Below are 142315 nucleotides of genomic sequence, written 5' to 3'. Positions count from 1 at the left end.
GACACCACCAACACAAAAATGTAAAAATGAATTATGGATTGATAAAATAAAATAATTAGCTTAACAAAATTGACTTAATATTTTTCTAGCTAAAGTGTTGATCTGCCGATGGAGACTTCTTAAACAAATATGTATTACTTGTAACAGAAGTTACAAGTAACTGTAAATGTCATATCAAATTTACATTAACTAATAAATTCAATGTATTCTGCTTTTTTTAATTTACAGAAGGAAGATTTATTTATGCATTCACTCGATAAATCATTCATTAAATAAAGCCTGAGTCAGAGTAGCAAAGATTTTCTAACTTGTCTAGATTTTAAATTGAATCTTGAACTTATTAATGTAAACTCAAATAGTATTAATGATTATACTTAACACATTTCTAATAATGAATTTTTGCAGTTTTACGGACCCAAACTGACTGACTGCATGTTTCTTTTTGTCTTCAACTTAGACTCTTAGTAGTGTATATACTGTATATGACATGTTGTAGCTCATGACGTATGTAAATATTATGGACATATACTTCATCTTGTATCTAAAATGTTCAGATTGTTTTTAAATGTATCAGAGGTGCAATGATGTTTTTTTTTAAATTGTTCAAAGTCAAGTGTTACAGGGAGACAGCCTATGCACTTCAAGAATGTTTTGATATTAGTATGTTCACGGGGGCACATTTGATTTATGCACAGTCAAACCTAAACCCAAGTGAAGTACATGAAGCTCCGGAAGGCGTTTAGGGAATTTACTGAGCATTAGTGCTGTTTTTATTGGATACAGTAATCAATGAAAAGCTATTTTCTAAAACCAGAAACATGACATGAAACTACCATGTGCTGTTTTTCTTGCATTTACTCGAGTCTCGGTACTTTCATTTTGCACTAGTATTGCCATTGTTGAGTTTCAGTCTCATGTGTTCGTCCTCAATTCTGTTTTGTTTTTCAGTTATTTTTCATTTCTGTTTCTGTCTTTTTCATATTACATTTTTTTAAAGGAAATTGTTTTTGTGAAGCCACCAAGTGTCTAGATCCAACTCACAGAGTCTGCAGGTGTGGTGTTTTTTCCGTTCTTTTTTTTTTTGCAATAAAGACAAAACAAAGTGATGTAAAATTAGTATTCATCAGGGAAAAGAGCCTGACAGCAGAATACTATAGATTCTGCAAACTCACAGAAAGGATTTCTTTTATTTATAACTTGTATACGTCAAACATACAAGGTACGAGCACTTAACTTGTATGTTTGATGCCTGTTTTAAAAGCTGTTTAACATTTAACACTGACTTGTTGACGTTTGGAGGAAATATCCATATACTGGTTTTATCAACACATTTCCACTTCAGTTTAAAAGGGAAATTTAGCTAACCACGTGTGAGTCATCTCGTGAAGTAATTTACCACAAGGAAGCTGCCGTGTTATGTTCTGTGGAAAATTCATCCACAGATGCTTAGCAAACAAATTAAAATATTCAGAGTCGATGTCTGCACAGAAAAAAAAAAACATTCCACAGTGATTACGTCAGCATTGTTCAGACAATCTCTAATTAGCCAAACCCATCATTTACACACTGATTATGTGTATGCGTCACTGTAACTGTTACTGAAGAACATTCAGAAGACAAAGAAAGTTTGATCATTTATTTTTTAAAGCAGCAAGATATTACAAGAGAATCGACTGTACAGCGAAATAAAGTATCCAAGACAATGAAATGTGAGCACATATCACGCATCTCTCTCAACAGAGACAGATTTGCTCCAGGTTGTACATTACAAAGACACCCCAAATCCTTTTTAAGTTGGGACAAATCAACGTTGTAGAGATTATAATGCCAAAATAGGAAAGATTGGGAACTAGCAAGAGCTAAAGACAACAGGCAAATCTGAGTGAAGAAGAGGAAGAGCAATACAAAAATGATCCTTTGATATCATCTACAGTAAGTGATCTAAACTATAAAGCATTCCTTATAAATATTTCAGATGTCCTTAACCCTAAGCATAGCAACACTGACTACAGACTTTGGTTCCTTCTGTTCCTTCTACAGCACTGCTACTGATTACAGTCTAAAGCCATTTATATCCAAGGAGTAGGAAAGTGTGATACCAAAGGAAAAAACAAAAGAGGCAAACCATAGAGACATGATCATCTACAAAACAAGTCGATTTCAGATAAAAATCTATGCATGTAACAATATGAAATTAAAAAGAAAAAATCAGTTTACAGTATATATTGCTTAGGAACAATCAATTATGTACACCATTCATTAATGATACAAACCAGCAAAGAAACATCTTAACTACATGAGGTATGTTTTGCCATTTTCTGACATTTGAACAAAAATAAAATAACAACCAAGAAACAAATATTAACATTAGTGCACGGTGCAAGCAGCTTCCAAGTATCTTTACCATCAGTGCACTGGGTAACTAAAAAATATACAGACAAGTCAAAAATCAAATCAAGTCTTCTGATGTAAATGTTACAAACTGACCTACATTGACATCTTCTGCACAACATGACAAGCTACAGATATATCCAAACACATCTAGAACATCATCCACATATACAGACGCTTTGAATAAAAAAGACAGTAACGTTGTACATGAACATGAACAGAGCATTTTCAAGTTGAGACAAAAAACAAAATGACAAACCGGAACTAAAACTAATGGACGAATACTTGCTCTTAAAGTGCAGTTAAACGCCTAAGGAATTCAAGAGGTATGGTTTGAAATTGGCTTCAGTGTTGGATGGCTGTGATTTCCGCCGCAGATTTAGAACCTGTCGCAGATGACGGTCTCGACCACAAAAGTGTTCTCAAAGTGACGGATGCTGTGACACTTCTTTGTCTCACGCCTCTCGATACCTGGAAGAGAAACGAAGACGCATTTAGAAAAATCTGTTCAGCGCCGAAAGTGGAGGGTTGTTCATATTACTCCTGCTGCTGCCGTGCCTACAGCACTCACTCTGAATCAGCAGTGGTGATCCCCACAAATCACATCCATATATGTACACGGGGGAAGTTTCTTGCATCATTTCTGAAGCGTTCACGCCAATCAAAGGCAGCGACGACAGAGATATCACTCATGTGCATCACTACCTCCTCCACAGTGTGTGGATGTGTCCACTGCACTACAAGTGACTCACACAGCAGGAAGCTCCCAGGCTGTGCCCACACACAAACATGATAATCAGGCTGCCGGGCTGTTAATGGAGTATTTTACACTGCAGACACACCGTCTGCAATGCTCACAAGGAAGCCCCTATTTGGTTCTGGTTGTATTTGCCTCCTGTATACGGTCACTCTGGCTTTGCTCCTACACGCCCACTCTGAACACTGGAATCCCTGTGACACAGCGGAGGAACATTTTCCTCCACAGATTCAGAGAGATCACAGTGACCCAGTACATGTCACATGACTCAACATTTCACAGGAGTCGGTGTGAAAGATGGGCGATAAATAGCGGAAGTGACCCAGCACACGTCGCTCATTATTTAGCATCTCATGCTGCCTGGGATGATTGGAAAAGGAAAGCGGATGTGTGAACTCACGTTGGCGCTGGTTGCGGCGTCTGAGGCGGTAGGTTTCTTTGCCGTAGCAGAGCCTGTGGATGAAGGGGCCCAGCTGCCTCATGTTCCTCACCCGCCCTGTCACCACCATCTCCTCCTGGATGATGTAAGTCTGAGGAAGGTACGTCCCTCTCTGTGGCAAAAAGACACAAATTAATCACTCGGTCAATCTGTCTGTGGGAGGAATGCTGCCGACAGGAAGATGGGAACACACTGTCCTTCACTCTGTCAGAAGGCCATTTATCTCTCATGGTGCTTTTACAACCGCTACACCGGTGGCATTAACAGCAAATGTATTTAGTGTCTCACCTTGACATTGACGAGCAGCTCCCACAGGTTTCGTGGAGGCATCACCAAGGTTGTGTTCAGCTCAGTGATGTAGCATTTGTCCAAGGCAATGTCATGATAAGCTGTGAGGCCCTAGAATGCAAATGAAGGACATAATTGTAAGCCACCATTAAGCACTTTAACAAGAAAATGTAATGAGAGGAAACCATGTGAACATAAAAACTCTGCTCACCCTCTGGAAGTCGTGGATGATATCAGCGGGGTCGCTGCCTCCAAAATGTGGCACAGGTACGCTGATCTGTTCGTAGTTGTCGTCAAGGTAGATGCCGACATTCTCCTCGAGTTCTTGCCGCCCCCTTAGAGGAGCAAACACCGAGTCCTCATAGATAACCCGGCAATGGAACAAGCTGTCCTCTGGGATTTGCTGTTGAGACGCAACAGAGCTGAGTTAGCAAGTGACTTTACTTTAGGTCGGATCGTCTTTTTGTAACCACTAAGTTCTGGACGTAATAGAAGAAAAAAGAAGAGGAGTTAACTAACCTGAGGTATAAAGTAGTAGCGATAGATGTAGATAGAGGCCAGGACCAGTCCTGACATGAAAACCACCAGGCCAAAAGTGAGGCAGCACAGGCCAGTTGGAAAAGGCTTCTTGGACCTGACAGGAGGAACCAGCTGCTCCTGTAAAGAGAAAAGTAGTGACAGGTTAGAAGGCTGGTCAAAAAAAAACCCCACTTAATCTTGCATATATTATTGATCTATTTCATGGGACAGCATTGTATTTTGTGTTGTTAATATGTACAAACTACTGTCAGTTCCAGTGAAGACCCAAACTTAATAGATCTGTACCAAGTGATGCAATGGTGCACCCAAGAAAAATTGATTCAAGAGTTGTGTAGCTTAAATGAACAAAGCTGCAGGTGAATACTGTAAAATAATGACATTGTCAATGTGAAAAATCTTTTAATCTAACCCTGAAGCTGTAGAGAAGAACATTCATTAGAAATATGGATAATAGGACTTGAATATTAGCTTCCAGTTCTAAGACAGAGCATTAGTGGATGTAACATCCTCTCACATGCTTTCCTGTACTAAGTCCAAATTGTAACAGAGCTAATTCGGACAGAAGGCGGTTGCCAATTTGTTAGTCAGGCGAGAAGATCTGATAGACGTAGGACGGACTGGAATGAGGTACGCCAGATGCCCACCCACGGTCTCTCAGTCAATCTGCTGCCTCCCTTTACTACTGTTGCTATGGAGAGCGGAAGCAGGGAGAACAGACTGTGTCAAGCTCTGACGAAGATGCTGGCACGTGGCCGTCTGGGTCTATTCTTGGAGGCCTACTTCCACACTCCATATTTGCAGATATTTCGTCTTAGCTCCCTCGGTGGGAGCATAAATGAGGCCAATTGCGTGAAGCAGAAGCCCCTCAGCAGAGGCGGACGTATTAATAGATCTACACACATTGGCTCTGACGCCTAGACTCCCAGCACAGCCAATCTAAATCCATACTACCTTTGACATCCTTCTGTTGACGTAACAAACAAGTATTTGCAGAAGCGATGGACGCGTCATCAAGCAGTATTCACAGTGTACAGTGTGTTGGGAAATATAGAATCAGGCTGAGACAGCAGGCGTGCATCCATGGTGTGTCAGATATCTAATTATACTATCTCCTGGGAAGTAATCCAGAGAGGAGGCTAAGAAAAGCAGCACCTAATGTGACAGTTAACTCAGGTTTAAGTCATTCTACAAATCCTACTCAGACATAGCACGATCGCAATAATTAAAGGCCAATCTCAATATCTACTTTCAAGCACAGTTTTACCAGGAAAACACTGTATTTGAGAACTGGAGCCTAAAAGACTAATGTTGCAGAGTGCACACAATAAGATACTCAGTCCCTTTCTGAACCCTTTAATTGTTCATATGAAGTCAAATATGAGTTTTTCCTCCAGATTCCAATCACTGAACGCAGGAATTAGAACAAAGCTGGATTCTTATTTCGCTCATTACAGTTGCTGTCCTTTTCTACTGCTAATTTTGAGAGGGCATAAAAGGCTAAGCTGCCTTTAGATAACACCCACTGTTTTTATTCAACACACACTAATCCTAGATTACCACCCATTTGCTCTCAAGCGCTACCTGCAGGATCCACGTGGGCTAACACCCCTGACATTACTGAGTGGTGCAGTATGTGACTGCTGAGCCATTTTCTCATTTCATCCACAATATAAAAAAAAATAACAGAGGCTAACTGCACACTTACAGTAAGATGCAAGTTTTGGTTTTATACATGCACATTATGTGAACCCCTTAGAGTACTGGTGTCATATTGTGCTAAAGATACACAAACACACAGAACCTCCCTCTGCAGTGAGTCCACACAAGGTGACGTAATGTCAACATCCCCTGGCTGGGCTGTGATGCAGCGGTGGGTCTCTTCCTTTGTTATTGTTCTATCACTGCTCGATAAACTTTTCTACACCCACAAATAGAGCATGTAAGTAACTGGAAAGGCAAGATAATAAACTGCTGCCCAAGCAGTGATATGTTACATTAAAAACAGAACCGCATTAGAGGACTTTAAGCACATTCACATATATGGATGTTTGCATTTTAAAAAAAGAAGGTCGTGGATTAAGTGACATGATGATGCACAAAGAAACAAATCAAGAAAAAACAATAATCAGCTCGGCCTCTGCAGAAGGAGCACAGACCTGCTCGTGCTATCCGGACACACAAGACAAATACCACAGCATGAAACAAAGAAAGACAAAGTGTGCCAACTCACGTGGGCCTGAGGTATAATGATCTTGTCCGCATCGTTGTCTTTTTCGGGCTTCTGCGCCGACACTGGCTGGAAAGTGATCTTCACCATGTTTGTTTGGTCAGTGTCTGTTTGCTTTGTCTCCTATCTGATTCAGTGCGCTGCTTTCATCCACCGGACCGGGAGGATTATATAGCGGCGGATCGGTGTCGCCCCCGGGGCTCGGTGACGACACAAGAGCGTTTTCTCTGACGAACGAGCGCTGTGTGTGGGACTTCGCCTCGCCGATTTCAAAATAAGAGTCCGAGGCGGGTTAAAACTGTCACACCTCATGTAAATTTCCAAATTTGTGGGCTTACCCTCTTTTAAATAGATATACTTTAGATTTAGACCTATTTAGATCATAAACTACCAATTGTATCTCCTGTTTGTGGACATAAGACTACTTACTGCCCTTATTTTGAAGGCAAGTGCCCTATATGGTAGTGCATTCCGTATTTTATTTAAAGCTGAATCTCTTTCAACTAACACATCCATCCGGAAATGTTTCAAATTGGCTACTATATTGCAAGATACTTGCAAGAAAGTCATTAATATGTCAGTACTACTGAGCATCGGTAGTAGCTGTAATAATAATTTATAGTCCATTTATTTATGGGCTTATCAAAGCATACAGTGCACATAGTATTTCACCACAGTACATTGTGTACTATAAATTATGGTGCATTGATTGGAATATTGAATGTATATTTTAATGTAATGCAATGTAATTTAGTCTTTTGTGTAGCATAAACTGTGAATGAGCCTTAAAGCAAGCCTGTGTAAAACAGGTTCCTACATGTGGTTACTCTGGACTAGATTTTTTCTGGCTACCACATTCAATGAATTATTTTAAATTGCTCTAAATTTGGCCCATTTGCATGTTTATTGTACAGTACACAGAGAGTACAAATAAAGCAAGCTGCTCTGGAAAGCTGCTGAACTTAGTCCCAGGCAGCATTTATTTAAATAAATTCTTTACCATGTCCAACATGTGTCATAGGCCTACTAGTGTATGTACCAACAAAATCACCAGATTCTTCCCTTCTGTTCAGCTTGTCATGTTTACATTAAGCTAAGGCATACAAGCTAAGCTACACAAGCTAAGGCAAAAGCTTGTCATGTTTACATTAAAACCTTATACAATCTCTGTTCAGCCTGTCGCGTGGCCTCACACAATGTCTTCTGAGAAGGTATAATGAGGCTTACAAAACAACATTATCAAAGCTGTCTTGTATCTTCCTAGTATTTCATGATTTTTATCCTTCTGATTAGTTACTATCATTACATTTATCTTGTGTGGTTATATATTCCTATTTGCATATGAAATATATGGAAACATATATTGTAAATTACATAAATGATGGTTCTACACTTGATTTCATATTTTCAACCATTACAAAGCAGAGTTTGGAGGCTAGAGATAACTACATATTTAAAAAACATAAATTTTGAAATCACATGGTAAAATCAAATATAAAGATTCTTTTGTTGTTGTTTTTTAAAGCAACCCTACACCCACTTTAACACATCCACACCCATCAGCCAGCACATCACACGTGCATTGAAACAGTACAACTGGAACAGTGGACATCACGGCAAAGCAAACATGTACTCAGACATACTATATCTAAATATGCAAATTAGCAATGCATGCAAATTCACACACAGCTCCCCTCCACATATGTGAAAAGTCATGAGTGTACGTATGACTCAGTACAGACATAAGCCATGCAACATGTTAAATTTGGACAAATAGGAATTTTGAGGTGAATGTGATAAATCAAAATAAACCCTTTCTGTAAAGTGCCACTTGCAAATTACAGTACTGAAAAGTAAAATCCAAGTGGATTAACTACTTTAGTTTTAAGGCTTAGAGGCTCCAGGCTCTTTACATGTGAGAGTAATGTCCTTGACAATTGGCTCATATCATCCAATTCACATTAGTTCTTTTTTTAGCAGGAGTGGAGCGGTGGTCTTGTCCTCATAGGTGGGCTGATGGTTCACAATCAAGCAAGAAATAGGCCAAGATGACTAATGAACAATGTGAGAATTGGCTGACATGTTTCCCGGTGAGCACTCTTTTGAAGGGCAGTGCGTAGAGGTGTAACATTAAAGAGGAGAGGCTGAAGTGGTATTTATTTTTGCAACATAAGCAAAATAAATGTTTTACTGCAGTTACTGCAAAGTGATAGAGCTAAAGCTACAGGGATTGGTGACATCCAGTCTGTTGGATCGTGTTTTGCATGTGTATATCTACATATAGATTACTAACTGTATAGATATCTAGTGTATGATGGTTCAGACAGAAGTTTGGAGAAAAGCTAACATGACCACTGGGGTACGAGCATTGCGCGCCCCCAATGGCTCGTAGCCAGTTGACCCATTCACATGTAAATGAGTCGACGTATATACCCGTACATGCCCCCTCAGAGCAGCATTAACAGCCCATTCTCTGGCTGGGATCTCCCGGCCATCTGTCCCCCCAACGGGCTCTAACGGCTCTCTGGATTACACACCGACCTCATGTCCAGCGGACTCCTGGCATCGCCTGGGTTAAACTTCAGCAACATGGCCCCCATCCGCAACAACACAGCCGGAGTGGACAGAGGTGATAGCTGCAGTGGGATCACATCTGACAGAAAGGTACGGGCCGGAGTTAACGTTTAATGCTAGTGCTCATTCTTTAGCTTTCCTTTTAACTGACCAAGGAACTCCATTGTCCTTACTGTTTTGGTAGATGAGGAAACCTCTAGTCGAGAAGAAAAGAAGGGCTCGCATCAATGAAAGTTTACAGGAACTCAGAGTCCTCATAGCAGACGCAGACGTAAGATACTAAGTAGAACATAGCGCTGTTGTAAAACGAAATTACAGTGACTTTTAGCTAAGTTAGCTAGTGCTACCTGCGCTTGATGCTTGTTTTTTGTCTCTCACCGCAGTTACAATCAAAAATGGAGAATGCCGAAGTGCTGGAGATGTCAGTGAAACGAGTGGAAAGCATTTTGCAAAACCGGGCTCAAGGTAAATATTGTATATACAACTTTGATAATATATTTACTGGAGAATACACCGTTGAACCGAAGTTCTCTTTTTGACGCAAAAACTGACAGCAATACGTTAACTCACCCTTCCGCCGAGCAATATAGTTCTTTGTAACTAAGCTAACTACCCTTTAATTTATTACGTTTAGCGGATTAATATTTTAATCAACTGCACTGAGGCCACAGGTGCGCTTCGACCGCGGCTCAGCCAATCAGAGCAGAGAGTCGGAGCAGCAGCGTGCCGGTTGGTTGAATGTTACAAACTTGTGTCTAACGGTCGCTTCCTGTCCGCAGAGGTGGACGCGGTGAACCGGGAGGCCAGTGAGCGGTTCGCCGCCGGTTACATCCAGTGTATGCACGACGTCCACACCTTTGTGTCCGGCTGTCCGGGAATAGACCCGACAGTAGCCGCGGAGCTGCTGAACCACCTCCTGGAGAGCATGCCTCTGAACGACGAGGACCGCCTCCGGTTGATGCTCCCGGACGCCGTGGCAGACCTGTCCGGCTCTAACAGCACTTGGTCCCTGTCCGAGAGCATGTACACGTCCCTGGTGTCCCCGGCTCCCTCCGGCACCTCCACCGATGACCTCTCCTCTGACCTGGATGAGACTGAGTCAGAGCAGAGCCAGGTTTCCTCCTCAGAGGAGGCAGACAGCCAGGAGGTGGTGCCTTGTTTAGCCTACTCCAAGTCAGTGTGGAGACCTTGGTAGATGGTTTAAATGGAGCAGCATGTTTTAAACTAGTTGAATGGTTTGTGTTAGGATGCTGTGTGCGATAGGCCTCAGTACATGACAAAACACTGCTGAGATGGCAACTTTGGAACTTGTTAAAATGCATCTGAGAAGCTCTTTGTAAAAAAAAACCTAAAAACTACAATTAAACTTAAACGTATTTAATGATTAAAATATGTAATTAGGTCTCTTTTGCAGAGGAAAGGGACCTGTATGGTCTGCATTTGGAAATGTCTTGGCCTTGCATTGGCCTGCCTTCAGTGAAGGGGGTAAATACATATGTAAATATGTACTTGTTGAATATAACTGGGCTGTATAGAAAATAGGTGCCCCACCAGAAATGCATTGTTAGTCGTTTGTAAATTATTTCCTATTTAGGATGTCTTTTAATAATGTATTTATTCATGTCAAGTGACTGTTAGTAGGCTACCTCATCTGATTTGTCCTAAGTTTCAGCTTTTCAATAAATATCTTTTCAACTAATAACTAGTTTAGCATTCTATTTGTGCAGCAGACTCTTCAAAAAAAGCCCCATTTCACACACAAGGATCCCACTAACCACCCACTCACGGCTGTTTCCAAGATATTAGTTATTACTCTGCAATTGTGGGCCATTTGTGTGCACTCTCTCTCTCTCTCTCTCTCCAAGATCCCTTAGCACATCGTAGGCATTTGTGAGGTGTGAAATGAGTAATCCACTCACTCCTTATATAGGCCTGCTGTAGAACTTGACAAATGGATTTTATAACTCTACTGGAGTTCAGCTTTGTGGTGTTCTCAAATAGCATTTGCACATATCATGACTCTGGGCACTAAACCGGGGAATGCAGAGTATTAGAGAGTCATTTTATCATTATACTGTTATGGATTATGTTGTTAAATTTTGTGCAATAAACATCTGTAGTGTTTTGCCAAATAGTGTAGTGCACTTGACTGCGTGTAACTGTATAAATTAACAAAGTATGTCCCTGTATGTATCATTTTAATGCAGTAGGAGAGGCTCAGGAGTGTCATGCTAATTCACTTTCAAAGCCTGTGCCTGCATCCTCAGGAGATATGACCTCTGTGGCCCCAGTGAGATCCACAGACACCGTTCTGCCTCTGAACCACCCACCAGCTCCTACAACTGCAAATGAATAAGAAAAGACAGCAATCCTTAATCCAGCTCTAGTCAAATGTCTCCTCTTGTGTTCCTGTGATGTCCACACAAAGTGTCACTTCTTACACTGTCCACAGTCTTAACACCCACCACCACTACCCACCTACTAAGAGGGACTTCTGGTGAAATGACAGGAAAAAGATTAATAAAGTGAGCACTGGATTATAGTGGATAAATAGTTCCTATTTAGCATATACAGAGCAGGAAAATAGTTCAGTCCTCATGCTGCTTTTGGTTTGCGTGTGTTCTTTACACTTTAGGTGGAACACACTGTACTTTTTCTTACATTTATCTGACAGCTACTTCAAGAAGTGTCAACATAAAATATGGCTGATTATTATGTATTAAACTGTATTTCCATTGTGTGTATATAACAGTATTTAGACAGTATGCTACTAAAACGCAGGCTTTTGAAGGTGTAAAATGCTCCAAATGCATCAATAATAATTTTTAAAAAAAGAAAGAAGCCAAACCAGGATGGTGAACTTGATTCAGTGTCTCTGTGATCAGACCGGATTTGCAGGTCCAGAGGTGTAAATGGCCGCTGCAGGAGGCCAGCGTGTAAATTTTCGCACCTCGTCCTCTTCATGTAATGAGTATGAAGGTGTGAACCGTGGAGGGAAGCAGGGGAGAGGGGCCGCTTTGATCAGGAGGATCTGCCTGTCTGTAGAGAAGTCACAGCTTTGTCTGACAGAAACCCATTTGCATGACGAAGGTGAAAGTCATGACTTCAGGACAGAACTTTAGACTTGTTTTTAACCGTTACACATGTATTGCGTGGGCTCTTATTATATTCTGATTTATTTTACCCCCTCTAGTGGCCATGCGTAAAGTTTAAACCATGAGATCCCAATATTTCACTCGTATCCTTTTTGTCTCCAAAAGCTCCACTGTGAGACTAAAGTAGCCCAATTTTCGAGAGTTCAGCATTAATTAGGTTCATCTTGTATCCAGCCCACAATATCAAATCTGTCTTTTGTTATTATGTCAAATATCAAATAGCTGATGAGTCCAGAAGTGCGCTGCGCATCGCTGCTGCGCAAACCAGCAGCCAAGTGCCAAACCTCGCCAAAATGGACCTGCAGCAGGCAAATAAGATCCAAACGCATTACTGGAAATCAGGCAACATTTTATTCAGAGAAAATTTAACAAACACAATAGAATATTCTGCATCAAAATAAAGAGAAAAATAAAATTAAATAAAAGGTGCATGTAACCAGTTGTCTGTTCCAATACGCGAAAGACAAATGACAACTTTAGGAAATGTTCAAGTCGCCCAGAAGGAGCTCTGTTTCGTCCCAAATTACAGCATGAACTTCAAAGTGAAGGAAATCTCACTGAACAACCACTTGGCATCTGTCTCAGCTGCTTTACACCCGTGCAATAACCCTAAAATCAGTCCGAAGTGAGCACACGTTTGTTCTGAATGGTAATGAGCTTCAGTCATGACGCTCCTCTCCATATCTATCAGAGCACTTTACAACAGGGGAAACATCAACATTCTCCACCCACCATAAACAACACACAGCTCTGCCAGTCTCCAGTCAGTGGTGGGTACAGTCCTGATGCTGATTATGTAAATCACATTTCAAAATAGTATGTACAGTAAATATTAATCCTGTTGGTCCTCTGTTTGCTTATTTAGCTGGATTTTTTTTGTCATAAATTATAAACCTGTTTACACAGAAACAGTTATTGCATGTAAAAATATACAGGCTATGCTTGGAGGCAAAGACTTACAAACATTAACACAAGCACTGAAAAACAGTTTTTAAAAATAAGAGGAAGTGAATAAAAGTCAGGGCAGCTGCAACAAATGCTGCAGTTTGTTACCAGAACAGTGAAAATGTAAAGCTGCATTACGGCAACATGTCATAGAGGCAGAGAGGGAAAAATGCAAACTTTAGGCGACATAAATTCTCTGAAATTATGACATGATGGGCTGGTACACAGTATATGCTGCACCCGACTTTCTTTATCTCAGTGCTGCCTCAGATGTTTGCACCACCTCCATCGTGTGTGGGAATCAGTAATGTATGTACTTAACAATTTCCTTTTTTGCTACATTCCTGCATTTAAGAGGGTACTATGCACCTTTTCCTCTACTACAAGCTGTGGTTAATTGACACTAAATGAATAATATTAAGCTGTCACTTACATGGTAATATATCAGTAATAATCCACTACATAACCCACTATAATGTGCTGAAATGGGCCTTTCTGCATGGTGAGATAAAAGTGCTTTCAGTACCTTAACCTGAATATTTTAAATGAATTACATGATCCACTTGTAATGGAGTATTCCTTTGCTGTGTTTCACTACTTTTACTTGAGTAATATTGAGGTACTAAGTCACAGGTGGTGATGGAGGTGGTGAAAAACTTCAGCCATCATTGCTGCTCAATGCTGCATATGGGAGCATGTTTGTATTTTTTGCTTTAATGTCCTCTTGTTGACCGTACACGGGAGTCTCATTCACGTTTTTCCTCTTAATCCACTGCAGCCCACAAAGTGCACTTGTGCTCATTTGGTGCTCGATGTGTATGAATGACAGGAGTGATAGAAAGTGATCCATCTTCAACAACCTGCACCTGTTTTCACCACATGCTGACGAACCACGACGCAGCGGTAACCAAAGAAACGTCACCAAAACACGGAACTCATTCATTAACCGCGACAGTTAGAACACCACTGAACCACTTGCTGGCGTGTGAGTACAGCAGCCTCCACCACGCTGACGTTACTTTGACCTCTACTGTGCTGTCTGGTGCATAAACACATATTGTATTTCCCTTAATCAGTGCACAGCACACTTTCTGAGTGACACACATTGCTACAAACAGAGAAAAAAAACATGTCGTCACAGAGCCCCTAAGCAACGAAACAATCTTGACTGGTGTACGTTATGATTAAAATAAAATGCAGTTGAATGACCACTACATATATATATATATATATACATATTCACATTCTACAAAAGTTTTTTTTAAGCCATTTTTTCCTGGCATATAACTTATAAAACAGCAAGACAGAGACAGTAAGAACCCGTCTAGTGCAGGTTCCTCGTCGAAGGTTGCTCTTCACAGTTCTTCAGTACAACAGGCTGGGTAGGAAAGTCACTCCGAAAAGGTTTAGCAGTTTATTGCCTCGCTGGTTGTGTTTGCAGGCCGGAGCCCGGAGAAGGGCCGTGGCAGGAGATGACCACAGTGCTTGAGGGCTCCTCTGTGGGCCTCTGCTGGCAGCTGACTTCTTCTGTCTCTGTGTCACCGAGGTCCAGGTCTGGCTGATCCTCCACTGCTGCCACTGCCGCGTCCGAGCTGCTGTCACAGCAGGGACACATCTGGAAAACAAAGAGTGATTTAAATGAGGCTTTAAGGTGACAGCAGTAGAGTGTGTTGAACTGAAACAGGCATTTGATTTTACCTTGACGTCTATGGCCTTGGGTAAACCTCCCTTCTTTATCCAGGGGTGGACCTGGATCAGCTCCTTCTTCTGCTCTTCTGTAAAACGCGGCTGGTGCTTCTGCAGCAGCCTCAGCTTCTCTTTGTCCTCCCTGAGAACTTTCTGGATGTCCCTGCAGCAAACACAAAAGCACGACCACGTTCAGTAACACTTATATGTAATAAATGTTCCGATGTTATAAGAGCTGGGTTTGCAAATAAGTCGGCTCGACCATGCAGCCTAATGTTGGAAGATCACAGTAATTGATCTACTGAAGTGTTTTTAACAGCAACTTCCTACACTACTTGTAAAAACAAAAAAAAGCCCTGCAGATTTATAGTCGTGTGTAATGTCAGGCTCCTTGCATCTGCTCACTGTGTGTTATTGTGATGGTGCCATCTAGTGGACAGAAATCCAACCACAACCATCACACCAAGAGCTTTTGCGTGACACTAATTCTTGTTTCGATTTACACGTTAACCACCACAGAAAATATTGCGTGCTGTCTGTAAATGAGACATTGCAACTGAAAGGAAACAGAGTTTAGCAAAACATTCGGTTCCTGAGCTGAGGTTTTTTTTTTTTTTAGGTGTTCACACCATGTATACCAGAATATGTGGTGATCTTGAGAAGTAAAAAAGGCTTATGAGTGTATTTAATGGTTCTGCATGAAAATAGTGTGAACAAAGTAACGGTACTATCATCAGATGTCTGCAGCTCACTGTCAGGTTTCCCAGTAACATCACTTTGAAATGTGTGTGCAAACAGGAGACAGAGAGTTGAAGTAAAACAAGCTTCATCAGATACTGCAAGTAGACATACTAGGGATGCTTTGACACTTGCAATGTCTTATACCTTGCCCCAAGCATGAAATCAGAATTTGACAGGTTCTGCCACCAATTGTGAGAGGTTAATTTCATGTTGTTGAAAACAGTCGGCACATTAAACTCCTGTCCACAACAAAGAAACCAGGTGGTCACAAAGTTATACTGAACAATAGCATCATAATTAGGTAGACACTAAGAGGTGTCTGCACACTTTTGTCTTATAAAAATCCGATCAGAGATATAGATTTTAATAATTCATAAACATCACTCAAACACAGTGGAAAGTTCTAAATTCTCCAGAGATCCCGTGCCTCACACACCTCAAGAATAATCCCATTAACATGGTGCTACTGTTCAACAAAGTGACTGCTATAAAAACCTGTAAAAAGTGCAAAGTCTCAGCCTCTCAGAAACATCCACTAGAACCCTGGGGGTTTTCTGTGTTGGATATGAGGGGCAATACGACTGTAGCCTGACATGCACTTATTGTAGTATAATGGCTGTGCCTGCACCACTCTGCACAGATGGATGCAGACAGTAGGAATGGGTCCTTAGGGAGATTCAGAATGGTATTTAGAGATACATTAAATACAAATGCATAATATTAGTTAACTGGAGTCAGTAGTCTTCTAGTGTGTTGTTGGAAAAACATGCAAGATTGCTGCTTACATGTTTACTTCTTAATTTTTTCTTATATTTGTTTACCAAGTTGTAACCTTTAGATAAGACCAGATCCTGACACCTGTGAGTTTTCAGTCTCCTGGCTGCACACACATCCCCCACGATTTATGAACAGGAAATGAGTCTAACATTGAGGAGTAGCATTCAGCTTACTGTTTGCCTTCCATAACAAACAGAAAGTTGATAATTTTGCAAACCACAGTGTCTACAGGGCCACTACCCTACTCCTCATGGCTGCTTCCTGTCCTCCTACTTACCGTGAGGGCAGCTGATAGGTCATCATGACCTTGTCATCTGTGTTGGCCATGAGCAGCCACAGCGGGTCCTGCAGTACATACTTGAAGTGTTCGCTCGGCTCCATCTCCATGGACCGTCCTTCGCTGCTGTTTGAGTGGCTTTTGACCTTCTGGCTGTTCTGAGATGAGTCCACACTGCCAAAGTATTTACTACTGTTGTTGCTTCCTGAAAACAGCCAAAGAGCAGAGTATTAGAAGTCTGCTATCAAAGATGATTTTTGCTCCAAAGACTAGGAACTTTAAAGAACCAAAATCATGTGCTAGTGGTTGTATATGATAAAAGATACTAGACTACACATGAGGACAACTGCTGAGCTGTTTCACATGGCACTGCAGCTGACGTATGTACTGCTGTAAATGCAGTATCTCTGGGTATAAAAATGCATTCACACACTCCCTGATACTTATATACTGCTGTACTATATTATTGCAATGATAATAATCACTTCAATCTTAACACGAACCAAAAATGCCAATATCAAATGGATTGTTAATAAACAGACATGATCATAAACGAGTGCAATTTTGCTAAAATGTCAACAGAGAAATGACACAAACAAGCATGATTCAAACATTAAAATGTGGGGGAAACTGATTCCATTTACTTTATGTAAGGTTTTTCATTTCCCATAATTTCATCTATGTTCACTTTTCCTGCTCATTTCTACCTGAAGATGAGTGAAATTCAGCTCATAACATCTACAAGATATTGAAACGTGTGCAGACCTGTTCCACTGCCTGACGTCCCGCTCGCTGAGGCTCCGCTGGCCGACGTCCTGCTCTTAGACGTCCCGCTGGCTGACGTTCCACAGCCGTTCGACCCCGAGCCCATGGACCCCGAGGTGGCTGAGCCAGTGCCTGAACAGGAGTCTTCTTGGAGAATAATGTCCAACATGTCACTGGATGAAGAGTTGGCGTCACTGTTGTTGCCGTCGCCACGTGAACTTGTCTGGAAAAACACAAAATTAAAGCTTTACCATTAAAAGAGAAGCTTGACTACACGGCTCTGACCTCTATGTGTGGCACCTTTTTAATACAGGCGGGTGCAATATCGCTGGCTATTTTGCATCCTGCTTATGAATTTATAGACCCAACTGGGAGTACATTTTTGCTTGGTCATGAAAAATGTCCATCTCAGCAATCACTTGGTCCTCAGTAACACAACAACCCTTGTGACGGAAATGAATAAAATACATAACAGTGCTCCTAACACTTCATGCTGATCTACAATAGGGAAATGACTAAATCCATAAATAGCAACATGTACAATATATTTAGAAATATATTGTAAAATATTTGAGAAAACTCATTGCATTCATATGTGACAGAAAATAGAGCAGAGAACTACACAGTACAGACACAAAGATATCACTTCCCCATTTTTGATGCTAAAATAGGTTTCCACTAATAAATTTATTGATATGATTTAAGCATTGGAGGTCCTGCATGCATAATCAGAGTGTCTGTGCAGTGGCAAAATGAGTAAGTGAAACATTCTGAACTGACTGCATTTATGTATATTTTACATTCATGATCAGTTCTTCATCTTAGTAACAAGCATGAACAAACACAGTCAATTTTAACTATTGACACACAAATCATTGTATTTTTCTCGTTAATACTGAATGCATCATTTACAGTGTAGAGGAACCCATAGGCTAACGATGTCAACAAAACCCAACGCCGCACTGTAAATGTTTAAAAGTTGTATTCAATAAAGGCAAGAAAGATCAGAATTAGTGAGATTAACTAAATCACTTTGTATTTGTCTGTACTTGTGACTTCGATGAAGATCAGATCACATGTTGAAACCAATAAATGCAGAAACCCAGGAAATTCCAGAAACTGTACATATGCACAGACATATGCGATAATAATTCAGCAACTTAATACACCACTTGTTTTCAGTCATATTGTCACTTTAAAGTTTTTCAGTCCCATGCTTTATTTAAAATCAATATCAATCTTGGCAACACTTTCTTCTGGACAGACAAGAGCAGTGAAGGTTAAAATATAAATCATAGGTCATGAAAGGGTAAGACAAGAAGCTGTTACAGTCGACATGAATTGGGGAGGAATGGGATTTGAAAAGTGTAGTGGTTTTCTGATGATTCGCCTACCTCTTTGCTGCAAGCCCTCAGCCTAGAGCACACTTTATCCCAAGACAAACGCTCACAGACACAGGGTGTGCCCCCGAAATACAAGGGTCCAGGTGGACCAAGGAGACTGAGAGATGGCTAAAGGGTGTAAGGGATAATAACATCATGTGTTAACACCCCGGGCCACATTTCATCTGAGGAGTCTTGATTGACTTGTCTTTACACATTGCATAGCAATACAATGGCAAAAAACTGCAGCAGTTTAAGACTGTGAATATTCTGGATGAATCACTGTGACAATAGCATCACATCCCATAAGGCTGAGAGACACATGACTGCAAGTCTCGGGGGAGCATGCCACAGCTTATTTAATGTGGTTTAAACACCCCACAATGGTAGTGTTCAGTGAGGCATTGACATTTTATCCAGATAGTTTAAGAAGCTTACAGGTGAAGTATATTAGTCAGGCATTGGGAGACTTGCGGAGAAAAAGGGAAAAAAAATAAAAGGAGCAAACCAAAGAAATTTATTTCCTTGTTTACCTGTTTTAGCTCCCTCTCCTTGGCTTGGTTGCCACTCGATCCTTTCTCCCTTTCAGTTGTATTATTCACTTGCCCTCCGGAGGAGAGCACCGTGCTGTCCTGTCTGTCCACAGACAGCTCCAGCTCCAGCAGGTTGAGAGGTGAGCTGCAGCGAGACTGGAACAAAGGTGGAGACGTCTGGCCTCCACCTCCTCCAGTCTGTGGTGTTGAAGAGCGAGACTGGCCCTCCACAGGGGGCTTTGGGGTTTCCGAGGATGGAGGACAGTAGACTGACGAAGTTACAAAGCCCGTTTGAGAAGTGAAGTGGTTCTGGGCGTTCAACTGATTCTGATTACTGAAGGAAGGCAGATATGTGAAAGTGCTTTGGCCTGGAAAGGCAGCCTGGACAAACGGCTGTGTTTGGACGGGGAAGCCCCCAGTCTCTGTGTGGTACACTGGCTGTGGTGGTGGAGGTGCGGGGCTAATTAGAGGGTACAGGTAGTTAGGTAGCACTAGAGCTACAATGGGGGTGACAATAGGGGAGGTGAAGGGAGCAGCTTGGATGGATGGTGGGCAGGGAGGTGCTTGGGCACCCTGATTGTCTCCAAAGCCTTGAAGAGGGGCATCTGTGGGGGGAGCTATGTTATCAGCAGTAGGGTAAACCTGGAGCGGGTATCCTGGCACCATGGCAGGATAGGCCATGGGGAAAGTGGACTGTGAGGCTTCAGAGGTTGACCAGGAGGTCTGGTTAAGGCCATGGTTTAGCAGTGGAGGCCGCAGCTGTTGCTGTCTGTGATGGGACGCTGTGCTGTCTGAGGACGCAATCTGCTTTGCTCGCTTTGACTTGGTCTTCTTGTTCCGGGTACCTCGCCGTGGGGTCGGCTCTGCAGTCGGTGCTCCCTGTTTGCAGGGTCGAGCAGCAGGTGGAGCTGGAAGGTCAAGAAGATAAAACAAAACTTCTTGAGTGACTTGACAGCACGAAAAAAAGCGTGATTACTGTTAAAATGTTTTCATTTCTGACTTAGAGACAAGTAGAGTAGAGGATGAGAGACCATGAAGAAAATTCCAACTTGCTGACTTACTTTGGACTTTTGATATTTGTAGTTTGACAATGATATCTAGCAGTTATGAAAATACCGTAGTCATCAAAGTCATTTATAAGACCTGGGAACATTAATGCAATAAAGTCTGACTCAGTGGTTCTTAAAGAAGTTCTGGACCATCCATTAGACAATTAAGATGAGGAGAGAATAAAAAATACTGTTCTGCTACACCAATCTGTAAGGAGCATTCTACACTTTGCCACCCATCACTAGGAGACATAATATGAAAGAGAGTCTAATATCAGAAAAGTTGGAAAATGTTGATCCAACCTGCGTAGTTTGGAGATGAATCTTTTGCACAGAAAATGATGTTCTTCTTTTCCAAATAAGCCTGACTAATTAATTGTCTGCCAGTTGTCTATATTACATTGGCTGACATGATTTTAGTATTCTTGCCAAGTCTTAATCTGGTGAGTCAAAAGTCATAATTACAGTTTGAAACGATGGCCTGACAATGTAACAAAATACAATTATGCTTTCTTTATGATGTGTCAGTATGGTGTTGTTGTTACCATCGCTGGTGATCAGCTCCCTCTGGCGCTCAAGGTACTCCGAGCAGTTTGCTTTGATGGATGCGAGGCCACGAAGCTCTCTAAAGCGACACAGAAAGGCCTGCTCCTCCTTCTGTGTATGAGCTGCCAAAACCTGCTTAGTCAACCCCAGTTTCTTGTAGGACTCCCTCTCCTGACTGGGAGGTGAAATCGCAGGAGGAACCCCGGGGGTCAGGCTGGGTTCTGCTGTCTCCCCTGCACCTGGTACATCCTCTATGATCTCTGCATGGACAACAGCGAGAAAACACCTTTAACACTGTAGCAAACAGAGAGAAACGAAGCTTAAAGATACGTTGACCTTTAGCAGAGATGGTGAGAAAAGCAATAGAACAACAAATATATAATTATAGACAGTATACATCAGAAGTGAGCACACTGATACAATATCGCCTAAATGTGACAATTATTCTAAATTGTATCACTTTATAGTAAGTAGATTACTTCTAAATTGCACAGTGAAGTTCTCATTAACCCCATATCATCACACTCCCACCTGCTTACCTCACTGTGGGGACTATGCATTAACTGTGGTAGTCTTGATCAGGTTTATGTCACACATTCTAAAGCCCATCGGAGCCGAACAAAATTATCTTGGTCTCATCAGATATAATCAGGTTCTTTTCATTAGACTGTTTGGAAACTACTCAATTTAGTGTCAGTGATCACAGATGCATTCAGACGTATTTGCCACATTGAATTTCTCCTTTTTGAGCTTTGCATTTTTTAATATAGTCTTTCTGAAGTATCTGCGTTTCAATGGTTATGAGAGCAAATCCTTTACTTGACAACTTGCAAATGTTGTTATTACTGAGACATGATACAACCCTGAATCATTTGGCATTTAAGTGATATTCCACAGGGGTGTACCCACGTCTATTGTATACTGTACGTTGTATTAATTTGGTCTGGAGTCTGACTCACTCACTGGCTGAAATGATTACTACAGTGTTTTATATTTGTACTTAATTTGCATCAGTTTGTAAGAAGTTTTTGTTATTCAGTTAGTCATTGTCAGAAAGCTTAAATAATGCACTGTGGTTCAAAGCTGTGAAACAATAAAACATTCAATATTCCAAGACGGTGGGCGACTGTTTAAAATGCAATTTATACACACTGTATATCAGAGCAGCCACTGATCAAGCTTTCCTGATGCTCACTACGTCATGTTAGTCAACGAATACGCACATGCAGCCCTGTGGTAACGCGATAAAGCAACACACAATAAACATGACTCAGCTACTTGAGACTTGCATTATTATCATTCATGCAAATTCTGTCTTAACTTCACCAACAGTGCAGCACATACAATGAGACAAAAACGACACCAGATTCTCATCATTAGCTTTCGCTTTGTTATTTTAAGTTAAGAAAATTCTACAAACTGCCAGATGAAGTGAGAGTAGTGCTGCCGCTGATGTATCACACGTCGCTGAAGTTGAGCGGCTTCAGACAATTCTTGTAGTCACCATTAAGGTTATTTCAGATGGGTATCGAGAACATTTTTGCAGTTGTTCAGTAGAACTGCTAAATTAATGGGAAGAGCTGACTTATTTCTGGGCTTGAAATACAAGCTGCCAAGCACTGGATCTTTATCTCACCGAATATTTTCCGATGTTCACAATGTAACAAAGAGAACAAAGGGGAGAATAATACTAAGATACTAAGCTGATGCTTGTAAACCTGCATGTGCCTGAGCAGAAGGATTTTGCAAAGAGGAGCTACAAGGGCTAGAAATCTCTACAAAACTGTTACCAGACATTCTATAACAGTTGATGAATTTATTGCTGCTAATTTGGTACAACTAGTTAATGTGCTGATGTGGCCGATACCTTTTCAAAAAACTTTCTTTCTTAAATAAATTAAAGGATTTCTTAAGGTTCTAAAATAAAAAAAAATGTCAAACACTGACACACAAGTACTTTGGCATAATAAATATGTAAAAGAGTCTCAATGTGCAGAGAGAATCTGTTGGACATAAATCCTTTTTTTGACTCCATTGTACCTGACTCGGGTTGAGGTTTCTTGTCCCCGACATGCACTATGGTGCTACTGTAGCTACACTGGCTGGTTATGGACACCACACTTTCTGGTTTGTTTGGTACAGGGAGGGGCAGCGAAGTGCCCACTACCGCTGTGGCTGCGTCACTGGACTTTTTGTCTTGATCATCCAAAGCAGAGAGAGTGGACTGATCCTTCAACAACGTTGGTTCTGCCAAAGAGAACAGAGAACAAGAGCTACTGAGCAACAACTGGCATTTTAGAGTCTTCAGAGAGAAGCTTAAAGGGAAGAGTATGAAGGCCGTAGAAAGCCATAGCTTTGTATGACAAGGCAACAATAAGTGTCTGTTATCCTTATGTATATATAACTGCAGCGACGCCACATACCTTCAGACACCTGCATGCTGTTGGTTCCTTTCTGTTTGTCCTCATCTGAGTTGGAGGACGTGGTGTTCGAGGAAGACTGACACTTCCTCTTCATGGTGATGGGAACATTACAGCTCTCCAAGTACCTACAGGAATCATCAATTACAACACAGTGATCAGTTTCTGTGTTTTTACTGTCAGTTATTATTGTCAACTAAGTATTTGTAACACAAGGAAACACCACAAAACAATCACTAAAAAAACTTTGTATGGAACTTGCTGTCCAAGGGAGACTTTTTTTTAGGAAAATCTAAACTTTTTGTTGTTGATGAAGTTTTGTTTCAGAGCACTGTCTGGAAATCTCATATTTGCTGGAGAGACACAGCAGAGGTGCATTTTGATGTAAATATTTTTCTATGCTATTTGACAGAAACCCTGTTTTTATAGCCTTTTAACTAGTTTCTTAAGGTTTGTGTTACCGCAGTTACTACACATCACAGGGCACACCAACTACAAAATGTGACTGCTGGATCTACTTTTGTCCTACATAGATCAACCATGCTCATGGTTCGCATTCTTCAAAGTCATTCCAGCCCTTATCTCTATCTGTACCTGATAACACTGTCCAGACAGCTGATCTGCTGGTATGAGCAGACAGTCTGATCATTGAAGGCCAGCTCCTCCTGGAAAGAGGCTCTACTCTCCTCCATAGGTGACCCGGCTTCCTTCCAGCTCAGATGGGCGGCCGAGTCTTTGGGTCGCACCACCGCTAGACTCTTGTTTACAGACTCTACTGGAGAGAAGTCAGGAGTTAGGGTTTGAGTGCAGGACATTTTTTTTTCATTTTTCCAACATTTGAACGAGTTGCAAAATGACACGTGACAGTAAGAGGATAATCATCAGGTGGACTTACTGCCATTGCCCTTTTTGTTGTCTGGTTTGGCTGTCTGCTGCTCTAGGCTCTTCTGAAGATGGATTCCTTTACAGATTTCCTGAAAAGTTCTCTGTTAAAAAGGAGACACGAGTCCACACAACATTTGTTAAGAAAAAGCCTGGACTCCACCGACTGTTGCCTTTGGTTTCAAATGAAAAGATTTTTAATTCCAAATGATACAGTGGTCTGCAACAAACTTGAACAAGTGTATTTTGGTTACATGAACTTGTCCTGAGGTGGAACTCTGTGTCCAAAACCAGCCTCCTGTTCACTCTTTCAGTGTGCCTTACATAACATACACTCAAAAATGGACTCAGTAGTGACCACTAAATTCCGATTTTGGATCATCACAGCGACCTGTTGAGTCATGCGATGGTCATAAAGAGAAAGAACATGCCATGGATGCTACTTATTTGGTTCCAATACAGAAACTTTGAAGGTACAATATAATAGGCAAATTTATCAACCCGAAAGTTGCACTTGGAAACAAAATGGTACTGGACTGTATATAGTAAACTGGGTATGAGTATTGGGGTTCACTCACAGGTCTGGCTTTGCTGCTCACTTTCTCTTCCTCCTGCTGCATCTTGGTCTCGTTGCCATTGTTCAGGCTCTCACTAGAAGACGTCATGCCCAGACGGTGGTCGTTGCTGTTCAGGCTACCGTAGCCACTGGAGCCACCGTTATGAACTGGCTGATTACAGAAAAAGAGAGTGTAGGAAGAGATTACAAAAGAGAAGATACGGAGATGCTGTCACAGGGCAAAGAGGACATAGAACTCCCTAAAATAATCCAAGTGCTGCTCCACTTGTTCTTCTTAGATTTCAAGTGTCTTTGGGTGTTCAAGTATCAAAACTTGCTTTTTCTTCCACCCTGTTTTGTTCTCTAAATCAAGCTGTCTCTGTGTTGCTTTCATTTGTTTCTGGTAAGTAAGATGATGTTCTAATCTCAGAGTTGTATATATAAGCATTTGCATCTTTTCTTAGATTTTTAAATCACTTGTATGATTTATCTTGTGATTTTTCTTTTATTTTTTTCTTCCCTTTCACCTGTAACAGGAGTCGATGGATCTGCTCAGTAATCTCCTGGATGTCAGAGTCTATGGACTTCACCTCCCTGACAGTGGAAGCCGGGGCCACAAAAACGTCTTCATTCACAGGGCCCCTGGTAGACAAACACATCAGCAGATTAAGATACATTAAACAGCTTTGAAACCTGATTTAAAAACTTATTTCTACAACATTCTTCTCATTCTATGCAGGTTATTCAAACAGTAGTTCAGTGGTCTATCTGTATAGGTCCCCTTCTTTAGATATTACAAGACTAATACTCACATGCGGACTTTGTGTCGTCCAATAACAAAGGAGACTTTGCGGCTCCAGGGGTTGACAAAACTGGACCAGCTGGTGTCTAGGATGATGTATTCTCCGTTTCGTGCACAGAACCGGATGGACGAGTGGTCAAATGGTTGTCCTGCGTACTGAAGGACTGCAGAAAATGTTAAAAGTACACAGTCGGATTGTGCTGAAGACAGATGCAGGACATTGATTCTTCATCCGTTTCATTCTGTGGACTCACTCTTTCTGTGAATGGCCAGCATGATCGGACGGTCATTGGGATGCAGATGGAGGAGGACTGGGGTCCCAATAAGGTCCTGGGGGAGGTACCCGAGCAGGGGAACCGCCCTGTAACAAAAACATCAAATACAAGTTCTGTTATCCATTTAGAGTTAAGGGATCTCTGTGGAATGATTCCAGATACCGGTAGTTCTTTTTTCGTTTTGCTTGGCAGTGAAATCATTCATGTCTCACCTCTCATCCACATCCTGGAACACACAGCTCGGAGTGTGCGTGGTGGTGAAGATGCGCTTGTCTGTTGGAATTCTGGGCGCTGTTAAGAATTGAATTAAAAAATATAATTATTCAGTTGTCCCAAACAAAAGTGGGGCTGGTCTTCCCCTACAAAAGTTATTGGTCTGATCACAGATTCAGAGTGAAGATTTGTTGTAAGTGTTGTTTTTTAAGGTCTATATTCATGTAATAAATAACTTCATATGGTTATAATTTAATGTAATAAATAGTATTTCATGGGTTATAATTTCAGGAGTTAAATAAGTTCATAAATCATTTATGAAATTGTACAATAAGTTAAAAACAGTAAAAAGGTTAAGGTTCCATGTAGGAATTAAGGTTGCATGTTTTGGTTCTGCTACAGATTTGAGTTACAGACAGCATGACTGGAAGATGGGTTTGCTTCCTGAGCCGATTTGGACGTGTTTCAGAGACTTTATGGACTTCAAATGACTTTAAGGACACTATTTCATGACAGACAGTGCAACGACGTATCATTTACTTGTGTATGTTTCTTTTACGACAGTTACCATTATTGTGAACTCTATTCTTGAAATGCTCCTACTCCTACTATACTTGCCTAAAAACGTACATTGAACAAGCAGACGTGACACTTAATGTTTTCATAATTGGTCCTTCTGAACCTGCAGTCTGGTTCTTACCATCATAACCGGAGTGAACCCTCTCAGCCAGGAGGAGGCAGCAGAACTGGTCTTCAGCGTGCACCGTGTCCTGGACCTTCATCAGGTATGGCGTCATGCGGAATGGATAGTACTGCAGGTCGCCCTCACACTCCTTACCACCACTGCAAATGAGTTAAAAGAGGAGTTTGACTAAATCAGATGAAGCCAGGGTAGCCTTTTCCATTCAGGTATTTACAAATACTCTCAATTAAGTAGATTGTGATTGTGAACACATGGGGGCGCTGTGTAGCTATCTGTCCATCCATATATGTGAGCAAGTAATTGGAATGAGTAAATGTTGATGTGAACATTTTTAAATTTCTATTCATCTGTTTGGAATTTGAGACCCCATGTGTGATGGCAGATCAGGTGATTACTAAAAGACTTAATGTTTGCAATAAAAAAAAAAAGTTAACGGGGCATCCTAGCTAATGCAATGTGTGTTTTTAATGTGTAAATGAGTCATTCTGTCTATATGTATGACACCAGCCTGGAAAAAGCATCTGATTACAGCTTATACGCTTATGATGTCACAAACTAATTGAGAAGCATCTAGACTGGAATGAAAGTATGAATATAAACTACCAACAGGTACGAGCAGCAGATGGCCCGACTTCGTGTTTGAACCAACACCCACCTGATCCGGCAGAAAAAGGATTTCTCCTGCATGCAGTCAGGCGGGGATGACTCTGAAATGGGAAAAGAAATGTTTTAATTCAAAAGTAACCGGACCCGGCCAAATGGCAGTCGTAGTCTTGGCCCCTGCAGGCGGATGAGGTTTGATTAATTCCATCAAAAAAAACACCATTTAGAAATGCAGCCCTGCACTTAGATGTAATGAATTTAAACAGGCTCTTGATTTAATACGCTGATCAAAAATTTTCAAGTCAAACAGGGGACAAAGCACAACAGGAAACGTACGGCGTGGGTCTAAAGTGTAGAAAAGATTACAGCTGAAGACACGGTACTTAATTTGGCACTCTCACTTAAACTGGAGGTACAAATTGACCCATTTCTGAGTCTCTTAAAAAAAAAAAAAAGCATTTCATCGACTGAATTCAGATTGTCCTTTAGAGCCTTGTGCATTTTATTGTCACACTCAGCAACCCATTGTACTTTCCTAATTTTGCTTAGCAACTGGGACAGGTCAGTCTGTCCTCCACAGCTTAGTTGAAAACATCATTTTTATGAATGGATGAGGTCGGGTTAACTTGAACATAATGCACAGTGATGATAACTGGTTGTGTTTCACTGTCTTGTCCCAACATACAATCCAAACTTCTAAAAGAGTAATTTTACATCCTGTGTACAGTGTTGTACGCAGGCACATTAAAGTAACACTTCCAGACAAGATCTTCTTATCTCTCACTCTTTGAGGTTTTGTGGCGCTGGCAGCAACTGGAAGCTGCTTGATGTCTTCTCTGATAAACATTCCACACAATTTTGACTCAAATGTTCTCCATATTGTTACTGTTATTTCTGTCTACTTCGCATTTGCTGGATATCTGACTGTGCTGCAGGATAAACTCCTTCTGAGTGTATTTCATTTCGTTTCTTATCTGATTTAAGGATCTAATGGTACAGAGTGCCGTCTGTTGCAGAGACAAATTCCTGATTTTATGCTTTATAAATTGACTTCACTTGTTTACAGAGAGTCGTGCGGTTGCTGTACCTGCTCCGGTGCACATGCTCCAGGAGGGCAGGCGGTAAGGCGTTGTGAAGCTGTAGAACACACTAACGTCCTGCGGCGTCAGGAATTCCACAAACTTGGAGTTCTTGAACACGTCTCTTTTGCAGTTGAGGATGGAGGCTGCCTGATCAGAGATGTAGACAATCCTTCCTGTGATAAGAGACACGGCTACTGCAAAAATGTCCTGTTGAAGACAAAGACCAAATTGTGGGATGAATGACAAAACTTTTCCCCGACTGTTCAAACTTGATAAAAACATCAATGAACTGCTTGAAAGAAAAAAAAGACTCTAATAGGAGTAATATTAAGAAGCTAATTTAATATCTCACATTGTTTTTGAGGGTGTATTCAGAGGTGATGCTGTCTATTTCCTCTATCGTATAAGAAGATACATCCAGGCCTGAAGGCTGACTGTCATTGATCATCAGCAGCTGGTAATACTCCTCATTGGCTGCAAGAAAGAAGTACACAGATACTCTGATCAAAATACATGGCAGAAAAAACGGAAACCGACATATTAATGACAACAACGATGACGCTGAGTAAGGACAAATAAAACGATGACTTCACCACTCAGAGTGATGTCACAGACATTTTTTAGTGGTGAAAAATGTCTCAGTGCTCCACTAAAATGCGTCAGATTCTGTACTAACACAACTGTACGCTGCACTGTTGAACCTTTGCCCGCCCATTCACAGCTGTAAACATTTAGACGGGGCTGATTCAAGCATTTACAAACCATTGCTCACAGAATTGCCAAGAAAAATGTTCCCTTCCGCTCAAAGTTAAGTCTCTATTCCTTTTTTTGTTCATTTTTGGCTTTTACGCTTTCCGAATTCCACAGGGAAAGCATTTTTGTGAAGGAAATAATAGTTACATTCACACATTCATGAGTGAATTTGGAGAGAAATATTTAAGTTCCAAAAATATCTACTTGGGAAAAGGAATGGACCACAAAACAGAAGGCGTTTTTAGAGGCTGGTAATGAGAGACAGAGAGAGAAGACGATGCCGTTTTCATGCATTACACACCTTCCACCTGCTTCACACAGCGAAGAGCGTACTTGAGCGTGTTCAACGTGGTGGATTTGTTATTGTGTCTTTTCTCAGCAGGCAGGTGAAGCTTCAGTTCTTTCAGAGTTTTAATCACCTCCTTCTGGGTCTTGACTTTGGCAGACTCTTCACTACTGCAATTTGAACAAACGTGCACGTGCAGAGCAGCAGGTCAGATATAGCAAAGAGGAAAACAAAAAGCAATTCAGTAAAGGAAATGCTAGTTAATTTCCAATGTGATCCGCATTGTAAGGTCTGCTGATGATGAAACAAGATTGTCGTCATGCACTAACCTGCAGCCGCTGGTTGAAGGGTTGTCCTGCTCAGAGCTCAGCAGACTGAAGGCGTTTGAGCTGCTTGGAGGAGATGGACTGTGGGAGTTTGAACTGTGTGGAAAAAAAAAAAAAATCGCATTACTGACCGGGCGTCAACAAATCAGAGAAAAATTCCTTAAATTATAGCAAAAGCGGGCACAAAGGGAGAGAAAAACATTTGCCACTTACTCTAATTCAGTCAGCCTAATTTCAAGTTATCTCTCATCAAATTAAACAACAGCAGAAGACTGATTGGATGCAAAATGACATCAATTTCTGTCATTTCTGAAGCACACATTTCACATGTTTCATGCATGTATCAAAGGTGCTCAAGTTACCTAACAATAAAAGAAGTGTACTCAATCTCACCATATGGCGCGTTATTAAGCGGAGCTAAGAAAAGATCAGCGGCTCTCGTCTTTTGTGGAAGTAAATGAGGAACAGTGTTCATGCAGCTTCACATCTCGTTTGGTGGCTGGGTAACAAAGAAACCGCCGTCCAAATCTGAGGTCAGTCTCACCTGTTTGAGGGCCTATTGTACATCTGCAGCTCTGGCAGAGCGCAGCAGGAGGGCAAATCACTACTGGGAGCAGAGGCAGCTAAGATTCTGGAGCTGCTCTCCTGGTGCCCCGAGACAATAAATATATCATCTATGAACCAGTTTTTTTGCCCCCCTGTCTCCCTCCTGCAGTGCTCCTGAACAAAATTACACAGTTTACTACCTTGATCACAAAGGATTGAGAATATGTTAAAAACTGCCAACTATGCACCGTTACGTCAGTCATTTTCTTGATCTGTTCTTTTTCTCTCATGTCTGTCTACTGTCTGCTCTTTTATCAAGAAGCAAAGCAATAAAAAGTGACTCCTCTTCCTCTCTTTGGCTAAAGTTCAGTGTTCATCCTGATCTTTTTTAAGCAGACTGGGCTCAATTACAAAAAAAACCCCACAACAAAACCCTAGATTTTTCCAAATTCCTTACACAAATAGTGAATTTCAAAAAATCAATATTTAAGAAAATATTAACATCTATGGGGTGAAAATTCCTTTTACACCTAAATAAGAACTCATGGCTTAGTTACTCTGTATTTACCAAACCACGGCCTTCCTCCGCCTCAGGGTGCTTTGTTGTAATGATAATTTTATGATGTCATGACAACCACTGAAGTTCCCTGGTGCACTGAGCATCTTCTATCAGCTGAAAAGACAGAGATCCTTTACAAAGTTCTGGAAAAGGCTATGAAGTGGATTTTGAGTAAATTTTTTATCAACTTTGTCCCACATCTCTCTGTAGGTATGTTAGACTCATGTAGAAAGCTGCGTGATCCAAGACGTTAACCTACAAGATTAACGCTGTGTTAATACACTGAAATCAAGGTCCCTCAGAGACACTGACTCACTACAACACGGCTTACTATGTATAACAGGCTTACCTATCCAAGAATAGAAGACACCTTTACAAATAGCCTCTCCAAGCACAGATGGGTCTCTAATTCCATTAAATATAGCCTTCAGTACTCAAAAACACAACAGCTGGTTTTAGACTGGATAGACTGACCCTGTAATAGTGTGTGAGACTTAGAAACACTTTATCACAGCAGGCTGACTGACAAATTACATCACAAACTACATCCGTGTCCGACCCTCTGATGACACCAAAAAAGATTGCTCAAAGAGGCACAAGTTTTATTTTTAGTTTCTACTTCGTGCAAGTAGTCGAATCTAGAGCGGTGTTCAAATTCTGAGCAGGTTTTCAGCACATGCGCACAGTAAGTACACTGATCAGAGACAACATTAAAACGTCCTGACTAACATTGTGTAGGTCCCGCTCAGGCTGCCAAAACAGACACGGGATCTCTATAAGAGTACTGCTTTGTCAGGCACCAGGATGCTGGCTGCGGATCCTTTGGGTCCTGTGGGTTGCGGGCCGGTGCTCAATCAGATTCAGATGTGGTGAGCGTGGAGGTAAACAAGGAAGTAATTGGGCTCTTTGTTGTGTTCCTCACGCCTTTCCTGAATGGTTTTTTGTGGTGTGACAGGTAGGGCTGGACCTGAATATCCGAATATCCGAATATTCGGTCGTTGTGGTGGTATCCGAGTATCAATTTTGAGATCTGAATACTCGGATACCTTTCGTGTAAATATTGCACTACTTCTCTTGTTTACATTTGGTATTTAGAAATGTACGTTCTTGTAAATATATGCCGCTGTTTTGCATCACCTGTCTACTAACATTGCCAATATAATTCATTAGGTAAATGTGTCATTTTCTAAATTACTATTTAATTTGTATTTGAGTTTGTTTAAATGCCCTTTACCGTGTTAATAAATAAAAAAAAAAGAAAAATATAACTAAATGAATAACATTCTGTCATAAGGGGTGCATGGTGTGCATTGATGTTTAGGTGTGTGCTGCACGCCAAAGCAACGTCTGCACAAATGCCAGCACCCAATGTTTCCCTGAATAACACTGTACTGCAACGAGATGATCGCCATCAGTCATTTCACCTGTTTAATGTTGTCGCTGATTTGCTGGGGTTTTGAGGTAGCAGCTGTGCATTATTAGAAGAGGTACTCACACCTGCAAAAAGTTTGAATAAATTTCACATAGCGGACCAGGAAGTTCTCAGGAAAGGCTTTGAATATTTGAATTGTAAAAGCATTTAGCATACCCTTAGTGAAGTTTGACTGGGAGGGAGATTTTAAGTTTGGGTAATAAATGTCAGTGCACAGATTGCCTCATTAGTGCAAAATAATTAGGTTAATTTCATATACAAATTTAAAAAAAAGAGACAATTAATAGTGGTGAAAGAGGTATTCAGATTATTTACATTTACTGCATTCACTTATTTTATCAGAAAAAACACTTGCTTTTATTTGACATAAAATGTCAAATAAAAGCACTTCGCAAATTAAATGTAAACTGTAAAGTAACTATTAACTGTAGTTGTTGGTGAAATGAAGTAGAAAGTTTAATAATTGTTTTAGGAAACAGAAATACTCAAGTAAAGCAACGTGCCTAAAAACTGCACAGTACCTGAAATAATGTGGTCACTTTCTATACACTATTAGTATATAATATAGACACAGGAGTCTGCACTGGTACATTATTAGGGTATTACTAACACCTATTATGATATACTACATGTGCATATATGGAAATTTTAACACTTTTTTTTAATAAAGGCTAATTTTACAGAGATGTACAATGATTTAGTTTCAATAAAACACTGAAAAAAATTTGAATTTTTAATGAGAAAGCAAATAAGCAAGACTGTGAATCTGATTATTTGGGGCCACATTTGGAGGTTTTCACAGTCATCTTAATTATTTTGGGATGCTGCTAATTTCCTAATTCATCCATTTCCACTTCTTTCTGCACGGTCCGTTAGGCGAAGGAAGCCAGCGTATTGTTCGAGACAGTTTAATTCAAATCTGGGAACCGTGTATTCAGATCAGACGTATGCAGTTCACTGAACTCTGTGTCTGTAGTCCACTGCACTGCATTAGTCGACAAGCTTAACTAAAGTCTATTAACAGCTGTCTTAGAAACTGACTCACCTGAGCTACAACTGAAGCTACTATGAATAACCTGCTTACCCGACTAAGAATAGAAAACATTTATACAGACAGCCTCTTTAGCCTCGATCAGGGAGTTAATTCTACTAAATATAGCCTTCAGTTCTAAAGAATGCAACAGCTGGTTTTAGACTGGACGGTCTGAACATGTATTAGTGCTGAGTAGGCTAATTTACTATGTGGTAGTAAGTCAAGGACACAAGTGACAGAAAGAGAGTACTTAAGTGGCACACAAGCTTTGGTTTTAGTCTCTAGTCTGTGCAAAAGAGACACAAGGTGAAGATCAGGGCAAGGTGGTCCTGTTTAGTCAGAAACCTTTCACTGGCAGGTGCTATGTTTAAGGGACATGAATAATACAGGGAATCAACTGCATATAAACGAGGCAGAGAGGAGCTCCACTGGCTTTAAATCCTGTGTTTTTCCACTCAGCACGATGACTATAAATGAACTGCACAAAATAAATAACAAAAAATTGCAGAAGTTTAAAAATATTTTGGATGAAAGAAAAAAATGCTTTAAAATATTTACTAGTTGAATTTTGATTAGGAAGCACTACATTTCTCATTTGACTGGAAAAAAAAAACTTTGAGACATTGAGCACAAAAAGTAGTTGTGAATGATAGTGGAGAGCAACACATTTCTCACTTGGTCATGAACTTGTAGCCTTGTGGAATCTGATAAAGTTTGTATAATTTATCTTATGAATTCACAGTGCAACTGGTGATAGTGTGGACAGAATGTGGCCCGCTGTATTCGAGCTTATCAGAGCACTAATGCGTGAAAATCTGCAGCACCAAAGAGTCACTAACTCTGATACAAAACGCTACAATAACAGGCTTAAATGAATTAGTTTTACAAAATTAATACACTCCTGTTCAAGCATGACCTAATTTCACTAAACACATTGACTCATCAGTTTATAAGATACACCTGTATACACAATGTAATGTTCAGATGAAACTGCTCGAGCTCTTTCAGGACGTATGTCACATTCAGGTCTGGTCACACATTCCAGACTAAACTGGGGTATGTTTTAATGCCATTCCATATGTAGCTTTTACTTTTATTTCGGATCATTGTCCTGATGGATAATAACTGTCCCCTTCAATCACATTTCTGTAGCAGATTTTAATCCAGATTTGTCTGCATTTCGCTGTATTCATTTTGCCCTCTGCATTTATAGGCCTTCCTGGGCCTGGTGCACAGAAAAACAATCCTCTCAGCATGATGCTAAACCAGCACATTTCATGGTGGGGATGTTGTGATTCTGGTTTCATGCAGAGTTTGGTTGATGCCAAATATAGCGTTCAGCATGTTGGCAAAAAGTCATTTCTGGTCTTGCCAGAGTACATAATATCCTCCCACATGCTTCCTGGCAAAAGCTACCTCTTTTAAAAGTTGTTGAACATATTTTTTCTCTCTGACTTGAAAAAAACAATCAGCAACAATCCAATATGTTTTTGTGGAATTCAGTGAATACCTCATGGTCTGCTAGCTGTCCTCTGAAGAAGGACCAAGAGAGATTGAATGTGTGTTTTAGCCTCGGTTTTATGTCACTAAAATCCTTTAGATTGATGACATATTTAAACTCTGTTTGTAGTACTGACATGCCGACATGGAAAACTGAGTTTTGGCTTTTAATGTTAAAGTACGTACCACTATCTCTTTAGTAGTCTGACTCACCAGATATAGACCGAAGGTATTAAGTGCTTTGGCTTCATATTTCGTATGGCTTTCTCCTCTGCTGACACTATTTGGGTGCGACTGTTTCCAAATCCGCTTCACTACAGCAACAATCTCCAGGCAGCAGTTCTCACCTCCCTACTAGAACAATTCCACACGTCATTATTTTGAGCTGCGTTCTTTGCTTAGCTCAACACAAGAAGAATGTGACTGGTTTAAAGAAATACAAACAACCCAGAGCATTTTTCCTACAGCAGAATGATAATGACGTACAGCCAGACCATAATGCACCGTCTCCGTTGTTAACATGTTAACATGGGGCAATTGGCAGATATGGACAAAACATTGCTTACCTTGCCAACAGATTTTAAAAAACCAAAACATATTTACACATATATGTATAGTTACTTTTCCACTATACTTTAGGCATCAGAATCAGTTCACACATGGCTTTAGGGTCATATCACTACCTGTTATTTTAGCAAGCTCTTGACTTCTATTCTGATTTCCTGTTTTCATGTGGATGAGAAAACAAAGCTTTACAAAAACACACACATGTATGTGTGGACTAGGCCCAAACACCAATGGTCTTTCGCCAAAAACACAAAATCCATATTTAAGTAGCTGTAAGATTTATAACGTCATCTTTTCTTTACTTACTGATATCATCAACTTGTTCCAATTCTTCACCACATTTATATTACACTATTACACTGAGCGAAACTGAACTAGGTTTGGACATATCCTGAAGAAGAATCCTGTGAAGAAACATGGTAATGGATGCAGTCAATATTTTTCATCATTAATTTATTTGGAATACTCCTTTATCTCATAAGTTAGCGCTCTGCAGGTAACTTGACAAAGCAGCAGTTGAATGGTACAGGTGAGTTTTGTAATTTCCGTTTTACTTCTTTAATACTTCAACTACATTTTGTATATGACTGCAGGAAAAGACCATGAGTAATTAATTGCATTAATATTAACTGTGGTGCAGTAAGGCAAGCCAGTTCCACAGCTCTGTTATTGGTTCATGGAACCGATTCATTGTTCATTTTGTTAGTAATGCCTCTGCCTTTCTACTGTGACAAGGGAAAAAGGTCTTTTGGTGATAATGATGACAATTTGGCAAAAATACGTATGAAATCCTTATTTTAGGGCTTTTATTTTAGCACATTTGCATGATTTTCTATGCATTTACTTTGATGCCCTATTTCTACTGTCAGTGTTGCAAAAAACAAATTATATCCATTGTGATCCAGTGTTATAAAACATGAAACAGTTTTTACTTTTTACAGAGCACTGCATTTCCTTCCCCTCCCAACGTTTCCACTAAACATGTCACAAGCGTGAAAATAAAAAATAAATAAATAACTGCAGCACTGATCACAATCAACCACACTGTCCAAAATGTAAAACTATTTCTTTAAGATTACATTAGCCTTCTCTTAGACTAATAACACTGCATTATCTCCCTCTCCCCTCCTAGTATCAGTGCACGACTGAGAGTGTGTTATTCTTTTGTAGTTTATGAATCACAAACTGTCAATAAGTCAGCATAAATTTGCCTTTTAAACAAGCTTTTAGATGGACTGAGTGAGAGGAGGGGACAAAGTTAGATACATAGGTGGAAAAGTTAGTTTTTTTTCAGCGAAATATAGAGAAACAGTTTGCATTTGGAGGGTGTGGTTTGCAAAAAATGGGTACAAAAGGTTAAAAGTTCAGCTGAATAGAGGGAGGGGTGACCAGGCAAGAGGGACAAAGAGGGAAATAGAGAAGTTGGAATTGGAGAGGCAATTAAAGTCATTCCGTCAGCACATGAGTGTGTGAGTGGGTACGTGAGAGACTGATGTACGATACAGATAGAAAGAAGGAGTGGCATAAAAAGAAAATCTGGATTCAGAGGCTTGAACTGAGGCGAGACGGGCGCAGCTGAGAGTGAAAGAGGAAGAACGTCAAAGCATGTAGCTTTGTAGCTCCACCCTGTGATAAACAGACAGAAACATGGTGCGTTGCCATGGCAATAACAGGGAGATGAAGTGCATGACACAACCCATCCGGCATTAAGAGAAAGCCAGTCTCTTGCCTACCAGCTGACATCAATTCAGTTTTCCAACTGGGAGCGCATTTTATTTTTTTCCGCTGCTCTGGTCGTGTCTTGGGCAGAGGGTATTGCGTCTGAACATATTTTTGGTGTTGCTGTCTTCACATTTGGACAATTTGGGGGAATTTTGGCAATGTTTTGTCTTTGTGAATCATCCAAATTGCTTCTACTGTAACAGTTTAAATGCTGTACAACTGTGAGGAGCAAAGGATCTGTCTGACACACAGTTAACAATTCAGAACTGCACAGTTTAGTTGAAAATGATTAAAGCCAGCACGGATTATTCCAAGATGATAAAAGCAAAATTGGTATGCTAGAGTTATTTGACTAAATTAACATACATCAAAATTTACCTTTAGAATCTGAAACAGACTCTGGACAAATATTAACCCTCATTTAAAACACGCTCATTCCCTCACAGTGCCATAAAAAGTCATTGTACAAGTTTTTGTGATGCAGATTCCAGCCTCATGATATCCCTGTGCCCTGTACCCAAGGTTATATTAAAACTTGTGAACTAGAAATGTGCTATATTGAATTTTTGCCTATATTCAATATGCTAACATTTTCCAATTCACTGCGTATTGACATATGCACATATATTTTCTCTTTTGTAGTGGAAATCACATATTATAGGTACTCTTGTCGAGCACTAATCAAGCAAAACAAGAAAATTATTTCAATTTCTGTGTAAATCATGGCAGATTTATTGTTCTGTAACACTCTCACACAAAACTGTGAAACGATTGACCTGGAAAGTGTTACTTGTTTGTCAGCATTCATTTTGGGCTGAAATTTTATTTTAAGAAGTGGAACAAGTAGCATTTGATATTTTTGCCTTAAAATGTACTGCTTTACTCTTAACATCAACACCAGCCACTCATCTTAGTGTAAGTGTCTAGTCATGATTTGCAGTTCAGTGCGGTTTTGAACTTGCTTAAGTCACTTCCAACAAATACTATGACTGTCAGACCCAAACCGGATGTTTTCTGCCCTACATGCAAATCAGATCGTGTTTACAATGTTTCATACTTTCATCAGTATGAAGATGCAAACAGGATTTCATACGAGCAGACTACAAACTGTCAAAAACAACCGCCAACTGCTGCGACCAAAAACAACACCTGACTCACTTGTATGTAACGTGAGCTGGTAGAAGATCCGGTTCAGTGAATGATGTCAAATTAATCCTTATTTGGCAAAGGTCTAAAAGTAAACTGTTATGACCAACATGATGTATGATGGCCGGTTTTCCTTTAATGTCACTCGGAAGAAGTGCTCAGCTGGCAGGAAGAGTGTCATTGAAGATGAAATTACCATTTAAAAGCTATTATTCAAATCAGTCTTTTTGTGGGGAAAAGGCCACTCATGGTCGGAGAAAACCGACAAAGCAGGTTAATTTATGCACAATATATAAGCACTTCAGGGCCAAGCGCTCGATGGCCATCAAATGAAGCCTTGATTCGCTCATTTACAGACATTAGTCAACGCTGCCAAACACATCCGGTAGCTGCATTCATTATGAGGAGAACGTGACAGTGGAGGGAATAATTATTTACTTTTTGTCGATGAAATGCTTGTCTACCTGAACATGCCAAGGTTCAGTACAAGGACGTACATAATCCTGTATTCTTTCTCCCTCCAAAAACACAGTTGTTCTCTTAAAAGTGCAGCAAAACTCCATTTTTAGTAGAATTGTCAATTTAATGGCACCAAACTTTTTTTCTCATCAGGGACAGGACAGACATTTATCAGATATGACCCTAATTTGTAAGCCATGACTGCTGCCATTTGGATTTAATTACTGTTACAATATCGTCTGTTGACCTACTGACAAATGCCAAAAATGTATTGCTACAATGTGTGGTGAAATCAACAAATTTCATTTTATAAGTAGGCGCCAACAGTACTTAGCTTGCACAACAGCTTTCCTGTCAGCCAAGTAAAGTGTGTAAGCACTTCCTGCATGAAATGTGAACTTTTGGTTTAATATCTCTTGATGCTGGCAGCTCATTCTGCCTGTACTTCTCATCACAATTTTAAAAATGTTTGGTTCAGGTGAGTTTTATCTTGACAAAAGAACCAACACTTGGATATTTTATCATCAGAAAAGGTCAGAGTGTGCTGACCAGACTGGATAAGGATGAAGATTCCTGTGCAATACAGGTGTTATTATTGTAAACAAGCTGAGTAAATATCTCTCTCGTTCCCTTTGATTTACACTATTAATCATGGTAAGTGTGTCAGGAAAGAAGCAGGCCCTCTAATGGTTTTGTCATTCTTCCACTGACCTCTTATTGCTCTCAGAAGATTCCAGTAGAGCCGAGTCCTTGCTGTTGCCGTTGGAGCTGCCCAGCGACTCGTGGCCGTGACTCTCGTTCCCATGACTCTCATTGCCATGGCTTTCATTGCTGTGGGATTCGGTCCCACTCCCACTGGACCCGCTGCTCTTCATCTCCACATCCTCCTCGGGGAGCGATCGGGAGCGGGTGTTCTTGCGAAGGTTGTGTGGCGAAGTAGGAGGGTCCTGACCGCTGCTGTCACTACCCTCTGAAGGGAGGCCTAAGTCAGGTCCACCTTGGCTGTAGCCACCCATCCGGTGCAGCTGAGCCATGGAGCTGCACCCTGAGGCCCCCCTGGGGATGGAGCCACACGACGTGGACGCTCTGCACCCCGAGGCGCCATCCTGGTCCTGCAGCACTGGGAAGCAATAGGGCTTGGAGTCTGAGTCTTCTGACATCAGGAGGAGCTCTACCCTGGGCTTGTTCCAGGTTTGTTAACTAGATGATGAGAGAATACAATCACCCCATCTTCACAAGGGTGACACCAGAGGAAATTAACGAGGAGGCGGACTGATCTGTGAAGACAAGAAGATCATACACGTTAGGAATTCATCAATGCTTGTCTAATGCAAGTAAGTGAGCATATTTTAAAGATTTAAAAATGTGAGTTATTACATACACTGTAAAAAAAAAAAAAAAAAAGTCCTGTTTAAAAAAAAAAAAAGGAAAATGTAAAAGCTGGCAGCAAGGGTGACAAAAGAACATGCATTAAAAAAACACAGGAATACTGTAAAATTTAAAAAACTTTGAAACTAATGACAAGTATTGGTACACCAAGGGTATTTTGAGTGGATTTAAATGCAGCAAAATTGTAATTTTATTGTCACACATTGCAAAAGAACTAATTAAGTTTTTACTGATTGCAATACAATAAACAAGGCCTAATTCTATGGTTAAAGCTTATTTACAGTTTAAGCCTGTTTTTTATGGTTATAAAGTGAATTAATACTTGCTTCTGTGATTTTCCTAGTAATTAACTGCAATTTAATGAATTGTTGAAAAATTACAGCTTAAAAAACTTTTTTTTTTTAAAAACTGAAACTAATAGTTGTCTGGGTGGCAGGAAGCGAATCTAAACGTGCATTTTAAAAGGTCAGCAGTGAGTCAAAATGTATGTGGCTTGTACTTAATCAGTCAAAATATGCAAAACACCAGTGTTGTTCTTAAACACAAGGATGTACTCATACATTTACCTGCACGTACATACACATGTGAACAGACTCACAGATACTCATAAGGCAGAAAAAGTCCCTGAGAGTCATAAATCAATGCTACACCGAACTTTCTTCAAAAAGGCGTCTTTTATCTGGAGCAATATCAGAGCATTTGGAGGGTTTAACCTCTGACCTGCAAAGAGCCCTGCAGATGCCTCTGATGTACAGTGAAAAGGCTCTCTGGTACAGACTGACTGGCCTTTAAGAGCAGCGGGTCTCTCTCATCTAAGCCTTCCAACCCTTTGAAAGGATCACTCACCCCGAGACACATAAAACACTCGACTGTGTTTAGCTGAATGCCACCTTAGGTTGCCAACCAACTGTGTGGAACTTTGTCCTGTTCTCTGCAACCCTTAAGTAGGCAAAAAGGATTTCAGACGCCCCGACGAGTTTAAAACCAGCACCATCGCAGATAATTATGTTATATAAATGCCAGAATTTCCAAACAGTGTTGAGTGGAAATTCCTCTGATTACACGGCATGACAAATAGCAGAGTTTGTCTCAACAGTCGTGAGTTTGGAATAAAGACAAGGAAAACTGGTTAGTATCCACAATCAGAATTAGAAACTAAAAGTTTTTTTCTGAATGGATCACTCAGGAATGCAGCTCAAAAATACCAGACAAGTGTGTTTATAACTTTGGTTAATGACAAAGTAAGAGATTTCCAAGAGAATTTGCAATGTAAAAGCTGTTAGATAAGAACCATATTGAGATGTAGTTCAAGACTCAAAAGTTGAGATGAAAAGGTAGCGCTTGCTGCTTCAGGTTATAATGATATAGAATTACACTAATTATACTGTGGTAATGTAATATAAGCTTTTATATGACTGTCTCTGTGTAAAGCTTTCTTTGTTTTAGCGTGAGTAGTAGCAAAACTAAGTTCAGCTCATGTTCATTTGCATTTCAACCTAGTGATAAAAAAATGTGTTCAACCTCTTAATTGCAGTCAAATTTGAGATTTAGAGTACAGTCAAATAAAACAATATCACTCAGACCATCCTGTTTCTGGGCAACAAGGTGAGGTCAAAGCGAACCTCCAGCCTGACTGCTTCCTAGCAATAACCTGACCAGGCAGAAGCATGTCTTTCCCTCAGCATGGCAATGGAAAATGTCTGTTTTCTGTTCTGACTGAGGATACACAGATCCATGATCTCCTCACTTCACCTGAGCTTTATCGAACGTGTATTTAGTCTCATCAAGTTAGTTTTCAGCCTCAAATCCGTGCATGCATAAGCATTTCTACGCAGGTTTTCTGTTGTATGACGCTCGTGCTTGTCCCATCCATCCATTATCTATACACCGCTTATTCCTCACTAGGGTCGCGGGGGGTGCTGGAGTCTATCCCAGCTGACTCGGGCGAAGGCAGGGGACACCCTGGACAGGTCGCCAGTCTGTCGCAGGGCTACATATACAGACAAACAATCACTCACACATTCACACCTACGGGCAATTTAGAGTAATCAATTAACCTCAGCATATTTTTGGACTGTGGGAGGAAGCCGGAGTACCCGGAGAAAACCCACGCATGCACAGGGAGAACATGAAAGAAAGATCCCGGGAAAGCCGGGACGCGAACCAGGGACCTTCTCGCTGCAAGGCGAAAGTGCTAACCACTACGCCACTGTGCAGCCCCGCTCGTGCTTGTTGTCTGTTCAATTGCTGATGAGCCGTTGAAAGCAGAGCTACAGTGATTTGGAGGCCGCAACACCTTCAAAATCAGACAGACTCAAAGAGAAAAGTTGCGACAAACTTATGTACTTATGTTTTATTTTGTCTCTTTTTATTAAGGAAACCCTGAAGCATTTTAAAACACTGGATTTGTCAGCATTCTTTGTCATAAATAGCATCTTTTGTTTTTCTTTAAGTGATTTTTTTGGCCTTTTTTGTAGAGGACAGTGGTGAGAGATGATGAGGAAGGACGAGCAGCAAATTGCCGTGGGTTGGACTCAAACCATGGCCACTGCATCGGGGACTATAGCTCCTGTTCATGGGTCGCCCACTCAACCAGATGAGCTACCGGGGCACCTTTAAATAGCATCTTTATTAAACTTTTATACTGCATTGATCATACCTGCTGAGAAGCTCCAGCTCCCTGATTTGTGTTTTCAGTGCACATGATCAGAGAGTTCAGAGCTGCAATCGAACAGCTGGATCTCCTTCCCTACCAACCTTCCACTGTCTGTGCTTCATTTACTCTTCAAAACCACAGTCTACGTTACACAGACTGAATTCACAGGCAATGAATGAGCATAAATATATATCATACTTGACAAATGCATATGCTTCACTATTCGATTCAAATCAATAACAGTAATTAGATATTTTACTCAAATTGTTGCAAGCAGTAGTAAAGTTTTACATTAATTAATAACAAATCTGTAGGCCTTTTCAAATGCCGGAAAGCAGCAACTTCACAATTACTAGTCTGCTTATCACTGACCTGTAGCAGAGTAGGCTTATTTTTCTGTCCGTGCTGCTGTGTGAACTGGGTCAACATACAGCCAGATGACAAGTGAGCAACCAGGGTCTTTGAAAAATGCTTAGTAAGTTAAACTATAGTTTAGTTATGACCTGTCTTCTATGCAATGTGCAGCTCTGTGGTTAAGTTCAAATTCAGAGATATTATTCACCCAAAAGTTTTACAAAGTGCACATTCTGCACAAACTGCTGAGCAGGGTTTTTGCTGTTGCAGATGATTTTGAGCAGGTGGTGCTGCAGAATCAACAACTGTGACCCAAAGTCTAATCCAGAGTTAAAGAGCTGGCCAAGTCCAAGAGTTCACGCTAGTTTCCAACTACCTCCCGGGCATTCACCTCATTAGGTCGTTACCATGCCAACTCTGTTGGCTCAACACCAGCAGACAGTCAGGAAGGGAAAGAGAAAGAGGGAGGGAGTAGATCTGCACGGGAGGCAGAGGAGTGGAAGACGTAAACATGGACTCTACAGTCAGATAGGAAGACAGATAGTGACCAGATAGAGACACATTCAGCAAATTAGAGGGCAAGTGTGGACAAAGATAGAATTCCTCCACTATCAGAAAAACTCTTCACTTTTGGTGTCATCCTTAATTAAAATGGTTAAAGTACATGCACTTACTTGAGTAAAATCTGATAATGTCATGGATGCTAAAACCACATCCCCATCTGGACGAGATGCTCTGCATTAACTGTCCCCAACCTACACAGCTTCTATAATCAACTTTCGTGGTACATACTCATTAAACATAATTAAAATAGGAGTCAATTAGATAAAAAAGATAAAAGGCAGATAGACGTGAAAAGACAAAAGGAGATCTGTGCAGCTGCAAATCAAAAGTACCAGCTTGCTTTAAAGCACTTCGCACATGATGTTGGAGCACTAAGAATAGCCAATCAAACATTTACTTATTAGATGATTTATGGTACAGACTGTCTTCATTTCTCTACAGAAACAGAGAACTCAAAGTGCAGTTCCCTCTCTAATTTTCACTTACTTAAAAGACAGTTAATGAGAAATCATCAATAAACAGCACACTATAAGGGGCATTAACAGTGTTTTATGCTGAGTATTGATTCTCTGCATACAACCTGTTTGCTTTTTCTGATAAGAGTCTATAAATATCCACTCCATCCCTGCAGCGAGGGTTACCTGCGGCTAATTCAGCAACTATCATTATTCTTTCTGTCCATCCCATCATTTACAAAATCTAATCTTTTGTGCAGAGAAGGAAGCAGATGAGAAAGTGGATTTCTTGCATTCCCCGCTAAGGAACCAATCATCATTTTAAACTGAGCTCACAGGCACCGTGACGCACTCTCGTGTCCCACGTGACGTCGCTGCCGAGTCACTTGTCAGTCACCAACTTTCCCTCACTTTACATAATCTAACAACACAGGCTGTGACACAGTTAAACGTCACCTACAAGGCTTTTTCTGTCAAACTGTACAACATTGAAATTAAGTATAACAAGGGCCAGGTGGCTAACAAGGCAAGATGGGAAAAATAACACAATTACTGGTTGTATCGTACCCTTCAAGGACCATTTCTGCCATGTTAATGCAATTAAAGTCTCTAGTGGGAACACATTGCTTCCTTGACATTTCAACCTGTGGGGACTTTGAAAGATCATTTAAAAGATTTTGTTTTTTGTTGTAAAAAGGACAGAACAGCCAATTAAGACATAGTTTAAAGTCATTATGCTGAATTTGCAATCACGGTGAGAAATTAAAATTTGATTACGTTAGTTTTCCCAGACTGGCGAAAAGCAGCTCAGCCTTATTTTGGAACTTGCTGCTGTCCTCAATCAGTGGTCCCAGAAATAGTCAAATCCAAGTGGGGTAGTAATGCCAGGTGAGAACTAAGCTTTCCACAGACTTTGTCTTATACAGATCATTTATTGTTTAGAGACTGAAAATTCTTCCATACACAGGCACTTAAACCTGGCAGTGTTGCAGAATTAGTGCGTAAAAGAAATTACTAAGAGAAAAAAGAGAAAAATCCAGTGTGTTGGACAGAAATTATGTGACGAGACACGGGATTTTGCATTCAGCTTTCTTGATATCTAAAACAGTTACACACTTCTGTCGCTTGAAGTGTCCATTTTCCATTTTAAGAGCAAAAAAATCCAATATTGATATGCTGGCTGATATTCTTTAGATATGTGTGTTCATTTAAAAAAAAAAAAAAAAGATATGTGTGTTCATATATATATATATATATATATATATATATATATATATATATATATATATATATATATATATATATATATATATATATATATATATATATATATATATACATATACACACACACATTTTTGGGCAATACTGAGAAGGGGAAACGATGGGGCTACCATTTATTCACTTTCAATGCATACCACAAAGTAGTTAATAGCTGACCGTGAACACACTGCTTGACTCCGCACCACTGTTTGCTCTGCTGTACTCTGCTACATGTGCCGCAGGTAAACTGTGTGACGACAAAATTACTAAAATACTCCAAGTATCTTTTTCTGCATAATGTTTTGTACAAAAAACAAAAAAGCTTTCCCATTGACACATATCGGGCACCGATATGCCGAAACCAATACATCTGTAACAAGACAACAGCAGCCAGTAACACTGACTAAACATATCAGATGGCCTGTTTCATTCTCATTTGCATAAACTGAAGAAATCTTTTCATATCACAGCATAATATCACTTTTGAGGAAATAGAAGTATATTTTCATAATCTGCTGATGATGTACTTTTACTTTTCTGAAACATGATGTGAATAAAAGAAGTTTCCTTCACTCAGCGCAGTCAGATGTGCTTAAGAATTTTGATTTCTCAATTGCTGCTGATTACTCAACCTTTCTCCAAATCTATAAAAGGATTTTCCAATGTTTGTTTTTGCAAATCTGACCCACAACATGCAATCTGGTGTCTATTTAGTCGTTGCTGAACATTTTGATGAGCTATTCCCTTCCCTACTTTAGTTACTCTGTGGGGTTGTTGCCTCATACGCTGACCTACATTTGTCTTGAGTGACATCTTCAATAGTCCTGATAAATCAGTGTGCTTCACTCCACAAACTTTTCCACATCTACTTAGAACCCTTAAGGCTCTGTCCATTTTTGTCTACAGTTCCAAAACCACCACAGTTCAGCAGAAAACTCCACACGGAGCTACAAGCTGACAGGAAATGATATTCACACACAAACTGCTGCACAGGTGCTTTGTCACCCTTCCAGTTTCCTCGGTTAAAAATGTTAGTTTTAGAGATACCACAAGTCCAATCCTTAAATAAAGTTTGCCTGGCAATAAGAAGGAGAGTAATTTGCAAGCTCTTCTCCTCTTGAGATGTAGGTGGGGAAATTTGTATGGCTGCCAACCCATCCTGATTGCAGCAGTAAGATAAACAGGTCTAAGTGACTTCTCCTTAGCCAACTTTACATGCGTCAGACATCCTTTTTCCTCCCTTTGGACTCACAAAGGGTAGCTGAATATGACTACATCATACATGCTGCCACCCATGATGCACAGTTCACACAGGATCCCTGTAAATTAAACGTCAGGCTTCAATGCTAAATGAGAATGACAGCTACACTTGAATCTCACATTTTTGGATTTTTCAAAATTACTTCTTCAGAATCAGAATCAGAAAAAAACTTTATCTTCGAGGGGCAATTATGTGACATTGTCTTTATGGTCTTTAAGGAAAATTTAAAACCAGCTGTTACTTATCTTCACAATTTTCCTTTTAACTCCAGAACACAGACATCACACAAATGATATAAACTGAAAGTGAAGTTCCACTGTCATTGCATAATGTGAGACAGCACATTGTACTGAACGAAAGCTTTCAAGAGGCAGAGTATCCTTTAATGTAAGGCTCGTTTCCCTGACTCAACATGAGGGAAAAGCGTCGCTCACATCTTCCATATTCTCTAATCGGAGTTGCATGTGAACTTCTGCCATGTGCTGCTGCTGCTGCAGTAGACTCTTTATGTAAGGCGTTATGTCTGAGTTTTCATGTGACAGTGACACCAGAAAGCACGTCCACAATGCGCCATATGAGACTCTGACATCCCCACCTCGGCCACACTGTCAGCTCAGCTCTATTTATTCCGCGGCTGAGCGATATCCATCAGTAGGGCTGCATAATGCGTCCACTCCCCTTATGTAAAGTTCCCGTGAGCGGCAACATTTAGCTCACTGCGCTTAAAGGTTATTCTGTCACGGGAGGACTCGAGTTCCCGCCGTCATGTGGGCAGGGCCGGTCTCCTGCTGTAGTCTACTGACCGAGGCTGACCCTCACGTTAACACAGTTATGCAACTTTAACGCCTCACATTGACACACTGCGTTACTTACCCAGAGCTCAGCTAACTTCACTATCACACACATTCTTAACCACACTGCAATACCAACGCACACAAGCAAAAGTACACCAACCTCTCAACAGATCTCGGTGTCTCCGTTAAAATGGCCTCGCTGTTCGAGCTGCTTCTTGTCTGTAGAACTACCGCAGACGTCGTACGGATGTCGTCGGTCCCGTGCCTCCCCGACAGGTTGCTTTCTCCCGTTCTGGTTTCCTCACTCACCGGGACTCTACCCTGGATCTCCAAGCGCAGGCTGTGACCTCATTTCGGGCTCCTCCTTAAGCTCCTCCCCGTGCTTCAACGCCCATTGGCCCAGAGGACAGTCCCTCGCAACGTCACGCTGCTCTGAACGAATCAGCTATGCCCGCCTCCACGGGGGCGTTTACAGCAACTGCCGCTCCGCGCTGCGATTGGTCCAAAGCGCTGTCAGTCCTTTTATATAAGGATGTCACCGCTTTCACGTGGAAACCCACGGCTTCAGCCGGCGTGAGAGAGGCGAGAGCAAATCACTACGACGCTGCTGCCGGTGAATGAAGCCGCGGAGATGGTTGGCTCGCAGCGGCTCAGCACGGCCGACTGTTATCTAAACGGTTATACAAGTGTGTGTGTGGCCAATGTGGGTGAACTGTAGGGTGCGCAGTCATTCGCGTAAGCATTAAAGTTCCTTGACTCTCAAAAAATGTGATATAATTCAAGGTGTCTTTGATCGGAGGAGTTATCTAATTTGCAGCCATACTTATGTAAAGTGCAGTTATGTTGTTGCAGTGTTATATTTGCAGTTGCTGAACAATATATTGAAATAATAAAGCACAATGGCAAAGTGAGGATGTTTTCAAATATGGTGTAATGACTATTTAAATTTATCACCTTGGTTCATATACACATTAAGCAGAAATCACCTAAATTAAAGTAATATTTTAATGTGTTCACCCTTTTCTTTGGGGCAGTCACATGGTTTTTAAGCTGTTTGGTTGTTGGGTTCTTTCAGCATGAATTCCGTTCATTTTTATAAAACCACACTGGCTGTATCAAATTGAGTACATGGTTTTGTGCAGGCCATACTATCTCTTGCAGCACTCCTTGTTCTGCTTGTGGCTTAAGATAGTTTTTATGACTTTGACTTTATGTTTGGGGTCACTGTCAGATCATAACCCATCTGATGGTACTGTGATGGAAAGAAATCTTAAAAACATCATATAAAACAGACTGTACTTTCACAAAATGTTCATTATTGTCCAGATGCAACCATTTTATTAACACAGCTGTACTGGATGTTACTAAATGCCCTTCTGACTTACTTAGAAGTCAAACTGTCCCCCTTGTGGCTGGAATTAGACCAATTTCGTGCTCAAATTATTGATAAAAGATCATTTTCTTTCGGCATAAAAAGGTTTGGTGAGTGGTGCCAACATCCATTATCTCAGTTACAGTCTGAAATGGTTAGTTTCACATATTTTCATGTACCACATTTTGTAGTTAAGTGTGTACTTGCATTGTGATGATTTCTTTCTGTCCTGTGTTTTGTAATACTGTATTAAATGCTACCTGAGGAACAGTGCTCAGTGTGTAATCTGAAGGAGTAGCTGCTGTAGTAAGCATTTTCACTGTTGTTGTTCTGATTGTCACTCAACTAAAACCAGGACAACTTTTCACGTAGCGCCTTCTGACATTCTCATCTTGGGGGCTTGTTGACTCACTGTGAGGCTTTGGTTTTTACTATCTTTGTAGGTCAACACCTGAAATGCAATGAATTTCAATAGTCATGTGGTTGATACAGAGAGCCCAAAGTAGAGCAGACTGTATGTTTAAATGATTTTATCATCACTTGAGTTGTTTTAAATTTGAATGACAAGGTGATGAGTAAACAGTAAACATTTGTATACATGGAAACAGTTCTTCACGACGAGACAAATTAAAGACTGTTCCAGCCAACTTGTTAACTTACAATGGGGGATATTATTTAATACCATTACATTAAAGTGAAACTGTCAAATTTCTCTCATCCTATTCTTAGTATGTCTTTTTTCTTCCAAAACACACTTATCCTGTTCAGAGTTGTGAGAACCTGGAGCTTATCCCAGCTCATCCTGGACAGGTTGCTGGTCTGTCATACAGATTAAACACACAGACACACAACCACACCACAATCACACCTACTGGCAGTTTGGAGACTCCCAATTATCCTGCATTTCTGGATTGTGTGAGGAAACACGAACAGCTGCACAAAAACCCGGACAGACGCAGGGAGACACAAGCAATGCACCTTTCCACACAAGGAGGCCTGTCTGGCTGGCTTCAAATCCAGTAGAGACTAACCACAAACATGCAGCAAGATAAATATTTAACCTGTTTCTATAGCACTTTTCAAAATGTTACAGTGGTTCGCAGACACAAAAGCAGATTATTGTGCACATGTAGTGGTGTGAGTATAAGACATGATATAGAAAAAGGTGCATCTTACACTAAAAAATAATAAGCATGAACACATTTCTCTCTCTCACACACACCCGCACACACACACATGCACACACATGCTTATGACTGAAAAGCCAAGGATAAAGTTATTACCCTTCATTTACACAGATGAACCATATTAAATAAAATATATATACAGATTAACAATTATTTGAATTGAAACATACTTATTTTCTTCTTTATTAGTTATTGCTAATTCATAACAGTATCCATTGTAAATAAGTCAATCAAAAAGTTGTTGTGTTGGTTCCTTTATCATCGAATTCCTCATTTTCTGGGCCTGTGGAGTCAGCAGTGTGATCAATACTTGCCTAGAAAAACAAGTTTGCACATAAGGAACAGAGCAGCAGATGGCAGAGAGAACAAGCCAGTCTTGCCTGGTGCTGGTCATTCTGAGCCAGTGCAAAGCGGAAAGGTGAGAAAGCGGGTGAACACACCAAACGTGTGGCCCCCAAAACCAAGACGGATGCACATATGTTTATAGTCCTACAAGCCATGTCTACCCACACATTCATGTATGACAAATGTAAAGACAGACTGATTGAGGTGGGGAAATACTGAGGATGTATACAGAGAACGGTGTATAGATAAGCATACGGATGTACAGATATATGTACAAACTGATTTTGACTTTCCTCTTAGGATAGGCTCATTGGGAGCCTTTCTGTTCAATACATACTGTATAAACTACCGTTTCTAAAGTAAAATATTCAACACCTCATTAGGATGTTTTTTAAATTTTTTTGACACATTCAGGCAAATAAAAGTGATGATATGTCAACAGCACAGAGAGGGCATCTGTTAATAGCTACCATTTAGCAATTTCTGAAGGTTGTTGTTGCTTCGCAAAGTGAAGTACAGTGCTTTCAGCAGATGTCTTGACATCCTAGAGGAATATTACTGATGTATGAAAAAGGCTCATTTTGTGGGTCCATCACTGAGCTACTGTAATGGAATGGAAAGTGTGCATGGATAAATACTCTGAAACATTATATTTCTTATATCATTTTTTCAGCTACTAACAGACTACCAGAACCAGCCCTCAGCAGTTAAAAAATCCACCAACTTAATATAAAATGAATGAAATGTGTCCAGTGCTACAGAGAAGAAGCCTCAAAACCTTAAACCACACCTAATCCGTGCCCACGCAATCAATGACGCACAAATCCTAATATGTCACAGAACTAGGATTAATAATATCCATGTAAACCACTGCGGACTGACAAACTGGATGAGGCATCTTGATGCAACATAATCATTTCCTTTCTTTGGTGCCTGAAAGTAAAAGTGAGAGAATGACGCAAATCAGCCCGGCAGTCCGTGCCGTAATCGAGGCCTCCATGAAAACAAGGGCATCCCCGGTGTGAGGGGGCGGAGTGAGACATCTGCAATACATGATCATCACTATCATGTGTGCCACACAAGTTGGATGCACTGAATACTGTAACAATCATGTGATTAAATTAACAAGCAAAACACTGATTTAAAGTAGTAAAAGTCTGGAAAACAATGTTAGACCTTGACACTCACTCACCCTCTTTCATATGTCACAAAATATTTTTGTGGTAATCTAAACTGTACTGGCAGCTTATTAAGTACACTTCTTAAACTATTGCAATCTAACACAACAGCCCTGTAATAAATTCTCCCTTCATTAAGGCCATAATATTCAGTTTCTATTTAAACTGTCTCAGAGAGTGTTTACTGAACTGTCATAGTCATTTTGGAGTCTGTACTTTGTGGCACTGTTAAACTGTATTCCATTGTGAGACGTATTTCTGTTATTTACTTGACCATTGTTGGTATAAATGGGATGGACAAAGTGATAGAACCACAGTACAGTTCGACAGCAGAGATTGTAGCCCTAAAAATGCCCGTATAGTTCTCTTAATATTATGACCTTCATGAAGGGTAGACTGGACAGGGTGTTGTGTAAGACTGCATCAGATTTAGTTAGCTGTAACTAATAAGCTGCCAACTGAGTGCATGTGTGTAAATCATCAAATTCTGTGTGCAAATTAAAGCAGTGTAATATGGTATTTGATTGTCAAATAAAAGCAGTGATTAACTTGAAAGCCTACACAAAGGGCAAACATGCACTGAGGCTGTCAGTCTGCCTATTGTCCTCCTCAACAGGGCGCTACTATTGTGCTAAATTATCACTAAGCGCTTAATACGGGACCATATGCAGACACAGTCTGCATCAAAAATTAACCAGTTCTTTCTTTGGATTGTGGCCTCTTTGCCAGATGTAATTGAAATCTGTTGTCTTTAAGGGGTCATGCTATTGAACTGAAAAACAGAGCAAGCACATGTGTTCCTTTGACTCATTACTGTTCATTACTTCAGAGGAATGTTTGAGAACGTGAGCTAAGGCATGTCGTTTTCCAGGCAGAATACCAGGAAACTGGCGTCCCAAATCATAACAATGATTATACGTTGGGCTTTGAGATCTTAACATAAATTACACGTTACGTGGTTAAATCTGTGTGTAATTATTACCCCACAAATGACTTGATATATCGAGGTTGTGCGTGCAGTAGGATGAAGAAGAACTCACTTCCCTAGGATAAAATAGTCTGCAGCCTTCCTCCCACTCTGACATCAAGTAGTGCTATTTCCACAGTAACAGTAGTTTGAACTACGTCACTAGAGCAGATCCAGGGAGCAGAGGCAGATGATGTGGGACAATTTCACATCAGGTTACATACAGTATATTAGCAACACAATGGAATGGACTGCTGGCAGCTCCCACTCTTTCTATTTTTCTTTCCAGCGTACTTCGCGCTTGAGGAAAAATGCAGCTGACAGTTTATCAGAAGTTGCAGATGTGTCTTTTCAGAGCCTTAATGATGACTAAACTACAGAAAAGTTGGCAGATGAGGGCCTTTAGGAAAGCTTACTGCTATGTGATTTGACAACACTAAGATCAAGCTTTGTGATATTAGTGATTCATTATTGATAGCACCAGACATAGAACAAAAACACAAACATTAACTCACATTTGAGCACCACGGAGATGCTCAAATCTGGACAATTTGTTTAAAGAGAGTTCAGTATTATGTTGCCTGTGTCTTGTTTTGAATTTTACATGCATTATACGCCTCTGTTTTCCAAAGTACTGTTGGTAGATTAAAGACAGTTGGCTAATTTGACATTTAGAGCCACATACTGCTGCTCAGAGAAACATACCATAATGCCACATGACAACATGACTCAAACACACCAAGCAGTGTTTCAGCCTTGCATCCTCTGAGCAATACTGAAAAATAGTCAGATAATTATTAGAGTGCTTAAAGGGTGTTATGCAGAAGCGCTGAATTACTTTTTTGTTCACTCATTAATAAAACAGAGCATATAACAAGCCTATGGCACAATATTGGCTGTACAGTAACAGAAAGCTTTTTCAGTGTGAAAAATTCAGCAAGTTAAGCCAACAGGGAGATGAGCAGACTATCTCAAATCCAAGGCAACAGATTTTTAGAACAGAAAATGTCAAAAGATCACATCATCTCTACGCCAGCGTTTGAGCAGCTTTGAGCATGTTTTCCCACACAAATTTTCACTTTTAAACAGTTTTTGTCGTTCCTCGTCTTGCCGCCATATCTACAATCTTTTCAGTGTAATATTAACTAGGGCTGTTTTTTTAGAATATCTGTAAAGTCAGTGTATTTTATACATTTGCTTTCATCTGAATTTATTTTCAATATTTTTAAAGATGATGTTGTATGTTAGATGGATGATGACGTGGACCAGTCGACCATCCATTGCAGGAAAAAACAAAGAGACTATGCAGGCTCACGCTCACACCTGGGAATTAAGAATCACCAGGTAATCTAACATGCATGTCTTCAGATTGTGGGAGGAACCTGCAAACTCCACACAGAAAACACCAAGTTTTAACCCAGTAGTCACAGTGCTAACCACAGTACTGCTGTGCCAGTTATTTTTAGGTTTATGTGAATCCTAAAATGTGTGTCAGGTGTCTATTGTGTGTGGACTCCCACTTTCCTTGAAACAAAGGTTACCTTAAAGATGGAGGCCCCAGGTGCTACTGCTACCTTAAAGATCACTTCAGGGATCACTGTCTGGTATGGTAACAGCACACAGGCAGACAGGACAGCTCTCCAAAGAGTCAGGAAGACTGCAGAGAGGATTATTGGGACTAAGCTTCCATCCACGGACTCCATGTACACCCAGTGTTGCCGAAAAAGAGCAGAGAGCATCATCAGAGACTCTCTCCATCCAGCTCACCCTCTGCTCAGACACAAACACTGCACCTACAACCTTAGGCACAGTAGAGCAGACAGTATCATCACACACAAAACACGTTTCCACAGCAGTTTTTTTCACTGCCACAGTGAGACTTATGAAAAAAAAACCAAAAAGGTAAACAATATATTCTGTGCAATCATTCCTCACTACCATATAATGCTCAAGTGATCCCAAACCATCACTTAGTCATGCTAGTGGACTGCTGCTGGGCTTTCCTCCATGATGCACTGAGCACCTCTCCTCTCTTTCTCCCTACATACATTAATATTTTTTTCTCTCCTGTAGCTTGTGCTTTGTCCTCTCTGCAGGGTCTCTGGGTGATCATGTTTCTGATCTCTGGTTACTAGCCTCACTGACCTCCCGAGTGTTTATTGTTTTCTACCTGCTTTTCCTTTCTCTCTCTCCTTTACCCTCACCCCAGCAGGTAGAAGCAGATGGCATGGCCACACTCCCTGAGCCTGGTTCTGCCGGAGGTTTCTTCCTTTTAAAGGGGATTTTTTTCTTCTCACTGCTGCCAAAGAGCTGCTTAAAGGGAATCTTAAGATTTGTTTGTTATCCTCTCTTCATTACTGTAAGACCTGAATTTAGTTTTGAAGTGGCTCTATGTAGATAAAAGTGAACTGGAATGAATTGATATCCCATAATGTCTATTTAATATAGTCCACATGGCAGTTGCCTCTGAATGAAAATTTTCATCGAGACACTGTCCATTTCACTGACGATAAAGCACTCACATTAGTGCCCACTCTCTATCAAGAGTGCACTAATCCCACGCATCCCTTTTAACACAGTCCAACTGTAAACACTGATTTTATGCTCCTGAACACACGTGCAAAACTAAACCGCACAGAAATATAACTCTTCATCCCACAGCCATTCAGCCGGAAGTGATTCAGTTCTTTCATCTTGTGGGCACGAAGGAATCACCCTGAAACCAACATCAATGGTTGCAGAGAGAAAATGACCAGATTTTTTTTTGTCATCACAACAAAATTTTGTTTCGTGTAGGAAGTATGTAGGACTGCTGTTTGTTGTACTCAGTCCAATTCAGCTGAACAAGACTGTAAGTTACTTTTATGACTGTGAACGTGGCATCCCCTTATAGTGCTTGGAGCCCAGGCTGCCTCCGTCTGTGAACACACTCCCTCCCACAGGCAGTTTGTCACTGATGTGTAGGCGGGTGTCAATACACTTACATGGAAAATATCGAAGTCTGCAAAGCTTTATTCTGTGGTTGAAAATGATGGCTTTTCGTACCTTATGAAAACTGTTGATCCACGATATGCTATCCCCTCTCGTACATATTATATAATGTTATGCACTAAAATGCATGTTTTTATTATGGCATTGTTATTTTTGCTTGTTAGCAAAATTTAAAAAATATATATCGAAAGAGGAATAACACTTGTATTTTTTTTTCAGAGCATTAAATGTATTGAATCGAACTGAAAATCGTGTCCCTCATATCGAAAATCGTACCGAACCGTGACTTAACTGTATCGTTGCATCCCTAGTCAGCACTCTGTATAAACTCATGGAAATTTCTCTAACCAAACGTGACATATGCCACAGATGGTGCTGGCTCTCCATCAGTAGGTACAATCTTGGCATTATGCACATCACCATTCCAGTGCCTGATGTTACATTGCATTGTACAGGAAGTCGTCGCTGCATTATAACCAATATTCTCCAATAGTGCAATGGGTGAGTTGTTGGTTCATTTACCAAATGACAAACCACGTAATTGCACTTTTAAATAATTTTGTGCAATTCACGAAACACAAACACTAGAGGCAACAACACACAAACATCCACATGCAGGAAGAATTCTGAGACTAAAGTATTGTGAATTTCAGCACAACAGCCAGTCAGAAACAGGTCAACCATGTGACGATGACTGTGCTAAGTAAACAAGTTAACCGACTTGTGTCAAACATCAAGTTCATTCAGTGGCATTTGCACTTTTACTACATAGACCGAGAGGCTTGTAAAGGCAAACTTGGTACGCAATGATCATGACTATCACGATACTGGGTATATACTGCCCTCTGCAGGCTCACCAGGCATCATTCAGGTGTAGCTCAGCCTTGCTAGAAACTGGATCGATGGATTAGTGAAACACAACAGGCTGGTGATTATTTAATAACAGCAGATGTTTGAGAAAATATGATTAATTTATTTTCTGATGAGCATGCACAAAAAGTCACAACATTCAAGAGACTACCCCACTGTTTTAACAGTACTTTAACAAATTCATGAAAAGCTAAGCAAGAACACAGGCCTTATATACCTTCTCTGAGCATCACTTAAGTCTAATCTCTGAGTGATGACTAAATCACTTAAAACACTCTTTCCCAAGTGTCTCAAGAGAAACAACAAATGTTTAAATGCAAACTCTGTATTTGAGTCAAGCATAAAACAGGTTTTGCAGCATCAGTGTTGTGAGATACTGTGACTGACAGATTAAATGTTGGGTAACAGCCACAGTTCCATCATTGACCAATACCAGATTATGGTTGTTATTGGGGTTTTGTTGTAAAATTCTACAGGTCAGTAGTGACCACAGGAGTGACTCCATGGACAAGTAATGTCGGGCCAAGGTCTCGACTCAAAAGGTCCACCTGATGCAGGTAGGCACGGTAAAGGCTTGTGTCTGCTGGAGGGCATGGCAAATATAGGAAACGTACAGCTGGTTGAGGGGCACTATGTCCGAAAATCAGACTGTTGACAGCACAGATGTACTCATCTGTCAGGTGAGAAACATTATTGGGAAACGTTTGGATACCATCTTCCTCTTGTCTCTCATTATCACTGTGTGCAGACTCTATTAGACTCCCTCTTCCTCCTTGTCTCTGCCAGTGCAAAGCCACCACATGATCCCAAGGCACCATCTGCACCTGAGCAGAGATCCTAAGTTCATTAAGCATCATCCGGAGCTTCTTCTCCTCCTCTTCTTGCAGGCTGCAACCAGCCTCCACACACAGGAAGAGGCGGAGTCTCGCCTGATTCCAGGCACGGGTCTCATGAAGCACGCAGGCCAGCTGCAGCAGGAACAACGAGCAGATGTCAACATAACCACGACTGTCTGGTAGAAGCAGATTAAGAGGCCACACATCAATGAATGGCCCCGTCACCTTTCGGTGGCCTCTTTTCTTTCGTCCTGACCATAAGACTTTGTCCCGCTTGAACTGGTTAAAATAACGAGCCAGCGTCACATTCTTTCCCATTTTTATAGCATCAGCAATCACTGACACATACTCCTCTGCCTTGAGGTCTTTGGGTCTCTCAGCAGCCCGTACACCGGGAAAGAAGGGGGAGCATTGCTCTTCAGAGTCTGTGTTTGAATGGACTGCATCCAACCCATGGGCTGTCGACGGGAGAATTTCACCTTGGAGGTGGTCTTGAGGGAAGCAGTCATCATAGAAACCCAAGACAAGTGTGTTGGGTCTCATTCCACCTGGAAGCAAACCAATGTATGAAGTTTATGCTGTTGGGTTTGCAACTGTAACACATGATCATTGCTCAATGATAGGAAACTGACAAAATCCTGTAGTATTAGGGTAAACATGCCTACCCAAGCCTGAGATGAAAAGCAGATTTTGAACTCCGTGTCTAACAGAATCAGCCAGGGTGAGGTTAACAAATGCTTTAATTTTTAAATGATCCACTAAAGACAGCCAGGAGTCATAACAGCTCTGAAAAGGATCAGAGGGCAACTCATCTGCAGATCACACAAAAAACACAAGTAGTTATAAAAGTAATAACGGACATTAGACTTCCAGTAGGGTAAGAGAACAGTCTGATTCTTTCAGTGTGTTAATATTTTGAGCTACCAACGTAACTTAGATACACTCCTAGACAAAGTATATCTGGGTGTATTATGGTTAAAGTATAAATGTCTCGAGCACAATAAATATATGGTTGGACAAGAGAGATGTCTCTCTTTCACTTCTCTAAAGATACACATTAACATTTCTGCAGACCTACACAAACACTGGCATGTGGGTTAGCCATTAATAACCCATAACCAATAGAAAAGTTTGTATATTTTGACACTTTTTACCCATACTGCGAAATCTCAACATTAGAATACAGTGCAACCAATATCAACTAAACAATAACATAGCTGCTGTTCTTGCCAAAGTCTGAACTACCAAGTTTTAAACAACTCCTTTTAAAGCCCTCAGTAACTGAATATTTAACACTAAAAAACATTGTCCCCTGCTTACTTGGTTCTTACCCAGCACACCCAGCTTTACATGTCCCAGCACATAGAGGCCACTCTTCTTCAGGTCATTAATGAAAGTCATGAGACCCATACAGCTACTAGGGTTTTTAACGAGCAGTAGCACCTGGGGCCTCCAGAACTTCACATGGTCCTTGCGTACGTCTAACATCAACAAGTACTTGCGCACCTGAGCAAATAAAAGATGGGGCGAAACAGATAAAAGTAATTAAAAAGAAGTAATTTATGCAGACTTGTGTCACCAAAAACTGTTTGTGTACCTGGTGAAAGATGAGAGCCTGGCTGATGTAGCCCCATTTGCTAATGGGCCCCAGGTAGTGAATAAGCATCAAGAGCAGCAGCATAAAGGCGATGCTGACGAAAGCATAAATGGCACTGATTAAGAACATCATGACCAGGCAGCCAAGGATGCCCACAGTGCAGGTGTGCCATGTAAAACAAGGGAACGAGGGTCTACATTTTCAAAAAATGAAGAAAAGACAGAATCTAAAATAAATATGAGCTTCACAATAACAATTTTTGTAAATAAAATCCAAAACAGAAAGCTTAAATCACTGCCATATTCTGCACTGTACCTGAAGTTTGGGGCAGAAGCCCACTCCAGAGCCAAACAGGCCAGGTTTACAGCAGCATAGACCAACAAGAAGAAGATGGTTACTATACCAGCAATGGTGTTCAATTTACCAGCAAACAGTACCACCTAGTGGAAGAATAAAAACATCAATTTGGTTCCATGACATTCAAAACGCCGTTTAAAAAAAAAAAAAAAAAAAAAAAAAAAATCGAACTTTGTGTAGAAAAATAACAATTTTTATATTACACTGGCCACTAATGTTACATGTAAAAAAACACAGCACTAATTAATTTGCATGTAATAATTCTAGTAAGTGGGCAGGCATTAGCACACATTAATTTAGTGTGAGAAAAATGTGTACAAAAAAAATAATTCATCTTCGGACCTCTGGATGTCTCTTCAACCCACCATGTTAAACAACCTAACTGATCTGAATTAGAGACACACTGTGGCCATGACTTTGCTTAGAAAAAATAAGACCTATAAAATGTAACAAACCTTGCTATCTTGCCAATATACTGATGCTAAGATGCATGGTGGTGAAATGACAAATTTACTCACTGGCATACCAGGACAATATTCTGCTCCATCTCCCTTCAAGATTTTAGTCCTCTTCTTTTGACAAATGTTAAGACAAAATGAACTGAACACAATGATGTTCAAAATATTTTGGACCACTGAATGATGATAGATCTAAAAGCAGTCATCTACTTAAGGGATAGGCTGCTAATTTATTTGCTTCTATTTCAGCTCTACCTTTACTTTTATCTACATCTTAAGGCGGCATTGAAGTGTTTGCCACCACCAATACATTTACACAAACAAAGTAGTTGCAATATACAATATAACGTCAGTGGTGATGTATAATCAGACATTATGTCGACTTCATCATCCTCGCTAACGGGACTCGTCTCGGTAATTTAACATATCAAAAGCAGAATGCCAAACGGATAGGTGGTATTGCTGCTTGTTTTTTGTTCTTAAGACACACACATACCATTTTTTGGCTATTTTTAATCACACAAAGGTGAGAAGTACGTGTTTGGAGGGTGACTACTTCCAAACAGGCAGACCTGTCTGCACAGCATCATGTCTGCACTGGAGAATAGTGTAGCTGCACCTCATTATCATTCTGTTATAGGGGAAAAAGTGTTCTTGTTTATATGTCTTTAAACCAACTACAGACGCCTTGGGTGGTGCAAGGGCCATGATGTAGTGACAGTCTCCCTGCAAAATAATGACAGGGGAGAGCTCTTTGGGTCGAATGATTGCACACAGGGAGGCAAGCACTGTCATTAAAATGGTTAAATCACTGAAAGACCCAAACAGGGCTGCCCTCCTGCATGATGCAAACTTTCTCAAAATCTGCCATTTTCAGTGTGGAGGTTGTGAATGTTGTTTCCCATAGTGAAGGGGATTTTAAACCGGTAACACACACAGTGTATAGTTAGATAGATAGTGGAAGGGGAGAAAAAAGCCACATGAAATGCGCAGCAGAACTGACAGGCTCATACCTGAAATCTACATCCACTGAGTCTGACTAGACAGTCCTCTACTCATTCTAAATTTTGAACTGGATCACTAATATTACATGTGAAAGTACAATTAGAAAAAGAAAGGGCAGAAGGCCTTGACTGAGAGTAAAAAAGAAGAGTCAGGCCAAATTCATGCACAGAAAAATAAAAATTTGACCACTCCTCATTTTTAAGTAATATCCTACCTGTACAAGCAACCAGGAGACAAGTACCGAGACCCAGGGGTTCCCACTCTGAGATGTTTTCTTTGCCAGAGCCAGACAACCACCTGCAGGTTTTTTATAGAATTAACAAAAGCAAAGTCTCTCTGTCAGTAATTGCTCATCATCTCAAATCAGATAACAATTGAGTCATCTTGCACTTGTTAAGCCAAACACACAATGAGAGGATTTTTTGTCTTCAGAGAAAGTCAACACCGCAAGCCATCTGTTGTCAAACGATGCTTTCCAAATTAACATGTCTCCAGTAGCAAAATGAGACATGATGAAATTAACAAGTGTCAATTTCTCACATATGAGATGGAAGCCCATTTCAGCGGATGGCTGATTAATAAAATGTTGACTCAGCTTAAAAGAAGACCAGCTGACTTGGTTATGCTCATATATACTCTGAATCAAATGTTTAGCCCTGATCTTAATCTAAACAATCATGACTTGTGAATGAATCCTTTTCACTACAAGACAGGTCAAAGGCCGTAACAATTAATGTTCTACTCTAATTTAAAAGCAGTAATTTGCTGCTCTTTGATATGCAATCCCTCAGTATGCAGCAGGGTATTTGCTTATGAATCTCACCAAACAGGTTGTCTTTGGACAGGGCATACAGTATCCTGGAGGCTCCTATAAGGTTACTCATTGCAGCAGACATGGCAGAGGAGTAGATACCAATTGTCACCATGGGGGGCCATATATTGATGTCGCCCAGGAAACTGTAGTCTCTTTGTAGTAGGTAACTGGTGGTGAACGATAAAAATTTCAAGATCAAATATTTGAAACATAATTGCTTAATTTGTCCTAAGTACAGTGAAAAATGTTTAAAACTAGTGACTGTGATATAATCGTGAACTTTGACACCTACAGAAACATTTTCTGCTTTACAGACTGACTTGTGCGGGGTGTATTTCAGTGCGTTAGTGTATTTCAGTGCGTTAGTGTCTGTGTGTTGTGTCTAACCGGTCACAGGACCACGCAGCTAGCAGACTAAGCAGATTGTAAGTGATGAAAGTTATAAGAACAGCTGAAAGCGTTCCTCTCGGGATGGAATAGCTGGGATTTTTCAGGTCACCTGGAAAACACAAGTCAAAAAGGTCTCTTAAACAAACTGAAATACATTGTCAAATGACTGAAGTTATGCCAAAGTTCAGGCTTGCCAAAGTGAGTACACCATATACTGTATCCTAAAACAGGGGCCAGATTAAGCAAAGGTCTACATTTCTCGACGACACATTTTCTTAAAACCTTTTCATTTTTTAAAAACACTGCTGATGGTTAGTACTTTGAAAGAATATAATTGATGTGTCCTAAAAGCAATTGTCTGCTTGTCAGTTGCTTCACTGTGCAACTGGACGATCCTCAATGACTCGTGATTCTCTTTTGCTCTGAAAATATCATGTTGCCATGTTGTATAATTACCAGTTTTCACTTTCAAATGGTCACTTGTCACTGATCTATACTTCACATGAAGCAGAAAAAGGCTATGCAAGTCTAAAAAAAATAACAGATTTTGGACGTCATACTTTTACTGTTAGCAGCAAAAAACAAAACCTCTGTTATACAAGACAATGAGAACCACAAGTTTTGGACTATGAGGCTGATGAGGCATTTGTTCAGGGGGAAGTTTTGAGTGTTATATGAATCAGCCCCTTAATTAGGACACAGTTATTGGTTTCCACTTTCTTGAAGTGATGCAAAAAGTTATACCTGACATGTTGGAGCCAGCCATGATTCCAGTGCAACCATTGAACATGACGGCAAACACTGTAGCAAAACTCATCATGGCATCAGTGGTGTAGTCTACTGTGTAATTGGCTAAAGAGAGTAAAAAGGAGATTTGAGTATTTATACAGGTCAATGATGACTTGAATGTCGGGACAGTAATTTATTTTCTATCTTTTTAAATTCATCAAAGTCTTGAATTAACAAATCAGATCTGGTGTTGCAAAGATTTATTTTACAAGTTAAAAATAGGTTTAAGATGATTAGCACCTATAAAATGTCCAACCATCCCATCTGACCGCATGTGCAACACTCACAGAATAGGTTACTCTCCAACGTGTGGAGTCTGAAGCCAGTATAATTGGCGGTGCTCATGCTGGTACTGTTTAGAGCAGAAGTATCGGGCAGAATCACACCAACGGGCCCCACACTAAAAAAACTAATGAAGATAGAAGCCAGGGCTGTCACGACTATGATGAAGATAATGAAGGTGGCTTTGGCGTAGATGTGGGCTCCCACCTATAACGACAAGCCTGTTAAATTTAGCAGATACTGATAAACACTGCATATCTATGCATACACACACAAAATATATCCAAACATTCACAAACTTCCCGCCTTTGTTTAAGATTAGCTGATAAAAAGTTTCTTATCTTAAAAAAATGGAGTGAAAAAAATAAAACAACAAAGTCTCACCAAACAGACAATGAAACAGAGGAATAGCAGGACCGTGCCATAAAGCAGAGACCACCAGTATCCTGAAGGCAACACATGATGGACACCTGCAACAGCTGCAGTACCCTCTGAGGGACAGTAACACAGGTTAATGCATCAATAAATTCACACACCTAGATGTCTCATCATGTAGTAAAAAAAAACAAAAACTACCTTTTGGGACTCCAAAGGTAGGCATTATAGCCTCAACCAAACCCAAAATGTAGAGTGCACTACCACACACATTGGCCAGGAAAAACATGATCCCAATGCTGCCACCAAACTCTGGTCCCAGGGCTCGGCTGATCATGTCTGGAGATACAAATTAAGGAATCGTTGGCTTCACATTCATACTAGCTAAGCATAAAAACGGCTAGCAGTCGCCCACTGATCCCAACTGCACCAAGGGGAACCGGGGCCATTAGTGGATAAAGCAAATCATGGGGAAACATTAAGAGTAGGGACATTTTTTTCTCAATCCATTATTCAGGCTTAATCGCACATGGAAACCCAAGTGAGGCATTAAAACTACCGCATTAGTCTCTCTCAGCTATAAAAGGATACAGTAGGCACCTCCAGCATCTAGCGCCCCATTGGTGGAGATGGCACAGACAGAAAGCACCGTCACTGTGATGATGAAGTAGGCCACCAGAAACATGGCAATAGACTGGTACAGCCCTGCTTGACCCACAACAAACCCTGCAGGAAGTAGGAGGAAATCTTTAATTTATCTTTTATTTGTGTTTAATTCCAACTTACGCCTTCAGCATTACATTTTACAAACAGCTCTACTACAGTATTTACAATATGGACACAACAGATGGATGAAAGTTGTTCTAAAATGATTTGTTTCATTAACCAATAATTGATGGAAATGACTTTAAAAAAAGTGAAATAAGTCGTCATTTCTCAAGAACATTTGCTGGTTCCCTAAATTTGATAATTTGCTGCTTTGTTTCAGTTTTATTACTGTAAAGTGAGTAAGGATAGTTTACTACATCTACTTCAAGCAAGCAAAGTGAGATTTTATTTTTTTTTTTTTAAACAATTTATTGACTAAGAAAGTATTTTTTATCTGCATTAATCTGTTAACACACTCTAAAGCAAATCTAAAAATAAAAATTCAACTGGTGAGTGTCCAAATAGCTGGCAACATTTTTCTCCCCTCAAAATCAAGAGCATGTACCCAGGTCCCTTAGAAAGACACCTGTAAGACGCCAGCATAGCTTGAGACAAAGCATGTTATTATGAAGGCCTGCAGCAGACAATGAAGGAATTGATTGGTGAAACAAAAGTAGGTCGATACCCTCAGTTATTTTTGCAGGCCACAATTGCACTATGCCAAATCAATGCATATTTAAAAAAAAACAAAAAAAAAACAGTGTACAGTCAATGATTTTTTTCTGGGTTGAAATCAGAGACTCTTTTCGGACCTCTTGGTGAACTAATTTATGTTTCCTGTCAAAATCTGTTACCTCATAAGTCCTATCAGATTCAGATTTAAAAAGACATGTAGAGCAGGAAGTGGAACAATGACAAAAACAATCGAGTTAAAAACAAGAAATTGGAGATACGTAACATAAAACAAATAGGGATAAATATATATACACAAATGTAGAACAAGTAATATAAATAACTTTTTTTTACAGTTTCTCATTACAAAATAAGCATTTTTAAAATTCAAACTAATAAAATAGCCTTCCACATGATCTTGATGTAAATAGCAAATGTATATGTACGTTCATATTTTTTAAAAAGAATAATGAGGCATACTGTCAAAACATTACATCAGTGTACCTCAAAACCACATCTTTAGATTTCCTCAGACTGCTGAAATGTTTCAATTAGCATAACATATTTCTTGTTTATTTATTTTAAAATGGACACACTACAAGTTTGGACTTATTTAATATTTTGGGGGGTATCTAGAGTTTGTATTATATGAAAAAATTTCATGAACTGTATCCGGTGTTGACTAGCTAACCTCGTGCTAATAACAGCGGCTAATCTTAGCTGGACGGTGCAGCTAATGTTGACTTTAGGCAGGTAGCAACGACTCTTCCGCTCACCTGGGACAAGGACTCTTTTTTAGCCCCCACAAAATTCATGCGTATTATTCTGTGTTGAAGTGTTTGTTTTAGTACTTTTACACTAGGTCTCAGATACTCACCAATTCGCAAGAACACAACGACGCTAAACATGGACAGTAATGTTGGTATGACCACCCCAAACACCACTCCGAGCTTCCGGCTCGTTTGGTCTTCGGTTCTTCGGTCGTCTTGGTCCATCTTGACGCCGGTGTGTTTGGACACATCGGTGTGTACCGGACCGGTGCTGCAGGTGAGTCGGTAGTGTAGTAACGGAGTTTTTTCTGACATCTCGGATGGTTGATTGATTGATTAATTAATGGTAGCTGCAGCTGCTGTGTGGACAGAAGACGTTTGAGGCTCAGGAGCTCTGCTAAACCAACAGCTAAACCTGCTCTGTCGCTATGGTGAAGTCCAGCAGCCGCCATTAACCTCCTCAGCACGAGCCTGTTGACCTGCTGCAGCTCACCCCCTGCTGCTAATTGGGAAAATACGTGAGTTCCTGTAATTGCCTTAAGTAATCAGGTTCTGTTCACCGGCTTGTTTGTTTCGTCAAGTGTCCTTGTTTGTATAATACATTTAAAACAACAGAAGTTCAGCCATAGTGCAGAACGTACAACAAATATAGCTTTACCTGCTTAATATTAATGTAAGAAATAAGATCCAACACTATTATATATATGATTATCTGGCTGATTTAAATATTAAGGTTAAGCTCCTACACTATTATTTGCTATATGATATTTTCTAACAAAATTTAGTATTAAAGTTAAGATCCTACAATGTTATATACAAAATTCTAATTTACCTAATTTTAAATATAAATTTAAAGCCCTACTCCATTATTTACTATTTAAATGTACTTTATTCATTTACAATATTTAAGTCGGACAATATTATAAATAACATCCAAAGACTAAGGTTAAGACCCCACAGTATGATTTGCTGTTGTTTACCTAACTGATTAAAATATGGAGGTTCAGACCCTAGAACATACTACGTTAAATACAAATGTGTCTGACTAACTAAAATATGAAGTTTAAGATGCCACAATATATTACATTAATTACAAATCTGTCTGACTAATTTAAATATGAAATTTAAGACCCATACTATTATTTGCAATATAGATGTACCTAAATAAATTTAAATATATATATATATATTAAGACCTTACAATATCATATATAAAATACAAATGTATCTGGCCTGTTTAAATATTAAGGTTAAGACCATACGCTTATATGTACATATACACATACAAGCAAAATGTGTCTGACTTATTTAAACATTAAGATTAGGGCCTTACACTGTTATTTATTATAAAAGTTTACCTTGCAAATTCAAATATTAAGGTTAAGACCCTACTATCTGACTAATTTAAATATTTAGACCCCACATTATTATATATAAAATACAAATATATCTAATTATTTTAGATATTAAGATTAACCCTACACTGTTACGTATAAAACCAACATTTGTCTGAGTGATTTAAATATTAAGGTTCATGCTGTACACTATTATTTACTATGTAAACTCACGAAACTAATTAAAATAGTGAGGTTAAAACCCCTCAAAATTATGTGTTCAGAAAAAAACCTGCTTAATTTAGATGTTAGGGTTACAACCATACAGTTTTATCTATTTTACAGATTTACTAGTCATTTTATTATTGACATAAGGACCCTGCAATGTTGTCATTCATATAAACTTTCACAAACTTATTGTGATAAATCGGTTTATTACATATGAGCTGTACTGCAAAGGTTCTGTATCATCACCAGCTTTGATGGTGTTGCATAGACTATTATCTTCAGTGCAAAACCTGGCCATTTAGACATCGAGCAACTGACAAAGTAGCCAAGGGTAAATTCCCTGTGCTGAGAAATCAATACATGGGAACATACACAACTCTACAGCAACACATTTAAGATAAAACTGTGAATAGGAGTAAGATCTAAAAGTAGGATTGGATTCATATCACAAAGGTATTGCAGTATGTTACAATACTGAGTGCCTTTATATGCATGATTTTATTTTTAATTCAGTTAACATGCAAGGACTTTCGAGGAGTATTAGCATAATGCCTACTTTGCAAAACCATTGAATCACTGATGAAGGAGCAAAACAAATCTTGCATAAAAATGTGAATCCAAACAACCAAGCTGAGGTTTTGCTTCTGGCCACATGATCAAGCTGAGCAACAACCTCTGAGGGAAGATGATCAAGTTGGACATAAACTGGAGACTTGATCAAGTTGCTCGTGGCTACATAAGAAATCATACTGGCTTTTATTGATGTTACAGGCCGACAATCAATTTTAAAGCATCACTTCTTTCATGTCAATTGACACAAAAGTCACTTCACTATGATACGTTAATTTATCTCTGATGCCTATCACAGATGGTATATTGCTTCCTTTCTCTGTGCTTATTCAGCTTTACTAGCAGAGAATGATGTATTTACACTTTTGGGTAAGCCTACACATCACGCAGCACTAAAGCTGACTGTCCACAAATGAGAATTTTGAAAAAAGGGAGGAGATATAGTTCCATCCTGCTGTTTTTGCTTTGATGCACTTCTTATATTTCTGGCTTGGGGCTCCAGAAGTGATGACTTCAACACCCATTTGTAAAGAAGTGTCCTTTTGTCACTGGGTGGTGCATGTGTCTTCCAGGTTAACCATGAACCGCTCCAGTTTGCCTGAGATCAGTTGGCTGTAGCTCAGCAGGACTGCTCTCAGACTTTGGGTGCTTCGAGGAACACAAGACAATGTAGGAGACATCACTGACCCCTGCTGGTCCAAACGGAAAACACAATAATTATGACGGGGATAGAAATGGATAGAAGAAAGAATTAAGCTGGAATTTTAATCATTTTTTAAAAATGCCATGGCAGGAAATTAACCCACCGATATATTTGTAAATATATGTGTGTATGTCTCAAATCTTGCACTTTTGACTTTTAAGTGCAACTGTCTAACTTGGAAAGTATGCACTGCTATCTTCCTTTTGTTCTTAGGAAGGAAGGCTGGAGGTCAAACAGCATAACGTCATCACTCCCAGGGCACAGATATTCCAGAAAGCCACAGATTTATGAGAAACCAGGATATTTCCACACCAGAGGAAACTGATAATGCCTCTGAATCAGATGCAAACCAGTGACAGAGAAGCCCATGAACATGTGTTCACTCACAATGTGTGAATTTTGATCAACACACGACATGTTGGGATGTGTTTGTGTATGAATAACAACGACAGACTGAGTCCAGTCAGCTCTGTTTTGGTGCTTTGCGTGTTGGAATTTGAAATCACAAGTGAAAGTTTCTAAGAAGCACATGTTTCAAAAGCCTTTCATTGTCTATATTAGTGCATAATCAACAACTCTGCAACAGTGAAAGACAGCTTTTTGAGACAGAAAATTTTCAGTCAAATTTATCATTATTTTAATGCTGGTGTGTACTTTGACCAGCCAACTGGTGCTCACAGAGGGCATGCAATTTGTCACTGTGGCTGCTTCTTACACTCAGCTGAAGGCGTGTGAGTATGAGCAGGTAGTTGTTGATGTTGTTCTCCAGTCTCTGCAGTAATGTGGCTTCACATCTTGCCTGTATTGGGGCTCTTACAACCTTTACACCCTCAACAAGAAGCCTCAAGGATGCAACTATGTCTCCTCTCTTCTCCTGATCCTGCAGTTATGCACACATTGAGGAAAAGAATGTGTAAATATGTTAACTTGAGATAAACTGCTCAAAGAAGAATTAATCAAATACACTGTGACAGAGGATGGATTCATACATGTGCTAACATACTGATTTGTTTTCCCAGGTTGCTATGTGAAGCTCGGTGCAGGGTAGCTGAACGGGTGTGCAGAGGGTCATCATTCCGTTACAGTCACTCTGCAAAGAAAGAGATGTGGAAAAGACAGGTGACAGAAGCCAGACAGACAAGTGGACAACAGACAGACAGACTGATGGATGACTATAGGTAAGAACAGACAGGCAGAAGTATTAGATACAGTGTCCCAGGAGGAGGTTGAGAGACAAAACTGTGTCAGGAAAGTTTATCTCAAAGCTACAGACAGAGACAGTCATATCCTCACCAGCGCGCTGTTCATCTCTGGCACAATATTCAAAGCCCGCCTGGCAACTCTATTACACACAAACTCTCTGGATTTGGTCTCTGCGTCCCACACCTCAGAGGCTACCACACAGAGCAGCAGGAGTCCTGATGAAGCCAGTAACAGAGAGTGAAGCTGAAGCTCCACAGTCCAGCTTATAACAAGTCCATTAGAATACTCATGAGTTAAACAGTTCAGACTCAGTACTCACTGCTTAAAGCCATGCCCTGCTCGGCTGCTCCTGATGAGTCCACATTTGTTCCATTAAGAGATGTGCCAGGTGAAAAATGCCCTCTAGCGTCTCACGAAAAAAGGAGCTGTGTGTCCTTTTTGTCTTCTCACCACTCGATTTCCCACCTTCTCATTCAGTAGTGGGAAGTGCGAGTGTTATCTAGTCTGAGAGCAGGATGCGCTCCAGCTTCTCTGCTGCACTGCTTAGCAAAATGTTAGAGTCTGAAAATGACATTTCATTGATAGGAGCGGGACTATTTTGCTTCTTGCTTGGCCTGATTTGGCTTTCAAGGGAACAGCATAGTTGCTGACCAAAAGGTTAATGATTTATTATTGTGATAGAAGCCATTTACACAGCTGGCATCAAATCCACTACTGCTGGAGGATATTTACTTTTTTTTGTCCAGTTTTGCTCTGGCCAATAGAAGCAGCAGCTAGGGTTCATATACTTCACAAAATTGTCAGAGGGAGCTGCACAACCTTGCATGTGGGTGTGTGTAAGCACCGTGGGTGTGATGCCTTATCTGTCTGACATAATGCAAGTACGTGACTCAGAGTGTTTATAGCATTTTAGACACCCACAAGTCATAAATTGTCAGTGTAGCAGCAGATTGTTTTTAGATTTTAGTTCACAAAAGCACACAAAAGGTCCAAAGTTGTTTGATTGTTTGTTTTTTTTTTAGTTTAGAACTTCTGTTTTAAGGATTTCACTTTTTCCATCTATTGTAATAAGCATGTGGGCTTTGCAGGCAGGAAAAATTGACATCACTGCTAACGTGATTACCCATCCCAGGATCGTTTAAAGCCCTTATGGACTGTATACACCACCCCGAAGGAGAGGGAAACACTATTTTCCAGGATAGATGCAGTGATCCATCGGGTTGCAATGCCTGGGGGTCGCAGCTGGAGGACGCGGTGAACCTCTAATTCAATTGCCATGTAGGGGGTTAAAGAGCTATAATAGCTGTCAAGGACACAGATAAGAGAAAACAACAGGGAATGCACCATCTATTCTCATTTGCAGACACACGTGCTGATCCCCATCACCTCAGTCTGGACAGTGACTGAGCCCCTGCCCTCCGCTTTCTGCGCCCAGGCTGTTTTTTTTGCGTGCCATAATTAAGACGCATGGTGCCTAATATTAGACCTTAAAGTGTTGGTGCATGTGTGTTGTCACATACAAGGGGCGAAGGAGAGAGAGAGAGAGAGGGAGAGAGGGGAAGACGCAGACAAAGAGCACTAAACATATGTCCCGATTTATTTTTTTCTCTCCCTCCAAGCTTCTTCCAGTTTCTGCAGACAATCCCATCCGCCGTTAATTAAGACGAATGCGCGCCGCGGCTCCGCAGATAATGACCGGGGCGCCTGGATTTGTGCACACGGGGAGAAAACTGCGGGCCGTAGTGCTGACGGTACCCGCATTGCATCACGGACACGACACCCGGTACCCCGCTGTCTCCCTCCCACCTCAACGGGAGCCGATGAGGAGACCGTAACGTCTTATCATAGACTTTCTGTGACTCGCAGCCTCATGCAGCCGCGCTCTTGGACCGCTGGCTGTTGTCGCTCAGGGTCTCCAAAGCCACTCGGCAGCTGCCTGCTCCGCTGTGCGCCGCTCCGGAGGCGCAAAGCCGGTAATTACGCGCCGTGTTGACAACTTTGGCGCGGTGCTGTAGCCTATGGATTGCGCATCAGCAACAGGCCAGTTTCTGGGACCTGCTGAGATTCCCCTCGGGTGGGCTGAAGTGTGATCCCCGAGAGTGATCCGCTGCCAGATCGCATTATCGATTTAGTGTGCGCTGCAACCTGTAGCTTTGTGCGCCCCTTTATTTCAGTCATTATTCCGCTAAGGCGCAATGGAAGGACGCAGCTGACGGTTTTGAATCCGTAACCCGAGGAGGAGAGAAGAAGAGAAAAAGAGAGGAACGAAGCAGCCCCAGAGGAAACCGTGAGTATGCTGCGTCCTGACAGGTTGGATAGCTGTCTCTGTTCTCTCTCTCTGAAGTATCAAATCCCATGCGTCTGTCTCCACAACTTTGTCCATATCCAGCTCAAGGGCAAATGGTAATTGGAGGTCTAATTAGGTTGTGTTGTGTTTGCTGGTAGTCTGGTTTCGTTTTTTGGCATTTTTTCCGCAGTTTATGTTTTTTGTGCCACCTGCAGCCACCAAAATCGAGAAACTTGCCACACAAACCAGAAAGGGGCACAGGTGGTTGTACATCCTAATGCTGCGCATGAAGGACTCAAGGTCCTTGTAGTATTGTATAGCTGCAGTATAGCAAAATATCTGTGTGGGGAAAACGGACAAGTATATCTGGTTCAATTATTTTCACTATTATTTATGATTAAAAGAACTTTCCCAACAAAGGCACACAGTCAATTTAGAAATATACTAAACAAAAACTCAACTAAATTCTGATCACAACCACATATTGCTTTTACCATTTCATACTAAGGTGACCGTTCCTCCTCCTTGTTCATCGTGTGAGCTCTCTGAGACAAGAAACCCACTGATCTTCACTGTCACACACGTTGTTTGTCCTTTGTATGCTGTCACACTGGCCTTCGTGAACAGGTGGTACTTTTTTTTTTAAATCCTGTGGAGATGGAGAGATATGGGTCAGTGTGCTGGTGCTTGGGGCTGCAGAGCACCCAGTTCCTCTGCTGTCGGGGCCACTGTAACCTACCTCTGCCTGTCTGTAGCTGCCAACTCCCTGATAACACAAAGCCAGTGACACTCATTACCCTCAGCTACCTGGGAGAGATATGGTGTAGGGCCAAGCTGTGCGCCCAAGGTGCTTGTGAACAAGCAGTGTATGAACAATGGGATTTGTGGGTGAAAGTGTGTGTTTGCACGGATGTGGGGTTTTTTTTTTTGGGTGAAGTCACTTAGTGGTCTCTGAGGCCCTGCTTCATTCTGGTGCCTGTGGTCCAGTGCTTTGAACTGGTTGCCTTGCCGACAGCCAATCAGCAGCAGTCTTACACAGGACTGTTTTATCTGTCAGCCAGTCAGAGGCCTTGACTCCCAGAGGAATTAAGTCTTTCAACCTGCAAAGGATCAGAGAGTTTGATATTGAAATGCACACTGGCCTGTGACCAGTTAAATTGGTTTATACCATGCCATCAGTTGAAAGCATGAATTCATTAGAGACCTGCTGCTATGGTGGTACAGTGCCACAGCAATGCAACGAATCAGATAGGTGAGACCATTTGCTTTGTCATGTGAAAGTTCAAAACACCTCAAAATATAAACTTCCTGAATTTCCCATCCAAGTGAAGGCATATTGGCAAACACGGTGAGTTTTTTTGGCTCCTGTCAAAGCAGCCGTGAATTCTTGGAACAGTGGTTATCTTTCAGGTGCGAGGCCCACTTGGCACCACTTCTTTCAGCGCAATGGATTTCACTGCCAGTATGTAGCACCTCCAAAAAGCCTTTAGTGAAAGCCCTGAGAGATGAGCTCTCACAGTATGATAATACATGTGTCAACTGAGAAAAGGAAATGATCTGAGCGTGTAGCAAGCCTTCATGTGTGAGCTTTTAGTGCTGGATACAAGCTCGCCTGAGAAGAGCTTCGGCAAGTGCATACTGACATACACACACTGAGCAGTTTTATGACACAGGAGAGGAGCAACGTGCAGTAACGCACAGTCGATGGGGGATTGTTGTGGTGCCCATGAGCTAAGCAAGTTACTGCAAAATTGCCCCCTGTAGAGGTGTTTGGCGACAAGTATTTGAAAACTGTGGTTCTCCTGTGTGAAATGAACTCCAATATGAGATGCATAAATTCAGACTAAATATATAGTGGTCAGATTTTTTATTGGAAATTATGCATTTTACTGTCTCATTGTACTCTGAAATGAAAGCATAGAACAAAAAAAAGATTGAAATAAAAACAAAAATCTATTCAAAATCAAAAAATGTACTCTAAACGTTTGACTCATCAAAGTAGCTACCTTTGGCAAATATAACAGCTGAACACACTCGTGGCATTCTTTCCACAATGGAAATGAAATATTCTTCAGAAAGTTCTTCCCAACTCTATTGCAGAAGTTCCCATAAATGTGTGGCACTTGTGGGTTGCTTTGTTTTCACTCTTCTGTCCAGTTCATCCCAAACCAGCTCCATGGGGTTTTAGTCTGGAGACTGTGCTGCCGCTCCATGTTTTCAAGCTTATCATCTTGTTCTTTTTTCTTAAGGTAGTTCTGGCATAGCTTGGACTTATGCTTTGGGTCTTTATCTTGATCAACTAGGAACATCCCAGAGGGTACTGCATGGCGCTGCAGAATGCTGTGGCAGCTGTTTTGGTTCAGGTTATCTCTCACTCTGTACAAGTCACCGACCCTGGATCCAACAAATAGCCAGAGACATCATGCTTCCTCCTCCATGTTTGACAGTTAATGTCACACACTGAGGAAACATCCTTCTGCCTACTCAACGGCGTACAAAACTCCTGCATGATGAACAAAAGATTGCAAATTTTGATTCATCAGTCCATAATACCTTCTTCCAGTCTTCAGTAGCCCATTGGCAAGCCTGTTTTTCTAATTCTGACGTCTTAGCAATGACTTTCTTGCTGCAACTCCAAGTCTTCTCTTCACAGTTGAAACTGAGACTTGCTAACTGCGACCACTATTAAGCTGTGCTTGAAGCTGTTGTCCTGTGAGCCGCTTATCACCAAGCTGTTGACTCTCAGAAACTTGTCTTCTGATTCTGTTGTGGCTTTGGGTCTTCCAGACCTCTTCCTGTCAGAGTTTCCCCCAGTTTCTGAATGCCTTTTGATGATGAAGAAAACTGTACTCACTTAGACCTTGACTTTCTTTGCAATTTCTGTAGGAAAGACCTACATTTTTAAGTGTTATGATGGTCTGTCTCTCTTCTATTGTTAATTGCCTTTATTGCACCTTTTTTTTTTTTTAACAACAAACTACGTTCTGCAGTACAATACTGTTCAAATAATGCTCCCAAGGGTGTCATGGTGTGTTCCAACACTCCTTTCATGCAGACAGAGGAGGTTGGAAGTAATCAAGAAAAGTTGGGACACCTGTAGGATTTGGTGACACCAGCTTTCAAAGCTTGATCAACCTCCACTGCTGCAGAATAGATTTAAGTTGTTAACCCATTTCTTGTTCCCTGAAAAGGCCTTTTTGTATAATTCTGAAATGTACATTATTTTTCAGTTTTGGGTAACCTTACCTTTTTTTTTTTAACCTCTGGCAGTTCAATGCTTACCTTTGTACCATTTCATGCTATTCATTGGACTTGGACTGTTTGAATTTCAATAAAAAAAATGGAAAAATTTGGTCGTTCTAAAACTTTTGACCAGTCATGTATATACAAGAGACTGAAATATTAAAGGAAATATATAGTGTCTTAATAAGCTGAAGAACCAGTTTGAGCCTCTGGATTAACGTTAGTGCATCTTTGTATAGATTATACAAATCTGTGAACTACTATGAACACCGGATAAGATGACAGCCTAGTCTGAAATTTGGTGCATTGACATAAGGAGGCACAGTTGTCCGTTATTGTGTATCTGGGTTCAAATCTTGCAATTTTGACTCCTCTTGTATAAATTTACATCATTTATTCACTCATCAGTAGAGCTGCAACAATTAATCAATTAGTTATCAACTATTAGATTAATATTGTTGGTTTTACATTAATCAGTTTGAGTAATTTTTGAAGAAAGAAAATCTAAATTCTCTGATTCCAGCTGCTTTAATGTGGATATTTTCAGTTTTTCCTCCTCAGTGAGAGTAAACTGAACATCTCTGGCTTGGAAATCAAGACATTTGAGGACATTTGGGATTTTGGAAAACCTTTGTGACATTTTTTTTTAAACTTTACTGGAGTGTTACAGACCAAACTACTTGTTAATTGAGAAAATAATAAAAAGATTAATCAGTGTGACTCATGAAAGTAATTGTTAATTACAGACTTTCTCATCAGAACAATTGGATGCTCTCGTGCATGAAGGTGGCTGTGCTGATTTGGTCCGGACATTAGCTTTTTACTTTAATTTATAACCTGTTTGTACATGCTTGCTTATTTTTTTTAACATTTATTTTTCTTCTTGATAAATTGTTTGAAAATGCGGAGACTGAGAGAGAACAAATTGTAAGTAATGGCTTCAGCCTTTACATTCTCCTCATTATAGCAAGAATCCATCATCCAGTAATCACTTACATTCTCCCCTCAAGATCCTGAGTGTGTATTGGTTTCATGCTTCAAAGAGACAGAGAATTACTGTCATTCTGGCAAAGATTGCATCAACATGAAAATGTTTTAAATTTTAAAGGGACATTCGACTGATTTTGTGAGTTCACTTTAATTGTTATGGAGAGTGCCGCACAGCCTGTGAGAACAGGGGCTTGTTTTCTGTGACTCTCAGAGGAGCTCTCTAAAGTCTGAAAAAAATACCTTAGATGATGTTATCAGGGTGATCATAACTAATGCTTTGAGGCTTCACATTTATAACAGAAACTCTGCATCACCAACTGAGGCTGCCCCTCAGAGAATGTTGGGCCTAATTAAGTGCACTAATGAGTTGCTTTATAGGAAGTATAATTTCAATATTGCCATGCTTCAAGTTTGGCCACTTTTCTATCAACATATTTGTAAATGGGTGTAATGTTTTATTAAATTCTATCCATTTTTTTTTTTTTTTTAAACATTTTTTTACAGATGGGAACAATTTTATGTTGTTCCAAAACACGTCATCTCTGCAACAGAATGGACATCATGATACAATCAAGTGTGTAGAATATTGGAAATGAACAAGGGCAGATGGACGGTGGTCAGACAGTCAGCATGTGACACATTTCTGAGACGTAGAGTTAATGAGGTTGTCAGTGCTGCTTGTGGAATGTTGTCCCACTCTCTCTGAAGGGCTCACTGAAGTTAGTGGACATTTTGGGGGACGGGATCATGTTGACGTCCATCCAGAGCATCGCACGACAGATAGTCTGTTGTACCGTGTTGTCAAAGATGATTTGTTCGACAACAAATGGTGAAGCTTTGGACATGCGTGTGCGTGGTTACAGCCCTAACAGGTGCAGCATCCAGCGACCCGTTCTCAATTTTCTCTGGTCGTCAGTTGAATAAAGCAGCATTTTAAGGTAATAGCCCCTGGTCAAATGAGAAAATGTGTGCTGATCCCACTCTGATCATTGTCCTCTAAAGCCACATCTAACTTGGATATTTATTAACTCAGTGGTTGAGAATTTGTCACCAATTTAACAGCTCAGAAGCTTTTGCTGCACAGCTGGCTCAATTTAGCCCTCTTCTATTCCAAACAATAGAAAAGAAATTTGTAACTTTCTTCTCCAGGAATAAAGACCATTTGCATGCTGCCTTTATATTTTTGTTCGGTGAAAATTTCTCGGCTTTCATGAGAAATCAATCATAGAAATTATGAACTTATTCAATGGAAATGTGCTTCTCCTGTTACATGACAATGAAGTGGAGTAATGAAGGTTAAAGAGCCATTATCACCCATCAGTTAACTTAAATGAAAACCATCAATGAAGGCTGCAGATAATGAAACACAGATGAGATAAATGTACTATACTGTCCAATATTGTACAATCAGCCGGGCCCTGACACCTCTCTTTGCTCACTCGGACCTGCTATTGTAAGGATCTCTGTCCGACGTTGGTGGAGCCATAAATCTAAGGCCACCATTACTCATCACACTTGATCAATCCAGCGATGACTCAAAGCTGGAGCAAAGGACAGCTGGATCTGTCAGGAATAGCTACCACGCACGATTACCAAAAAAAAAAAAAAAAAAAACAGAGAGAAAGAGATAGCACATTATAATCTGTCCAAACAATCAGCGTGTACACCTGCAGCACAAAAGCACAAAACATCGTCAAGTCCAGAAAGTCCAGGGAGAGACAGCAGCACAGTGATCGCGGAGGAGGGAGGCGGTGTTTCAGAGGCGAACCGCACCAACGCTGCTTGTGTTTCTGCTGCTGCGAGCCTACAGCCGGCTGGACGCTCATCTGGCGCACACTGAGGCGGCGGCGGCGCTTTTGCATCATGCAGGCGGACTCATGATCTGAGACCTGTTACTCTCTGCACATGTGATGGCAGCCGGCTCCTCCTCCGCAGATTAATTATTGCGCTCCTTGACTGGCTCCGATTCGGCGTCTTAATGAGGATATTGCGACAATGGTGAAGGACAAGGCCGAAAACCGGACGCTTCAGTATCAGCAAACTTTGGTGAGTTTCGGATGAGGTCATAGATGATGGTTGCAGTCATGTGTGGGGCTTCTTTTTTTTTTTCTTTCTTTCTTTTTTTTTTTTTAACGCTCCGAGTTCCTGCAGTGTAACAAGGCTGGAGGATGGGAGGCACAGCTGCTGCCTGCTCAGCTGTGTCCTGGAGGAGACTGTGCAGCTCTTGTGTTAAATATTCCAATGCAAATCCAAATGAGATACCTTCCTCACGCTGTATATGCTATATATACGCACTGAAAGGTTAAGTCTGTCTGTGTGCCCTCTCTCCAGCAGCTCTTCAGGATCCCTCCCTGCTCTCCATTCATTCACCTTGATCCACAGGTGTTGCATCACTCTCAGTCTCAGCCTGCATCCACCCCCATAATTAAATCTTATCAATTTAGGTTTCACCAAAGCATGTCAGATTCATTAGTTCAGCTTACAGAAATACACGTAAGCCTATCTCTGATCACTTTATGTATGGCCTAATGGGTCATTATCAAAATGTTAACATCCTTGAAATACAGATTAGTCTGCTTACCGGGCTCTAACGTATTTCACTCACGTCCTGTATTTTCCTTATCTCCTCTACTTCTGCTGCTGATCTTGTCCTGGCTCATGCCCCCTCATCCATTTCTCTGTCATCTTCCTCTCAGCCTTTTTTTTTTCTGTTTGCTCAAGTGCCCCCTTACACTTATGGACTAAAAGTGGAATGTTTCAGAATTTTAATTGCCTCATGCACCAGTTTTCCCCCCACTCATGTCATTGCAGGACTGACAGTGATACCCTGAGGCACTTCACACAGGGATATCTATATTCAGATGAAGGGACAGAGAGACACACAGATACGCAGGCAGGCAAACCAGTGAATTAAAAAGTCATCCCACACCGGTTTGGATGTCATTGACTGCACCTGTCTTTAATCTTCTGTCCTCCTCTTCTTTCTTTGCCTCAGCATGCACGTATGCACAATTGCAGGACACAAGATCTGCTGGTCAGTTTGTCTTCGTATAGCCGTGCTGGGCCCAAGTGTTACAAAGGTGTTTTTCTGCTCCTGTTGGTGTGACGATCGATGCCGTGCTGTGTGTCTCGGTGTAAAGATCAATAGTAATGTAAAATGGCAGTCGGTGTCTCAGAGGGTTGGAACGTGCTGTCTACCTCCTCCGTCTTCTCTGACCATCGCGCTCAGATCAATGGCTTTATCATTCACTCCCTGCCTACCAGTCCATTACCCAAAAATAGAAGCTTGCGTGCGCCTGTTTGTGTCTCTGTACATGCATGCGAGGGTGCAATGTGCGTCCTGATGGTTCTTTCTAAGTGCAAAGTGGCAGCACTATTCATCAGATACCTTCCCTGGGGTGAAGCAAAGCATCTGTCCTCTTCCTCTGGAAAAATGAATGACGTTTAGCGATAGAAACGTGACGTTTAGCGGGGAAACAATAAGAAAAAAAATCAGATAAGTGAAGGCTCAGAGTTTCTTGCAGGTGTAGCTGCAGTCTAAAATTGGATTCTAATGTTGACAAGAGGATCCTTTGTGTTTCATTGTTTGCCATCAGCAAGATTCAGAGGATTTTCAGTCATGTGTTTGCTTGGATTGTTGCAGCAGAGGAACTGGTGCTGTAGCAGGACTGAGCAGATGACATGGAGCAGATAGAGGAATATAGAGATCTGTCTGATAACTTCTCCGGGAGGAAGAAGCACAGAAATGTCATCTCTTCATTTACAGCTATTGTACTTGAGAAATGCCATTTCCCTCCAGTGTTTATCCATTTCTGGAAATAATCTTTTAATAGAGCCAGCAACTGATATACTGTTGTGTTTACCAACACAATAGGACAGAAATAAACCTTTAATTTATGGCTCCCATTGATGCTGGAGTTTTATAATCACTGAGCATTGCTGGTGCAGACAATGTCAGATGTGACATTAAGATAAAATGTGGCGGTTATCACAAACGTATATTAATGATCCTCAGGACTGAATAATTGATGTGATTATATTGCAAATGGTCATATAATGGTCACATTTCCTATTAAGGCAACCATAAAGAAAACAATTTTGTGATAGGTAAATGAAATCCATTCATGTATTGTGCGCTGATGCTGCACCAGCCTGACTTCTTGGAAATTGCTTAGAAAGTGTTCTACAATCCCCACTAACTTCTCCGAGCTCATTATCCAAAGATAGGAGCGAAACAGAGAAAACAAGTTATTTATAACCATCAAGACTCACGAAAAAAATCTGTGAGTGACCTCAGGTCTTTGTTTTATGCAGCAGCCATTGTTTACTGCGTGGAGATGCAGGAGGGATCTGTAAACAGCGACTGACAACTGGAAAGCGACTAGGGTTTGGCTCATGGGTCGCTGGCTTCTACGACTGTCAGGTGCACTGCATGCTGGGACAGCGGGCAGCGGCTGTCAGGCTCCCTGCTGTCTCCTGGGATGGAGGAATGGAGCAGGTAGAAGCAGGAAAAGAGGCAGGTCAGAGACTGAAGAGAAAAGAAACAGAGACAGACGGAATTGTGGTGACTAGGTGTCGAAGTGCTGCAGCCTTCCATCTGAAGCCCTTTCAAAAGCTTTTTTCAGAGGTGTGGGTTGTCTCAGTGTGTCAGGGGGATCACGTGTGTGCATGTGTTTTCTCTTTTCAGAAGCGTGGGCAAGTTTGCTCCGTACGTCCTGCATGTGCAGGTAGTTTATGTGTGGGAGGGAAGGTACTGCACCTACGCTCGTCTACACACACACACACACACACACACACACACACACACACACACACACACACACACACACACACACTCTAAAGTGAGTGTGTGATAAGTCTCTGTTGGAGCAGATGTTAGCGACAGCATGTTCATGTCCTTCCAGCAGCAGGAGGCTTTAAGATTTGGCGGGTGCAAGGATCAAAGTCAGGATCCACCTGAGGAGGAAAAGCCTCCCCAACCTTCACCACAGAGCACTGTAGCACCGCAGAAGCACAGCACACATGCTGCCGGTCTTTCTTAAGATATGCATGTGCCTATTTGTTTCTGCTGCACTGACAATCAGGACACGCCAATGACAGGATCAAATGCTTACTGTCGTAAATCTTTTTCAGTATGTCTGTGGCTGATAAATATTTAAAGCCACGCTGCTGCTACATTTGTATACACAAGGTGGTGCACCAGAAAAGAATCCAGTCTTGTATTCTCTCGGTTAGACAAAGTATTGACAACTGGTTTGACCAATTAAAATTCTTGTGTAGATTGTGAATTTCCCAACTGCTGAAAATTTTCAAGAAATAATACAGTATGTGCATCTGAATAAGTTTTCTTTGTACATCCTGAATACTAATGCATATATTTTAATGTCAACTATAATTGCACATACAGCACTAAGTCTGCACTTGCTATTATTTACGTGCATCAGCATGCACTGTGCAGAAATCAGACAGAACAGCAGTGAGCAAACGCTGTGTCCACAGAAAACTGGACTCACCCATGTGAGATCTGTTGCCTCTCGTCTCTTTTGTATTTTCTGTTGTAAAGTGTCACAGACCAGTTGGGTTGGTAAATATGAACATGCTGCTTGCAGTTTACTTCTGTCACTTTGAAGGATTTCTGAGTTTTCAGATTAATTATTGTTACTGCACCTCTCATTACCATTAGATGGAAGTAGGATATTGGAATAGGATTACAATACCACGTATATGTTGCTGTAGTATACACACACACACACACACACACACAGCCACACACATAAAAGCGCTGTCTCCTCAGGGGGGTCTAGTTCCTCATAGTCAGCATTCTGTCCGTTCTCCCACACAGAAGCTGGCTTGAATCCATTTCGGGTCCCGTCACTTCCAAATAGTGCTGTTACCTGCACACCACTGAACAGGCCACTGCAGAGGCTGCGGACAGAAAAAAATCTATCTCATTACATTCCAGTCTTAAAATAGACCACACTCATTGTACTGTGTTCGCAAACCAAGAGGATCATTTCAAAAGAGCATAACAGCCATTGAAAATGTTAAAATTCCTGTTCACTTAGTTTTAAACCTCCCAAGAGGATGTAAAGTAATTTGGAATAATTTGAAGAAATGATGAAGAAAAAATATTAAGTAACATTTTTTTATTCAGCAGCAGAGGAAGAGCAACAGTAACAGTAAAATGATTAAAAAGTGCATAGTGGAAGTATTTCTAATGCACAACAGGACTTGTAGAGGTTTGAAGGACTTATGTATTTTATTTCTGTTCCATTGTTCCTAACTAGAATTATTATTATTAATGCATGAACATGTTGCTGGTTGATGTAGAGATTTAAAATACCTAATATTCTGCTGGACATTTTCTACATCTCATTGTCCTGATCCCTTTTCCCACATCCCTCCACTGCAACTGTTCGTTAGAAGCCAAATACCAAAAAAAGACATGTAAAATCCGACCGCATAACTTGTAACTATAGTTGTAGTTATGGCTGCATTTCTTTTTTTCATTGTTAATATATCTGTGAATATTTTTCAGACATAAAAAAGATGCAAATGTAACCTTAGAAATACCATAAAATACCAAACTGCTTAACACAACCTGCTTATTGTGTCCAATCAACAGCTTGGGAAAGGATAGCAGTATATACTCCCATTTAAGGATCTGGAGCCACAGAATGACTCAGATAATGAATTCATTATAAAAATAGTTGGCAATTCATTTTCTGTTGAATGACTAATCGTTAAAGGCAGTAGTTGGTTCAACTGCTGTCAAATGTAGAAGAGAAATGTTACAAGTTATATTAAATAGTGACATTAAGGGGACTGTTGCTCAGCAGGTAGAGCAGGTTGTCCATGAAGTGCAGGATTGGCAGTTGAATGTCAAACTGTCCTTCAGCAACACGCTGTTGACCCCAATTGTTCCTGATGGAAGATACTGTCATCCTGTGTATGTCTGTCTGTGTGTGTCTGTGAACAGATGAACAGGAAACATTGTGTATACATAAAATGCAGTGACATACACAAATATCAAATGATAATATAGTGAAAATAAGTGCAGTACAAGTACCTCAGAATTGTATTTTGCTGTCAGTGTAAAGCAGTAATAAATATGTGTTTTGTATTTATCACATCACAGAAAAGTGCGCTATTAAGCACTCAGCCAAATGAAGCATTCTAACCTGGCAAAAATACAGCAATACAACAATTAGTTTTACAGATCTCTCTTACAAATTACCCTCTAATGAGTTTAAATTGCCAGATGTCAGCAGGATGAGAGAATGAAGACTGGAGAGGGAGATTGGTGGTTCAGCCCCATTTAGTAGTAACTGTAGATTAGCTTTGAATCCCAGTAATAAAATGTTGTAAAACTACACGGTGTTAAATGTTGTATTGCAGAAATGGCTTGTTGGTGATCCTCAGCTCTCCATCATTGTGATACTTCACAAAATGAATCCAATAAGAAGACCAAGTTGACTTTCCACACCCCTAAAGCCAGTGATCAGCGTTCCCTGGTGTGTATCCTTGCCTGCCACCTGGCTTGTTGCACAGTCAACCCCTACACCTATCCTTTCAGGTGGTGGGCCCCTCTGGGTGGGTCCTTGGAGCTGCTTCTTTGGGCTTTGGCCAGCTAAGCCCCATCTTTGCCAAGTCATAATGTCTTTGAATAGCTCTGTGTCTGGCAGAATGAGTTTGCCTTGGGAGATCCTACCAGCGGTTGTTGTTGTCAACCCTAACATGACACCAAGGATCACATGGGCACAAAACCCCTCCATCGCGATAAATTGACGATTCATTGCAGAGCTAATGTGTACCAGGCTGAGCCAGTTTACCAGTTGATCTATGTTCCAACTCTTGCCTATTGTCAAGAGCTCTGGGTAGTGACAAGAGTGAAATTACAGATACAAGTGGCAGTTTCCAGGTTTCAGGGTGGCAGGGCTCAACCTTAGACATAAGGTGAGGAGCTTAGACATATAGAAGGAATTTGGAGTAGAGTCACTGCTCGTATGCCTCGAACAGAGCGAGCTGAGGTGGTCCAGGCATCTTATTGGGATGCCTCCTGGGTGCCTTCATTTGGAAGGTTTTTAGGTAGGTACAACTGGGAGGAGACAAGAGGGATTACATATCTCATCTGGCCTGGGAACGCTTTTGAATCCCTCAGGAGGAACAGGAAAATGTTGCTGGGGAGGGGAATGTCTGGAATGCACTACTTAAGGCCAATTCATGCTTTCTGCATGTGCATAAACATCCACAAGGGTACGCATGATGCAAATTTTGTCATCCACTTAAAATCCGCAAGGGTTTGTGAGGGACTTTCTGCAGTACAAGCATGTGTTTTTTTGTCAACTGCGCATGTGCCAGGAAAACAAGTTGTTATTGACGCAAATATTTAGCATGAGGAGAGAATGTGTGAAAAGCTTCTCGGCCATCCACACCGTGATAATTCATCATTAACAGAGTTCTAGTTAAAGTACTCACTGCCGGATGCTCTACATCAGCAGAGTCTAGACACAGCGTGAAGATCTAAATTCTCCAGAAATCCTGCACTTCACGAATAAATACTGACACGGTACTACACTCTGATCTGTGTAGTATCTGCTATAGCCAGTATAAACTCCCCTGTGCATTTTTCTGTGTTCCATATAAGGGCAATTTGACATGTGCAAACCTGTTCTAGTATGAACAGTGCTTGTCCAATGTCTGCTTACCAACCTCAGCACATGGATGCAGTGAGCATGAATTGATTTTTAGCCTGATGCCACTGCAACCTAGCCCCAGATGAACAGAGGAAAATAGAAATGGGAAAATGGAAATGGATGGATGGAGACCAAGCCGTTCTGGAAATACCGGCATTCAGAGAAGATGCATATATAATATTGCCCAAAAAGTCCTAAACTATCCAACTGTCCAACTACAGTCCTGAATTATTTTCTGACATGTGTAATGTGCGTAGAAATTAGTCTGCAAATTTCCTTTATGCAAACCATAGAGATGTCAGTGTCTTCTTTCTCTGTTCTGACTATTCATTTCAAACCTGTTGCAAACATCTCTGCGGATGAGTGTCATGATATATGCAAAACAAACTGCTCCCCCCCTCAAGTCTTTTTCTGACAAGATGTCACTCTGTCTGCTTGATGCTTCTGTCTCCCTAAAATCACCCACGACTCCCTCAAGCCTCCCCCATCCTTTTGTGCCGCTTATTTCTAATGTGATCGAAGTGTGCTGTTGTGTATTTCCACCTGTCTGGGTTTCGTACACATGCACACGTCTGCTTGACTGCGTCCAGGTTTTTCAGTGTACGTGAGTGAGAGCTCTGACTCACGGGCAACTATTCTAAAAGCAGCCTCCACTACCTATATTAATGCAAATGTAGACAGCGGGATGAGTCAAATTTGTCACTTCCTCCTCTAATTCAATTTTCAGTCTTTGTCCCTGGAGGGTGCAGAGATCAGATTAGCTCGAGTGCTCTAGTCGTCCAGTTACTCCCCTGGTCTCATCAATACACACTCAGCACGCACTTAAGTAATCACACAACCACAACAGAATGTAGGAGTTTAAGGGGCTAAAGCATCCATCATTCTCCCTGAAGTGATGGCTCCCTTTAGTTTCACTCATTACATAAAAAAGAGGAGATTGAAATCAGCTTATGAATATGTATTAATAAAAAGAAGCAAGGATAAAAGTTTTAGGTGTTCGAGCCTTCATCATTAGAGCGTCAAATATTTGTCCTTGCTGCCTCCTCACTGTGAATAAATTATCCTGCAGGGATTTGCTGAATAATAAAGAACTTTTTAGTTCATCTGTTGTGCTAGGCTTGCACATGGTCTGACTTAGAAAGGTGGCGGAGTGAGTGATGTAGCAGTGAAGTAGGGGGTCTTACGCAGTAGAAAGCTGGTGGGAATGTGGTGCTGTCTTCCTGTTGAAAGTCGGTGGGTGATCCTGCACACCAAGTGTTGAGTGAAATGCAAGCTGTATTAGAGCAGCTTTGAATACATGTTTAGAAGCAATATATCAGCTTGTGTTTTTAAAATATCTATACATAAACAAAGAATCGACAAAAAGTGACTTTTCATTACTGAGATTCAGCTTTCCTATTTTTTCAATACTTGGCATGTCCTCCTTTATTTTTGATGACAGGTCGTCGTTTCAGCCTGCATTTTGGTTTATCCACAGAGAAATAAAAGCAAAGCCGTCTATAAATATCATCTCCTCGACTCCTTTTGCACTCATGTAGCCCATTTCATTGCACTCACGCCTCTGTGCTTCACTGTAAGGCCTCTGCATTCACTGTGTTAGTCCTGACCAGGTTCACACCAAACTTGCAGGATCAAGACCCAATCTGAGCCCAACAAATATAAGATTCATCAGTCTTCCTTTGATGTTTTTTAGTATGTGTTCTTGTAATTTTTTGCCAAAGAGCAACAAAGAGTTTGTTTTTCTCCTTTTTTGGATGCTGTCCAAGAATGATGTTATATAATGTCCTTGGTCGTGCATGAGCTGTGTACAATGATGGTCAACTGTTGGTAAAGAGCATGTGTATGTGCATGTGCATGTGTGTGTGTGTATGTGCATGCGTGTGTGTGTGTGTTTGTGCGTGTGTTACTGGCTGAAATGCCTCAAAAAGAAAGAGATTTCATTAGTTAATCAGAATGCATTCATACCCATAAAGCCCATTGAAATGCATTGGAACTCATGGTCCTGGAGCTATATTTGTCATCATTTTTCCCAGACAGTGCATTGGAAAATCTTTTTTCAGAAATGATTTTTTTTTACCAGAATCTCTCTCTGGTCCACAAGTGCATACATTTTTGACTGTGATGATAAGAACCTGCCTTTCTGTGAGCGTTATTGAGTAGTAACGAGTACTCTCCTGTGAGTAACCTCTTCTGACTAATGACTACATATATAGTATGATACAGAAATGGCTGCACCTCAAAAAATACTTACAGTGTCTAAAAAAAGTATTCACCCAACTGGGAAGTCTTTCCCTTTTATTGCTTTTCAGCATTGACTCATGGGCAATTCAGTTTGGCTTTTTTGCCAATAATGTACAAACAAGGTTCTTTCACATCAAAATATGTCAGTTAATTCAAAGTATAAAAGATAAAATAAGTGGTTCATTGAGCCTGTGTGGATAGGTCTCAATGAGCCTTGCACACCTGGACACTGCAAGTTTAACCCCATCTTTTTTTGCAAAACTTCTAGCATCAATTGGCTTCACTTGTGTTGACTTAGTTGAAGAGATAAATATTTATGTAATCACTTACTTTACATGTTATGTTTTTAATGAATGGACATTACTTTGTATATTTTTTTCACTTTGACGTGAAAGAGTCTTTTTTTGTAAATTCTTGTCAAATAATCCAAATTACATTGACCATAATGGGCAAAATTTGGAAGGGGATATATTTTATATGTGCACTATATATGCACTGTATGTCAAATGCTTAGTGGGTTGGAGCCTGAACTACAAACACCATTCATTTGAATAATATGTGCTTTGATTCAGTATAAATTGGATATTTAGCATTGCAAATTAATGTTAAGCCTGTTTATGTCATATTTTGACAATTTCAATAGCACTTTTGGTATTTCCACTTCAAGGTGAAAAAAAACCATTGGGGGCTTTCCCTTAACACACTAAATATATTTGCCACAGAGATTCAGTAGTTGCTATTATAAATAGTATATCAAAAGCTCAACAAGGTATCGCACGATATATACAGTATCTTTTTGTTGCATTACTCCAAATTACTATCAATCTTAGTATTAGAGCCAGATGACAGGTTTATTGGTCATCATCATTCATTAATGAGTATATGTTTAAAAAGTGACGGTTGTGTGTTTAATGACCAAAAATAGATAGAAAGCTAAAAATAGCTTACATAGCATGTACTTGAATATCCCACTTTCATGTACATGCAGCATGTGTGTGCACACACTCGTTTCCAGAAACGAGTGTGTCAGAAAAAAGATTTAGCATGGCACAAAACATACCAAATGCAGTATACCAAAAATACCTGGATGTCTCACTACAGCTGCTCAGATAGCATCCTCTTTTGATCATTGTGACCCACAATACCCTGCCCAGTAACCGAGCTTGAGCCGCTAAGAGTGCACAGACAGATAATAGCTCATTTTGCTTAGCAGACCTGAAAGTTTAAGGTGCATTATTAGGACACAATAATCTATCCTGGTTGTTTGTAAACTCCATGATAGCTTGTAAGGGCAGGGGTTGTACATACTGAACGTGAAAAGTATGCGATTTAGAACGCAACCTCAGTTCATGTCCGTTCAGGCTATGAGACAATCCCTAAGTTTTCAAACCAAAGTAGGGTCAACAGTGTTTCCAAAAGCTTCCATTTTAGAAGTTCTAAAATTCAGGACTTGTGTGGATGCAAGGGGTAAAAATAGCAAAGTTATTTCAGCCTAATTGACCAAAAGCTGAGCCTCTGAGTGGACAAGCCAGTGCAAAAAAGATCACAGGCTGCTAGTTTTGGTCTGAACATTTATTTATAGTTTTTTTTATAACATTAAAAAACACAATTATGGGACGAGGCCTGCTGGATTGACTGACAGATGATTCAGCCTTTCACAACCAGCCGGGATAGCTTCCTCCTTAACCCAGGTTTTCAGTCCTTTCTGACCAAAATGTCATTCAGTTTTTGGCACAATTTTGGGGGGGATAACACACTTTCTTTAGTGCTGTGAGCATCTATGCATCCTTGGAAAAACCAGTCAATACCAACCAGCAAGAGGCAAGAACTGAACTGGTTTAAAAGGGTTGTGTCGTGGGAAGTAAACTGACTGATGTAGATACAGAAGTTGTTCATGTGGGAGGTTAACTGGTTACAGATAACAGCTCATTTAACCCACAGGGTCCCACCTGCTGCTCTCCCAGGGGGCCGTTCTCCAGATGGCCAGTCATTGCTTTCACACAGGCCCAAGTAAGAAACACTAACAGGCCCTGTTTATAGTCCTAGTGGGTGTTTGTCTGATGCTGCTGCTGGTGGGTTTGTGTGTCTAAACTGTACTGTGTGGGTGCGCAACAATGTCTTTGCCAAGGAGAAAAGTTGAAATGATTTGTCGCCGTTAATTAATTTCCCCGTGTAGTGATGATAAAAATGTAGACCAGTTACCAACCAACAGCGTCTGACACATTCCTCCATGTGTTACCTCATTGGTCAGGATCTTTAGACGCTGACAGATATGGGTCATTTAATTTAGGAAATACAAACATAGCCAGGATGATTCTCTTTGATGAAGTGGAATTGCCCACTACGCTATCATCATTTTATGGTTTTCACATCCTGTCAGGATGAGTTTTGTCAGTTTTTGGAGCACTCTGTTTCTTCATAGTCACATTGTGTTCCTAAAATCACAGGTTTCTGGTAGAATAGTACAGACACGAACAAATCATTGTCACAGACTGAATCAATAGCTTTTAGCAGTGGAGCTCCTCTCACTGGTGATGGAGAGCATCGTTGTCAGCCCAGCGATGATTCACAATGAAAACTTAGTGAAAGGCAGCAAAAGCCAAAGCAACAATCATGTGATAACTCTGTTGCACTAGTAGGCCGCTTGAACAGGTGACAGTCGCAGCAGTGCTTTTCAATAAAGCCAAAAATGATCTTTAAAAAAATTCCAGATAATAACATGACATTATTGCACATCTAAATGTCATTCTGAGTTTTTGAAACAAGGCTGATGGCTGTGGTGTGAGTTTTGTGCTGTCTTTGAGTTACAAAAGCACAAAATGTTAAAATTGTAGAATTTTTCAGGGCACTTTTCCTTATTGCAGCTTTACAACTGAACAGAATCCACCTCATTTATGTTCTGAGTTTCTGGGCAATTTTTGCTTGTCACATTTACCCTAACTATGGGCTCATTTATCCCTGCACTGAAACAGTATTGCAAAGTTATAATGAAATAGATTATTTAAAAAGGAAGAAAAAAACAAAGGTGTATTTATTTTACAAAAAAAAGGGAAAAAAAATCATAGCATTTTTCCAACTGCCCACAGGTGTTACCATTACTGGGAAAAATATTCTTCTACGTAGTATAAATATTTTACTATTTATATTTTTAATTATTTCCATTCCTGTCTCCTATCTGCTTTGTGTAATCACAGCATGCTTTAGCCGAAAAGTCCAATACTTGTACAATATTTGTAAAGTATTTCTTGGTCGCAGCTAGTTAATCAAGGTTCAGGGTTGTGCAGAATATTTTGCTTTTTACTGGTTAGAGCAAACTGTTTATTTTGGCAAATTTTTAAGCTAAAATGAGATAATACTGTCTCGATTCCACAAAGACTGAAAAAGAACCTCTGTAAAAAAACAAAAATAAGAGGTATACACTGTCACTGATGTACAGATGTTTCTACATGTAGAATATCTAGGTATTGCACAGATTCCTCTGAATGTGGAAAATAATATTGTACAGGGTTATTGTATATGTAAAAAAAACAAACAAAAAACAAACATTGACATTCCACACATTATTTCATGAGTAGAACATGTTATATAGTCTTCTGAATGTACAGAATGTTTGTAATGCAGAAGTTTGAATGTGTGGATATTGCCCCAGAGTGAAATATGACAGTTTTTCTATGTGTGGCCTACTGGGAGCACATCTGGTTAAAAAAGTGCAAATTACAAATATAAGAATTATCACAATATTGAGCTTAGATTTGGTTAACCTTCCAGACTGAGTGGTATGTCATAAGTAGTTTGACTGTCAAAGTTGATAATGAAATCTGTTTTTACAGTTTCTGGTTCTGCTAGATGGTATAAATTTTATTTTCTTTGAGAACTTGCCCCTTAACCTATTACCAGGCTTTGCAGTTCAAACTGTTAAATACCCTTTGAAACAAGGAGAAAGACACTCAATTTAACATCTGGATTCTGCAACTCATTTGCTTGATTGTTTATTTACCAAACATTTAGCATGCCACACACGCAAACTGTCTGCTCTGCATCTACCAGTTTAATTGACAGCATTTTTAACCAGCAATGAAATCTGTTTACATTTTCACTGATATGTTTATGTATGTCCACATGGCAGCTGCTGTTAGTGCTCATCCTGCACCTATTGGCCGATTCCTGGGGGATTTTAGTGTGGCTTCTAGATGAGACCGTGCTGCTGTCCAAATGTGATGCATAGCTGTGTCTTGGTTTAATGCTTCCCAGCAGGTTGGAGGTTAAAGTGGAGGAAGATGAGCATCCTGACAGCATGGTCCTCTTTGCTCGTCAGTCAGACCGAACCTATATGGCTGCTCTGCTTTCCCTCTGCATCCCCCCCTCTGCTCATGCGAGCAGAAAGCGCAAGTCTGGAGGAGTCGTGATGCCCATCTCAATGAGGAGGGGGATGGAGGAGTTGGAGTGGGACAAAAAGGGAGGTGGTGCACAGAGCAGTGGAGGAGAGATGTAGCAAGTTGTACCATACACAGAAATCTAGAGGGACCGTTATCAAAAAATAAAGAGCAGGAAGGAGATGAGCAGCAAAGCCAGAGGAGTCGTGATGCTCATCTTAATGTGGCTGTGCAAAGCTAGAAACAGTGTTGGAAGGTGAAATATAAAGTTTAAATTATGCTCATACTGACACTGAAAACCTGATGTTGCTAGTCAACCACATTTCTCTAGCATGATTTTCTCCTCGCCACAGTCACTTAAGTCTTTTTCATAACAGAAAACTAGTCTGGAATGTGTTCTATGCAGCTATATTAGAATTTTCAGCAAAGTATCCATTTGTAATGCAACCTTGTGATTTCTCAGCACAAATCAGGAAGGTGGCCTCGCATTACTGGCTCCAACACACTGTATCGGCATGAAATCCACCTCAGCAAAACCTGCTGACCTTCAAATAGGAATTCAGACACGACCCAATTGTAAGCATGAGCTTTAACGAGCTTTTATTAAAAGTGACGGCCAGATATGGCTGCCAGTGGATTGTCAACTCTTCAGTTTGGTGTTCAGAGCAGATGTGGACCTTTGATCAGTCAGTATCACCTCACCGCTCGAGACTACAGCTCTCCGGCTTGAGGAAACTTTCCTTCCTGCAGCTACCGATCGCCCTGTGAGAGACGGACAAAAACAAAAGTAGCAGTTTTGATAGTGATCAAGTCATTTGGCCAACCATTATTCCAAATATTCTACTTCTAGCTCCTCCAGAGTGAGAATTTGGGATTTATCAGTTTACATTTGGCTCAAGAAACCCATGTATGCCAGCTTTTACAATTCAAGGTAACAGCAGATACCATTTCCTAGTCTAATAACTAATCCTTATGTTCACCCCCAACTAAAAGCTGAACATTTGTGAAAAATTGTGTGCAAGTAACTGAGCCAGACAGATTCTTTGGCACGTGTTGCTTAATGAAACTGAATGCAAAAATACAGTAGTAGGACACTGAAATACCCACTTGTACATGACCACTGGAATTTTTAAATACCAATAGAAAAAAAGTTTCAACTACAGTCTACAGTTAGAATACTCACGTTGCCGGTGGCACTGCTGCACACAAGAGTCTGTGTTACTTGGATAACACACCACTGTACTGCAGTGAATAAAGACCTGGGGGGAGAGGAGAAAAAAAAAAAAAAAAAAAAAAAAAATGCAAGTTGCACGTTCGGTCTAGGAAACTACAAATTGACTTCCATTAATGAGACGAATGTTATTGAGCTCAGTAGTACCGTGTCTTTCTGAGGTGTAAAGGTGTTCGGATCCACAAACGTGAACATCTTGCTGATGAAACGTTTGTAGTGTGTTGGGTACTCAAGCCCAGAGGAGCCATCCACAGGAACCAATGTGGTCTGGTATCGGTCATCTTGGTAAGGACACCTGGAGCCAAGAAAGGCTTGGATCGTTACATTCAGCTTCAATCTATAGCACTATCAGATTGGTTTTGTTTTATTTACCCATCGATCAGAAGGTCCCACTGAGGTAGGCTGTGAGGGTTCGGGGTAGAGGTGGCCCAGCAGTGCTCAAGGTTCAGGATGAGGTTTGGATCAGACCTGTCCAGGATACGTACCTCTACATACACTGGTTCCCTCAACACTTTAGTGACTGGGTAGTCTGATGGAGCATAGAAGGAGCTATACGCTGCTTCCTCTGCAATCAGGGTAGTGCAGTATTATTTTAAAGCAAAGATTCTCCAGTCTGCCATTATAAGGTTGATGTCACCCACCTTCCACGCATCCTTTAGAGTAACACTCTCCGTTGCCTAGTCTGAGTTCTACTCTGAGGGGTCCTGCAGCAGCAACTGGTATGGGGGGAGGGACATCATTCACCTCCAGTACAAGGGCCTCCACAGCTGTGCCAGAGTACCTGCACTGGAACAATAACCTGTCGGCAGAGCAGAAGGCTTTATGGGTCTGTCCCAAAACACTTGTATTTGTGAAGACTCAAGTGCCCACTTAACTGCCACAGTGCCTATTAAGACTGAAATGATGTGGTCGTTTAGAGCTCACTAGGACATATTTAAGTTACAAAGGAAATCTCATGACGGCCATAAATTAAAAATAGTACTTGTGGCATTGATTTGTTGGAACAGAAGGTTGTAACTAAAGATAATTTATTGTCAAAAATCAAATCTTTTGATTTGATTGTCAACTTGCTTATTCTGTAATATATCAAAAGGTAAAAATACACATCTTTATCAGTGTTTCTTTAAGCCCAATATTACTTCCTTACAACCCGTTTCGTCCACAATTCAGAGTTTTTAATTCAGTCAGTAAAGCAGCCAGAAAATATTCAAGTTTCAGAAGTTGGAATTAGAGTTTTTGTCAAATTATCAAAACAGTTGGCAATTAATTTAATAGCCAACAACTAATCGATAAATCATTGCAGCTTCAGAATAGAAAAGGACCAGGTATTATATTACAGTTCTAGAATCACATTTGGAAGGCCCTTCAGATACAAGCATGTAGGTCTACCGTTACATTTATTTACAGGATTACAGTGTCATGTGCAATAATGTCAGGCACAAGAGTGACACCTGCCATACATTTCTGTTTGTCATTAATATTTAGGTTTTAGATTTACCGTCAGTCAAAGTTTGTTGGTACAGCAGCTGAACTGACTGAATGATGCTTCAGATATACAACAGTTGAAGAGAGCGACAAGTGCAAGTTAAGTATTCTGTATCTTGGCTAGCATGAATCTGTACTTAAGTGCTAAAGACTACAAGACTGTCTAAGGAAATGTCGGGGGGGGGGGGGGTTCACAAAACCAGTAAGGCTCACTGGTTTTTACATGAACTCACTCAAAATGACTGTCCCTGGTGATTGACCCTCTCGGTCCAATCCCCACTTCATATGAAGACGACATATGGTTTTCGTAGACCACAAAACCATCATCCTCCTGCAGAAGGAAACCATTAGCCGCATGTGAGCAGCAAAAAACAAGCAAAAAAAAAAAAAAAAACAAAAAACATGCTGGTATTTGATTAGCTCATCAGGACATTTATCAAATTTGGTTTGAAAAAAAAATAGTTTTTTTCCACGAGTGTAGGAATTTCAAATCAGTTTTGCCTTTAAAGACATTCAACTTTAATTTGACAGCTTACACAAACACATTAAACACAGAGTCAGCTGTTTCTGAAGAATCAGTTTGTGTTGTGGGATCTTAAACTTTAACTGATCAGTTGGGGATAATTGGAACATGTTAAACCTGTTGCAAGAAAAAAAAAAAAAAAGTTAAGTGCTCTGCCACCCACCTGAATTGTAGTGCCACAAGCAGTCACAGGGAACTGAAAGATGGCAAAGGCAGAGGTGACACCAACAGGGGTGCAGAGGACGTCATTTGTTTCTAGCAGGCTGACTGAAGTCACATCTGTCGGTGGCACAGTGGAATCTCTAGCCACAACCACCACAAACTGGCCGTCCCTGGTGCACTGCACAGTCACTGGGTGAGAAGATGATACATGGATGAATTTCTGTCACAGTCCTTAAAATAGTTTGAACTCACCACACTAGAGAGCACCGATACCTGCTTTCCCATAGTAGCACTGCTGCCCGTCAAAGCAACAGTTTATGTTTTCGCACTGCTCAGCGGTGAGATCTGGAACCCCACACTGGATCTTCTCAACTTCCTCCACCTGACATTTATCAAAGGGCTCTGCAGGTGGAGGGACCGTCGACTGTTGCGGAGACCTCTGATAAGGAAGAGCAGGTTGGTGTTTCTGCAGAGGTGGCGTCCAGTGACGCTGGGCAGTAACATCACAAAACCAAACAACCACCACCACAACACCAAATAGATACTTGAAAAGCTCCATTATGGTGTTAGTAACTACACACTGGCAAAAACTGCGGCAACAGCATCTATCGCACAGACGCAGTCTTTATACATGATTGACTGTGTGTAGTTTGCTAAGAACTCCGCCTCTCATTGTTAGGAGTCAATTGTGTGACAGCCCTGCAGAGTTAATCAGCTGGGAGCTGACAGGTGAAGCTTATTGTCTGCTCATCTGTCTGAAAAGAAGTCATTACACGACTGCTGAGTCAAAGCTGAGGGGATTTTTTTTCTAAAAGAGACCAAAGAAAAAACTGAACTGTGAGGAGTTTTGAATTGCAGGCTGTGAATTTCCCAACACCTGGTTGTGTTTACTCTGTGTTTGACCCTCACCGTGTTTATAGAAGCTGAATGTCTTACTGTGACCCAATACAATATTATTTTTTTAACCTGTTGTATCACACTGACATTTCCTCCACTGCCTCCCACTACGGCTACCCGTGTAAAAGCTCTCTTTCTCCGTCTTTCATGTTCGCAGATGTATGGGCGGTACACCCAGGAGCTGGGTGTGTATGCCAAGGAGGAGGCAGCCCGCCTACGGGATGGAGGAGTGCGGGATGGTGGAGGAGTGCGGAGGAACACCAGCGTGCGCAGTCGTGCTGCAGATCTTCTGGAGTATGAGAAAGACCCCTGTGCAAAGTGCCAGTGTAAGTGATGACCTCTCAACACGCTCTTAACCTACACAGTGCGCAGGCAGTGTAGTGCTGAGACGTGTCCTGAAGGTCAGACCAATGCAGTGTTTAAACAAAGTGGATCCGCTGTGTGTCTGTGTGTGTGTGTGTGTGTGTGTGCAGCCCTGAAGCAGCCTTTTGCGGCAGATTTCAGCGCTCCAGCAAGCATGAAAGTTGTGTGAAAACACTGAGTTCTTAAAGTACAGCAGAGAGGCTACCTGACACAAGGGAGCAGCAGAGGATGTGAACACGATTAAATGTGACTGATCTGAGCAATGACCTCCAGCCAATGAGGTCTGTCTCAATGTCAGACAAAGACAGCACCCTCTGCTGGGTGCCAGTGGATCACAGTGCATTTTGTATGTGTGGAGATGTTTGCTTTGCTCTGTGTGTGTATTTTGGTTTGTGTGAGCAGAGCTCTGATCTGAACTGTCAGATTATTTTATGTCTAGGCCTCCCAGATGACTGCAGATAAGGGAGTGGCATCAGAAGAGAGCTCCACTTCAGACTGGTGTAGTCAACAGTAATGGACTGACAGATTGTGACTGTGTGTAGATGTGTAGGTGTGTTGGTTTGTATGTGTGTCCACATCCTCCAAATGTGTTTGTTTTCAACAACCAGAATGCTGCTTTTGGAAAGAGACATTGCATTTGTCATTTTTTGATGGTGTCAGCTCAACAAATGAAATTCCTCTCACCTGCGTTTTATTGATGTGGTGGATAAAACTTGGAAATGGATATCGGAAAGCTTGGCTGAATAAAACCCAAATTAATTGTCTGTTAAATGAGAAAATATGTTGGTGGGTGGAACAAGCTGAAACAGGTACTTATCTGATCAGTTGATCAATAGAAGTCAGTGGTTTTGTTATTTACTTGCCAGCTACTTTTAGAATTGATAGATTAGTAATTTGGCAAATGTTAAAAATTCACTTTTCCCATCTGCTTGAATATGGGATTTGCTGATTTAATACTATACAAGGGGTTTCACTGTTACATAGTCAGATCTGCGTTTTTTTTTTTGTTTTTTTTTTTTTTTTACTATTTCCATATTAAATGGATTAGATATAATGTGGGGATGTGGACGGGGATGCAGATGCTGCTTCTGGAAACAACAGGAATTTGATTCATGTAGTTTGCCTCATTGGTTTCTCTTGTTGTCAACACCATCAGCAGTTAGACGTGCAGTTGTGACTGTAACACACAATGCATACAGGCAGTTAAGATTAAAGGTCCCATACTGTGCTTCTTTTCAATAACTTAATGAAAGTCTCATGTATCCCCAGAGTGTGTCTACATTTTCCAGCTCAGAATACTGCAAAGATGCTTCATTTCACCATGACTGTATAAGTCCTGGTTTTAGTTAGATTCTAAATAGGCAGTTTCAGTGTCTGTAGCTTTGAATGCAACATTCCTTCAGCTTTCCATGCCTTGTTCAGGAAGAAAGCTCCCTCTGTGCCTGTGATTGACAGTACGGAACAAAACTTTTGATAACACAGCAGCCGACACAAACATGAATGAGTGTTTGCACCAGGACTTTCCATTCCTTCTAACTTTCTCTCTGAGCGATCATTTTACATGGAATTATTGCTCAGTTTGCAGCACAGACGTTTTAAGGACTTTCGTGTTAGACAACATTGCAGTTATAAAATCAATAGTTTAGTGGTGTACAGCCATAGATTTAAGCTAATGGTAATGTTAGCCCCATTAGCTGCATTAGCATATTATTGTGGGGACATTGCCATCAAAAATAAAAGTAATCTGCTGGATCTTAAGTTCTTCAGATGCTGGAAATGCATGAAGACTCTTGTATTCACTCTTGTAGCCAACAGCAGAACATAATTGTGCTTTGCTCATGGCTGAGACATTTTAGAGTTTGCAGAAGTAGCTCTAGAAAGTAAATAAACACCACAAAACATAGTAAAAAATGGGATTTTCATCATATGGGACTTTTAAAGCATTCAGCGCCTGATTGCTATTATTTTCATGAAAATTGTTATTGCTTCTCAGACTCCTAGCTTTGTCACATCTGAACAACGAGACATGAGGTGTATATTTTATGTTCAGTTTTACTTACACTTGCTGAGGATATCAGTATCTCCTATACGTCCACATAGAAATCGTGAAAAAAAGACACTCTGGGTAACATTTAAATTTTTTCTGTAAATGTGAATTCTGTACATACATGCCTAAATGTACATGCTAAAGTTAATTTGGTGTTTTGTTGTTTTTTTGTTTTTTTTTTGTTTTGTTTTTTAATTGCTCACTCAAATGTAACCGAATACAGGCTGCAGTTTAACTGGCTAAATCCATGGTGATGTCATATGGGAAATAAATTGCATTTTTTCCAATTCTGGATTGGGGCCACAGTGTAAGACTTTAGAAATATTGATCAAGCTATTGATGAGTTATGTGAGACAATAACTCACAGAAAATAAATTCATCTTAAAACGTGAAGATGATTAAAAATCATCTTACTAAATTTGGAACAAGGCAAAAGGAGAGAAAGCGAGTGTTTGCGTTCACATGAGCTTGCACGAGTGAGCCAACGTGGCTGCTTTCCAGGATCCATCTCTGCCGCTTTGCCCTTGTGACTAGTGATCTGATTAAAGCGCGATAGATTGCACCATAGGTGAAAGCTACCCTATATCAGGCCAGCCTCGCTCGCTCGCTGTAATGGAAGCCATTTAAAACAATCACTCTCAGATCAGCAGCCAGCCGGAGTGATTTGTGTGCTCGCTGTCTGCAGTGTGTGCTCGTAGATCAAGAGGTGTTTGTATTTTTAGACTCCTCTTTAGAGAGACGCTCAGGCTGGCCAGGCTCTGCTGTTGTCTTAGGTAATGTGTACAGAGAGAGCCTTCAGGTTTGGAGGAAGTGGGAGTTTTAGTGTTTTCCTCTCATGCATCTGTGTAGGAACATCATCTCTGTGGGTGATGGACTACAAGTGTGTTCCTCAGTTCAGAACAGTAACTGCAGCTTTTGAACAAGGCAACCTACACATGCAGCTAAACGCTCCGCTGCCGGTCGTGATGGAGAGCTAAAAGCATGCACTGCCTCACTGTGTTTATTTTAACTCACGGAGTGTATTTTTTAGAGATTTTGTAGCTGATGTTCCTCAGATCTCTGTCTACCGGTTATTCCTCCTCAGTGTATTATATCACATGTTTCACAGCGCATTCAGGAGCTGAATATCTTTGAGACACTTGTTTATGTGGAAGATCTCCTATATTTTTAGCATTGTTTCTGATTGAAGCCGGATGGTGTCAGGTGTTTGTAATGTAGGATTAGCAGAGGTGGAGAAAATGTCTGGCATTGGGTGTGATTTTATGGCGGGATCAGGAGAAGACATCTGTGAACGCCACTGAGCCTGCCGATGTGAGCGCGAGCCAAGATGCACATGGAAGTATGTGGCTATGCAGGTGGCAGACAGGAGTGTGTTTTTGACTATTTGTGTGTGTGTCAGTGAAAGGAATGGAGACAGAGAAGCTGTGGGAATTTACCCAGGGACTGTCCAGTGAACTGTGAAGTTAAAATTATACATCCAGAAAGAACATGGCAGCCTCATGTGCTCCCATAGATTTATCTTCAAACATTTCTCTGAGGAATAATCCTTTTGTGGTGTGTGTCCGTGTGTGTGTGACAGGCCTGCCTGCATGCGAGTGTTTTCATGTGGCCTCCATGTGCATGTTTACATTCTCAGCTGGCAACCTGCCATCCAGCAGGCGGTCTGGCTGATGGGCAGCTTGCCCTGTCATTCACACAGTTGAGCCTCGTTTCCCATCAGGAGGCTCAGCATCCCATTGTGACCCGACTCCTGCACCAGAAATATTGTTGTAGTGTTTTTCCATTTATTAAACTGTTTATCATTTCTGTACAGTAACATGTCAATCAAACGGCAAGAAAAATTCATGAGCATGAACTTTTTTCCTGTAATTAGGCAGCTTAATGACAAATTTGACAAAGCACGGAAAAAGAAATCCACCATTACGAGACAATGTTAAAAGTCTTATCTTGAGTTGTCAGATAGCTACGTTTATTGAAGCAGTAACCAAAATAGGCTGCACAGTGGCGTGGTGGTTAGCACTTTCACCTTGCAGCAAGAAGGTCCCTGGTTCGCGTCCCGGCTTTCCCGGGATCTTTCTGCATGGAGTTTGCATGTTCTCCCTGTGCATGCGTGGGTTTTCTCCAGGTACTCCGGCTTCCTCCCACAGTCCAAAAATATGCTGAGGTTAATCTGTTATTCTAAATTGTATGTAGGTGTGAGTGTGATTGTTTGTCTCTGTATGTAGCCCTGCGACAGACTGCTGTAGTTGTCTGATTGTATAGAAGTCAGTGAGAAAATGACCCTACTTTTCACTTGATTTGTTACCTTAATAAACATTTTCCTGATGAGTTTATGACCCCAATCACTAGTTTCAAGTCTCCTTCAATACAGTGTGATGCTCACTGTATAAATTCCATTCCCATTTAGAGTAAAATAGACGATAAAGCCAGGTAGGTTTTGGGATGCAGCTACTGTGTGATTGACTAGTTGCTACCATACTGTCATACATCATGTCTTTGAATCCTCTGTCAGATCCAAAGTCTCGCTCTTCACATCTAGTTTGAAAAGACCAAGATGACAACTACCAAATTCCTAAAACAAACATCAAAACTGGAGCTGACAGCCCAATGTGAGACTGTAACTGTTGCTATGTCCACGGTTACAGTCTATAGTAGTCTAAATACTTCAGTATAACAGCTGAGCACTATGCATTAGTTTTAGCACATGTTAATCAAAAAGGATAAATGTGTCTTTCAGGTACTATTTTCAGCAGTGGAAACACTAATGTTTGTGGTCAGTGCATATGGAGGAGTGTGATTCTCACTAGAGCTGCAGCTTTTAGTCAGACTGTCAATCAATTAATGAATTATCAGTTTTCAGACAAAATTGCCAAAAATGTATTTGTTTTTGAGAGAACTGCTGCTTTTCCTGGCCTATTTTCATGGGATTTATTCACAGCATGGAAAAAACATTTAATATTAGCAGCTTTATCCTTTAGGCAGTATTTTGTGTTGATCCCTGTCTTTGTGTCTCTTTGTGCCTCTTTCACTATCACCCACACATCTGTTGCTTTTTTGATATTTTTTTTTCTAAAATATGACAGTTTTCTCCATGATGAGCACCACTTGATGAATTCCAAGCGAGACATTAAAAAAACATAACAAAAGCTTGAGGTGTCTCGACTGTGGCGTTTTTATGCAGTATGGATCTGGCAAATGTGTTAGTAGCACATTTTGAGCTTCTCTGGGGACGAACACATCTATGAATGCTCTGGATATTGAAGTGAATTCCAGGCTTTGGCAGTGTCCGCAGACAAGAGGGAAGAAATGAGTCCAGTGATGCTTCTTTTAGCTGACCTAGCTCAGAGTTATAGATTGTAATGTAATAGTAGAATTTATAACCCTGACCTAGCTTTGTTTTCTCTCTGTATTCTCATATTTGAAGTGAAGGAAGATACAGTGATGCTCACTTGGTAACCTCCTTTAGTTCATCATTATTCTCTCACTGATCCCTTGCTCCTGGTAAATGGATTATAGCTCGGTTCACTCATCGTGTTTATTTTCCTTTAGTGTCGCATCAAGCTGAACCTTTTATTCACACGGTGTGATTATGACGTTGCTTTTCCCTTGATATATTTGTTGTCATCCATGATGAAAAGATTTCTGTCCATTTATGATGTTGAAAGATGTCCTGTTTTGTCTGAACGACTTTTTCTTAGTTCTAGCTAATTTTCACAGCTCTGCACCGTCTTCTTGTGTGTCATAGATGTTAGGCAGTGGCCTGCAAACTGCAACATTTCTAAGTACTTTGTGAGCATCACAGAGCAGAAACAAATATCCAGAAGTGATTTTAAATGCCTTTACAGGTCAGGTTGGAAACTTCTCAAATTCAAAAGGTTTCTTGAATTCCTTTAACTGAATTCACTGGAGAATAAAATTATTTTACATAGGACTGGAGGTGGGCGATCGTGGCAGACGTATGACAAATAAATATGAAAGTGATGTATGTTATGGCTACAAATGATTATTTTCATTACTGACCAATTTGCTGATCATCTGCTTCATTATCTTATTTATAAGTTATTATTATTATTGTGAAACATCATCACAATTTGCCAGAGTACAGAGAGATATCTAAAACTGGCTGAATTTCCAAACAAACTTTTGATTTAATAGATGAAACTGGAAGTGTAAATAAACAAATATTGAATTAATGTGTTGTAATTGTGTATATTATATATAATCATTGGTAATCTGTCAAAACACAGATTTTCATTGTCATATCTATCTAACTATTTGTTCATTTAGCTATATTAAATGATATTTTATAATAATAATAATAATAATAATAATAATAATAATAATAATAAATTATTATTGTTAGTAGTAGTAGTATTATTACTGTTATTATTGTATAGTATGTGTAAAACAATGGCATTACCTATGCTATACAATAATATACTATACTAATACTAAATGATGCAATTCTATACTGTACTGTACTATACTATATTATTGTATAATGTAGGTACTTTCATTGTTTTACACATGTAAATATTATCCATTAAACAGAACAGGCTAGAAAATGTATTTTAAGTATTAAAAATGACTGTATTTGTATAAGGTGGTTGTTTTCCAGTATTTTCCAATATTGTTGGAGCCCCAGTTGCCAGAATATTACCATTTTTTACAGTGTAATTGAAAACAGTTGAATATACAGTACTCTGCAAATGATACTTCAAGTAAAGTAAGGATCCTTGTAAAGATAGTGCCATAAAAAGTCTCTGTCATTTCACCTCATATTAACCCCAAATGCAAAATCCCAAATCAATCAATATTTTACGATACTGAAGGATAAGAAGCTAAAAATCTAACAAACTGACAAGTACACAATTATGTCTAACATTTTAATATCCAGTATTACATTACTCCTGCTCTTCTCTTTGTAACACCACCTGTAATGTCCTAAAGTCACAGGAGACAGATAAACTGGCCCAAGAGTATTGTTCCACTCATTCCACACACAAATATTGTGTCCGATTTAGACAATACATGATAAAGATATTAAATAGGTGCAGATGGTATAAATTGATATGCAACAAATTGTCTTACCCTTTCTCGATTTCCTTTATTTTATTCATTTTGTATGAGTTTCAATGTTCCATGCTGTATTTCATATTTAACGTTTTATTCACTACAGTATATAAGCCACTTTGAAATGTTTGTGTATGAACTGTGCTGCAAATAAGCTGCTTGTGCCCTCCTTCTATCCATTTCCCTCTCCTCTACCGACACCTATGAGCTTCTTTCTTCTCTCTTCTATCTCGTTTCCTGCACAAGTTCTTTGAGTCGCACACATAAATATCACTCTGCAGTCCCATCACACCTCGAAGATTATTTTTTAACGAGATTTTTCTCTTGCGTTCCTCTCTCTCTGTCTCGGTGCCATCAGTGTGCGCGTCTCGCTGCCAGAAGTTTCTGATCTCGCGGGTGGGGGAGGACTGGATCTTCCTCATTCTGCTGGGGCTGCTCATGGCTCTGGTCAGCTGGGTCATGGACTACGCCATCGCCTTCTGCCAGGAAGGTAGGAAAGAGACAGAGAGCCAGAACGAGAGATGAAACAAGTTAGAGAGGCCGGCGGATGGACACATAGTGAATGTGCGACTGTTTTCACAGAGGCAGCAAAATTGTATTAATAATGAATTGATAAGAGGCATCAGAAAATTCATTATCTGATTGACAGTCAGACATCATATGAAGTAGCATAATTAAAATATTCATATGAATTGACTGTCCTACCTCCATGTTATATTGAATTTGAACAGTAGCTCAGAAAACTGGTTTTGTTAATATTTAAATCATCAATAAATCGGACTTATGCTTATTGGAGTTGCAACAACCTAAACTCTCAAATTTACCTAAACTGACTTATTTACTACAAAAATAAAACACTCTGAAATGATTCAACCTTAAAAATAGCAAATTCCAAAAAAAAAAAAAAAGGTTTCTCACTTTAATAAAATATCTGTAAATAAAGAAAAGGGCCTTTCTTGCAGATTAGTGTGTTACTGCTCATGGTTGTATTTCTCCATGTGAACTAATTTCAGCTGTTTCCACTTTGTTCAGGGGCTCTGCAGATGTGTGAAACAGATCTGTAATGTTACTTTTAGTGTATTTTTTTGTTTGTTTCTTCTTTCAGCTGTTGCAATAATTAGTCACTTCTGTATCAGGGTCAACTTTAACATCTACACGGAGCCAGCCAAAACCCAAAACACAGGCAACATGAGGGTCACAGTGTGATCGCTTACTGATTCAACTTCTGTGTCATCTCCTCCGGCTCTCTACAATCACCTGTACTGATTATAACATGGCATATGGTATATCATGGTTTAGTTGTGAGCACAGTCTTTCATTTCTGTCTCAATCTTACAGTAGTGATTTTATTGATGTTTCAGGACAGGAAATACTGTAAGTGTCTATGAATTACACTCAAATTACTTTTTTTTTCTGCTCACTTTGTTGCCTGACTACAGAAACAAGAACAGTATGTAAATGAGAACCATGAGCTCAGCATAAAAAACACAGACATAGAGGTTAATGTCAGTACCTACTGTATATCTTTAAATTATATTAACATGGATAATGATCAGATTTGGTTCCCTGGGGTGTCAAGATGAACCTGAGGTGACGCATGAAAACAGAGCCCTTTATCCGAAGTTGCCTCTTTGTAGTACATTATTGGCTAACTTTTTCTCCTCTGCCCCAAAAAGCATTCAAATAAAACAACCTAAGAAGGAAAAATTGCTCTTTGATTGAGCTCATCCAGTAACAAAGTGCTGCAGGTTGAAAGTGAGAATCCTAACTTTAATGAAACATTATTTCACCGTGTCTAAGAGCGCTTCCCTTTACAAAACCTCTGTCTTCCCTGTCCAAAGCAAGGTTTTCTTATGTCTCCTCTAAGAGCCTTACAGAGTTTTTAAAACTATCTTTTTCATCCCTGAAAGCTGCTGCTTTATTGTGGACAAAGCCGTGAAATGGAGAGAAATAGATACTCAACATTGCACTTAGTTTTAATGGGTTTGCCAAGAACCAATACGCTTTCTTCATTCTCTCCCTCTTTTTTTCTGTAATGGTAAGTTTGCTAGAAAGAAAGCTGAATGATGAATGAGCACGAGGCCACCAAGCTGCTGAAGGTGAAGAAAAATGCATGAATAAGCAAGAGACGGGGAAAACATCTCTAGAGAAGGTCAGAGATAAGAAGAGAGGAGTATCAGCAGATCAGCGACAGATGCAGAAACTGGCTGTTGGATGGTTTAGTTTTCTGCTGCATTATACTGAGATGAAGTTTTGTGTGCGTATGTGCAGCACAGAAGTGGATGTATGGAGGACTGGACAGCAACATGCTTCTGCAGTACATCGCCTGGGTCACCTACCCTGTAGTACTCATCACTTTCTCAGCAGGATTCACGCAGATACTGGCGCCTCAGGCTGTGGGTAAGACACACACACGGTACATACAAAAACCTATTTATTCTTATCACTAATTCATAGTCATTTTTCTGTGTTTGAATAATGTAATTGGCTCTGTAGTGCACCGTAAGGACTCCAAGGACATGCAGCTGTACATCTCTTAGTGGTCACATCTGCAGGGTATCCATAAAAGATACGTCTGATGAGATGTGCATACAGAAAACGATTTAAATATCAATCAGATTCTTCCCTTCACCCATCCCCCTCACTCTTCATTTATTCTTCTCCTCACTCTCTCTCTCTCTGTAATTGCTTTCTTTCAACTCATCTTTTCTCTCCACTCCATCATCCCACCTGGCATGTCTCTCTTCTCATTTCTCAGGTTCAGGTATTCCTGAGATGAAGACGATACTCAGGGGGGTGGTCCTGAAGGAGTATCTGACTTTTAAGACCTTTGTGGCCAAAGTCATTGGCCTGACCTGTGCTCTGGGCAGCGGGATGCCACTGGGAAAAGAGGTAGAGGGTCTTTTTCTCCTTCATCTGTCCCAATCACAGTCTTCTCGGCTTTACAAATTACAAATGACAGATTGCTTGACAGTTCTTGAAGTTTCCTATCTGGAGGATTTAATAGTCTTGCTTCTCCTAGTCTCATTAAAGTCATACCAGCGAAAATATAAACGGGATTTACTGCTGATAGCAGCTGCATTTCCCATTCAGTGGGGTAATAAAGGAGTTTAAATGTGAGTCTGAGCAGGGTTTAATCGTGGAAAGGTGTTTGAATAATGTCCCTGAACCTGAATGCAGCACGCTCTGCGTAGTGTTTAAATGTGCTTGCAGTTATATCCCGTTTACTAACATCTTTCTCCGTCCTTCCTCTCAGGGACCCTTCGTTCATGTCGCCAGTCTGTGTGCTGCTCTCCTCAGCAAATTCATGGCTGCTCTTTTTGGGGGGATTTACATGGTGAGAATGGTAAACAAACTACTATACAGATCTCTTAGCAGACTTTAGCACAGAATTTAATTTTGAGCTCCATCCCCTTACATCTCTAAGGAGAGTCATAATTACTAACCATCCATCCGTACAGTAGCAAAGTGAAACCAAAAAAACAGGAGTTGCTCTAAGTCTGTGTGTCAAAAATGAGTGATGGTTCATGAGGGCACGCTTAGAGGTCTCATTTTCTTCCCCTTTGTAGCAAACTAATGCAAGTCTTACATGTTCTCGCAATGTGCCTTCTTTCATTTTTTAGTTCAAAATACTACAAAGATGCTTATTTTCACCATGACTGTATGACCCCTGGTGTTAGCCCTGTTCTAAATGGGCTGTTCTGCTGTGAAAACCACTGAGCTGCTGTTCCTGCCCCGCTCCAGAAAGTACACTCTTCATCTTTGATTGACAGTAAGAGGCAGTTGACCATACGGCTACTGACACCAGGACTTTCTATCACTTCCAACCTTCTCTTTGAGCAATCTACATGGACATATTGCTGAATTCGATATTTTATCAGTGCAGAGCAGCAGCCTGAGAAAAAGCTCTTAAGTCACTGCCGGTTAACATGTTGCACTTTTTCATACTCATTCTATTTTCTGATGACAAAAACTGAAAAATGTGTAAATGAGAACATTTTGGGAGGATTAGGACTGAATTGAAATGCAGTATATGTGAGCACAGAGTGCAGGAGAGAAGCACACCGATGTCAACACAGGTTGAGTTTAGGTTTCACTGAAGCACAACAGGTGACATAAAAACATAGTAACTCACCCAGTCCTTGTTTATTAGTTCCTCAGATGCTGGAAGTGCATGAAGACTTTTCACATCTTAACAGCTTTTAGTTGAAAAATACCGCAAAATACAATAATATGGGTTTTTATCACATTGGATCTTTAAGGTTCAGAATAAGGTCTTAGGTTTGAGATTTGTTTATGGCTGAAAAGGACAAAAATCCACCCAGAATGCTTTAAATTTTTGAACAGACGATGTTTTTTGGGTTCCAGAGCACATTTGGATGTTTGATGTTATATTCTTCTTATTCTCACAGATAACTTGCCAAGTATAGGATAAAGACATGTCATGCTGAGATACAACATGTTCAACTGGCAGAATTCAGCGGCAGAAATATTTCCAATGAATCTTAAACTCCTGATTGCAATGAGTCAGCATGGTATTACTTGTATTGTCCGCAAATGTAAAAACAACAATGCATTTTTGGCCATTTGAAGACAGTTAACAATAGAAGGGGCTTGTCTATGAAACTACACACAAACAGAAAACATAAGAAATGTTTTTACTTCATCAATCATCAACAGTAAATGTCCAGATTTCAAATTTGTCTCTCAAGGTCAGTTGAAGGCGCCCTTGTGGAAAACAGCATTTTGCACTCACGTTCAGCTACAGAAACACACAGGCAGGGATTTGTAGTGAGGTCTGTTTACGTACTGATTGTAGCCTGAAAGTGGGGCAGTGTATGAGTCCCCAAATCTACATGTGGAAAGTGAAAAAGCAGCGTTAGCAGCTCGCTCATTGCCACCACTGAGGTGACCTTCAACCAGCAGCATATTAGGCTTACTTTGTCCCGCATTAAGAGGAGCAGCGTATCAAATCACACAAAACTCTAAAAATATTTCAGATCATTTTCACTGTGCTACTTGAACCCAGCTGACTCAGTAAACATCACTGCAAGTCAAACGTCAAAATTGGACAGTGTGAAAATTACACAGTTAAGCCTCATCTTCCAGGTTTTTCATTAGCCGCAATTTGACCTTCTTTTGGTGAATACCTATTTTAATCAAACCAGCAGAGACAAGCAAACTGTTTGATCCAATTGACTGGGCAGCTTCCATGTAAGTGAGAACCAGACGTTCCTTAGAAAGAGCAGCGATCTGTGTGAAACCTCTTCGTCTGCACGTTGAGTATAAACTCACAGCCAGCTGGAACCAGGTCAAGTCCATGAGGCAAATGATGGGGACACTCCATTACAATATTACAGTATGTTATATGTTGTAAGTACATGGGGAAGAAAAAAAAAACACTTATAGCTTACAAGATGTTGAGTGGCTCATTTAATCTGCAGTCTGTAAACAGCTAATGTGAACTTAAAAGAATGGAGGACGCCCACTCTAGGAGGATTCTTTTCCATCTTTATGCTCTCTCTGTTGACCCTCACATATGTGAAAGAAGAAAAACACACAGTTATTCTTTGAAAAATCTTTGATGCTTCTTTGACTTTCTGCCGTTCCCCAGGACACACACTCACCTCCACTCATGTGAGACCTCAGCCCGGCCTTCTGTCTATTTCTGCTCTGGATACTGTGCTGTGCTTCTCCTCGCTGCACCAACATCAGCGTGGAGGAAGATAGACTGCAGTGATGTGGAGGAAGAAAAAACGCGTGTCGGCACAGTTAGAAAAGACCCAAATAATCCAGGGGTCAACCACACAACCAGGAAACATAATCAGTCTGGGAAAATGTTAATTCCGCCCACGGTGGAATCAAGACTGTGTTTGCTGAAGCTCATTCGCTGCTTGTTTGATTTTGTGTAGTTTGGATTTCTGCCAGGAGGAGGATAAAAAAAAAACAAGGTAACCTCCACACTCACACATATTTCTGTCTTTTTTTTTTTCACTTTTACTGCTAAAGGAAGAGGCCTTTGAGGGAAGCAAGGTATGAATGCACGAGTCAGATAGTTTCTTTATTGCCAGTTCCATCAACATCAATAATCCATGCTGTCCATTTCAGCCTCTGAGATAGATTGATGTCTTTCCATTTGTCTGCGCCGTTTGGTTCTGTTCAGTGAACCGTCGCAGTGAGACATCGATCTGTGTTGCCTTTGCTTCAATACCAACATCTCATTCCATGATTTCAACACTCAATCCTGGTTTTTCAATCATGGCCTCCCGTGTACCTGTGCTCTAATATGTAATCTCACCGAATGTGAACAGATGCAGCAGCTTTACAGTAAAACGGCCGCATTTGTAAGCTGGAAGTGATTTTTGTTATTCAGGAGAAATGCATTTCTTTTGTGTGCCTTGTGGGTTTGTGGCGTTTTGCATGTGCGTATACACCTGTTGGGATACATGTGTGTGTTTTTGTATGTGTGTATATCTGACTGTTCTTGGACAGAACGAGCTGAGGAACACGGAGATGCTGTCGGCCGCCTGTGCGGTGGGTGTGGGCTGCTGTTTTGCTGCCCCTATTGGAGGTAAGACAACGTGGCCTAAGCCTGTGATTGAATTGGATCTAATTATTGTAGATAATTACAGGAGCTAATTAGATGAAGAGAATATTTACCCCGCTAGCAGAAGAGGATGCCAGTGTTGGTCAGTGTGCTCGTCTAACTCCTTGATTCAGACCAGCATTCTGCATCTCAACAAATATTAGTCAGACATACATTTCATTTTGCATGAATATTCGTGTTTCCCATTGTTTTAGGTAACCTTGAGACGTTTGTGCCACTGTAAGGTCAATTTTCAACAGTTCAATGTATAATAAAGCATCTAAATTAGGAGTCCTTTTTAGTGATATTTCTACAGGTAAAAATCACTTGCAGCTCTTCCCCTCGGCATTTTGAGGTGTTATTGTGACTTTGAGCTCATTATGTAACCAGCAAAGGGAAACATAAAGTAGTGAACTTGACATTTACCTCTGCAGGAGCTGGTAGTGACCAAAACAAAGCTGAAAGAGGATAATAGAATACATTCTCTATTCTTCTTGCATGTCTGCTTAATGTGTAAATTAGGAGCTGTTGACTACGAAGTTGACAAAACTGTCAGTGTTACCATTTTTTTTTGGCCTCAAAAAATAATTTGTTGTAGGTTTAAGAGCTAACCACTGCAGATGTTCATAGCATCGACAAGATGAATACTTTTTTTTTTCAAACTTTTTATGTAGACTTTGTTCTGGATGTTCATGTTCTTTAGGGACGCCTACTTACGGAAAACGAAAAGTTCAAATTTCCATTTTTTTCTGAGCACTATAACAACTTTTCTGACATTTTTGTCAAATGCCATTAATAGGTAAAAACAATTTGTATTTAATATGATTTCATTGTGTTGTTATATTAGTTTGTCGCTCTGTTTTTCATTGTATGTAAAATATGTAAAACACTGACTTACATCTGTGTTTCATACTTGCTGTATAAGTAAAACTCCCAAGTTTTTTTCCTCAGCTTCCAACAGAGTAACACAATCTTTATTAGCATTCTTCCGTCATCTATGGATGAAGACTAAAATAACCCAGGTTGAGGGCCTTAAGTTATAATTAATTTAACAAATGACTTCTCCTGTGTACACTGTTTAATAGAACAGATGCTTGTGGCCACACGTCCAGAGGCAGGTGGAGCTTGTTTTTGGGACATGATTGACACCTTGTCTCATTCATTTAGAGCAACTGGACTAACTCATACTGACATCAGAACAGTATTTACTATGCATTCACTGATCAGAGTAGGTACATGATTCGCAGCACAACAATCAGCAACGCAAACAGGTCATGTGAGATAGAATATACTTATTTTTAAAGTTAATAATGAAAGTGAAAACCCTAAAAGATGATAGCTTTAAAGACTAGAAATGAGCTGTTTAATGAACAGATCACGAATTGACAGCTTTTCTAATTATCAGACAGTAATTTTTATAATTTCTGTGGTTTTTGGACATTTTTTAGACAAAATGAATAATCACTTGATGAATGATAGTGAAAATACTTATTTGCAGTCCTATGAATGGTTAAAAATGTGCTTTTTAATGTCTTGAACATACAGTTTCGATGTGTTTGTGCCTTGCAGGGGTGCTGTTCAGTATTGAGGTCACGTCAACGTTTTTTGCGGTGAGAAACTACTGGAGGGGCTTCTTCGCTGCTACCTTCAGTGCTTTCATATTCAGAGTGCTCGCTGTGTGGAACCAGGAGGAAGGTAAAGTAGGAGAGAGATAGTTTCTCTTTTCAGATTTGTTTTGTGTGACTTTACCTGGTGCCATTATGCTTTTCAACATCTGTCATATTCTGGAACACATTTTGTGCTCCCATCTGTAAACCACTATAATCCATTTTCATTCATTAACACGTTGCTGTATAGTGTCCACAGAGTGAGAACACTTTTCTTCTCCTCAGAGACCATCACTGCTCTCTTTAAGACCCGTTTCCGTCTGGACTTCCCGTTTGACCTTCAGGAGCTGCCGGCGTTCGCCATCCTCGGGTGAGTGTGTTTCTGGCACCACATAAAATGGATCCCAGAGCAGTTCATCGCCTGAGTTACTGAGGAGCTTTTATTGAGTCCTTCTCTGAAGCCTCCTAGTGGTCCCATTCCCGTTAGGAGTCTGAAGGTTGATGTGTATTCGATGAATGGGGCATGAAATTAACTTTTTACTCTACTGATTATAAGCAGAGACTGTATCCAGATCAGCATGTGCAAAGTTTGATTTGTTTCATGGCAAAATGTTTTAAATAGGGAGAAACAATAAATTAACATTGGTCTTCTGTTTTGCCCTGTGTGTTTGTGCTTGTAGGATTGCCTGCGGTTTTGGTGGTGCTCTGTTTGTCTACCTGAACCGGCTGATTGTCGAGTGCATGAGGAAGCAGAAGACTATTAACAAGTTCTTGCTGAGGAAGTGAGTATCTTATTCCAAATTTGCACACAATCTTCCCCTTTCATCCTCTTTTTTCCAGCTTAAAGGGACAGTTTGACATTTTGAGAACACTCCTATTTGCTTCCCTGCTGAGAGTTTGATGAAAAGATCAATGTAGCTGCTGCCAGAAGAAGGCGAGCTTTGCTCAGACTGAAAACAGGCGAAACCTGTGAATCCAGATCTAACAAATGGTAAAAACATCAGCTTCTCTAAACCTCACTAATATATAACATTTTACATCTTTTTTTGTTTGATCTGTTCAAAACCATGTTGTGCTTTAATGAGTCCCCCACATTACTCACCATTAAACTAAAAATTTTCCCTTTTTACATTTTGATTTTTGTGCTAATTAGTGTAAAATAATGTCTGCTGCCTGGAGCTTCATATACAGTGGAAAGACATCTGAATAGTATTGATCTTCTCATCTTGTTCTCTTCAACAAAGCAGAGAGCTAGTTTGAGGTTCCCAAAATGGCAAAGATGCACCTAAAAGAGTCACATTTCAGCACTTCAATATATATTTAACTCCAAAAGTAACCAAATGCTTGCTAATCTTGTCACAGCACTTGTGTTTAAAATTGGCTTCGCTCTCTGTGTCACAGTGTTAATGTTGCACTTTGAAATTTAGGTAAAGGCCTTGTATGAATTGGGTCAGTTTCACACACATCATAAGGACCTATTTATATACTCTCCATCGACGCCACCTTGAAATCAAATATGCATATACAGTATGACAAGCACACCCATTAATGACCCCACAGTCCATCTCTTCCTGTCAGGCGTCTGGTGTATCCTGCACTCGTCACCCTGCTGGTCTCCACACTCACGTTCCCCCCGGGCTTCGGGCAGTTCATGGCTGGACAGGTGAGAAAATGCTTTCACACTCCTTTGACAGTATAAAAGCAGGGCTTGACTGCTGTGAGATGATTGATGGTCATTTTAAATGAAGTGAGAGCTGGTGTCAGGTTATGGGTCATTTTGTGCTCCTCATAGTTGATAGCAGAGGCTGTTCAATTGCTGGAATGCTTTCTCATTTCGCTAATGAATATTGTTTCAGGGGTTCATAACTCATGTTTATTGTGTTTTTATACAGTCTTTATTAGACCTTGTGCTTCTCCGTTGAGTTGTGACACGAGATTGTAACACTGTGTTGTCGGTGTCAAGTAAAACCAAGCATTGAAGCTCTGGTTCAGAACAAAATAAAGGATGCAGACACATTGGATGGATGGATGGATGGATGGATGGATGGATGGATGGATGGATGGATAGATAGATAGATAGATAGATAGATAGATAGATAGATACTTTATTAATCCCAAGGGAAATTGAAGCATTGTAATTTCTGACACAGCAAAGTGAAATGAAGTTTGAACTGTTTTTAGGCAGAGATACATAGTTTTCTTGTCTTTTTTTGTTGTTGTTTTCTGCTTTTGTGCCAGTGTTCCTAAGCTGCTGTCACAAACGCCTGCCTAACCCAGCCATTTAAGATCATATTGAGCCTTTCAGACTCTTGGAACAAGAAAAAAATAAGTAGTTTTCCTATGCATCCTTTCTTATTTTCAAATAGTGATGGTCATTTAGGTGAAAATCTTGCCACAAAATAGACAAACAAAGCTCGTTGCACTGGTATCAAGAAAGGTGCTCGTGCTTCTTTTATTTATTTTAATCAGGGTGATGCTGCAGATTTTTGGTCATACTGGGAGCCTTTTTAGTGAGGTCACAGATTTGGTCCAGACTAAAATGTGTCAAACTCTTTCAAAGTGCTATAAAATTGTGTGCAGACATGCATGGTATCCAGAGGATGAACCCCAGTGAGTTTAATAGTTTCCTTTTACACCAGCACTGGGTCAAATTGCTAATGCTTTCAAAACTTTGGTGTATGGTTAAATACTAGAAACTGTTATGACATTCCCATCAGCCTTAGCTGAACCTTGTGTACATGCTAGTTAGAAAATATTAGCATCCTAACATGCAAAACTAAGATAGTAAACAAAGTATGTGTTCTATGTGTAAGTTGCTAGCAGTGCCGTGGACTGTTGTCTTGTTATTACTTGCTATCTTAACTACTATTGCACCCTCTTGCAATGAATTTTGCATTCCTTCCTGATCCATGTGACAGTTAGTATGTTGGTCTATTCCAGGTATAAAACACCACCAGTTTAGGGAAATATTTCAAAAAGAGAAGATGATGTGATGTATTTATTGCTCCTTTTCACCTTTTCAGAAAGCTGAGCTCCATCAGTTTACAGCCACTGGCTCAGCTGCAGCTGCGCTGTTTGGCTGAGCTGAAGCTGTGGCTGGATGTGGTTGCTGCTCAAATCTTGTGTGCACTTGTGGCAGATTCGATGGTGCTACATGTGCAGCTCTGCTCTTTATTGCTCCTATAGCAGTAGCCAAGAGGGCAACTCTAAGCTACAGTGGAACCTGCTTCTATCAGACAGATGTGACAGATGTGTTACTATTACACCAGTTCTGAAACACCGTGGCCTTAGTCCAACACTGAGCTGGCATGAGCATCACTGTGACACACACACACACACACACACACACACACACACACACACACACGCACACACACACACACACACACACACACACACACACACAACAACCAGAGCACACCTATGGATGCAGCTACAATCCCGGTTAGAGTCTGTCTCAGTCAGCACTTGGTGAGAAAGTTGGCTAAATTATCTCCTTATTTATCTAATGTATCTGCAGTGTTTACTGCAGAGCAGCTGCAGCTGAGGGTATTACTACATAATACCTGATACTGTTTTGTAAAACAGCTCTCTTCTCTGTATGGATTGAAGAGAATGCAAAAGTTATTGCAAGGAAACTAAATTTTGTCACTAACTCCTTGGGAGCCTCATACTGAACTGACCAATTTAGATTTTTTTTTCTGTTGTATTTTGCAGTGCATTGAAAACATATGGTCTTTGTATATATATATAATTAACTCTCTAAACCCCAGGCATTGTCTGGGCATTTTTTGTTTGCCACATTTTATTTTTATTCACTATGGGTTCATTTCTCACTGCAATATAAAGTCCTGCACCTCTATGGAAGCAGCACAACCATGACTAGAAGTAGAGAGAACTCAACCATATCGTCTGTGCAACATGACAGTTACAATTCCATAAACCATAATAAAAAAAAACAAAGTTGAGTAAAAATTGATTATTTATTTTACAGAAACTGAAAAAAACTGGAATCAACATTTACAACAAATACAGTGAGAATAAAGTGATTTTAATGAAATATCATGATTTTTAAGTTTAGATTTATTTTTCCCACCAGAATTGTACCTCAGATATGATATAATTGAGGACAGTCTGAAAGTTAAAAATCCAATGATTTTTCCCGTTTTTGCGGGGTTTTTTTGGCTCTGATAAATCATTTAATTTTGGCAGTTTTTCAAATTATTACATGCCTTTCAAACCAGCCAGCGGGTTTGGGATCCAGAGGGTTAATTTCAGCACACCATGGTGCACCACTTAGTATCATTAGTGCTATCTGAGAAGTCCTAGGTCAAACAATAAAACATTTTAAGCATATCAACAAATGAAACACACAGTTACACATTCAGTTCAACAGGCTCAGTTTGTTAGCACATTGAATTTGAAGTAAAATAACTAATGCTACGTCAGAGTGTTGAGTTTCAGTTTTAATTTGAACACACTTAGATTAGATTGAAAAGAACAGTGTGGGAGACACAGCCCTTTTGACACATTGGCCAAAACTGCAGGGGTTCAAAACGCTTGGCTAATGATTGTTTCTCTTCCAGAAAATGTAGATGAAACCTTTGTTGTTGACTTTATGAAAATATTAGGGTCTCCTAAACAGCCCTGTCAGACATTTGGGGCCGTAAATGGACGTAAACAGATGTTCAGACAACTTTTTCTTGTGTCGACCAGCTGACGCAACACGAGTCTCTGGTCGCTCTGTTCGACAATCGCACATGGTGCCGTCAGGGCGTGGCAGAGGAGTTCGACTACATCAGCCACCATCACGCCTGGAAACACCCCCAGGTCAACGTCTTCATCACGCTCATCCTCTTCATCATCATGAAGGTAGGCCATGGACATGCCTGAAGAGCTGTGTGCAAATTTTAGCCACTAAAATCAAAGAGAGAGTGACTTTGAACAGAAACATAATCAAAAAAGGCTGTGCTGTGAGAGCCGTTTGCTTTTAAAGCAGCATCAGTTCTCCTGATACACTGTTCTCTGTGGATTTTGTCTCAGTGACTTTTCCCTCTTCATGTGATCGCACACTGACTCCATGAGTTTAAGATCAAGACTCCGTGGGGAGTCAAACCATCTGTTGTGGGACTGCTTGTTCTCTTGGTCACTGTAGCCGGCTCTTTAGGACTTTGGCTTTATGTTTGGGTTTGTTGTCAGGACACAGAATGAATTTGGGACTGATCAGACCCCTCTCTGTTAGTACTGCGTGTTGGATAGGAACCCCAACAGCGCTTCAGACTTTTGTGTACCACTCTGTGTAGAAAATGTGAAGAATTTAAATAGTTTTTAAGATCCCTCATCTGTACTTTTCTCTCTGTTTCAGTTTTGGATGTCCGCTGTGGCTACCACGATGCCTGTTCCATGTGGGGCCTTCATGCCAGTTTTTCTTATCGGTGAATAAAATCTACAGTTTTCCAATGGTTTTTACAGCATACTTTAGGTAAATCTCCCTGAAAAATAACCTCTTTCTGTGTCCGTGTGTGACCAACAGGTGCAGCGTTTGGCAGACTTGTTGGAGAGATCATGGCAACCATGTTTCCTGACGGCATACATGCCGATGGCAGTGTGTATCCCATAGTTCCTGGTGGTTATGCTGTAGTAGGTGCGTTGCTTGGAAAGACTTTTTTTTTTACGCAGTTAATTCATGATTTTGTATCTAATTTACCTTTAAATTAATTTTCAGGCCTTTTCCACTTTCCCTCAGCCGTGCATGATTGAAATTGCTGCAGTGGCAAAGTTGCAGCCATTTTTATCACTTTATACCAGTTTATAGAAAGTAACTGATGAAAATCAATTCTTCCTAAATTGAACTTTACATTTTGGGTCAAAGTAAAATGGAAAATCATTCAACGCAAAATTACCACGGTCGTGTCTCGCTGAGTGCTAAAATGTTATGAATGAGGACAACATCCTGCAGAAATCCTGTTTGGATTTGCTCTGTTGCAGAGCACTCATCTGATTAATAGGACACATTCAGCTTTCACACTTGATATTGAAAACTGAACAGCCTAAATTGTACCTTCTGCTGACCACACACTAAACCTTTGTCTAAAAAACATTTTTCTTTGATTCACACCCACTCTACACAGGTGCTGCAGCTCTATCTGGTGCCGTCACCCACACTGTATCCACAGCAGTCATAGTGTTTGAGCTGACTGGTCAGATCTCCCATATCTTGCCTGTGATGATCGCAGTTATCCTGGCCAATGCTGTGGCCCAGTCGCTCCAACCATCCCTGTACGACTCCATCATTCGCATCAAGAAACTTCCTTATCTGCCTGAGCTGGGGATGGGACATCACGAGTGAGTCTGCAATCTATTTGCACTGATTTGTTTTCTTTTTTATTCCTCTTCTTCATTTTCTTTCCCCTCTCTTGCCTTTAATTTCCTTCCCCTTTGTTTCCACATCTTCTGCTCCTTTTTTCCAGTCACTTAGCCTTCATCTTCTCCTCCGTGTTTCAGGAAATATAATATCCGTGTGGAGGACATCATGGTCAGGGATGTGCGCTTCATCACTCTCAACTCCACCTACCGGGACCTACAGGAGATGCTGCTGACTGGTCAGCTCAAAACACTGGCCCTGGTTGAATCCAGAGGTAACATAGTACGCATATACAGCTCTTTATTGCTTGGCACAGGCTCTTAACTCCAATTAAAGGTGGAGTATGCTATTCTAAATCAATAAAAACATTTTTAAATTGGGTGAATTCACGGTTTGATGTTCAGTACAGAGTCCTGGCCTTCTAAATGGGAAACAAATAAAGTGTCTAAAAATGAAAGTGTCCCATGTCCCCAGTGTGTATTTCAATTTTTCAGCTCAAAATACTGCAAAGATGGTTCATTTTACTATGACTATATATCTATAAGTTTTAGCCTTGTTCTAAACAGCTTGTTTTAGCATCTGAAGAGCTGAAACCTGACCTCCTGCTGTTCACACCCTCTACCTGAAAGAAGCTCTCTCTGCCTCTGTGATTGACAGAGCAGAGAAAAACAGTTGAATGAGTGTATAAGACCAGGACTTTCTATCGCTTCTGACTTCCTGTCTGAGCGATCATTTGACATGGAAATATCACTGAGTTCACAGCACAGCTGGCGTTTTTAACTCGTGTTTGGTGAATTTGTCAGTCTATCAGACCACATGTTATGTTAAAAAAAAAACTGTATTTTTGCAGTGCAGCAGATTAAAAATTGCTCTGAAGTGACAGATGGTTAACTTGTAAGCTTTTATGGGCTGTACTTTAGTCATGATTTCATACTTGTTTCACTGTCTGACAACAGAAACAGAAGAACATGGAAATTAAAACATTTTTATAAAAAAATTGGCTGTATTAAAATGCAGTTTATGTGAGTACAGGAGAGCAAGAGAGAAACAAATGTCCACTCTGAAGTATAACAGGTGACATAAAAGCACAGTAAACCACCCAGTCCTTGTTTATTGGCTCTGACCTGCCTGTATATGATCAAAACTTATGGCAACATTAGCAACGTTAGCCACACAATTAACAAATGTTAAGGATTTCCCTGTTGTTGTGGGGACATTGCCTTCAATAATAAAGGTAATCCACTGGGTCTTCAGTTCTTCAAAGGCTGGGGGTGCATTAAGACTGTTGTGTTCACTCTTGCAACCAACAGTAGAACATTTGATGTGATTCGCTTTGGCTGAGACATTGTAGAGTTAGCAGAAGCAGCTCTAGATGAGTAAATAGACCTGGTAGACTGAGAGGCAGCTGCTCATTTTGATTATGTAACAAAATGTCTTTGTATCTTAACAGCTTTTAGTTTACCACAAAACACGATACAAATAGATTTTCACTATATGGGACCTTTGAACAAAATCTTAATGCTTTAGAACAATTATGTTTTCTTCCAGCATTGTGGCCTCAGTTTGAGGTCTTACAATGTCTACGTGCTCAAATTCCAGTCCATGAAAAAAGAGCTGTTTGATGTGGAAGGCTTTAGAGAGCCCTAACTTTATGTGAACACTATTTAACACTTTTTGGATGATTATAACATAAACTGCACCAACCTTATCACCTGACACCAGTGTCCGATTTCACTAATGTTTTGGTTTGCACATTGAGATTTGGAAAGAATGAAGACTGTAATTGCAGCATTTCTGCTCATGGCTTTGGAATGAGATTTTCAGCGGTTGCATACAGTATAATGTCGTTTTTGTCCACATATTTTTGGGCATCTTCACAACTCTTTTGTGGCATTTTCAAAAGCCATCACCACTGAAATGAACAAAAGGTGACAATTAGATTCAACACACATTGGATTAATCTTGTAATATTTCACGCTGTGGGAAGAGAAGTAGTTATACATAAACGTCACAATAGTACGGACAAATCTCAGAACACCCACCTCTATATACTAGTCTAATTCACTTATTTAAATATACATGTTCACGATCATTTTATTTCTTCTTTGTCATTCTCTCTTCACCTGTTCCCTTCTCCCTCAGACTCCATGATCCTCCTGGGCTCCATAGAGCGACTTCAGCTCCAGTCTCTGCTGTCTCTTCAGCTGGGCCGCCAGCGGAGGCTCGAGTACCTCCGCCAGCTGGCCCAAGACAACGGCACCCATGATCACCTTCCCAGCCTGACCACCGACAGCACCCCCAGCTCGCCCTGCACCCACACCAACCTCAATGCCTCGGCCAACGCCGGCGCTCGCCAAGGGGTCCGCTTCCTGGTGAGCACCCAACAGGTGTGAGGCGTCCGGGGGCGCCAGGGCTGGGCTGGGGCCAAGTCTGGCTTGGGTTGGGTTGTAGCAGTAGTCTAAAAGTGGATCAGGCACAGCATGTGTGAAGCATGTAGCAGTAGGTAAAGGCACAGATGGAGTTTTTGGACTGCTGTTGTGGTAAGTGTTAGCAAGCTGTATAAATGTAATTTATTTGCACTTTTACATTAACACATGTCTTTTGTGTCTGTGTCGTCTGTGCCCTTACCTGTGCTGTCCTGTTTGTTCTACGTGCATGCGCTCGTATTTGTCTCTTCTGTGTTTTATGTGTGTGCGTGCATGTGCTTGTGTCTGGCTTTCTCTGTTAATCTATTTTCCATGTAGATCTCCACAGAGGAGTCTTCCTCCTTCAGCCCAGTGGTTTCCAACGTTCAGCTTCCTCTGAAATCCGCCTTGAAAACTGTGTCTGCCATCAGTGACACAGAGACGCCAAATAGTATGTATTTTACACCGCTACAAAAACACGCACAGACAGTAGGACAGACTGACGAGGGATATCAAGAACACATCAGTTTTAAAAGGTCAGGATTCAAGTGCAGATTTAACAAACCCTATCTTTTTACTTTCTCTTTGAGGCTCTCAGACCCTCTCCTGTGCTGACCAAGACAAGGAGCTGCTGGAGGTGAGTGCAAGAGCGAGAAACAGAGATTATGTATTTATGTGCGTGAGTGCAAGTGTACAGTAAGAGTGTGACATGCACTGTATGAGAGGATGTTTGTGCTCTCTCTGAGTCCACGCACATACCGTCCACCTCGTCGTCCTCCTGCCGCTGACAGGCAGGACCCACCCACAGGCAGCAGGGCTTTCCTGTGTGATCTCATGCCGTGGTCTCAGCCTTTTGTTTTAAAACCTCTGTGAGTCATTGCACCCTCACTGCACCGCACATTCACTGCCAGTCAAACATTTTTGAGCATCCTACATTTTAGCATTTTTTTGTTGTTGTTAAATTTTAAGCCGTGATGGTGTTATGTAGTGTGTTTTATGTATCTTTAACCCCTTTAGCGTCACTGACGGTGTGTCAGGTGTTTTAAACGTCCTCCAAGTGTTGTTGAAACTCACATGTTTTTAAATTGTAGTGGGGATCAAAGACAAAGCATATGCCAATCTGAATTTGGAGAGAGTATATGTAAAGTAATGTACAAGACATCTAGAATATTTTAAATTGATAGCAGTGCAGCCATTGACAACAGTCTTGAATGTGAATATTTCAGTCAGTAGACTCATCATCTAGCACAAACTCACCAATCACAAATTATTAGAAAACTGATTAATGATTTAACACTAAACCACCAAACCTGCTTTGAAATGCATGGTGTGTTTTTAAAAAAATCACCAATATGATGCCATTTATAAGAACTAGAAATTGTGGAAAACCGAAGTTGTTCAGATGTTCAACTTTCCACCAGTCTTTGAACTACTCATCTGTGACATGTGGTCCCATCTGAAAAATAATCACAACTAAACTTTTAACTGTGAAATTTAATCAAAATGATTTTATTTACAAGTTTCACTTTATAAATTGCCAAAAATGAACCTGGGCTGAGCTGTTTGACAGGAGACATGTAACGTAGCAAATTAAAAATGTAAACAGTAAAACATACATGGTTTGTAGAGTCACCATGATTTCCGAGGGTTAAGTCACTTAAAAAATGAAAAAGATATTTCTCCGTCAAAAATCTGTTTTTGTTCCCATATGAATCTGATTCTCAGAGAAGTTGGAACTAATAACAAAATAGATCTGTCCCAGCAGTTGTTGTAATGAACTGTAGCGTTTGAAGATGTTATTATTGACAACTGTGTTTCACAGATGAAATGTCTGCGAGATAAAATGCTTAGTCAGTGAAGTGGCTTCAGTGAGGAGCTGGAACAAGATGATTCAGTCCAGTTGTCTCAAGACAGTGTGGAGTAAGATGGCTTAAAGTTGCTAAAAGGGATGTTAGGGAACAACATAAAGGCACCGGGTGCTAAAAATGCTAAAATATGCGATGTTCAAGTTCCTTTTATCTGGCAGTGTATCTATCATCCAGCATTGTATTAACATTGGGCTTCTTGTACAGATTTCGTGTCCCCACCTTCATCTGTGGTGCAGTAATTATACCCTTTCAGCAACATTGTGCTCACATCACAGAGACTTCTCGCAGCAGAAGTCAGACTGGGATCCAATGTTGCAGCGACGCCATGTTAAGGGGGTAAAACTGTCCAGTTTCACTGATGCTGTGTTAATGTTGTGCTGTGTTGATGCCTTCTCTCCCCGGCCTTAAGAGCCCGGCTGGGCCGGCTCCTCCTGAAAAAAGAAAGCCCAAGCCCAAACGAGTGAGGATCTCCATGGCGGTAAGATTGTCTGCCGCCTAGAGACTGTTGCTTAGTAACCGTTGCCTTGCGACACACACGTAGTGAGTGCTGGACCAAAATATTTGTGGTGCACAAACCAAAGCGTTAGAGTGGCTTTGCAGAGAGAGCAAGAGAAAGTGTGTGTGAGGGAGGTGGGCAGGTTTAAATGTCTTTTGTTAAAGCAAATGTTTCATGAGCTGTCACTGTGAACTGCTGCTCATACTTATTGTCTGTGTGTGTGAGAATCTGTTTTTTGTTTTAAATGGTTGATTCTTTACATTTTCTTGGTGTTGTCAGTATAATCCTCTGGGTTCTAGCTGCACTGTGTGATTAATAAACCAAACTTTCCTTTTGGTCTGAAACTCTAGTAGACTCAAGGTATTAATGTTTCATTGGTTTACAGTTGTGTCTTTAATAACCGACACTGACACAAGCAAGTGACCCCTGAGTGATGTGTGTACTATGTTTACAAAAAAATGTAAAGTTTTGATTTGCAGTCTTACTCTATGTAAAACTTTGTGTATTTATCAGAACAAAGACATACTAACTGAATTTTCTCTTTTTCAGGATTCCACTGAAGTGGAAGATTGTATGACTCCCTCAGATGTGAGAACAAACTAACACATCATATTTTTAAAAAAGTTTAATAATTATGAGAGTTTAAAATATTAATAATAAGAGTTTAAAAGTTTGTGTCCTGTCATCCTTCTCCCTGTAGATAGCAGAGTGGGAGGAGCAGCAGCTCGATGAGCCGGTGGATTTCAAGAACTGCAAGATTGATCCTGCCCCCTTCCAGCTGGTGGAGCAAACATCTCTGCATAAGGTGCAATATAACCAAAAAGCCATCAACACACTGTGAAATAAATTTCACCCTTTACCCTCTGTGGAAAAATATTAATATTTATCTGTAAATACACACAAAAAAAGTGTGGAAGCCATGTGTATTTTTCCTTCTAATTACTGACAGAGTGTGATATTTGAAAAATTGATGGCTCTTGAATTACGTAAGCATTATGCTCTCAAAATATAATGGTATGTCTTCCAACCTAAGGTGCAAATGGAGGCATGAACATTTGCAGGTGTTTTTAAATCCATCAGCAAACATTATTAATATTAGTGCACAGTCATGATAAAACTGAGGACCTGATGAATGTGTTCACCTAATGACACTGGTCAAATTCTGAAATGTCACTTTAGGAGGTTTTTGTGCTCAGACTTCATGATCAGTCCGACCAATCAGTGTCATAGTGGAAGACCCGTACAGCACACTATACTGGACGCTTAAAGATGTCCCATTTCAGGATGATTTTTATCTTGCCTCGCCTGGTTTGACTGCTAAAAACACGGTCTATGGTGTTGAGCTGTAACATAACTGTAAACATGGCAAAGCAATAGAGGACTGATGATTTATTTCAATCCAGTCAACCTGCTTTCATTCAAGTGTCCCCCTAACATCAAGAGAATTACACCAAATCAATCACTACCTCTGCAGCCACACGCTGTACTTGTAAACTGTAATTGTATATTTTGTGATCACATGAACCTGTAAAGTTGGTCCCAGGCAAGTCTTTGGCGTCGTCTCATACAAACCATAAAACAGGGCCAGCTCCGAAGGGCTGGTCTGAATTTATGACTCTGGGACGCTTCGTCTGACACAGTGACCATGTTGAAAGGCAAAAATACGGTGCAGTCTGATCCCAGCATTACAGTTTACATAACCCAGATCCAAAATGCAAATGAGCCCCCTCTGAGTCTGTATCCAGGCCATGACCCACCTCTCCTCCTCTTCTTCCTCCTCCACAGACTCACACCATCTTCTCTTTGCTGGGTCTGGATCACGCATACGTGACCAGCATGGGACGCCTGGTCGGAGTGGTTTCTCTGAAAGAGGTGTGTTTCCTTCATTTTAATCTATGATGTTTTATTAATATGATCATTAATTCTCACCTTTCTTGACCTCTCTTTTTTTACTTCCACTGCTTGTGTTCTTTGCTGCTGGGTGATTCTCTGCTCCTCCAGCTGCGTAAGGCCATCGAGGGCTCCGTGACGGTGACCGGAGTGAAAGTGCGCCCTCCGCTGGCCAGTTTCCGAGACAGTGGAAACACCACAAGCGTATCTGAGGTAACAGAACTGCACAAGCTGTGCATCCGCCACAGGGGGCTCTCGTTGCCACGGGAACCCAACCCTCCTGATGTGGAGGACCAGCCAGATCTCCAGTACAAGGAGATCCCCGTCAACTTCTCGGAGCAAACGAATTTGCAGTTTGAAACCAGCCCCGGCGACACCACAAACCAGTCATCGGAGCTGGGTCTCCAGGAAAGCCCCTCGTTCGCCGAGGACCAATCAGAGTTTACTTTTGACTGCAGCCCCTCCCACACTGAGGAATCAGAGCTGGCCTGTGACTATGACCCCCCTACCCAAACCCCTGAGCCGGACGAAACAGAGCAAGAACAGGGGAGTCCTTCTCTGAACAAGGACCAGTCAGAACCTGAGGGAGAGGGTAGCATCGCCCACACCGAGGATCAATCAGAATGATCTGATCCATACTGTCGCCTCATGAATGTTGACATTTCTTACATTTGTAGAGGTCACTCTCACCTCCAAGTCCAGCCTTGATGCCTGTGTTTCTAGCGTTTGTTGTAGTCCGAGTGAGAGTGTGAGCAAATGTCCGTTTGAAGGATAAAGCTGGTTTTATTTTATGTCTTTATTATCATCCAAAAATCCCTTGGAAAGATTCAAATCAGCAACACATCTCGACTTCACTCATCTCTGAGGCTCAAAGCTGCATTAGCCACTGCTCACGTCACACATACGAATCTCTGACTGAGAAGTTAGCATCCAAGTTGCGTTGTGGGTAATGTAGATACCAGGTTTTAATGAAGTGGCATCCTCCGTTTATTAAAAATAAAGCCAGCGTGGAAGTGCAGTTCCACAAATGGCCACTTGAGGCTGGCTTCAAAAGTGAGTCAGTCTCCATAGACCCCCATGTTAAAACGTCCAACTTCAAAGCAGAAATAAAACCTGTTTACACCCTGGAAAAAAATGTTTTTGGTCTCTATAACTGATTTCCCTGTTTGTGATAACTAAAGGGGGGTGAATGTTTATATAATTCACCCATTTAATTTGTATTCAGGCTTAAAATGATGCATAATTAAAGGCATGGCACAGGAGAATCCTTGTCTTGCCTCAGCCACAAGCCTTGGTTACAAGTGGAAATTAGTCAGAGTTGGACACTGCCAAAATGATGACGGTCGACACACTGAGATTCTAAACCGCTGTTCAGAAAACCTATAGGAGACATCACAGAGGGTTCATCCATCTTTATGTATAGTCAGTGGTTTTAAAAAGAACCAACACGGTCACAGCGGCGCAATGCTACACTGGTGAAGAACCACTATGTAGCCTAACGGGGTTTGAAAGCTCGTTCCTTGCCTCGGAAACAACTGTTTACAGACTTTTTCATCACAAGGTCCCTTAAACAGCTGTTCTAGTGGTTTTCAGTCATGATGCTGCTCAGCAGGTGGAGTCTGCTCACTTGTTACTGTAGGTGGTCTATGATAATATCTCCAGAAAGGCTGAAAATGTAGTTATCAAGATGAAGAACAACCTTAAACTGAGAATTTGACATATTTGAAGGCTTGACAATATCTGCTAAAGGGACATTTAGGTGACAGTCTTTTGTCAGTATAGCTACAATAAAATCAAATCCCAAGTAATTTCCTCAAACAGGCGGGCACTGCAGATTTGAGCAAACTTCACTAAAACAAGAGTAAATAGCTTATTTGTGTGAAACTACTTTCAGTTGTGGATTGACACACATTTTCACTCTAGTGTACTTACAGGACCAGAGTTGTGTATGTGGAATACCGTTCATATCTGTCAACTGTCAACCTCACGATTATAATAGTGCATAATGTGAAAGAATTTCCCAAAGCTGCTTGTTTTTCGGAAGTGTTACTGCAATAGTAGTAAATGTTGAATCAGCTATTTTAAGCTGCAGATTTGTAGATTAAGAGGATACTGTACGTGGGATTTGACTCAAAAATAAACTGCGCTGCCCCTGTTTATTGTAGAGGAGGATAAAGTCAAGCAGCACTACACTGCTTGAACTGTGGGTCATTGTATTTTCTGTCATTTTTGAATAATAATGAAGGTTTATGACTCACAGTACCTACTACTAAAACTATAAGCTGCAAAAACGTCACAAGTTTGAACCTTTCCGGGGGATTGTTGACAATAAGATCATACAGAACATCAGCAGCTTTATCTTTTATTTGTGTATCTGTGTGTGTGTGTGCGAGACAAACTTTCCTTGCCATGCTCAAATCTGGTTTAGGCTCCTCAATTTAAATTGAGTCTTCAGGCCGAAACAACCCTCCTGTGAACATGACGCCGAACATTATCAGGACACAAATGAGTAATAATGGAGAAATAAAATAAAGAAAGCACAGAAGAACAAAGAAATTACTCTAATGAGCACATAATGGTACTTATTTAAACAACTACCTATTCTCTAGCGCTGGAATAATATATCAGAGGACCAGAATAAATGGCTTGTAATATTAAGGTATAGTGCTGTTGGTTTATGTGTCAGCTGATATGCAATAAATTTACATCAATAATGCAGTAAAGGTGACGTTCACACTACATTACTTAAAACGCTCTGCAGATCTTGGCAGAGTTACATGTCGCAGCACATCATTATCAGTATGTTTCATTATTTTACTATTAAATATTAACTATATCCTCCCCAGAAATCCACCGTCAGCTGGGATCTATTCACACAGTGAACAAAGGCAGCTTCCAAAGGTCCGCCAAGCTAAGGCAGGGCTCCAAATACCAGTGAAGCACATTGTAATTACCATGAATATAACTGACTGCACATGTAGCCTCGTTTGGCTTTAGTGGGGCTGATTCAATAAGGGTGATGTAGACCGTCGCTCTCATCATTTATATCTTCTGCAGTGTGAATTTAGCGTGTTTCTAGCATGAAAAAGGAACAACACACGAGCTCCGAGTTACAGGAAGATACCGGCTGTTGTACAGAACACAAACACACACGCACACTTACACGCACACCTGTGCTGTACCGTATGCGGCCTGTAAATATTTACACCACAATATGTTACACAAATCTTTACGACCCAGCCTGGCCTCTAATGCGATGTTGAGAAATGTAACTAGTGTATGAAGCCCCAGTGACACCCACGAGTCCAACAACTGTTGTAGAGCAAAGTGTGTGTGCAAGTCCTTGTTCTGACCTTCAAATGGATGTAAGTGTTTTAGCCTCATGCGACAATTTTGAGCACACCAAGTCTGGTTTTTTTTTTTTGGTCTGTGTAAACTTTTTGTTTGCATATAGAATGTGACGTAGTGCTCGCCCTATAAGATAATGTATAAGGAGTTAAATGTAGAGAGTGTATAAGCTAATTTGCAGCGTATCTAGTTAAGCAATAAGTCTGTAGTATCTCCCTTTATATGGCACTGGCCTGTATATGCTTTGTATATATGGAAATACATGGATGAGAGCTGCGTACACGCTATTGTACATAGGAGAATTATGCATTTGAAATCAACAGCCATTGTTATTTTTCAGAGGACATGAAATTGTTTTTGTACATGAGTGAATGATTAAATTTAAAGAAAAACACATTTAAAAGATAGTCGAGAAATCGTGTTTCTTCTTCGTGTTTGCAGAGGGGAATAAAAACGCCGCCAAAGACTCTTCTTTCAAAAAAAATCATATTTATATATGTAGGACATTCAGGCATCCGATATCAAACATAGCCCAACCCACATGACACGGCATGACCCCGAAAAACAACACTACAAAATATCCATAGAAAACCAATGATATAGCGACACATGACTCCTCACAAAAATGTACAAAACTCAGTTTGAACAACAGCTTTACATTCTGGTTGAACTCTCCAACATATATACTGTTTACAGCAGCGGTGGAGTGAGATCAGAGTATGAAAGGCCTGGAGGATGAGAGACAGAAGGCAGCGAGTGGAGGACAGATGATCAGAGGAAGGAGAGGAGGAGGTGGAAGAGGTGTACAGTGGAAGCAGGATAGATTATGTCATATCCAGAATCAACACAGACTCAAAGAGACATAAAGATGAACGACACATCACATCAAATACTCTTTCTCCTCCTTCTTCTCCTCTACTTCTTCTTCTCTCTCCTCCTCTTCATCAAACGACGCCACTCCAGAGGACGCCCGGTCAGAGAAGAAGCTCCTGCAGTGCCAAACCCGAACCTCGTGGAACACGCTGCCTTCCTCCTCCTCGTCCTCCTCGTCCTCCTCTCCAGGAGACTCCGAGTGTGAGGTGGAGTAGCAGGAGTCGAACCTGCTGCTTCTGCCCCGAGGCCTGAACTCAGGCTTGTTGTGGACGCAGACTTCACTGCGTTGCTCCTGCAAAGGCGTCGGCTGCTCCTCAAGACCATCCAGCCTCACCTCCTCTTCCTCCTCCTCCTCCTCTTCCTCCTCCAGGAACGGACTCAAGCAGTCGCTGGGTAAAGTAGGTGAGTTGGTCTGGGATGAATGTAGGTCGTCGTGACTTAAAGGCCGACCACAGAGCAGCCTGCCGACGATGCTCGAGTCCAGCAGGCTGTCGAAGGGCGGCGCCTCACCGCCGTCGATCTCAGGCTGGCATGGCGCTCCGGTGATAGGACTGGACATGGCGGCGTCTGAGGGAGGAGCAAAGAGTCAGAACACCTGGAGATGGATGGATTGCGGTTGAGAGGGGGGAGGGGAGATGAGGCCATTTGTCAGTGATGACGGAAAAATGAAAACCACGACGAGCGTAATGAGATGAAATGAACCAAAAAGGAGGTGATGTTGGATACCTGAGCTCTGGGTGGCCATGGTGTGAGTCTGTCCGTTGGCGTGGGAGTCTTCATCGTTGGAGTCTTCCTCATCATCTTCATCCATGGAAGCCCAGGCTCGCAGCTTAGCCTCAGCGATGGCAAACTGCTCGGCCACTCCTATCAGACACAACAAGTCCAATAAATCTTTGTAATCGAAATGAGACAAGGTTTAATTTCTTGTTTCGTTTGAATAACATCAAGATGTAAAGATGTTTCTGAAGCTGGCATTGCTAGAAAGTGTGGAAATTATTCTGTTAAAAATATCTTGGGGTCTGCAATTTATTTAATAACATGTTATGAGGGATGAGAAATCTGAATGTTCTGGTGTTTTTCTCAGTAAATCATACAAACGTGGAATCCCTCTATTGTACCTCGTCTTTTTCAAGCATTTGTGTGTGAGTTTTTTTTTAGAATTTGGGGGCATTTCAATGCCTTTATGTCAAAGAGACACTGAAGAGAGACAGAAAAAGTGTGGAAAAAGGAGGATCATGATGGGAATCAAACCAGGGCCTCACCGTTTAGACCCCTAATCACTTAGCTGTCATGTTTCCCCCACATTGAGCTTTTATACAGAACATTTTATGTATGTGACAATCATCTCTACTGTCATTTGTCACACCAAGTTTGACAAGAAGGATTTCATTTCTATATGTTGTAATATATCACAATTTCCCTGAAGAGTCCCAAAGTTACATCCTCAAACTGCTTATCATGTCTAAAATGCAAAAACATTCAAGTAACAATGGTACAGGAAAAAAAAACACATTTAAGAGGCTGATATCAGTCTCAACTTAGAGTTTCAGGTCACAAGCTTTTTTTTTTTTTTTAATAATAACAGCAACAAAATTGTTTGGCATTTCGGTGTGTCGATTTACATGTGGAGAAAAAAGAACACCCTCTTTGTAATGGACATGATGCGCACTGGCTTTCTACTTTCCTGCCTCTCATTCTCTCGCTTGATCAAACTACACCGGAGTCGCCGGCGCCAGAGACGATGAGTCACAGCAAAACAACAGGAGCTGCTGTACCGTTGGTGGGCAGTGGAGTGTTTTGGGAGAGTGTCTAATAGGCCACCATCTGCTGCCAAGACAAGCCGTCGCCCAAGAGACGCCGCAGTGGGCGGAGCGAACCGCTGAGAGACAGGAGTTCTGGGGGGATTAGGTGCTTGACAGAAGGTGGGAGTCAACCAGGAGATGATGCCGGAGTTAAACCGAGCTAAGTAAGACGACGCGTATGACAAGTGATTTACAGACAACAGCTAGTTAGACCTCACGTGTGTCCTGCACAGCATAAAAACAAGCTCTGAAACGCTCTGCTGGCTGAGGGACAGTAAAGGTCACAGAAGTGAATACCTGCAGCAAAGCGGGCCTCCTTCTCCCCTTCAGTCAGGTGGCAGTAGGAGCTGAACTGGGAGTGGGCGGCCTGTGGAGGACCTGCAGGTTTGGGCCAGCCTTTCCACTCGATGAGGTGGGCGACCCGGCCCTGAGCCAGCGAGGTGGGCTTCGTCACATGGTCCCTCACTGCCTGGGAGATACCTGGACACAGAGAGGTAGAGGTCACAGTCTGAGGGTCAAATTCAAGCCATACAATCACAATGTAAAAATAAAAACATTAAAAAGGTCATCACCATTCAAGGAGGATCTGGCAAGCGCTGCAAACTCGTGGATGCCGACACCTTTTCGTGAGTCTGCTGGAGATTTTCCTGACTTTGGAATCATTTCAATCTCCTCAAATTTCACCTGAAAGACACATTAGATTTTACTCAACTGAAAATATGCAGTTGATCTCTATTAGTGTGTCATGTGCAGCACTAGTCAGCTTTCAGCATTTCCAAAAACACTGATGACATTGCCAGTACTTTCACTGTGCAGTTTTTATGAGACATTCAAAGAGCATGAGCATTCAAAAAAAAAACACACACTAACAAATGCGCATCTGTGCCCCTCATGCCAAAATAAATGCCGCATCCCAAACTGTTTAAAAGAGTCTTCCTCCTACCTCCTCCTCTCTTTGTCTCTCCCTTCTGTCTCTACTCCTGGATCTCAGCCTCATTGTGGACATGCAGAGATGTCTCAGTGCAGCGAACCAACACAACTAACAATCACAGCGAGGTTTCCCTGGTTTAAACCACCAGGCAGACAAGCAAACAGCTATGCCCTAAATTTACTGCACAGATGCTAAAGCCATGGTAAGCCGGTGAAACCGGTTAGGATGGTCAGAGTGGAGGGAGGAGAGAGTAGCGGCCACAGTCTCTATGCGACCAGGCAAACATATGGCGTGAGTCCAGCTCCGGTAAGCGGCTCCTGCCAGGCCTGCTCACTACAAAGCTGCAGATTAAAAGTGATAGCACTACCTAACCAACTGCACGTCCAAAACAAACACACATGACTACACTGAGCACATCTGACGGGTCAGTTTAATCTGTGGCTACCGTAGCCACAGCAACGACAGAGGTTTGGAGTACGTCTCTGTTGATTTTTAACAAGAAGGGAACATGTTGCCTGAACACATCTGTGGGCACGAGCCTGACTTGACACATTCTTAAGCAGATTGGCTCCCAGAGCCGCTAAGAAAGACCTGACAGCGGCTTACATGGGAGTCAAACATGACAGGAAATGTGTGTCAAAGTCAAACTGGCAGGCGGGGACTCTGAGAGGAGGCGATATGAAGGTGCAAACAGCTCCTCCAGCCCAGGTGACGTTCGGCGCTGCTGGGAGGGGGGATCAGCTGCACGACACACCTGTGAGACGTCACTCATGCTGCACACTGATAAACACAACACATGTCAGGCATGTGGAGCTCTGCGCTGCTCCCTCGTGACGGTCAGATGGACAGATTTCACCCCCACAGACAGCTCTCTCCTCTTTAATCATGCAGACACAATAAGCCACTCTTAATGGGAATCGGCTTTCACTTTAACCTAAATAAAAACTGCAGGCGGAAATGTGGATTATAGTGGGTCATATGCAAATTAGCAACATTTGTACTGTATTCCAGTGGTTCCCCTCCCCAGCCTTTTTAGGTTTGCCTCAATATGGAGCAACATCAGCTGCCCCACATTGTCTATGACATTGATTCTGGCCTCTTTTGTCACCGATTGCTTCGTTTTCGAGCAAACACACAAGCTAATAGGGAAAAGGGACACACATTTATGTTAAAGAACAATGTTTCTCCTGCTTTGCTGTGACATTAATCCTCCTGTGACCCCTCAGATCCATCTTGTGACCCGCTCCCAGGGTGGGAACCAGTGCTGTACAACATGTAGGTCACATCCCTCTCACTGGGTTTTCTGTTCATCTGTTGATGCAGTTATTGGTTTGAAAATATTAGCCAGCTGATAAGGTTAATTAGGTGATTTCACATCCAAAATCTCATATGATGATTTTCTAATGTAAATTAAATAGGATTTTTGGCTGTTCATTGCTGATCATTTTCACTATTTTTTAAGATTTCAATTAAATAACTGCTAAAATATTAACATTTATCCATTACATCAAACACCCCCCCCACCCCCCACCCCCCGTGCACCTGCAGATGATTTGGCCTCTCTGGAGCTGTGAATTGTGTGATGCTGCTTTTTAAAAACTTCATCACGCTGATTGCCAGCTCCTCTTCTGCATCTGCTGCTAATCAGCATCCATCCTAATAAAGGACCACATGCTGCTGCTGCTGCGATTGGAATCAAGTCTCTTTCTTTTTCCCACGAGCTGTTTGGATCATTTTGTCCACTCAGTGCAGGAAAAACACAGCGGTGTGACTTCTTGACATTAACACACGCATGACTGCACACATCTAGCAGCAGTGATGCCTCCTGGTCTGACACCTGCATGGACTGATGGGGCCAACAAGTGGGATCGAGTTCAGCCTGCAGCTCTGAGTGAATGGAGGAAGCTGCAGTGCTGAGATGTGATGTTGTTGTTGTTTTTTTTCTGGAAATGCTGCATTCAAGCAGCAGGAGTGACACGTTGAATAACACATCACCCCGCCATTGATGAGCGACAATTACAGGAAGGAAATAACGCACGGAGAGGATGCAGCAGCAGCAGCTCCTGGAGACCCGTGAAGCCTCCATCTGCATACCAATATCTTCAGACCTGCATCGGATGTGAGCGCCAGGAGACGCCAGGAGCCGCTGCCCTTGATGCGCACCTCCACGATGCTTGTGATTCCTCCTACCTGGAAGTCGGACCGCGGCGGCTCATGATAATGCGCTTTAATTGCGTCCAATCCGATCAACAGATGATAGCGTCCTCCCGCTGCTGCCTCTGCGGAGGATCACTGACGCCGAGCATCTTCTCTAAAGTCCAGCTTCAGCTACATCTCCGGCACAGACGCACCATTTGTTGCTCGGTATGTGGGTTACATAGGCTGTCCAAATGTCTCCCGATGGCGAGCGTCATCAGCGCAAGGCGGTGTCATCCCGTCTCCCCCCTCCTCCCCCCGTCTCCCCCCTCCTCCCCCTGTGCAGCCAAGAAGATCCAGCAGCAGCAACCTGCAGCTCCAGTCCAGGAAACACTGCGACTGATGTCTGATTGTTGCTCTTGTTCATAAACGCAGTTCAGCCAAACGCACCAGGAGGCAGCAGGATGGAGGAGAGGAAATGACAGATCCAAGAGTCGTCTGCTGTCCTGCTAGTCTCAGGACTGTATTTGTCCAGATACAAAGGCTGAAAAGACTTTTTTTTTTCTTTTTTTTTTTTTTATCAAACAATAAAACAAAAATGTTAACAAGCCTGGGATCCACCGACTATCGGTCGATATTGGGCATTATTTTTACTAAGCAATTTCCAATAAAACTAATTAAATGAACTACTTTTGTCTATTCTTTTGCTATTGTACCTATTCAGCTTTTGTAATTATTATATTAATATAATTAATTATTATTATTATTATTATTATTATTATTATTATTATTATTATTATTATTATTATTATATCTAGCTATCTATATGAAAAAAATAACTGAAACTTAAAAATATTTTGGGGAAAAAGAGAAAACATACACTGCGCATATATATATATATATATATATATATATATATATATATATATATATATATATATATATATAGTTTTTGAAGAAAGTAATAAAAAACATCTCTGATTCTGGCATTCAGCAAATAGAAATAATTTAGGTAATCCTAATTGACCTAACACAGGAAAAGTTCAGTGTGATTTAAGGTCAGACAGTGAGGGAAAAAAGGTTCTATGTCTTATTATATAGTGTATGGAAACTTCTGGTTTCAACTATGTGTGTGTGTGTGTGTGTGTGTGTGTGTGTGTGTGTGTGTGTGTATGACATATGACAAAAACTTGTATATGTAGATTTTTGGCCCCTACTTTTCTAAAAAAAAAAAAAAATTACTACATTTTTCCTGCTTTGTTAAATTATAGATCCAACCTACCAAAGTCACAGACAAAAAAAAATCAATCACCATTTGAACTATTAAAAAAACAAATAGACAAAAAATTAAAAAAACATCAAAATATCCAAATAGTGTATTATTATAATGATATATTGTTCTTTTACGTTTGCCTGCAAAATTACACTGTTTTACTATATTTAAATCAGCAAAAAATATAGTTATCTTACAGATATCTGTGTTATTTGATAGAAAAATGCGTACATCGAAAAATGGAAAATAGACTTCTATTCTGGTCCGTGTACGGATCTGGTAATTGGATTTTCCGTTCTGAAACGGGTATTGAAAAACAAAAAACGAGTGGTTATTTGATCTTCGTTTTAAAATACAAAAATTAAAATTGAAATACAAGGCGTTTTTTCTTTTCATGATCAAAAAGGGATATACGAAATTTTAAAAATGCTTTGATTTTCATTTTATATTTAGAATAACAAGAAAGTAAAATCAGTAAGAGACAGAAACGAAAAAAATGTCCGTTTTTTCATTTTCTGAGATCGGAAGTGGTCATCAGCAAGTGTGGAGCCAAACAACAAGATTCCCAGAGGGCGGAGCCAGAGAGCAGTGATTGGTCAGACAGCGCGCTAGCATATCCGGTCTTCTACACCATCTATGATCCACACGTCTGGTAGCATCTCTAGCTGCTGTTGACCTTGTTTTTGGAGTAAAACACGGTAAGAAGATAAATACTTCTAACCTGTAGCGCTGTTTTGCTGTACGTTAAGTCAGCGATTTGTGAAGAGATGCGTTTTGTTGCGTTTGACCAGTTGGTCCGGACGCATTAGCTAGCGAAGCGGCTAAGTTAGCTAGCGGGCTAATTAACACAGGTGGCTAACTTACCGCTGAACACCTGTGTTAGTTGCTGCCGCAGGTGTCCGTCATTATTAGACTGACCTTCTCAACTTGTATTTTTCTGCTGTGTATTTTAGCTTTTAAAAAAGTTATTTTACTTTAAGGTTAACTGAAACTCGTTGAGCTGCACTGAAGTTTAACATTCAGCTGGTTTGAATTAAACCGAGCTTAACTTAACATTGCGCAACATTACCTCTCTGAATCTCCATAATTTCATTAAATTCCTTCACTCTTCCATTGCTCAAGTTCAATCCAGTATATAAAGTGACATTAATAGTGAATAAACTAACAACCAGCCATTGTATTTATTTATTACTGCATGTATTTGTAGTAAAACATGAGTTGAAACATCCTACTTTTGGATCTAGAACTGCACAAGCCGTTCATTTTCAGTCACCTGATGAGTTAAACTCCCCTTTTTATGTGAGGTTGAAGCAGAAAGTCTGAGTTAACAAAGAAAGTTCTTTATAATTTGTGATGCCTGTTATCTCTGACTGAGGCTTTAGTTTTTGTTGAGCTGATTTACACGTAGAAACTTTGTTCAGGAAGATTTCTCAGTTGCTCAGAGGACAGGCTGCTTTTTACACAACCTTGTAAGAGAATGTCTGTCAATGCTTTCAGCAGAATTTAGAAACACAACACTTCCTAAACAGATATTTTGAGGCTGTGAGGTTGAACATTTGAGAGTATATCAGTGTGTTTGTTTGTGGTCTTTCTGTTTCTAGGTGGAAGCTGAATTAGTGAGGATGACTCCTGCTCCTGTCCAGGTGGCTGCTTGGTGTTATCAGGAATACCTGAGCAGCTCAGTGTCTTCCTGCTTTATTTAGCTGCAGACAAACATTTCCTCTGCTTCTCTTCACCACTGAACCGGGTTTGGCTCCGTTGCTTTAGTTTGTTCTTTAGGCATTGGCTTGCAGCTTCCAGCAGTAAAATCGTCTTTATACTGGATAGTTGTCTTGGTAAATGTGGTTCTTTAGCCACAGTTAGCACATGGTGCTAATGTGTGCAGTGATTAGTGGATTTGGTGCAGCTGAGTTGTGTCTTTATCTTGGCTGTAGTGAGTCTTTAGAGGTTTTTGGTCAGACACATTCTGTATTCTTGTTTGTGAACCGATGTTGGTTGTCCAGAAGGTAAGAATTCCTGTCCTGATTCTCTGTTTAAAGAGGTTCTCTGGTAGGCTGCAGGAGACTTTAGCATTTGGGTTGTGCTAGTTTGGTTTTTGTATGGTAAAGAAAGTTCTTTATAATTTGCGATACCTGTTATCTCTGACTGAGGCTTTAGTTTTTGTTGAGCTGATTTACACGTAGAAACTTTGTTCAGGAAAATTTCTCAGTAGCTCAGAGGACAGGCTGCTTTTTACACAACCTTGTAAGAGAATGTCTGTCAATGCTTTCAGCAGAATTTAGAAACACAGCACTTCCTAAACAGATATTTTGAGGCTGTGAGGTTGAACATTTGAGAGTATATCAGTGTGTTTCTTTGTGGTCTTTCTGTTTCTAGGTGGAAGCTGAATTAGTGAGGATGACTCCTGCTCCTGTCATCTCTAAGCTCCTCACACATCTTTACCTGCACATGAGGAAAATCACTCCTGTAGAATGCAGGTATGTTTGTCATTATTATAAAAAGATGTTGCCTGGCGACCTGTCAGAAAACCATTATATAGAGTCAGCCAAAATAATGTTTACACACATCAGGAAAAGAAAAAGTTGCATAAATATTTCAATACCAAATTTATTCAGACATCATGAGATTAATAAAAGTTATCTTTGGTCTCTACAATTACAAGAGGTGCTCAAAGTGGTGGCCACTGGCTTCCAGACATTTCTGTTGTGTTGTAGACGTTACTTGTTGATGCTCCATTCATGAGGGTAGCGCCATCTGTTGGGAAAACATCGTACAACAGGACACAGAGTTATCGTGATGTGATCAAACTTAGAAAGAGGTATCTATATGTATAGAAGTACTTATACAAATGAAATATTTATAAAAGTTTTTCTTTTCCTGATGTGGGTACATTATTTTGGCTGACTCTGAACTTAATGAGAACAAAACTGTCATTTAATTGTTGCTTTGAAAGCTTCTTTAGTGAAAACCAGCTGGTGTTCTGCTTTGAAACAACCTGCTGTTGAGGTCTGTGTTTTTAGGTTTAACCCCACAGTTTCTGAATGAACTGATAGTTGTTTTTTTTCCTGATCAATGTGGACGTTATAATTGATGGTAACATTTACTGATCATATAATCAGCATGACAATATAACAGTATAACATTCTGACCACCTGACTAATACTGTGTTGGTCCCTTTATGCTGCTAAATCTCCTCTGACCCAGTGGTTCATCAGAACCTCTGGGGATGTCCTGTGGATTCTGTGGATCCTGTGGGTTGCAGGGTGGGTCCTACCTAGACCAGGCTGATCCTGGACCATCCCACAGATGCTCCATCAGATCTGGATGTGGGGAGTGTGGAACCCAGGTGAACAGCTTTGCTCTGTCGTGTTCCTCGGACCACTCCTGAGCAGTTTTAAGTTTGTCCTGCTGAGGGTGGCAGCTGGCATCAAGGACTGCTGTTGCCATGGAGACTAGGGGGTTGTTTGTCCTGCAGTGTTTAGGTGGTGGTACATGTCAAACATCCACATGAACGTCAAGGTTTCCCAGCAGAACGTTACATTAGAACAAGATGATGGATGTTGTTCTCTTCAGCTGTCAGTGGTCAGAATGTTGTGGCTGATTGGTGGATCTGTCTGCCTTTACTCTGACATCCAGAGTTATACAAAAGTGTAGTATGTGTGCAGTGCAGAAGAGATTTACTTTATTGTATGCAGTTTTTTTTTAAGGGAGAGCATTTTTTTTATCCACCTGAATGAAGACCTAATCTTTCCCTTCAAAGGATAGTTAATTGTTACTACGGCTTCCATAGTGGTCCCATCAGAGAAAATCATATCCATATACAGATTTTTATTAATTCCAGAGCTGGTTCAGTAAAGATTATAATAATAACTACATCAGATAATTCTTGGTCACAGTTGGAATTTTGCAGCCTGAGAGATGGTTGAGAAGGTTTTCAGTTCTTGTTTTAGCAAAATATGTTATAATAGAAGATCTTTATTGTCATTGTACATGAAATTATCTGCAAACCAGCAAAGTGCATCAGTCTGAGGTATCTAAAAATAAATAAGTAAAGAAAAATGCTTCTAAAGCCAATAATAAACAGAATATTTTGAGGGAATATTCTAAAAAGGAAAGAAAAGCTCCATTGTCACTCCTCTCAGGATAAACTGTCATTAAAATTGACTTTAAATTTAGCTTCAACATGAGATAAAAACATTTACTTCCATTACTGATATTGTCAAGTTTTAATAAAGTTCATGCTACTTTTATAAAACGATGAAAGTGAATAAATTGTATTTCTGTGATCTGTGTTTGATTTCTGTCTTTTCTCCTGTCATCCAGATGTTCAGAGGGAGATGATGCCACATCTGGTCCAGCTGATGGAAGGTCTTGAAGTTCTCTGACTGGCCTCGACTGAAGACGGTCGTCTCACTGGATTTAAGGTTCAGATGCTCAGTAACAAACTCCACCAATGAGCCAACAGGGAAGCTTTAGGTTTATTAAATGTTGCTATGAAGGTATCGCTGTTTTTCTTTGTGAATGCAATGTGCTCCAGCTGAAAGTTGAATTAGAACTTAGAAGTAAATCCTTCACTCTGAAAGGATTTATTTGCATTAATAACCTCATAACATTCTAATTTTTATTCCAGTCTTGGCTGGAAATAGAATCTCTGTATTGATTCAGGTAAAAACTGAACTTCACAGCATGTTGGAGCAAAACAACCAGATGAAAACTGTGATGGTGTTGGATTGTCAGACCGTAATGTTGCAGCTCAAAGCAGCTTTTCTATCTCAGTTCATTCTGACATTCAGCTATGAATCAATACAGCAGATGGTGATCTATGCTGTGGAAGTCTCACATCTCCTGATTTAATGGAGCTGCTTTGCACTTTTTACACTGTTTATTCACCAACACTTTATTTAATAAAAGTCCCATCTAGTTTTTATGAGGAATTTGATGTGTTAATTTCTCTGTGAATAACTGCAGTCTAATGCAACAGCTGGAGTTGTAACATCTGTCCTGATATTGATCATGAAGTATTGATCAGAATACTTATGGTTAGCAGTCATCCCTGAAGTTTTACATTAAAATCTTTACTTTGGTAAGAAGCAGAAACGTTAGCGTTGCCATGGATACATGAGTGTTAAATTCTGTCCATGTTTCCATTTTGGGAAATTCAGTCCAGTTCCAGAATGTGGAGGAATTTAGTCTCAATCACAGACAACAAATATTATCTGAAAGTCGGGTTATTGTTGTTTATCAGCACAATACAAAAAGATTAATGTCAGAAATATTCCAGTTAAGAGTCTAAAATATCATGATTTATGTAAATGTACCTCAATAATATGAATGTTCAGGTTAAGATTGTGCAGTGATATTTATTATGTAAGTTTAGCTGATTAAAGTTTATGACTCTGCACTAAAATATTATTTAAATTGACATCATTATTATAATATTTAGGGTCAGACCCTACAGTATTGAGATTAAGAAATCAAATATTCTATAAAATGTAAATAAACTGAACTCATTTGGATATATTTAAATGAGACTCTACAATATTATTTGACACAAATCTAGCTAAATCAAAATTTTAATAATTTTCATGCCAAACATTTACTGGACTGATTTAAATATTAAAATCACTCTTTTCTAATCCTCTGCTGTACGTTCAAACCTGAGGCCTTAAATAGAAACACACAAGTATCTGATTGAAGGAACTTCTGCAGAGTCCTGGTTCCAGAACATGATGATAGAATTATAGACAAACTTTAACAAAAGCTGCCTGAGAGTTTACAGGTTTTTATGTTGGATTTCTTCAGTAATTTAATGAGAGTTATCAGCAAAAATCAAGTGTTCATTTGATGAACTTCATTTCCTAAAACATCCAGAATTGGAGCTCATATCTTTGGCAGCTGTAAAGTTTCTGCTCCTTCAAAGTTCACAACACAATGAATGAATTCCTAAAACACTCTCAATGCTGGAGAGCGTTTGATGCTGAAGCAGTGACCAGTTTTTCAGTTTCTTCTCTGGAGATGCACAATGAGGGACGTCTGCAGAGACTGAGAAAGAGTCTCACCACATCCTGACATGAGGAAAAAAACTTTATTGAAGACTACAATGAGAAAAAATATCAGACAGCAGACGGCTGCATTCAAGGTGAGCTCTGAACATTTGATCTGGAACAGGAATTCAATAACAGCAGCATGAGCTTCATTTCAGTCTGTAGCTGTTGAATTCATGGATGAATCATCTGGCACTAGAGAAGAAGACCATCAAACATCCATGTCAGCTGATGGAGGTCCAAGAGTCTCACCGAACAACCAATCTACAGAGTGAAGACCTCGAATCTGATTGGACGGCCTCCTATTCAGCCACATGTGTGAACAAATGCCTCTAAGCTGATTTGTTTTCTAAAATAAATCTAGTTTGAGTCCTAATCTATGCCTGTGTGTTTGCTTCTTTACACCGCTGTTAACAGTTTAGGCTGTTAGATTGTTCCAGATAAGACAAGTACAAGATTCTTCAGAGCAGTTCTACCACGAGCCTGACAGGAAGAACTCCAACAGCTACTGAATGTTCCTGTGGTTCCCTCAAGGCTACAGGAGGAGTCCTACGAGGACAAGCCGGTCCACCTGATGGTGGCCAGTCGCTGCGGTTCAAAGCCAACACCGACTACGTGGACTTCTACTGGACCACATGGAGGCCTTCAAACCAGACCAACAAGTTCAGCGACTCCCCGACTCGTGGGTCTGAGGACGCCGCCGAGCCTCGGCCCAGCCGGCCTCCTGTCTGTGGGTGTTTGAGTGCTGAGAGGTTTGTGGATGCATGTGAACGTGTCTGTGTTGAAACAGCAGCTTTGGACTCACTAACGCCGGGAAAAACCAAGAGCTCCTTTATTTGTGACTTCCACTAAAAAACTGATGAAAATAAGTTTGCCAGGGTTCTGACTGATAACAGATTATGAAATAATTGTTTAAATATTCCTTTAAACAATCCTTTTAGGTCTACATTTCCTTTACACTGACTTCTTGGTATTTTGGGTGGAATATACCATTAAGCCCGATGTTCAAGGGTTCTTCTGGGAATATACAATTAAACCAACCTTTTAGGTAAATGTTCCAGGATGTTGGGTAGAATATACCATCAGATCAACCTTTTAGGTCTACACTGGAAGATTTTAGAGTAGAATATTACTCCAAGCCATCCTTTAGGTCTATATTTAAGGTGGAATACTCCTTTACGACAAGATTTTTTGGTCTACATTGAAGGATTTTAGGTGGAATATTCCTTTGAATTAACTTTTTAAGTTTATGTTAAAGGATGTTGGGTGGAATATACCATCATACCAACCTCCAAGGTCTACAGTAGTGAATTTTAGGTGGAATATACCATTAAACTCACCTTTTAGGTCTACATTGGAGGATTTTAGGTGGAATTTTCTCCCAAACCGTCTTTAAGTCTACATTTAAGGATGTTTAGGATGGTATATTCTTCCAAACCAACTTCTCAGGTCTACATTTCAGGTGGAA

At 40.6% G+C, this 142315-nt stretch overlaps 9 protein-coding genes and 1 long non-coding RNA gene across 25 annotated transcripts in view; 4 read left to right on the top strand and 6 right to left on the bottom strand.

The window, feature by feature from the left end:
- Positions 1-1371, top strand: part of LOC111578817 (G-protein coupled receptor 55) — a 5603-nt gene extending 4232 nt beyond the window's left edge. Inside the window, exon 3 of the mRNA XM_023285784.3 lies at positions 1-1371. This exon is cut by the window's left edge and continues 1044 nt beyond it. The gene's annotated coding sequence lies outside the window, so the exon portion shown is untranslated.
- Positions 1372-1622: 251 nt separating this feature from the next.
- itm2cb (integral membrane protein 2Cb) lies at positions 1623-7114 on the bottom strand. The gene is made up of 6 exons (XM_023285758.3): positions 6646-7114; positions 4395-4532; positions 4087-4278; positions 3876-3986; positions 3549-3699; positions 1623-2862 (listed from the first exon to the last, which is right to left on the bottom strand). Exons 1-6 carry the CDS (start codon positions 6730-6732, stop codon positions 2771-2773), a joined length of 771 nt encoding a protein of 256 aa, XP_023141526.1. The 5' UTR covers positions 6733-7114; the 3' UTR covers positions 1623-2770.
- Positions 7115-8453: 1339 nt separating this feature from the next.
- On the top strand, positions 8454-11286 carry hes6 (hes family bHLH transcription factor 6). 2 transcript variants are annotated; one of them, XM_055014262.1, is made up of 4 exons: positions 8454-9306; positions 9401-9487; positions 9600-9681; positions 9996-11286. In XM_055014262.1, the coding sequence occupies exons 1-4, from the start codon at positions 9187-9189 to the stop codon at positions 10409-10411; spliced, it is 705 nt and encodes a 234-aa protein (XP_054870237.1). In that variant the 5' UTR covers positions 8454-9186; the 3' UTR covers positions 10412-11286. The 2 variants fall into 2 exon arrangements, with proteins under 2 accessions (XP_054870237.1, XP_023141527.2); XM_023285759.3 differs by having other exon boundaries at positions 8467-9306; positions 9401-9481; positions 9996-11283.
- Positions 11287-12699: 1413 nt separating this feature from the next.
- per2 (period circadian clock 2) lies at positions 12700-47997 on the bottom strand. 4 transcript variants are annotated; one of them, XM_035955290.2, is made up of 24 exons: positions 47833-47997; positions 39649-40214; positions 29977-30069; positions 29663-29817; positions 28961-29082; positions 28614-28815; positions 27579-27630; positions 26921-27063; positions 26220-26298; positions 25987-26093; positions 25743-25896; positions 25458-25572; positions 24953-25102; positions 24388-24478; positions 24087-24267; positions 23496-23620; positions 23113-23319; positions 21072-21332; positions 19478-20385; positions 18957-19073; positions 17563-17785; positions 16879-17002; positions 15015-15165; positions 12700-14931 (listed from the first exon to the last, which is right to left on the bottom strand). In XM_035955290.2, the coding sequence occupies exons 2-24, from the start codon at positions 40095-40097 to the stop codon at positions 14731-14733; spliced, it is 4410 nt and encodes a 1469-aa protein (XP_035811183.2). In that variant the 5' UTR covers positions 40098-40214; positions 47833-47997; the 3' UTR covers positions 12700-14730. The 4 variants fall into 4 exon arrangements, with proteins under 4 accessions (XP_035811183.2, XP_023141510.2, XP_023141511.2 ...); XM_023285742.3 differs by having other exon boundaries at positions 16798-17002; positions 47833-47996; XM_023285743.3 differs by having other exon boundaries at positions 16798-17002; positions 24087-24264; positions 47833-47996.
- An 8454-nt stretch (positions 47998-56451) lies between these two features.
- On the bottom strand, positions 56452-66068 carry LOC111578792 (solute carrier family 12 member 9-like). Of its 3 annotated transcripts, none has more exons than XM_023285751.2 (14): positions 65683-66068; positions 64077-64211; positions 63687-63824; positions 63495-63601; positions 63116-63317; positions 62784-62891; positions 62037-62148; positions 61659-61816; positions 61050-61132; positions 59331-59455; positions 59016-59208; positions 58750-58924; positions 58084-58230; positions 56455-57966 (listed from the first exon to the last, which is right to left on the bottom strand). In XM_023285751.2, the coding sequence occupies exons 1-14, from the start codon at positions 65888-65890 to the stop codon at positions 57053-57055; spliced, it is 2805 nt and encodes a 934-aa protein (XP_023141519.2). In that variant the 5' UTR covers positions 65891-66068; the 3' UTR covers positions 56455-57052. The 3 variants fall into 3 exon arrangements, 2 of the variants coding, with proteins under 2 accessions (XP_023141520.2, XP_023141519.2); XR_002747014.2 differs by having other exon boundaries at positions 57827-57966; positions 58739-58924; XM_023285752.2 differs by lacking the exon at positions 58084-58230 and having other exon boundaries at positions 56452-57966.
- Positions 66069-67616: 1548 nt separating this feature from the next.
- thpo (thrombopoietin) lies at positions 67617-70608 on the bottom strand. The gene is made up of 5 exons (XM_023285782.3): positions 69933-70608; positions 69704-69828; positions 69414-69500; positions 69126-69290; positions 67617-68396 (listed from the first exon to the last, which is right to left on the bottom strand). The coding sequence occupies exons 1-5, from the start codon at positions 69943-69945 to the stop codon at positions 68253-68255; spliced, it is 534 nt and encodes a 177-aa protein (XP_023141550.2). The 5' UTR covers positions 69946-70608; the 3' UTR covers positions 67617-68252.
- Positions 70609-71159: 551 nt separating this feature from the next.
- clcn2a (chloride channel, voltage-sensitive 2a) lies at positions 71160-128195 on the top strand. 8 transcript variants are annotated; one of them, XM_035955282.2, is made up of 25 exons: positions 71160-71900; positions 95899-96067; positions 103583-103714; positions 105496-105624; positions 105983-106116; positions 106481-106570; positions 109234-109257; positions 109717-109795; positions 111380-111505; positions 111703-111787; positions 112098-112199; positions 112978-113080; positions 116134-116289; positions 116783-116852; positions 116951-117061; positions 117549-117762; positions 117922-118055; positions 119924-120168; positions 120526-120637; positions 120777-120823; positions 122464-122532; positions 123100-123138; positions 123251-123355; positions 124336-124422; positions 124552-128195. In XM_035955282.2, the coding sequence occupies exons 2-25, from the start codon at positions 95899-95901 to the stop codon at positions 125065-125067; spliced, it is 3078 nt and encodes a 1025-aa protein (XP_035811175.1). In that variant the 5' UTR covers positions 71160-71900; the 3' UTR covers positions 125068-128195. The 8 variants fall into 8 exon arrangements, with proteins under 8 accessions (XP_035811175.1, XP_035811172.1, XP_023141553.1 ...); XM_035955279.2 differs by lacking the exon at positions 71160-71900 and adding an exon at positions 77773-78179 and having other exon boundaries at positions 106481-106561; XM_023285785.3 differs by lacking the exon at positions 71160-71900 and adding an exon at positions 77773-78179 and having other exon boundaries at positions 112996-113080.
- Positions 92027-95432, bottom strand: LOC111578819 (zona pellucida sperm-binding protein 4-like). Its single transcript, XM_023285787.2, has 8 exons — positions 95118-95432; positions 94846-95033; positions 94393-94490; positions 93316-93473; positions 93047-93239; positions 92822-92969; positions 92627-92702; positions 92027-92205 (listed from the first exon to the last, which is right to left on the bottom strand). Exons 1-8 carry the CDS (start codon positions 95401-95403, stop codon positions 92084-92086), a joined length of 1269 nt encoding a protein of 422 aa, XP_023141555.1. The 5' UTR covers positions 95404-95432; the 3' UTR covers positions 92027-92083.
- Positions 128196-128255: 60 nt separating the features above from the next.
- On the bottom strand, positions 128256-133826 carry fam131aa (family with sequence similarity 131 member Aa). 2 transcript variants are annotated; one of them, XM_023285772.3, is made up of 5 exons: positions 133585-133826; positions 131036-131147; positions 130761-130943; positions 129388-129525; positions 128256-129228 (listed from the first exon to the last, which is right to left on the bottom strand). In XM_023285772.3, exons 2-5 carry the CDS (start codon positions 131124-131126, stop codon positions 128669-128671), a joined length of 972 nt encoding a protein of 323 aa, XP_023141540.1. In that variant the 5' UTR covers positions 131127-131147; positions 133585-133826; the 3' UTR covers positions 128256-128668. The 2 variants fall into 2 exon arrangements, with proteins under 2 accessions (XP_023141540.1, XP_023141541.1); XM_023285773.3 differs by lacking the exon at positions 133585-133826 and adding an exon at positions 131407-132871.
- A 1568-nt stretch (positions 133827-135394) lies between these two features.
- On the top strand, positions 135395-141223 carry LOC129349765 (uncharacterized). Of its 2 annotated transcripts, XR_008602879.1 has the most exons (5): positions 135395-135501; positions 137180-137280; positions 138008-138149; positions 139127-140942; positions 141047-141223. It is a non-coding gene; the product is annotated as an uncharacterized LOC129349765 (long non-coding RNA). The 2 variants fall into 2 exon arrangements; XR_008602878.1 differs by having other exon boundaries at positions 139127-141223.
- The last annotated feature ends 1092 nt before the right edge of the window (positions 141224-142315 follow it).

The sequence above is a fragment of the Amphiprion ocellaris genome, chromosome 10 (assembly GCF_022539595.1).
Source record: "Amphiprion ocellaris isolate individual 3 ecotype Okinawa chromosome 10, ASM2253959v1, whole genome shotgun sequence".
NCBI classification, from domain to species: Eukaryota; Metazoa; Chordata; class Actinopteri; family Pomacentridae; genus Amphiprion; species Amphiprion ocellaris.
The sequence above is the reverse complement of the archived record's forward strand: the minus strand, read 5'-3'. Positions and strand labels throughout refer to the sequence as shown.

Bases quoted from the DNA above. Each gene is read 5' to 3' on its own strand.
- clcn2a (XM_035955278.2), top strand. From the start codon at position 78,129: ATGGTGAAGGACAAGGCCGAAAACCGGACGCTTCAGTATCAGCAAACT. The intron at 117,062-117,548 runs GTGCGTTGCTTG...CACTCTACACAG, and splicing joins TGGTGGTTATGCTGTAGTAG to GTGCTGCAGCTCTATCTGGT. The intron at 120,638-120,776 runs GTATGTATTTTA...TTTCTCTTTGAG, and splicing joins TGACACAGAGACGCCAAATA to GCTCTCAGACCCTCTCCTGT.
- per2 (XM_023285742.3), bottom strand. From the start codon at position 40,097: ATGTCAGAAGACTCAGACTCCAAGCCCTATTGCTTCCCAGTGCTGCAG. The intron at 27,631-28,613 runs GTACAGCAACCG...TTCCCATTTCAG, and splicing joins GAGCATGTGCACCGGAGCAG to AGTCATCCCCGCCTGACTGC. The intron at 25,103-25,457 runs GTGAAAGGGAAG...TTCTGTAATCAG, and splicing joins TCCATCGACTCCTGTTACAG to CCAGTTCATAACGGTGGCTC.
- itm2cb (XM_023285758.3), bottom strand. From the start codon at position 6,732: ATGGTGAAGATCACTTTCCAGCCAGTGTCGGCGCAGAAGCCCGAAAAA. The intron at 4,533-6,645 runs GTGAGTTGGCAC...TTCTCTTTACAG, and splicing joins TCATTATACCTCAGGCCCAC to GAGCAGCTGGTTCCTCCTGT. The intron at 4,279-4,394 runs GTTAGTTAACTC...GCGTCTCAACAG, and splicing joins GCTACTACTTTATACCTCAG to CAAATCCCAGAGGACAGCTT.
- LOC111578792 (XM_023285751.2), bottom strand. From the start codon at position 65,890: ATGTCAGAAAAAACTCCGTTACTACACTACCGACTCACCTGCAGCACC. The intron at 63,825-64,076 runs GTATCCTTTTAT...TTGTATCTCCAG, and splicing joins AGATGCTGGAGGTGCCTACT to ACATGATCAGCCGAGCCCTG. The intron at 63,318-63,494 runs GTGAGACTTTGT...TTGTCGTTATAG, and splicing joins TCTGTTTCATTGTCTGTTTG to GTGGGAGCCCACATCTACGC.
- hes6 (XM_055014262.1), top strand. From the start codon at position 9,187: ATGTCCAGCGGACTCCTGGCATCGCCTGGGTTAAACTTCAGCAACATG. The intron at 9,307-9,400 runs GTACGGGCCGGA...CTGTTTTGGTAG, and splicing joins GGATCACATCTGACAGAAAG to ATGAGGAAACCTCTAGTCGA. The intron at 9,682-9,995 runs GTAAATATTGTA...TCCTGTCCGCAG, and splicing joins TTTGCAAAACCGGGCTCAAG to AGGTGGACGCGGTGAACCGG.
- LOC111578819 (XM_023285787.2), bottom strand. From the start codon at position 95,403: ATGGAGCTTTTCAAGTATCTATTTGGTGTTGTGGTGGTGGTTGTTTGG. The intron at 95,034-95,117 runs GTATCGGTGCTC...CTTCTCACCCAG, and splicing joins GTGCTACTATGGGAAAGCAG to TGACTGTGCAGTGCACCAGG. The intron at 92,703-92,821 runs GTACTACTGAGC...CTCTCCCCCCAG, and splicing joins TTACACCTCAGAAAGACACG to GTCTTTATTCACTGCAGTAC.
- fam131aa (XM_023285773.3), bottom strand. From the start codon at position 131,469: ATGTCCACAATGAGGCTGAGATCCAGGAGTAGAGACAGAAGGGAGAGA. The intron at 131,148-131,406 runs GTAGGAGGAAGA...TGTGTCTTTCAG, and splicing joins AGAGACAAAGAGAGGAGGAG to GTGAAATTTGAGGAGATTGA. The intron at 130,944-131,035 runs GTGATGACCTTT...CTCTGTGTCCAG, and splicing joins TGCCAGATCCTCCTTGAATG to GTATCTCCCAGGCAGTGAGG.
- thpo (XM_023285782.3), bottom strand. The intron at 69,501-69,703 runs GTGAGGATATGA...CTTTCTTTGCAG, and splicing joins CAGAGATGAACAGCGCGCTG to AGTGACTGTAACGGAATGAT. The intron at 69,291-69,413 runs GTATGTTAGCAC...GCATAACTGCAG, and splicing joins CAACCTGGGAAAACAAATCA to GATCAGGAGAAGAGAGGAGA.